Genomic DNA, 115186 nt, shown 5'->3' with positions numbered 1-115186 from the left:
ACAGGAAGGGGTGCTGCGTGTGTTATCACGCAGGGAACATGTAGATGTATTTTGATTGTGATACAGTCAAGACGACACGTAAATAGGCAGGACGAGAAGTAAGAATCCTTCACCCCCTTCTCCTTTGTCAGCCTCACTCCGGTTGGGGGTTAGTCTTTCCAGACCTTAAGAAAACCACACACGCACACATATATACACAATATATATGATTGTTTTAAAAATAGCTGTGGAATGGATCACCGGTGCGCATCACTTCTCGCCTTGCCTTTGCCGTTGACAACACGTCCCAGAGCTCTTCCCAGGCAGGTCACGGGACAGCCTTGCCTGTCACGTCGCTGCTGCGCAGGGCACAGTCGGGGCCCAAGGAAGGGAAGTGACACAGCACGTGACTGGTCCGGGGGGGACCTGGGGGAGGCGTGGCTGGGGGGGGTGGTCTGCAGCTGGCGCTTCAGCAGCAGCGCGATGGACCCCTCTGCCCTGCGATCCTTCAGCCCCGGGACCCCCGCTCTGCAGGTCTGCGGCGGGTTGGAAGCGCTGGCACCTGCCTTCCGGTCGTTTTGCTCCCGCACACCCTGCACCTGTCCGGGCCTCAGTCTCCCCGCCGTGCAGGGGGGAGGTTGGACGGAAACACCTCTGACCTTCACAGTCACGTCTCACGCGAAATTGGAGGGGGTCTGCTACGACATAGTCCCCTCCCCTTGGCTTCACTTGGGGAATCGAGCTCACGTCAGACTCAGCGAAGGCCCACGTAGCCTTTATCTGTGCCTGGTTAGCATTCCCTTATGTGATTATGACTGTTTTAAAGCAAATTTGATCGGGTACAGGCAGCTGGGCATGGAGTCAGGAACGCCGCCCCTGGCTCAACTCCCGCAGCTGCTCAGGAGGGGGCCTATCGTGCAGGCCGCAGAGCCTGATCTGTGAAGCGGGAGGGAAATGGTCTGGTGCGGGACAGAGCTGGGATTTATTAGGTGCTGCACTGAGGCATGACCAGAAATCTGGCACAGATGTTTTTTTCAGAGCCCTCCATGACATGTGGGCTGAGACAGATGAACACAGACACAGCCTGGGGCTGCCTGGCGGGGACTGCCGATCTGTGATGCCACACTGCCACCACGCGGGGAAGGAGGGCGGGCGCAGCCACGGGCGTGTGCAGGGTTGCAGAGCTGCAGGTGCTCACAGTTCTTTTGGATGGGTGTGTGTGCACGTGTTCACACGTGTGTGCATGCACATTCCTGCACATGTGTGTGCATGTGCGTGTGCATGTGCGTGTGTGTGCGTGCATGGGGGAGGGAGCAGTTAGAGACAGGCAGAGAGAACAAAGAGCGGGGCGGGGAGCCAGGCGTCTGGCCCCAGCTGGGGCAGGTGTCTGTCCTGCGGTGTCACACTCGTCAGAACACACCCAGCCTCTCTCCGTGTGATTTCTCACCCTCAAGTAGCAGACTCAAGACTAGTCAGAGAAGGAGCTGGTTGCTCTGACCGTTGGTGGCAAAGACAAGCTCCAGGTAGAGGAACGGTCCCGAGCACCTTGGCAGCACCGGCGAAAAGCTCCCCGTAGGCGGGGAGGCGGGCAGTGAATCGTGGGCGCCCCTTGACGCAGGCTGGCTTCCCGACAGCAGTCAGGCGGCTCCCCGAGTTCTGTCCAGGGCACCCACTCGTCCGGGGGTTCGACATGCCGATGCCCAGGCAGCTGCAGGTCAGGTGGCAGCTCAGGGTCACTGTTTGGACGGCGGCCCCGTGGCCTCCTGTGCACCCATGGGGCCGAGGCAGGTGAGGGCCGGGACAGTGGTGAAGGCCAGGCCAGGTCACGAGGCACGACCCAGCTCAATTCAGCAGATCTGAGCCAAGGGCAGGGGATGTTTCTTAGCTGTAAACAGGAAAATCCAGGTCTGGCTAATTTGGGCAGAAAGGGAGTGTGTCGAAAGCTTCCTGGGAGTTCACAGGAATCTGGGAGTCTGCAGGACCAGCTCAGGCTACGTGGAAGGGAACAAAGCCCATGAATCACGCTGCAGACAGGCCTGCGTGGGTCCCTCTGCTGCTGGCGGCTGCAGAGGCTGTTGCTAGGCTGCCGCCACCGTTGCCATGGAAGCAGCAGCGGCTGTGTCTGCATGTCACTAGCTTCTCGTTCAGAGCCTGGGGCGGGTCTGCTTGGGTATCTGGGGTTCAGGGCCATTTTGTGTGTTTGCACACGTTGTGCACTGCACAAATCCAGAGGTGCCACTCATAGAACTACAACCTGCACAACCATACATGGTAGCTTTGTATGCATCTGTGCTCTAGATACAAACAAGGCCAGGAAGCACGTATTTCCCAATTCCTATGGTAGAAGGAAAATGCTGCTTCCTAAGGATGGAAACATCCCAAGCACAGTGTATCAGTTAGCTTTTGCTGTGTCATAAACCACCCCAAAACTTAGTGATTTTAAACAATAACCATCTATTTAGCCATTAATCATACTTCTGTGGGTCAGCAGTCTGGACTGAGATAAGCAGGCTGGTTCTGGTCTCGCTGGGCTCACTGTCACGTCTCTGTCCACGCTGGGGTGGTTGGTCCTGGACGCCCCAGCTGGGAGGCTCATTCTGCAGCCTGTGCACATTCCCAGGGTGGCTGCAACATTCCGGAAAGTGAGAGTGGGCACACGGAAGCCTCCTGAAGCCTAAGCTCAGAGGAACATCGCTTTGTCATATTCTATGGCCAAAGCCAGTCAGGAGCTGAGCCCGGGTCCCAGGGGTCGGGAAGGGGACCCCACTGTGGCGGGAGAGCTGTGCAGGTCCCCGCACAGGGCTGTGGCGGCTGCGCCGTGTCTGCCATCTGCCTCGGGCGGGAAGCTCAGATGTAAAACACAGGGACGACGTCCACCACAGCAGGGTTTGGGAGGAGGGCGGGGCACTCCAGGCCGTCAGCGAGGGACGGGGCGTGTGACAACTGACGGGAGAGCAGCCTGCTCCCTGGGGGAACGCCAGGCCCTGGGAGCTGGGGCACGGGTGGCTGTCAAAGATGACGGTTTCTGGCAGTGCCGTGGGCTCGAGTGCAGCAAGGGTGCTCCGGGGCCCCTCTGTGCCAGGCCACGCCAGAGCTCTGCCCCTCCTCGGTGGCCTGGAGGTGTCCTCATTCCCCTCATCCCACTGGCCAGGCTGGTCCCCCGCAGGCCCGAGGCTCAGTGAGGGCCGAGCCTGTGTCAACGCGTCCCATTGTCCTCCCCTGTGGCTCCCTCTGGGTTGCAGCCTCGGGCTCAGTCTAAACCTTTCTCACCCCTCACTCCGCCAGGCGTTGGCTCAGGAATCTGGGAGCAGCCTGCGGGTGGTTCTGGCTCAGGGATGCTCACAGATGGCCTCAGGGTGACTGCCAGGCCACGGCCTCATCTGCAGGCAGGGCTGGGGCTGGGGGTCGGCTTCGCAGGTGGCGCGCTCACACGCGGCGAGGTAGCGCGGGCCGTGGGTGGGGGCCTCGGTTCCGGCCAGGTGATCTCTCTCTGAATGTCCCTGTGACGAGGCAGCTGCTTCCCTCCAAGAGATGGTCCAAGAGCACCTGACGGGAGAAGCCACAAAGTCGCAGGCAAAGAGGTGTGGGTGCAGGAGAGGCGGGGGCTGTGGCCATTGCTGCCGCTGCCACACACGGGCAGAAAGCGACCTCGCCCCTGAACCGCTCTGTCCTTCTGTTGGTCACGCTGGCCAGCCCACTCAGCAGAAGTGCTTCACTCACGGGTGTGAGTCCCTGCAGGCGAGGACTGTGCCACTCTGGAGGCTGGCCCAGGCCACCCACGCTTGTTCCCTCGGTGGTGCTTTTTGTAGGTGAAACCGTCCCTCCGACCCACGCACTCAGCAGCGTCTGATCGGGCCTGCAGGGCTCAGACGCGTTCCCTGAGCGCTGGCTGGGAGCCAGACACGGCTGGAAGCTCCGGGACTGCACGGTTGGGGTGGTGACTCTCAGTGAACCCTCAGGGGCACAGCAAAGGTGACCCTGTTTTCCGTGAGTTTCCATTCTGCCGAATGGGAAAAACTCACTCTCAGTCAGTTCTGGACTTCACGCCCCATTTCCCCGGGTTCGAGCCAGAGACGAGGCATCTAGAACACACCTGGATGGCGCAGAGGAAGGACTTCGTGATTGTTCTTTCAGGCAAATGTTGGCACAGATGAGAAGCACTTTGCATTGACTACCTATTGCTGCACAACATGTTACCACCGCGAGTTAGAGGCTTAAGCCAGAATTTATGACCCCCGGTGTCCACGGCTGGCACCCGGGCCTGGCTGCAGTGGCCCCTCTCACAGGCTGCCGTCAAGGTGCTGTGGCTGCTGTCGTCGCAAGCCTCTTCTCACCCACCCCTACGGGCACGGCAGGACCAGCTCCTCACTGGCTGCGGGCCTCTCCGTAGTGTGGCTCACAACACGGCAGCCAGCGCCGTCAGGGCCGTCAGAGGACAAAAGCCAGACACACAGACACACACACACACAGACACAGACACACACACACACAGACACGCACACACAGAAAGACAGAGAGAGACGGAGACAGAGAGAGAGACAGGGAGAGAGGGAACGCACTCCCAGGATGGGAGTCATAGACCTCTATCTATAGCCTCACCTGGGAAGTGACACCATCACCTTTGCCGTGTTCTGTTCCCTAGGAGTGAGCCGCTGGCCTCAGCCCACACACAAGGAGAAGGGATCGCACAAGGGCGTGAGTACAGGAGGGGGGGGCCCTGGGGCCCTCCTGGGGTCTGCCTGCCCCAGGCTTGGCACGCATGTCCAGCAGTGCTGTGTCAGGGTGGGTAATGTGTCAAATATGAACAGCTTATGAGACTGTTAAAGTAATGACAAGTTTTAAGCATTTGCCTAAAGGGACAAGATTCAGGAAACCACTAACCTGTCACAGCTGGAAACAGAAGGAAAGCCACGAATGTCCCCCTGAGCACCGAGCCTGTGCTTTTGTTGGACCACCACGGAGCCTGTAGCCCACTCCAGTGGGGCCTTGGCTGGTGGCCGCTGCCGGCACGGCTGCAAGCTTCCCGGAACAGGCCGAGGAGCAGACACTGCCCAGCGGCAGGCCCCTGCTGAGTGCGTGGATGACGCCCCCCAGCCAGGGTGGCCCCGCACCTGCCACGGGTGCAGGCTGGTCCCCTTGCCTCCTGGGACCCTGGGGAGGCTGCGGAGGGGGATGCTAAGCTTATTCTGTGGCTGCTCCAGCCCTTGTCACCACAAATCCTCACGTCTCGACAGGACGAAGGAGCAAGGAAGCCCCAGTGGGGCTCCAGGAAGGGCCTCCCTCCGGGCCCAGGCCACCGCTCCGGCCCCCCTGTGCCTGCTGTCACCTTCCCGCTCCCCCACAGGGCGGTCCTGCAGGACGGTCTGCCAGGCCCCGTGCGAGGGGGCGTTCTCTGTCTGTGTGGCCTGCACAGAGCCATCGGGCACCCGTGGCCACCGGGCACTGGACACTTAGCTGGCCAGTCAGAGGAACTAATGTTTTAATTCCATTTACTTTTAATTAAATTAATTTAAATTGTAGGTAACTATTTAATTTTAAATAGCTACTGGCTACCACGTTGGTGGCAGCTCATAGGACCCAGGTCCCGAGTGGCCCACGGGACGGCGGCACCGTGTTCCCACAGAACGTGTGGAAATCCCAACTCTCAGGCCCATCTCAGGTCCTCAGACTCGGATTCTGTGTTTCCAGCACGTCCTCAGCGATCCCAGGGCACGGTAGACTAGTCGCAGGAGCCGCTCTGGCCTCGGAGGGAGGGGCCAGCTGGCCTCTCTGGCCCCCGGGTGTTCTTCTGTGGCTTTAATCTGTGCCACGGCCTAGACTTAGTGAAACCAAAGAGACAAAAATGGGCCCTTCTGCTCTCTGCTCTTGTAGGGAGAGGTTGTGGGGTGACAAGAACTGCCAGGGATAAAACCTCATCCACTAATTTACTAAAACACACTCCGCTACAAACAGCAGCACAGGATGTGGTTTGTGTTCTTGAAGGATTTTATCTGGAAGGCTACGCAGATGTGTGAACACCACCCTGAAGGCTGGGGGGTGGGGGTTGGACGCATCTGCTCTGCACACACAGCGGGACGGAGAGCGGGGCAGGCTCCGGGGGGTGGGGGGGGCAGCACTGAGCCAGCCTTGCGGGTGGTTTGGCTTTCTGCAGGGAAAGAGGGGGTGCAGGAGGGGAGAAGGCTGGGCCAGGCCCTGGGGAAAGAAGCCCAGAAGCAAAAAAGGAGCTTGTAGGTGGCGGAATGTTCCTGGGACAGGTTGTCTTTCCGGAGTCCCAAAGAACGGCCGTCTGCGGTGCTGCTCTGCGTCCGGGCTCAGTCCAGCCACCCCTGCTCAGGCCACCCCGGATGACTGTCTCACCTGTCCAAGCCTGAGTGTCTTCATCCGTCGGGTGGGAGAACACCTGCTGTGCAGGGTGGTTGTGACGAAGCCATGTGGTCACCTCTGTCACCACGTCTCAAAGTAGGTGCTCAGTTGTTTCTTGATCCGTTGAAAATTCTTCTTCAGACAAAGAGACCTCTGAGTGCAGGGGTGCGTTTGTCTGCGTTGCAAACCCCAAGGCCTGGCATCCCCTTGGCAAGGTGTCTTTCCCAAGGGTCCATAGATGTCTTTAAATTACACGAAAGTTTTGTGTGCATGTGTGTCTTCTGGGGCTGAGGGTCCTTAACCTTTGTCAAGTTCGCCAAAGGCTCTGTCCTCTCTAGGTTAGGACCCATTGCTGGGTGTGCTCAGTGTTTCAGCCTAAATTAATAGGTGGCCTCTAGAGATAAAACTGTAACTCACGGTACTAGCCGGACCAGAAGGTGGGGGATTTCAGGCTCAGGCCAGCGGTGGGAGGTAGCTTTGTCGGAGATGGTGGGGCCCTGGGACCGGCAGGGTCAGCACTGGCGGGAGGAGGGGGTCTGGCTCGGGGCCTCGCGTGCAAGGGCCGTGCAGAGACTGCTTGGCTCCTCCAGGGAGGGGCTGCTCTGCCTCTGGGCTCCGTGTCCCCGCAGCCCTTGTGACATCACACAGGCATGGCCAATCTCTGCAAAGTTCTGCCTCTACCTCAGACCCCATGAATTCTCTCTGAGCTGGCACCCAAGCACCATGGGATCTTGGCTGGCTCGTGGGCAGCAAGAAATCCAATCCTAAATACTGGACTTCGGACCCCTAGGTGAGGTTGGAGTGTCGTTTATGAATACCTTGCTGTTTTTACAGTTGGCGTTGCCGAAAGAACAGGTGACAGCAGAGACGGGTTTCAATAGTGCGATGAGAGTTTGGCGCGCGTGGAGGGCGAGAGTGGGCAGACCGTGAAGATGCTGCTCTGTGCTGTTGACCTGGGCTGGTACCGGGCCGGGCCGAACACCAGAAGGGCCCCCGAGCAGGGTTCGACGTCTGGGCTCTGGTCTTGGCTCTGCTTGGTTGTAAGTCATGTGACTTTGGTCTTTTAAAAGAAAATCTAAATAACTAAGCCCATGGTGACGTAAACCCCATACTCAAAAGAAGAGTCACAAATTAGAACAAAGCTTAGGTATGAGCCAACGGTCACCTGTCACCAGGGACCTCAGGCGTTAACCTTGTGCTCCTTCAAATCCCTGCTGACACTCACTCTGGCTTCCTCTCAAACTTGAGCAAACTGCTTGTTTTATTTCACCACAGATCTCATACTTTTGGCCACAGGCATCTACAGGACTTACTGACAGTGATGACTGGAGTCCCTGGAGGCTTTCTTCTTTAACAGGACTGGTCCTCAGCCAGCGTGGCCTTCCCTGCTCTCTGGCTGCCACACCTCCTAGACTCGCCTGGCCACACCTTGTCTGTTTTGAGGCTAATCCCAAAGGATAAAGAACAGTGTGAACATGTTTGCATGAAATTTCACGGTTATATTTCTTCCATGAGAAGAGAGTGATGGCCCCATCTCATTGGAATAACCCATTATAACCGTCATTTCTGATGAGTACGGTAAAATTCACATAAAAAGCTTTAGCATATTTGTCAGACGTCAGAGGCTGCCGCCCCCCGCCCCATCTGGCCTCACCCACAGCACAGAGCAGATGTAAAGGGTCATTTGTAAGGACAGGTAGGAAGGGTTTTCAGCAATGGTTCAGGAAGGGCTGCCACAGGAGGTCTGAGCGTTCGGGCGGCTCTGGCAGCTGCGCTGGAGGCCTTGGCCCAGGTCCAGCTGGCTCCTTCCCTTTCTCTCCCGGACCTTGGCTATTTTGTCACTAGAAACACCAGGGGACAATGAGCAGAGAATTTGTTGAGCTCATATCATGAAAGGCTTGGAGCTGTGACCTCTACCCAGCAGGGCGGAGAACAGGCCTCCTCACACCTCCGCTCCTGTTGCCCTGGCATAGCAGCAGGGACCTCCACGGAGCCGGCACGGCCAGGGCGACCGTGGGTGCTTTGGGACTTGTGGCTAAGGAGAGACACTTAATGGAGACAAGCCACAGGCCCTTTCTGCAGCGGACGCTGGAAAGTGCCTGGAGACCCATGTGCAAGCTTCGTCCTTTTTCTTCCCGTGTTTTTGTCTTAGGGGCGGAGAGATTTTCACGTGCTAGCTCTTGAGACTGGTGGGTGCTGTAGTGTGGAGGTCGGGCCCCTCCAAACTTGTGCTGAAGCTCGATGCCCAGTGTTGGAGCTGGGCCTGGTGGGAGGAGTTCGGTCACGGGCGGATCCCTCAGGAGTGGCTCGGTGCTGTCCTTGTGGTGGCGAGTGGGTCCCTGCTCTATTAGTTCCCACGAGAGCTGGCTGTTAAAAGCGCCTGGCACCTCCCTCCACCTGCCTTCTCTCCTGCCGTGCGATCTCCGTGCGTCCCAGCCCATCTTCCCCTGCCGCCATGTGTGAGCCAGCCGGTGCTGACGCCAGGCCTCTCGGAGGGCCTGCAGAACCGTGAGCCGGGAACCTCTTTCCTTCGCCAATCGCCCGGCCTCAGGCACGCCTTTACAGTAACACAAGCGGACTGAGACACTGGGAGAGCACGGATAAGATGCCATCACTGCGTCCCCCATGGCAAAGTGGGGAGCCAGACTCGCCTGCACCCACAGCCTTCCCCTCCCTTCTCCTTGGCTGTGTGACCTTGGCTGTGAGCCTCCCTCTCTGGGCTTCTCAACACTGGCTGTCATCACATGTAACGCCCAGGCTTGGGGAGAGGAGGACATAAGCACAGATGCGGAAACACAGGGGTGGTTCGCAAAGACGTCAGTCCCCTTCCTTATGGTCCCGTCTCATACTGCCCGTATTTTATGAAAAACAGCAGGGATCCGAGCTGAACAAGACCCAAGCTTTCAGCTGAAGGGTCAGCTTGGCAGATGAGCCATGAGCTGGGGGTGGGGAGGCGTCGGTGAACTTGGCCAGGGGAGGCTGCTGTCTGGGTGGGACCAGCTGGAGACAAGAGGAGCCTGGTGTCTATAATCAACACCCAGGGTCACCTGCTGGCGGGGAAGGGACTGGCCATTCCCGAGAAACAGACCAGCGCTGTGGCTCTTCTCTGGAATTCACAGAGGCCCAGCACACTGGTTCCCATGCTGTGAAATGCACACAAAAGGCACCGCGGTCCTTGAACACAAGCAGCTGACGAGTGTGGCTGTTTCTCCGTCGATGCTCCTACTTTGGTCACGGAAACTCTTCCTGGTTTTGAGAAGTCTGAATGAAAGACTGTGGTGCGTGTTACTTTCCTGCTGTTGTTGTCACACGTCCTCAGTGTCCTAAACAACCAGGCTTGTGATCTCACCGTCTGCAGGTCAGAAGTCCATGTGGCTCAGCCGGCTCCTCCGCTCTGGGTTTCGGAGGCCAAAGCGTGGGCTGCCTGGGCTCCTCTCGGGGGCTCTGGGGAGCCCTGTGGTCCAGCTCACTGAGGCTGTCGGCAGATTCCGGCTCCTCGAGGTTAGGACCGGGGCTCCGTCTCCTTGCCGGGGTCGGCAGGGGCCTCAGCGCCAGCCACGGTCCGCAGGGTCTTTATTTCTTTTGAAGCCTGATTCACAGTTGCACTTTGATGTTTGCTGACTTCCCTTTCTGCTACTTAGTTCTGCTTCCAGCCAGAGAAATTCCGCGGCTTTTAAGGCGCCATGTGATTAGACTGGGCCCACCCAGGCAATCCAGAACTACCTCCGTGTCTTAGGGTCAGTGGCCTTAATTATGTCTGCATGTTGTCCTTTGCCATCTAAGGTAACAGGCACACAGGTCTCGGATGAGGGAGTGGACAGAGTTGGGGTGCATTCTTCCCCCCAGCAGGTGGGAGGGTTTACACCAAGGCCCCATGTGTGCACCGTGTGTTATTAGGATCATCAGTGTGAACTCTGCAAAGCTCAGAAGTGTGCGTTTATGGTCTGACCCAGTAAGGAGATGCGTACACAGGACACAGTCTGGACACAGAGGGGAGCAGGCACCTGTGTGTCCCCCGCCACCCCCAGCCCCGAGGTTTCTGCCTGCAGAGGTGCCGCGTTGCCTGTTTATGGCGAATCATTGCTGCTCCCTCTTCAACGCCCACGCAAGGGCCACTCGACACAGGAGGACCTCTCTGCTCCGCCCCAGTCCCAGTCCCAGTCTCACACTTCCCTCCACTCTGGCCCAGCACGTGTCCTCTGTGGGCAGGGTGGCTCGGTCCATTTTCTCATCCTCCTCGGTGCCCAGAAGGTGTCCCGTGCAGAGCTGGCCATCGGTAGGTGCTTTAGGAATTAATGACGGATGACAGGTGGAGACTAGTCCCAAGGCGCCGTCTGCAGCAGGACAGGAAGAACCACTGCGATCCCGGCAGAAGGAAATGCCGTCTGCAGGGGTGTCTAGAAGTGGGCTCCCAAGGAGGTCTCTAGTTTTGTGTGAATATGTTACTCTTAAACAGGAAAATAAATGCAAGGTTGAAAGGGCACATTATTCTTTAGAGTTAAGGGGGACATTCCTCAGCTCAGGTGCCTTTTGGGTGCCAGGAACGCTGTAGGGGTGGCACCCCTGGTGGGCCGGGAGGGCAGGACAGCTCCAGAGCCCTGGGGCAGCGTGGCCTGCCACCTGCCAGAAGGCCCAAGTCCCAGCTGTCCCCCTTACCCCCGGGGGGAGGTGGTGCAGGGAGAACCTACGCTTGGCTCTGCCACCTGGGAGAGTGTGCACCTGGGTGCCTTACATATTTGGGCCTCAGTTTTCTCATCTGTGAAATGACAGAGTTGGAGATTCTCAACCCTGTCTGTCCATCCGGGAACCCTGCCCCCCCCACCACCCCTCCCATAGATTCTATTCATTTGTCTGGGGTGGGGCCAGAGGAGATTTGGAGGAACGAGCCTGGGTGACACTGGAGTCCCCTCTGTCCTGATGGCCAGGGTGGGGCACCCTGTCCCCCAGGCCCCTGGGGGGCTGTGGACCAACCAAAGTGACAGCTAGCAGAACCCTGAGGCTCTACTGTCCTGGCCCCGGGATGGGCGGTCCCTGAAGTGGGGGTGCAAGGTCAGTGGAATGCGGCAAGAAAATAAGCCACGTGCTTTCTTTTTGTAATCAAGTAAATAAGAAGCGGATCACACATATAATTAGTAAGTAAACATTTGTGTATCGAAGTGCAGGCTGCTTTACCGATAGGGGCGCGCGGTGGCGGGACGGGGGCGGGGTCTGAGCAGGTCGTGGGTGGCGCCCTCTTCCTCCCACCTTCCCGTCCGTCCCCTTCCCCCACAGCCCCGCGGTCCTCGGCCTCCTGCACACACCGCGTTTCTCCAACCGCGTTTCCACGCCGGGTCCCACCCGGGGCCACCGCTGGGATCGTGGTCGGGACGTTGGCCCGCAACCGCGGCCTCCCAGCCGCCCGCCACCCGCGCCGGCGGGAAAGTGGGGCGGGGGATGCAGAGTCACTCCCTAGGGGACTTGGCAGGGACAGCTATGCCAGAGTGGGGCCCCTTCCCAGGCGCCACATGGGCCCCTCGTGCCCTCGCCAGTCCCTGCCAGGGCCGCCGCCCCTAGAGCCCTGGGCGGGACGGGACCGGCGCGGGTGGGGCTTGCCGGCGGGTGGGTCGCGGCGCAGGGTGGGGACGAGGTGGCTGCCGCGTGGTCGGGGCAGAGCCTGCTGGCCCGTGACAGGGGCGCCGGCTGCGTCCTGGGAGCTTGTACGGCAGCCTGTTCCCGGCCCAGACGCCCCTCACCCCGCAGGGAGGGTGTAATTTTCTCCAGACTTCTTCCATTAAATGCAAATCTTCCTCAGAGTCACTGCAAGAAACCTGTTTCATAACCAATGAAACCGGGCCTGGGAGGGAAGCCGGCCGCGCAGCTGCGGCAGGTGCAGCTGGATGGAGACTCCGCTCTGCTCGGCTTTCTGCAGAAACGGCTCCCACGCCCATCTGGACCCACCTGCGCAGCCCTGAGCCCGCCCACCCCAGACCCACCTGGGCAGCCTTGAGCCTGCCCACCCCAGGCCCATCCCAGACCCACCTGGGCAGCCTTGAGCCCGCCCACCCCAGACCCACCTAGGCAGCCTTGAGCCTGCCCATCCCAGACACACCCCAGACTCACCTGCACAGCCTTGAGCCCGCCCATCCCAGACCCACCTGGGCAGCCTTGAGTCCCCCCATCCCAGACCCACCCAGGCAGCCTTGAGCCCGCCCACCCCAGGCCCATCCCAGACCCACCTGCGTGGCCGTAAGCTGGCTTCCAGCAGAGTGTCCCTCGCTCTTAAGTGCGCGCACCTTCTCTCTGGACCACCTCACCCACCCCTTGGCTTTAGGTCCTCGCTCTACAATTTGTGACTCCCAACTGCCTTCCCCACAAACTCGCCTCCAGGGTCCACCTGCCTCCAGCACCTCATATTTGACATGTTCAACCTGTGTCTGCCCCCTTCCTCCCGTGTAATCCGTCCCACCCATGAGTCCCCACCAGCACTGCCTGGCTTCCCTTCCACTCCCTTCCTAAATATTTTGCATGCACCCCTCCTCTCCAGGCACTCAATATTTCTCACTTGGATTCCTACAGCCTCCTCCAAATGTTCTGCTACTAATTTTGTTTGTCTCTGTCGAATCTATGCTCTGATCTATGGCTCAATGAACTGTCTAAAAGTTAAATCTGATGTCTCCTCCCTGCCTAGGATGCATCCCATAAACAGAAGGCGCACAAGGCCTTCCTTCCCTGCTGCCTGCCTGCCTTCACCACCCTCTCCATCCCCTGCTTGGACACTGTTAACTCTGCCTGCACGTTCCTTCCCTGCTCAGGCCTGGCATGTCCCTCCCCGGTGGAGACTCTTCATCCTTCAAGGCTCTGTTCGCCTTCTCTGGGAATCTTCCGTGAGCCCTGGCTGGTCTCCTTGCCTCGGTCTCCTGCAGGTTTGTGCACCCTCGCCCCTTGGCCATGCTCCTTGCTCCCTCGCTGGTGCATGGAGGACACGGCCCGATAGTGCCTGCCTTTGGTCCTTGGTACCTGGCAGAGTTCTTGGTAAACAGCAGGCGGGCAATGAATAATATTGGAAGGTGGCGGGAGGCTGGCACGAACCGATGATGTTTAAAGTTCCGCACAGTGTAGGGTAGGGGTCGGCAAATTACTGTCTGCCAGGCGGTCCGCCGACAGTTTGTGAGCTAAGTGTGGTTTTTACACTTTTAAATGGTTGAAAAATATCAAAAGGAGAATATTTCACGACATAAAACTGATACGAAATCACATTTCAGTGTCTATAAATAAAGTTTCCCTGGAACCCAGCCACGCTGGTTCCCTTGCGAATCGTCTGCAGCTGCTTCTTGCTGCGGCTCCAGAGCTATGAGGTGTCCGCCACCCGCGCTCCGCAGGGCCAGTCTGTGACCCCCAGTGCGGTGGTGGCTCTAGCCCTGCAGCCAGCTGGAGGACGACTTGGATTCGCTCTCCATGGAATACGAGGACATCGATGCACACATTGTAGGTGGTTCTGGGAGCTGGGGGGCCCTGTCAGGAACTTCACACGTGCCTGGTGCACAGCAGATCTTCAGTGGAGGCAGCCAGGTAGGTGACTTTGTGGTTTCGTCGACGGTTTCTTACACTGCTGAGAGGTTATGAAAGACTTCTAAGACCATTACTGAAAACTGATGTTACTTCTAAGGTCCCTGATAAGGAGGGATATTAAAATAATGGATGCCCCCCTATAATTTGCATGAAAATGCTTTGAGGGCCACACAACTGTGCTGTCCAATAGAACTTTGTGATGATGGAAAATCTCTTCTGTGCTATTCAGGACGGTAGCTCTCAGCTACACATAGCTTCTGAGCAGGTAAACTGTGGCTAGCACAACTAAGGAACTGAAATTTAAATGTCATTGGATTTAAATTTAAATACCACATGTGGCAAGTGGCCCATCTCGGTGTGGCCCTGGAGCGCTGAGACCCCCACATGGTCTGTAATGTCCATGGGCAGCACCTGCAGTGAGTCTCTCTCTCACCTGAAGGTCTGCTTTCCTGGCCTAAGGACAAAGGGGTAGAAGAGGTGTGGGTGGCCGCAGAGAAAAGGGGGGCTGAGTCCTGCACGCCCTGCCCCTCGCCTCCCGACTTCAGCTTCTAGTAAATCACACTGGGAGCGGGATGCGTCTCGGACACTTGTCCCCTCGGGTGGCTCCTCTGTGGGACCTTACAAGGATTTGCTTGTTTTCCTTTTGTCTCAATGTAGCACATTTTAATCTCACTTGAGTAGCAGGGGCTCAGCTGCCAATGGGGGTGATAAGGGATGACTGACGGGATAAGGGATGATAAGGGGATGATAAGGAGTTGAAGGAAGTATTTCTTGCAAGTCACCAGAAAGGTCCCTTTATTTAATAACTCCTCATCTCTTGCGAAGCTCACAGGCGAGGGCTAAGCGAGCTGGCATTGACTGGTGGGAAGGCCAAGGAGAAAGCCCACGGAGAATTCCCCACCCCAAATTAAATTCATTTCTGCCAACTGAGACAGATGTTTCCAAGTGCCAGATTTCATTCAGAAAAACAAACGTTAGCCTCAAAATATCTGTATGGCTTTTGGGGTGTCATATATATGATCTATATGTCATATATAGATCATAATTAGCTCATATATATCCTACAGATGCTATATAGCATATGTCACATATGTAATATATATCATATATAGGTAATATATCATATAGACCATATATTATATGTAATATATAATATGTGTAATATATAGCCTATTCAGTGGTCCCCAATCTTTTTGGCATCAGGGACTGGTTTCATGGAAGACAATTTTCCACAGACCGTGGTGGGGAAGGTTTTGAGATGATTTAAGCACATTACATTTATTGTGCAGTCCAACGTCTCCACTAACGATGATCTGTATCTGCAGCCGCTCCCCAGCGCTAGCATCACCGCCTCAGCTCCAGCTCGGGTCATCAGGCATTAGATTCTCATAAGAAGCACCAACCTAGATCCCTCCATGTGCAGTTTACGGTAGGGTTCGTGCTCCTGTGAGAATCTAATGCCGCCCTGATCTGACGGGAGGCGGAGCTCAGGTGACGTGAGCCGTGGGGAGCAACTGTAGCTACAGACGAAGCTTCACTGGCTCACCCGCCGCTCACCTCCTGCTGTGTGGGTCGGTTCCTAACAGCCACAGACAGGCACTAGTCTGTGGCCCAGGGGCTGGGGACTGCAGCTATGTATCATATAGATCATATATATACACCCTATGTATATCATATGTACCTAAATGAGCTTGAGGAAAGTGTGCTTACCCAGTCTGGGTGACAGGCTACGTGGACCAACCTGTGTGCTGACCCTGCCTGTCACACTGAAATGGGCACTAGAAAGGGTCTGTCTGCTTCGTGGCACTGGCGTTAGAGGACTTCACTGCACCGACGTAACATTCTCTGAACAAGAGCCTTTCATTTACTTATTTTCCAAAGGGAGGGAGCGTTCCGTTGCTTTTTCTTTTCTTTATTTTTTGTGAAGTACTGAACTGAAGTGTTTTACTGTCTAAACCGAACGTGAGCTTTTCGGGGCTGGGCCGGGAAACGGAGCGTTGAGACGGGCGCCCTGAAACAAGGTGCGGGCGCCCTGAAACAAGGTGCGAGCGCCTTTCTCTGTCCGTCTCTCGCTGCTGACGCCGCAGCCCTGGCACACACGTGCAGTGCGGACCGCTCCGAGCGGGTTGTCTGGGGCGCGTCAAAGGAATGGAAAAGACGGCCAAATGAAAGGTCACTGGACACCTTCCCGTGCCCTCTGGCTCGTGGGGAAGCATGTGGTGTCATGCACGGTGTCACCACGACACCTGGCTCCTCCTGTCACACGGGGGCAGCTGAGAGAGGAGCGTTAGATGGTTGCTTGGCAACATGCCCGAGTGCTCCGCACGGGCGCACATAGAGCTTGCTGCAACTGACAGAGGAAAAGTTGAGCCATTTCCAAAGAACACTTGGGTAAATCAAGTGCTTGTAATCATTGAATCAAATTAAATGGCCAGCAAGCCTTTGTTGGGTGCCCACGAGGGCCTGGCACTGTGTGACTTTGGGGCACAGGACAATTATATCGGCTGGGCCCCTGCGGGACATGGCAAAATGGGGCACCGCATAGTTGCAAGCACCCAGCCTTGGCGAGCTGACCCGGAACATCGCGTGAGAGAGCTCTGCGGAGTGGCTTGCATTCCAGCCCGCCGGCAGGCTGTGTGTCTGTGCTGTGGTTTGGCGCTGTTTTAAGTGTGCAGTGTGCAGAGGTGGCGACCGTGGTGGTGGGCTCTGCACCGTAATCTTTTCAAAGCCTTCCTAGCTCGGTCCAATAAACTGTGGTGACAGACACGTCCCACATCAGTGCTGTCCAGTATGGGCCACATGTGGCGATTGAGGACTTGAAATGTGGCCAGTTAAGGAGGAAATGGGTTTTAAGTTTTATTTAACTTCAATGAATTTAAGTTTAAATCTGTCGAATACCCATGTGTGGCTAGTGGCTTCCAGACTGGACAATGTGGGGCCAGATGGAGGTGGTCATCGGCTCCTGTGTGTCCTTGAGCCCCCTGCCCACGTGCCTCTGCCCCTGCTGCTTCTCCTGTAACTCTCAGCTCGGGGGGGGGGGGCACCCCGAGGGAGATTTCTGAGCCCCTAAAGCTCACAAGTATGTGTCCTCAATGCCACTGTACCTCAAGGGTGTTGTTGCATTTCCCAGGACGGTCACCACCCCATTCTGTGTCTGTGACCTCCCCTGACCCTGTGAGCCCCTTCTAAGACCAAGTCATGACCACACATGGCACAGTGTCTGAACATCCCAGGAGCTCTGTACGGGTTGTTGAATGAACACGTAAGTAAATGAAGTTTGTTTAACAAACACCTAAGTAATGCTTACTACATGCCAATACTCTTCTAAGAGCTTTCAAATATCAGTTGCTTTGGACACGTGGGTTGGCAATATGGTTCATTTCGCAACTGTGGGTTTAGACGACTTACTTGACCCCTCAAAGATGCATTTTCTTCACTCGTAAGACGTGGATGATACCCAAATCGCAGGTGGTTCTGAGGATTAAAATGAGAAAAAAATCTATGAACAGCGTGCGACGTTACTGGGGGCTCACGCTCTGGGGAGACACCAGTGAGCAAAACAATTTACTGTCCTCAGGGAGACAATCTGATCACGAAAGACAGATTGACAAATATATAGACAAGCAAACTGCACTGTATGTTACATGCAGTGGGAACAAAGGGAGGTCCGGGTAAGGGGTGCTGGCGGGAGTGGGGGCCAACACTGTAAACAGGTGGTCAGGGTCGCTTCACTGGCAGGTGATTGTCAAGCAGGAGCTTGGAGGGAGGGGAGTGAGTGAACCATGCAGATACGCAGGGAACAGCATTCCCGGCAGAGGGAACAGCCATTGCACAGCTGCAGGGGCAGACACGCCTGCAATGTTTGAGGAGGAGCAGGGGAGCGTGTGGCTGGAGGGGCAGGAGTAGGAGAGGAGGGGCCGGAGGGGACCTGGCACAGGTGAGGGGGCTCGTGGCCAAGGTGAGGAGACCAGCCTTTATTCTGAGTGAAGGGGGAGCCATTGCAGGGCTTTTAACAATCTGACTTTTGCTTCTGAAAGATTCTGGCTGCTGTGCTGAGAGTAGATTGTAGACAGGAAAGACGCAGGGAGATGAGTGGGGACATTTAATATCCAGGAGGCTGAGGATGGTGGCGTCTTTCCTCTCCCCACCCCTCGACATGTGTGTGTACATGTGTGCGTGGGATGTGTATAACATGCATGGCTTTGGTTGTGAAAGATCTCAAACACATCCAAAATGGGTAGGAATACTACCGCTCTTTCACCCAGCCACAGCAGGTATCAGCTCATGGCCAATCTCGTTTCACCTTTGCCCTCACTCACTTTCCTTCCTCTCAGATAGTTTTGAAGACAATTCCAGACATTATATCATTTCCAGATTCTGGGTCCCCTTTGAAGGTAGACACGACTTTCCGACAGACGGAGTAAGGGAGGCAGGAGGCGGGATGCGGATGAAAGAGCCTCCGAGATTTTTGCGGGAGCACCAGGAGGACGGAGGTGCCACTCGCTGAGCTGGGGCTGGGGCAGCAGGTGTGGAGTGTGGGAACTGAGTCCTGGACTGTGGGCTCTGCGATGCCATCAGACCCCAGGGGAGACGCTGAGTTGCTGACATTCCGGCTGCAGCTCAGGAGACAGGTCCAGGAGGGCGAGGCACGTGGGGCCCCAGGATGCGGGTGGCCTGTGGGCTGCAGAGCCACGGGACTGGACGAGGTCACTATAGGAGGAACCAGGCAAGGAAGGTGGCAAGGAGCCGCCTCCCTGTCATAGGTGGCACCAAGTCACTCTCTGGAGACACTGTTCCAGTTCACATTCCTGACAGCAGGTGCAGATGACAAGAGTGCCTGCGCCTTAAAAAAACAGTGACCTTCTCATAGGCCAATGGCATTTTATAATCACTTGTGTTGCTGTCACTGCAAGGGCCAGTTGACTTCTTACCGCATTGACCGCCTGTATTTCTTCTTGTGAATTAGCGTAACTCCTAATGCTCGTCAGCCTTGCGGAGGTTTGGATTAGGGGCGGGGAGGTGCCAGCCGCACCCCCTACCGCCCTCCAGCCTCCCCGGCTCTCCAGGTCTCTGCTCTCTCGACTTCGCAGTGGGGTCCTGGGGCGGTGGGGAAGTGCCAGTCTGCTGGCGACAGGACCGCGCGGCCCTGCGTCCTCCTGGACAAGACTCCTCCGGCTCAGTCCCTGCTGTGGCGGCGTCTGTGGGCGCGTTTCCCGCGGGGGCTCCAGCGGGCACCCTAGCATCTCTGCCCCGCGCAGTCCTAGTCAGGGCCTGCCACCTGGGTGTTCAATAAGGGTGTTTTTTTTGTTTGTTTTTTTTTTGAGACAGAGTCTCGCTCTGTTGCCCAGGCTAGAGTGAGTGCCGTGGCGTTAGCCTAGCTCACAGCAACCTCAAACTCCTGGGCTTAAGCAATCCTACTACTGCCTCAGCCTCCCGAGTAGCTGGGACTACAGGCATGCGCCACCACACCCGGCTAATTTTTTCTATATATATTTTTAGTTGGCCAGATAATTTCTTTCTATTTTTAGTAGAGACGAGGTCTTGCTCTTGCTCAGGCTGGTCTCGAACTCCTGACCTCAAGCTATCCACCCGCCTCGGCCTCCCAGAGTGCTAGGATTACAGGCATGAGCCACCGCGCCCGGCCAATAAGGGTGTTTTTGAATGGATTCAAGGACTATTAAAAGCGAGTTATTCTTTTCTAAATTAAAATAATTTCCCCCTTTTAAATACTGAAACAAAACTCTGCATTTTGTGGTGGTCGGATTTGTATACTTTAGCAATATTCTATTCTTAAATTCTTCAGAAGGAAGCTTTGCTGCCCGCTCCCCGCTCCGCCGTTGCACAGTCGCCTTCCGAGTCAGCCGCACGGAGCGGACCGGTCGGCGGAACGTCAAGCTACATCCCCGCCTGACCTCGCACCCTCCGAACCGCGGCGTGGGCAGCCCCAGCGGGACCAGGCCACCCTCGGTCCCTGCCACCGGCCCGGCTGACCCAGCCGCCCTTCTCTCTCCTAGGAGGCATGGCTGAGGCTCCGAGGGAGGGAAAACTGACCCGGTTCCTGGACTTCACGCAGCTGATCGACCTGGCGTCCGAGTCCGTGGGAGGAAAGGTGAGCGGTCCCGGCGTGCAGAGCCCTGTGGGAGCGGCGGCGGCGGCGGGAGGGACGACCTGCCTGCAGAAGCCGTAGCAGAAAAGACTTCCCGATAATGCACCTTAAGTCCGTGAAGACTCCGAGCAAGGGCAGCGCTGCCTTAAGGGTTTTTTTTTTTTTTGAAGACATCGTGCATTTGTGAAAAGCATACCCCACCCCTCCGTGTTTCATCGCGGTGTAGATCAGGGGTCCTCCCGCTCTGGCTGGGAGAGACCACATGAAGAACCCGGTACACACGTGTGCCAAAGCCCCCAGGTGCGGGGCGCAGGGGACTCCATGCGGTAAAGGAAAGGCCGGTGCCCGCCCCAGGAAGCTCACTTCCATGGGGGAGACAGAGGTGAAGTCCCGGCCAGCACCGGGACCAAGGCCAGGCCAGGCGCTGGGGGAGCGGGCGGGGATGGGTCGAGTTCCAGCGGGTGAGGCAATGGCCTGGTGCAGCGACGTTTGCAGCACAGGGGGCCCCCACTCCAGCTGGGTCTGTGTCGGGATCACACCAGCTGTTTGTGGGGAGGGTCTGGAGAAGGCGGAGAGGCCCCGCGTGCCCTGGGGCTTCAGCTGAGGAGCCAGGGACGATCTGGTCACCCGGATGTGTCCGCTCACCTGCCCTTGGAAACCCGAGAGATTTCCAGGTGGCAGGTCAACCCCAACACAGCAGTGACGCCCCCACACTCTGCCACCAGCATAGCGGGCAGCTCCAGGACAGTTGGGTACTCTCCTGCCTTTTGGGCACCTGGGCTGGTGCCAGAGACCAGGGCAGTGTCCCCAGTGGTCACTGGGCTCCAGGTTAGGTCGGTGACCAACAGCCCGCTTTGCTCGGGGAAATCCAATTTACACCTGTTTTCTTTGGGAAGGCTCAGTAGCAGCCCACCTCACTCACGAAAACCTCCTGCCCTGGTCCCTGAATCACCAGACAGCTGACCTGCAGGGCAACCTTCGGGGAAGAGCCCTGAGCCCGTGGGACCCAGGTGGGACCCAGTGTAGGTTGTGTGTGTGTGTGTGTGTGTCCTTATTGTGTCTGTGAAAGTATCACAAAGGCTTTGGTTCTTGAAAAGAAGAAAGTTGGGTTTCTTTGCTTCCTAAGTGGAAGAAGTTAGTCCTTTCACATCCGAGTGGTGAGAGGGTTAAGAAAAAAGGGTGGGAAGAAAAGACTGGAGGACGCGGACAGTGAAATCTAAACACTTAAAAAGCATTGCGGCTTAATGGCAATTTCACGTTTCTTTTTACTGCATCTTGTAGTGTTTCACTGGGGAATGAAATAAAATGATTTTTAATTTATAGTTATTTTATCTTTACTTCTTTCTTTCTTTGTCTAGATTTTATTTGCAACAGATGACTTTTTTGCTCCTGCAGAAAACCTCATAAAGGTATTGTAAACTGGCGTTCTGCAGCGTCAAGTGTTGGCTGTAGGGTGGTCTATGACACCATGTTAATTAACATCTGCCAGTATATTTGGGGTGGGCATCATGCCATGTGTCCCAGCGAATTAGTGCGTGAGAACATTAGAAACACGTGCACCCCAGCATCAGCCCAGGCTGAAACAGAGAGAGACAAAGGAATTTGGGGCCATCTTGCTTTATGGGGGAACACTGAGGTGCCCAAATACTGCTCTTCTGACTCATGTGGGTTTCATAATCTGTGATGGGGGGAAAACTGGTCCATGTCTTGAAGTTTCTGGAAAGCGTTTTACCTGGTTAATTATAAAAGTGCAAAACATCGAACTTTGAAAATGGAGAGATTACTGACAAAAGGGAGGAAAAGGCAGCTCTGGTGGGGTCCTGGTCTCTCACCGTGCCCCGTGTGGGGTGAGGATTCTGCGAGGGAGACCAATGTGGACGCACATAGAGTGCGTGCCTGCGTGCAGCCGGCGTGGCTGCGGCCGAGGCCTCCCGGCCTCCTCTGTGGGCCGTGGCCCTCGGCCACACTAGTGAAGTGGCTGCTGTCCGTCTGAGCAGGACGTGACCAGGTCCTGAGCAAGCTTTGTAAAGGCACCTTACGCATATAACTTACTTATTCTTCAGGAGGGATGAAAATAAAAATGGGAACAGAAATGGTAATTAACTTGTTCCAGGTCACACAGCTAGCACACGCCAAAGCAGCTACTATTTTACCCTGTGTCTCATCCCTGGGAAAGTTCAGGGCACACACACCTTGACCCAGCTGTCCTGCAGATTTCCTTCATTTGCACGAATAGGCAAAGATATATAGAAAATATTGATTCTTATATTATTTGGAAGGGAGATAACCAACCTAAATGTCCATCGATAGGGAACGAGTTAAAGACGTTGTCTCTTCCATGTATGGACGTGATATGGCTACTAAAAAGAACCAGCCAGGGCTCCACACCCAGGCAGCAAAAGAGGCCCCTGCGTACGCAAGTGCGGACAGCAGGGTTTGAAGCGTGCCCCCCGCTGTGGGGTGCGGTTGCTGCGGAGGGGTTTGGGGTGGGATGGAGAGAGATTGGGACCCATTCCTTGTGTTTTACACTTGAGCATATATATGTACACATACATGAACACACACACACATATATATACACACATGTGTATATGCAGTCACACTTGAAAATCACGATATATATATATTTTTTTCTCCTTTTTGAAAAAAAATTACAGATAAAGCTAAAGCCCCTTTCGCCTCCAGCTTCAGTGCTGATTCACTCCTGCCCTCTAGAGATTTAGCGCCACTCTAAGCCCAGCGCATGCTCGGGTCCGCTGGGGCTGCTGTGACGACATGCCACGGACCGGGCGGCGTAAGCACAGACATTTGTTTCTCGCAGCTCTGCAGGCTGGAAGTGTGAGATCAGGGTGCCGGCCGGCCTGCTGTCTGGCGGGCCTCAGGCTGGCTTCTCCTTGTGTCCTCTGTGGCAGGGAGCAGGGAGGGAGGGAGCGAGCTCTCGCCGGTCTCCTCCTGTAAGGGCACCACCCGTCACGGGGGCTCCACCCTCATGGCCCCATCACCTCCCAAAGCTATCACCTGGGAGGTTGGGCTTCCACATACGACTTTTGGGGGGACACAAACATTCAGTCCATAACAGAGCATCCTTCTAATGTATTCTATACATTTAAATAAATATATACATATCCACAAATATATAATGGTATTATATTTTTAAATGTATATACATATTGTCATAAAGTACTCAGCACTGGCTTTTTTCACTATCTGTGAGCTCCATCCACGTAGATATGTACAGACCCAGCCATCCCGTAACTGCTGCGCCCACACCACCGTGGCTCATTTGGTGGGAGGAGGCTCAGTGCCGGCCTCACGGGACTAGAGCCCGCACGCTGCCTTGGGGGTGCAGGGAAGCCGGGCGTGGGGTTGGGGTGTTCAGCGGGACCCCAAGCACCCACTCACTCTTCATGTGACTTTGGCCGATTGCTTGTTAAACAGTCTCCCCTGGGCAGCTTGGGAGGGTAACCGGCCTCTCGTACTCGTTCAGTGCCCACGTCGGTTGCAGCTGCAACACTGTGGGCCCGTGGGGTTCCCTGGGGTGTGGTTCTCACCCCCTGCTCCCAGTGGTCCATGCTGGGTGTCGAGGCCCACAAAGCAGTACAATTTCTTACTCCAAAGGCAGTGCCAAATGGGGAGGCACCCTTTGACCTGGGGTGGGCCAGCTGTGCACGCGGTGGGGGGCAGAGACGTCCCTCGACCCCTGTGCATGGCTCCCCCGGCCCCGTGGGCAGAAGGTGGTGTGCGGGGAGCCCAGGCTGTCGCAAGGATGCTAACGATCCACTTATACATCTTTGCTCTAGAGCGACGGCCCAAGTTTTAAAGAACACGAATACACTGAGTTTGGGAAATGGATGGACGGATGGGAGACCAGGAGGAAAAGGACACCAGGTAATGAGAAGATTTGCTCGTCCGAGCGCATTCAACACTGCAGTTTAAGAACAGGGGCTGTTGGAAAGCTAGTGGCTGTTTTGGGTCAGTTTTAACATGGTGCCTTGGGATGCTCCGCGCTCTTGGGCCTCCCCCCTGAGCATCAGGGAAGTCAGGAAGGGGTCGCGTGAGCCTGGCTGCTGACGCACCACCAGGCACAGAGGAGGGAGGACACGCTTTGTTAGGGAACGAGAGCACTGGTGAGGGCCGTGCGTGGAAGGGAAGATCAGGGGCCCGTGGAGCAGCGTGGCAGACGGCATTTGGCAAGGGCATGTGCAGTGGGTCCTCACAGCAACCCTCTGCCCCAGGTGTTCCTCTCCCTGCTCAGTCGCCATGGAAACAGATGCATTGCCTCGGCCCAGCCAGCAAGATAAGCTGGAACTGAAGCAAGATCTGTCTCCAGTGCCTTTTATGTCACCTTAAGATGCTGTTTTTATTCATTGCTACTCATCAGTCTCAATCAAAACACTCCTTTTGGGGGTGATGAAATGCCTAAGAGTGAACTCATCCAGGCATTAGGCTGATAACTGGATTTTTAAAAGCTCCTGTCTCAAGTATTACAGAAATATTGGATATTTCTAATTTTCTGAATTTCTATAGTACTCGAGGCAGTAGATCTAATAAGTCTGGAGATTTTAGGGTGGGTCTATATCTGACAGCAAACAGCCAGGAACTACACGGTGGCACACTACTTACTCCGAGACGCTAAGGGCCCTGGCAGGGGCCAGGCGGGGCATCCTGGGTGGGTGCCGGGGAAACCCCTAAGGGGTTACCGCACCTGTGGCCAGGTCAGAGCGAGCTCAAGGCGCCTGCGCTGAGTGAACCTGCACACGTCTCTCCGTGCTGGGAGGAGGGCATTCCTGTTAGTGGCGATTGTCGTTTTAGTTCTGTCCAATCACACGCTTCCCCCTTTGCTGTCAATCTAACGGGGCCTCTCCTGTCCCCTGTGTTGCCCAGGTCACGACTGGTGCGTCATCAGTCTGGGGATACCAGGAATCGTCCGGGGCTTCGACGCGGACATTTCTTACTTCGAGGGAAGTTACCCTCCTCGAATGTCGATTCAAGCAGCGAACGTGGAAGAAGGTGCCTGAGGCAGCACTGTCCCCCGGGGGGGAATTGTGGGGACCCACGGCCCCCTCTCAGGAGGACCCGGACAGGTTCAGCAGCTTGCCTGTAGCCCCTTCACTGTGATGGAGCTCTAGGACTAGGACTCCTGGTAGAGTGCTCCGGGATTTTCAGTAGTTAGCTTAACAGTGTTTTTGGCCCAATATGGATTCCATCACTCCCACCCTCCTCAGGCCCCCACAGAGGCACACCTGTGTGTCACAGGCACGTTTGGTGAGCAGGTTTCTGGGGAGCGTGGGCTGAGCCTTGGGTGACCCCAGCATGCAGAGTCAGGTCTGGGACAGCCGTGGTTTCCGCTGTCCAAGTGCTCCTGGCGGTGCAGCTGCGTGGGCTTTACCGAAAGCGTTTCTTTCTGTATCTTGGAATGCTGGACCTCGTGAACTATGCAGGCTCTATTTTTATTCCTTTAATTAGCATCATCGGATGTTGGCCTTAGAATTAATTTTTTTTTTTGAAATGTACATGATTATGTGTGTGTATATGCACGTACTTGGGGCAGATAAATCCCGTCAGTCGGCAAATTTATACCGAAACTGCTACGTGCACAGCTGCGCGCGAGGCTCCCAAGGAGGGCTGGGTACCTGAACAGTACACGACGTTCACTTTGCAAGCAGGAGTGACTAAGGACAAATGGGTGACGAACCAGTAGGAGTATTTCAGCAAGCCCATCAGCCGTCTGCGAGTGCTTCTATTTGGGAATCGCCCCAATGTCATTGCTAAGGGTGCCAGTGGGGGAGGGGTGTTTCTGGGGTTGACCTCATCATAGTCCAACTTCACTGATCCAGTGTTTGAAAACTCCAGTGATGGGATAAATATGTTGAGGTTTGATCTAACTTGGAAGTCATATTTGCTACTTTGACAAGCAAATATAGTATCAAACATATTACACTTTTTGAAATCACTGTGTTAATATATTAAATATTGCGGAACCTCAACAAATGTGTCTACTGCTTTGAACATCTGATACTTTGACTTACGAAGTATCTTTTTTTTTTTTTTTTTTTTTGAGGCAGAGTCCCGCTCTGTCAGCCTGGCTAGAGTACCGTGGCGTCAGCCTAGCTCACAGCAACCTCAGACTCCCGGGCTCAAGCAATCCTCCTGCCTCAGCCTCCCAAGTAGCTGGGACTACAGGCATGCACCACCATGCCTGGCTAATTTTTTCTATATCTTTTTAGCTGTCCATATAATTTCTTTCTATTTTTAGTAGAGAGAGGGTCTTGCTCTTGCTCAGGCTGGTCTCGAACTCCTGAGCTCAAACAATCTGCCCGCCTCGGCCTCCCAGAGTGCTAGGATTACAGGCGTGAGCCACCGCGCCCGGCCAAGAAGTATCTTTAGTGCTATTTGGTAAAATGAAACTCACCACAGAACCCACTAAGAGAGTATATTCTCTCTGATACTGAACCCTCACCTGAATAATCTGGAATGGCCATTCTGATTTCAGACAAACTGCCGAAAATCCCAGAACGAGGAGTCAGGGCAGGAGCCGCGGCCACACCTGAGGAGCTCGCCGCGATTGCCGAGGTACACCTGGGGCTTGTCGCGGTTAGGGGGACGGCGAGGAAACTGCTCTGTGAGGCGGTTCTGTGGGACACTGAGCCTGGTGTCCCTCACCTCATTCCCGACCCGCTGTGACCTTACGAAGGTCTCATCAGTGGTTCGTTCCCCTCCGCGAGGGGGGCACCGTGGCCATGGGAGACCCCGTGTCGCTGGCCCCTGGCGAGGTACATCTGGAAATAGACAGTGAATGTTTAAATACTTTTTATAGCCATTGACAAAGTAACTTTTGTGTCTGATGAGTTTAATAAAATAAACAATTGGGGCTTGTATTTTGGTACCTAGTTGTTTTCTAAGTCTTAGTTGTCTAGCAGTTTGTATTGTGTTTTATAAAAGTGTTGCTCCGTAATAGAGAAGGACATAAATATTGTAACGGGCCCTTCAGGTGGGAAGCGGAAATCTAGGGAAAGCCCAGGTCTCCTGCCCGTGGGAACAGCCTCGGTGGTTACTTGAACGCTCACGTCACCACTCCGGCTCCTAGGACCCCCCCGAGGGAAGATGTGGAAGGATCTGAGGCCGTGTCCCTCACTCCCAAGCCCCCACCACCATCTCCCACTGGCTGTTCCCATCCGTGTGGAAAACCCCCCAGGCCTTTATTATTCAACCTAGGGCTAGATTGTCCCTATGTTTGTTAGAGTGTTCCGTTAGGCACCCAACATGCATTTTTATTCCAAAACATCTCCACCCCTTAAGCCCCACGGACGCACTAGGACGAGAGAATTTATTGTTCTCAAGAGCCACTGCTAACATCTTCATATCTGTCGATAGCTACAATCCGACAACTGGAGTTACTTGGTCCCCATGACAGAGCTTAAGCCAGGAAAACCTGCGGAGAGCCACAACTATTTTCTCGTCAATTCTCCACAGAGATGGACACACATCAGACTCAACATTTTCCCAGGTACACACGCGACACGGACCCATCTCCAGTTCTGCGGCTCCTTTACTTTATGTTGGCCTGTTTGTAAAATATAAAATGAATCGCCCCTTCCTTCTCGGTAACAGATCTCTCTCGCATTTTGGGATTGTAATTTGCCCTTTTGCACCCTAGGAATTCTTGTTTTAATCTGCCCAATAATAGGTGGCTATTGAACAATTATCAGATAGATCAGGATGTGGGGGAACTAGGCTGTATTAGGTTAGATGAGTCCCAACAATCTCTATTGCCCAGGTACGTTAGATAGCAGTGGAGGCAGTATGCACAAATGACTCTCGCTTCATTTAATTTTTTTTGTAGCAGCTCTGTTGTAATATAATTTACATAACATGAAAATCTCCCATTTGAAGTGTACAGTCAATGGTTTACAGAATATGCACAGACATGTGCAGCCAACACCACAATTTTAAAGCATTTTTATCACCTCACAAAGAAACGCCAGACCCTTTAGCTATATCACCCCACCTCTCCCCTAGTCCTAAGCAACCACTGATTTACTTTGACTTGATAGATTTGATTATTTGGACATTTCATATAAATGGAATCACATAATGTTGGTCTTTTGTGTCCGACGTCTGTCACTTAGTATCCATCTGTGTCATAGCCTGTATCAGTGCTTCATTCCTTTCCATGGCTGGATGATATTCCATTGTGTGCACATACATGTTGAGCATCCCAGATCTGAAAGTCCGAAATCCGAAATGCTCCCAGCTCTGAAACTTTTTCAGTGCCAACGTAACACTCAAAGGAAATGCTCATTGGAGCATTTTGGATTTGGGATTTTCTACTCGTAATGCAAATATTCCAAAATCTGAAAAACTCCAAAATCTGGAACACTTCAGGTCCCGAATATTTTGGACAAGGGATCTTTGAGCTGTTTCACATGTTGTTCACCCATCTATCAGCTGGTGGACATTTGTTTCTACCTGTTGGCTCTTACAAATAATGCTGCTGTGAGCCTTTGTGTACATATTTTTGTGCAGACATGTATTTTCATTTGTTTTGAGTTTATATCTAAGACTGAAATTGCTGGGTCATATGGTGACTCTATCTTTAACTGTTTGAGGAACTGCTAGACTTTTCCAAAATGGCTGCACCATTTTACATTCTCCCAGCCAGGTATGAGGGTTCTGATTTCTCCACATCCAGCACGTGCGGTCTGACTTTGTGTTTAGAGTCATCCTACTGGATGCAAAGTAGTTTCTCATCGTGGTTGGTTTTGATTTGCATTTTCCTGATGACTAATGATGAACATCTTTTAACGTGCTGACTGGCCATTTGTATAGAAAAGTTTGATAGTGGAAGCCCTGTTTTCTAGATTGGACCTACGGGTCCCTGAGCCCATAAAAGCGCTTTCTGAGTTGGCGGGCGCTGACTGCCAGGTGGTGAGCACCTTGGCTGCTCTCCGAGGTCCCGCTGGGGAGGAGAGGACCCAGGCTGTCGTAGCCGAACAGGGGGAGGGGGAGGGTTGGTTTAAAGGGGATATCCTCAGGGGACAGAGAGGCACTTTTGGGATTCCTTGATAGTTTTGATAAAAAGTGAGTCTAGATATTAACTCTGTAAAGAAGAATCTTATTTTTAAAAATGTAAAATCAGCTTTATATTCAACAGATTAATATCTTCTATGCTACTAGAGCGAATCATAACATTCAATGAGCCGGAACAGCCATGGTAATTACTCTCATCGTCTAGCTCCTGCTCAATTACTTCCTCCAGTTAATTTTCTAGGGTTTTATGCCAATGGAGTCTGGTTTTACTTGTTGTAAATAGCAAGACTTCCACTGTTCTACAAATATTTTTTCAGATAGCTCAGCTTCGTGACATTTTTCATGTAAAAACATATAGGGCTTAGTTTTAGTAGAATACTCTGATTAGATGATTTTGACCTTCTATATTAAAAAATGCTTGTCTCCGCCTTCTAGGAAGTAATATTCAAACAAATAAAGAATATTCAGTTTGTTAGAACTAGACACCGTGAGTTGCTCTTGGTAGCTCCTTGCCGCTCTGCAGACCTGACTTCAGGCTGCTGCGGTTCGCAGAAGCTATGTGATTTTGTGGGTGTCATCTCTGGTATTCTCAGCTGCGTCGCTAAGGAATGTGGTGGTGTAAAAATAAACACATAAGGCTCTGGTATGAGTCTGTGTGGGAGTTAACAATGCTCATTACTGGCACCAAACATATCTATGGTGAATTTCCCAAATGCTTTGAACTTCTTGGAGTTGTTCATTCAATACGGAAAACTTTGAGCATCTCCTGGGTGCCAGGACCTCTTCTAGGCAGGGAAGACACAGAAGTGAACAAGATGGGGAACTGTCGTAGCCTCCAAGGAGTTTATAGTCTCGGTTTGTGAGATTGATTTCAGCAAGGACTTAAACAATGGGGAAAAAATGGATAATTTCAGCCCGTGATTAGAGCTTTGGAGTAAATAAGCAAGGAGATATGATAAATGCTAACCTGGGGAGTCACGTATGGGCCAGGTGGAGGGGGGAGGAGGGTGAGAGAGAAGGCTTTTCTGAGGCTGTGACACTTAAATTGAGACTTAAGAATGACTAGTGGCCGGGTGCCGTGGCTCACGCCTGTAATCCTAGCACTCTGGGAGGCCGAGGTGGGCGGATCGTTTGAGCTCAGGAGTTCGAGACCAGCCTGAGCAAGAGCGAGACCCCATCTCTACTAAAAATAGAAAGAAATTATATAGACAGCTAAAAAAATATATATATAGAAAAAATTAGCCAGGCATGGTGGCGCATGCCTGTAGTCCCAGCTACTTGGGAGGCTGAGGCAGGAGGATCGCCTGAGCCCAGGAGTTTGAGGTTGCTGTGAGCTAGGCTGACGCCACGGCACTCACTCTAGCCTGGGCAACAGAGTGAGACTCTGTCTCAAAAAAAAAAAAAAGAAAAAAAAAAGAATGACTAGTAGTCTTTGGAGAGCTGGGACAGTTGTTCTGGTACAAGGTAACAACAAGTGCAAAGGCCCTGGGGCAGTGGGCTTGCTCTATTTGAGAAGCAGAAAGCAGGCAGGTGTGGCCAAAGCCTCCCACGAGACGAGATTGGAGAACACCAGAGGGCCCTGCAGTTTATGGTACACGAATAGGCACTTTTACAGATAATAACTAAGCCAACTTCCCCTTTCAGATGGTGGAATTGCACGACTTAGAGTGTACGGCACTGGACAAAGAGACTGGACTGCAACTGACCCCAAAGAACCGGAAGACCTAGTGGCCATTGCGTTTGGGGGTGTCTGTGTAGGATTTAGTAATGCACACTTTGGGCACCCAAACAATATGATAGGTAAGATGATGTTCTAGGAGCTGGTTATTTTGGAAGTCTGGATGCCAGCATTAAATACCCGAATGAGGTCAGAATGATTTAACAGGCAGGGGACATTACAGAGCATGGGGGCAGATGAGATTAATCTTCCATGTGTATGATCTAATGCCTTGCTGACATGAAATAAGTCAACATTAGCAATTTTTCTTCCTAGTTTTCTTCTACTTCTATAGCAGTATAGCAACTACTTCCTCCGTAGTTGCTATAAAAGGAAAAGGAAAATTTACTAACCCTATGGTTGTTTGTGAACTTACTGAAACATTAAGGAAAACAACGTAGGTAGCAATGCTTAGGTGCAGGGGATCTGCCATTTAATTACGCCAGTGAATTTATTCTCACATCTAAAACAAAATCATGGGTTTTACCGTTAATGTCATTTTCTGTAGGCGTCGGCGAGGCAAAGTCTATAGCAGACGGTTGGCAAACTGCAAGAAGGCTGGACAGGCCACCGGTATTAGAAGTAAGAAGTTAAAAATAACTATGGTTTCGAGTTTTTCTAAAACTTATTTTTTTTAAAGTTTGGTTTTGTTTCCTGTTTTACATCAAGGAAATTTTTGCTCATTTTAGAAACCTCCTAAGCATTGTTCTGCATGCTTATTACTGTTTTCCACATTTTCCAAATTTCCTACTGTTTTCATTATAAAATCAGGGCAAAGACCCACAGGGCCAGACGTGCTGGTCATTGCCAGCTACTCCATTACTCTGTTTCTCCAGTGAATAAAGAAAAGGATCTTCCACTTAATGATACAAAAGTTATGAATAAATTTGTTGGTAGATCTGGAGGAAAAAAACCACTAGTTTAATAATTTTTAATATCCGCATATCCCAGGATGAGGCCACTTGTGTGAACTGGTCACTGACAGGAGGCTTCAGAGTCTCCACAGCTGTTTGCTGTGGCCAGTAACTAATCTGCTATAAGGAAACCAAAAAGAAGCAGATCAAAACAAAACTCTTCATTTGCAAATCCCACAGAAAATGTGGTCAGAAATACCCTCTTCTCGCTTCTTGGGTTGTTGGATTTCATGTCATCCAATGCTTTTCAGATATAAATGAATAAACTCTCCTTTCTAGAAACTAAGGTTTGGAGGTGTATCGTGTATTAGAATAGGTTTGACCAAGAAAATATCTACTTTGAAGGGTCACGACAAACTGATTAGAGGACTACGGGCTGGATTAAAGATCCTTTTTGATTAGCATCTGCAGGGATCTGTAACTGACATAGGAAATCATATGACACCCAGTGACATTGGGAGTCGGAGGAGGCACATAAGGAGTGACAGCAAAGGGGGAGTTTACGTGCAAAGTAATCTACACGCCAGGCCACCGGAAACACTCTTCTATAGTAAGAGATAGAAGGAACAGGGTGATAAAGTGCAACATGTCAACCCTCTTCGCCTGTTGGTTTTCAGAATTGGTTTCCTGAATGAACCCAGGTTAGTTTACCTGTTTCTGAATTCCAGAGTGATGACACTGGCACGCTCCTGGTTCCGGGCTGTGAGTGGGCGGTTTTCCGACTGGCACACCCTGGAGTGATAACTCAAATTGAAATCGATACCCGCTGTTTTAAAGGTAAATGCAAAGCCGTAACAAGGGCCTTATGACTGGAGCGCTCATTCTAAAGATGGTGTGGTCCTCTGGGGGTGGGACCCAGGACAGCTGGGCCATGGGCATGGCTTTCCCACTCAAACTGCCTAACTTTGAGCAAATTACCTGAACTCTTTGAACTCCAATACTTCGTTTATAAAATTCAGAGTTGGACTGGATGACCTCAAAAAACATACTAGATTCCATTATTCAATAAGGCTTTTTATTGTAGAGGCTCTGAATTCAATTTGGAAGAGCCTATGAGAAAAACAGGGATGGGAGGCATCTTTTCACAGAGAAGGGAGTGACCATTTCTTCTCCAGGCTTGACTTTTAAGGCAGTGATCTACGTATTTTCAAAATTGTGCACTTCTATTAAATATTAGTAAAAAAATTTGGACAAGCAACCCTGATATTCTATATTTACTTTCTTATGAAATACATACATGTACCATATTAAGAAAGTTCAAAAGAGTTTACTGACCTTTTAATTGTTAAGTGACCTTTGAAAAGTTTGGATTGGGTATCTCATGACTGTTTAGTTGTCTCTGAATAAGTGGTGACAGTTTATATTCATATTTTGGATGAGTGATTTTTAAATGTCTTGCAAATTATTATGACTTTACTCCATTATTAACTATTTTATCAAGACACAGTATAAGTTTAAGGCCAGGTTCATCATCAATAGTAGTGGGTGGAAATTAATTATTTCAACAAGCCTTGGTAATTTTATTTTTGGAAGCCTGCATTTTAGATCTGGTGTGCCTTTTACTTTTCAGCGTGGCTGACAGAGCCTATCATAGGGGTCAGGTGAAGTAGCAGCTCTGAGCTTTTCCTGTTGTTCATGCCTGCTTACGGTCTTACTAGACTTTTAAATCCACAGTTCTCTGTGTGAATGGTTTAAATCACATGTTTATTTTTATGAGGGACAATTTAGATAAACCCAGGTACCAACCAGTATACCCACTTAACCAGGCAACCCCAACTGCACTAGGTCACGAATATATGGCTGCCCAGAACACCATGATGACACTTATGGCAGCCAGGGAGCGTGCAGTGCCCACTTGTATTATGTCAATACAAATACATTGTATCAAATATGCAATGCTTGATACACACACACATATATATCAGAGAACTAGAAACAGCGGCAGTGATGTTCTCTTCCTGTGTGCTTTGTGTTTTCAGGGCATGCTTACCTACCTTGGAGACCACTATTTTAAGAGAAGAGCCACAAAGGGGGCATGTGAGCACTGAGCATCCTCTTTTGCCAGGGTTCTTGGTTAGCAGCCCCTCCTCTGTCGATCTTAGAGTCTTGCAGAACTCTCGTAGATACTTCCCACACAAACAGTGTGGGACCTTTCCCCTAAGGTCCTCTAACCCTGCTGGGCACATGATTCCTGTGAAATTCCGAAGAGAGAAGAGAAACAGGACCGTTCGCTCTCCCATGGAGACCACTCAGAAATCCTGAGTACAGCGTGTTTGACTGGTGCTCAGAAGTAGCTAACTCAGCTCAGTATTTCTTCTTTTTTATTGTCACATTACAAAATATGATGCCATAAGGAAAATATTTTCCAGCTTCACAATAATTTCAGATGAGCCACATAGCAGTATGCAAGTAATTAAATCTGCAATTTAGGAAGCTTATCAAATACATTCAACTTTCAAAGTGAGAATGCTGTACATGCAAACCCAAGCGTGCCAGCCCATCAACATACGGCAGGCAGTCTCTGACTCCTCCGAGAAACAAACCCTCATCTATTTCGTGAGCAATCCAGCCATCACACACCGGTTGCTCCTTCTCTCACATGCTTCATACCTTTGCTTTTGCTTAGAAAGAGCAATGACTTGTTCTTTGCTGGGTTTTTGGTCCTATTTAAAAAGCCTGACATCCTATACGCTGAACTGTGCCATGTAAATGCAGTGTAGAAAGTCACTCTTTGCTTTGTTCCGATAGGCAATTCTCCCGACAGCTGTAAAGTGGACGGGTGTATCCTGACAACTCAGGAAGAAGAAGATACGATCAAGCACAAGTGGATTCTTCCAGACCACAAGTGGAAAGCCCTGCTTCCGGTCACCAAGGTTCGTGTGCAATGGTGCTAGCAGCGGCACTCGGTCTGGGCTGTTTCACGCAGATCCGCTTCGGAAGGACTGAGATACAATGCCAAGCATGCTGCTCAGTTTAACAGTAAAATGAACAAGCTTTAAAAAATCTTATCTGTGCACTTAAATAAGAAGATGACAGGCTTTATTTCCCCCAACTTCTGCATTTCCAATCAAATTCTGTTAAAATGAAAAATTGTCATGTGCTAAGCATACATAAATGGAAAAATGTTTCCACTTTATATTTTACTTTTTTTAGAAAGAGTGACTAGCATATTTAAGGCTATAATGGTGTGTCCACCTGTGGGATGGAATATTCTACAAGTATCTTTGATTAAGGAGGAGGGAAGTGGTCACTGTGGGTGAGGGTGGAGGTGAAGGCTGGACTGCAGGTGAGGGTGGAGGTGAGGGTGGAGGTGAGGGCTGGATTGCAGGTGAGGGTGGAGGTGAGGGTAGAGGTGAGGGCTGGATTGCAGGTGAGGGTGGAGGTGAGGGTAGAGGTGAGGGCTGGGTTGCAGGTGAGGGTGGAGGTGAGGGTAGAGGTGAGGGCTGGATTGCAGGTGAGGGTGGAGGTGAGGGTAGAGGTGAGGGCTGGATTGCAGGTGAGGGTGGAGGTGAGGGTAGAGGTGAGGGCTGGATTGCAGGTGAGGGTGGAGGTGAGGGTAGAGGTGAGGGCTGGATTGCAGGTGAGGGTGGAGGTGAGGGTAGAGGTGAGGGCTGGATTGCAGGTGAGGGTGGAGGTGAGGGTAGAGGTGAGGGCTGGATTGCAGGTGAGGGTGGAGGTGAGGGTAGAGGTGAGGGCTGGATTGCAGGTGAGGGTGGAGGTGAGGGTAGAGGTGAGGGCTGGATTGCAGGTGAGGGTGCAGGTGAGGGTGGAGGTGAGGGTGCAGGTGAGGGTGCAGGTGAGGGTGGAGGTGAGGGTGGAGGTGAGGGTGCAGGTGAGGGTGGAGGTGAGGGTGGAGGTGAGGGTGCAGGTGAGGGTGGAGGTGAGGGTGGAGGTGAAGGCTGCACTACAGGTGAGGGTGCAGGTGAGGGTGGAGGTGAGGGCTGGACTGCAGGTGAGGGTGCAGGTGAGGGTGGAGGTGAGGGCTGGACTGCAGGTAAGGGTGGAGGTGAGGGTGCAGCCAAATTATCGTCATTGAATAACTTCTTCACTTAAGTGCAAGCTGTGGTCTGTGTGGGCATTTGGCCATGCATACTCTGTTGTGACAAGGACCTCTGTCTCTGCCTCTTTTCAGCTATCCCCCGACCAAAGTCACTCATTCGACAGCCTGACCGTCGAGCTCCAAGACGTCATCACTCACGCGAGGCTCACCATCATCCCGGACGGGGGAGTGAGCCGCCTTCGGCTCAGGGGCTTCCCCAGCTCCATCTGCCTCCTGCGGCACCGGGAGAAGCCCCCGATGAGGTTCTCGGTTAAAGCCGGCTTCAGACCGAGCCTCTGACCACACCAGAACCCCATGTTGGCTACACACCGGAAACTACCCTGTCACGGTCGTCAAGTGTTCGAACACCTGTGCCTCCTGGTGATTTAATAAAGTGGTCTTCTCACAAATTGATTTAATGTTGCCATGAAGCATTTGGTCGTTTAAAAATTAGCTGTGAATCGTAGATGGTCTCTAAGGAATTACTTTTTATTTTTATTTTTTTTACAAGATATTGATATTTGCAATATCAATATCCTGTACCTTCTGTGTGTAGATACAGCAGGTAATATGTAGCTTATTGTCTTTGGAAGTTTGTTTAAGTCCATCAACACCATCGGGAAAATGTATTTCTAGACTCATCCATTGTCCCAGGTCAAGAGGACTGGCTCACTTTACCCAGAATAGGGATAAATGAGGCTCATCCTGGACGTCACACTCCCGAGACACCCTGCGCTGGCCGCTGCAGCAGCTCAGGTTCTCACCGGCCCCGAATCCTCCTCCTGTGGGGAAGATGCAGAACTACCCACCCTGAGCCAGGGGTCCTAGAAGATATTTGGGCTTGACTGAAATGAAGGCTGTTGAGGCAGAAATAATTTGTTAAAGGTTTACTGGAAGCCCAATTTGAGGACCGACCCAGGAAGACTCACCAACAAAGTTGGGCTCGTTCCAGAGTCTGCTACCTGTGGGAATGCATGCGAAAGTTTAGGGGAAGGGAGGGGACAATACAGAGGTCACAGTCATTGCCCACAGATGACAACATGCTGGCTAGCATGTTTTATTTGCAAGACAATCAGTAAAACTTCATGATTTAGAAACAAATCAGTGTCCTTTTCTAGGTTAGTAGGTTACTAAGTAAGTGGACAATTTGAGGAACTCGGTAAGATTCTTCACTCAGGGACAGGCGGTGAGGGGTGAATCCTAAGTCCTTCCCTAGGCAGGTAATCTGGAAGCCTGGCACGTGCGACCTGTGGGTTGTCAGCCTGAGGTGGGCAAACGCTCCCTACTGCTCAGATAAAAGAAGCCGAGGCTCAAAAAGGTGAAAAAATGTTTGTATCCCCATAATATCTTGAAATAAATAAATAAATAAAAAGTGAAGCAGCGTCCACCCCGACCCAGCTGGATCGTCCAGTGGTCCTGAAGCCCCCAAGGCCCCTCCACCTCCTCCGAAGGGGCAGGCAGCCGGCCGCGGGGCCTGTCAGGGGGAAGGGGTGCCCCCAGCTCAGCGCCCCCATTCCTGCCACTGCTGCGGGGGCGGCCCCTCCTCTCTGGCCTCGAGCCACCCGCTAACTTTGCGGGTTCCCCGCCACTCCCTCCTGGGCGCAGCGGTCACAATCGCTGGTGGCGTCAACACTCGCCACCCCGCCCGGCCCCGCCTGAGCCCGCAGCCGGCAGCAGGGCGCGTGGCGCGGCCCTGCCTGGGTGGGGAGCCTCGGTGCGCTGCGCCCGCGTCGCTCCCGCGGTCCGAGCGCCGAGCCATGGGCACCCGCGGGCCCTACGCGCTGGTGGACACCACGCCCGCCAAGACCATCCTGGTGTACCGCAACGGCGACCAGTTCTTCGTGGGCAAGAAGTTCGTGCTGTCGCGGCGCCGCGTGGCCACCTTCGAGGGGCTGCTGGAGCAGCTGTCGGAGCAGGTGGAGGCGCCGTTCGGGGTGCGGCGGCTCTACACGCCCACGCGCGGCCGCCAGGTGCTGCAGCTGGACGCGCTGCAGGCGGGCGGCAAGTACGTGGCCGCGGGCCGCGAGCGCTTCAAGCAGCTCGAGTGAGTGCGGCCGGGCGGGGAGGGCGCCGTGTGTCCCGCCGTGTGTCCCACCGTGTGTCCCGCCCGTGTGTCCCACCGTGTGTCCCGCCGTGTGTCCTGCCCTCCGCCCAGCGGCCCAGGCGTGGCCCGAGGGCCCCTGCGCGAGCCCCGCCTGTGCTTCTGCGCAGGGTACGCGCACGTGTCGACCAGGCCGGACACCTTCTGCGATCCACAAGCCACGGCAATCTTAGACACCGTTAGAAAGGGGATGCGGACAGGGGTGGAGAAAGAGGTGGGCGCGCAGTTGCCATTTAAATCGGGTGTGCGGGCAGGTAGGGCCTCCCCAGACTGTGTGTTTACAGTTCCCTGGTCCAGCTTGCCTTTCATGGAAATATTGTCCCTCCGTGGTTTGCATCTGTCACCCCGGCATTGACACCTGCACCTACTTCCTGTTATTTCAGCTGATTTTCCCTCATGGTCCTTTATTTCCTTGTGAGTTCACTTAGTTTTTAACTGTGAACTATTCCTTTCTACAGTTTTATGTGGGGAAATTCTTCAAGCGCTGAGATAAAAGTGAGATTCTCCAGAATGGATTTTTTTTTTCCTCTACCAAACACCAGCTCCCAATCCAAGGATACTGTGAATTAAATGAGCAGTTTGAGTTTTTAATTTTTCTTTTTGGAATTGGTGTGAGGGCTGGTTTGTGGTTTCAGATTCTTAATGGCATTTGCAACTTTAGCATGCTATTGTTTTTGAAGAAAAATTGTTAAGTCACAGGCATCACAGTTGCAAAGAGGTAGAGTCTGGATTGATGTCATGACATTTTAGAGTGGAATTTATTACTATGATAATCCTGTTATGTCTGAGAAATCACAGACAACAATGTATCCCTTTCTAGAGATGTGATTTTGTGATTATATTTTCAGGGTTAGTCAGGGTGTATGAATATCTAGAACTTCTAATTTCCTACCAGAATCCAGGATTCAGTGTTGTTTTACAACAACAAAAAGAGTATGTTTCTGCAAAAATTGACTTTAAAGTCCTTTTCAATACATACATGATGAAAAATATTTAATTTTTACCCCAAAACATTTCTTGTAAAATTGGCCTGTGTTTCTATGTTGGCAGACGAGGAAGGACACTGGTTAAGCACCTGCCCTCTGCCTGTGCCTGCCCGGGCCCTCCGTCTGCCAACTCCCGGTCAATCCTTCTTTGAGTATTGCTAAAACCACCAAAAATGACAACAATCTCAAATGTATCATTTTTTTAAATCAGGAAGAAACCTTAGTGTATCAGATATAAATCTTAAGGTGTTATGTATTGTCCTTTAAAACATTTTATTTTATTTTTGAGGAATATAGAAGTCCCTCTGAAAGTCCCCAACAGTCAAAAACTGTTAGTGGGATGTACACAGATTTCATTCTGGTGACTCCTTTCCGGTTGTGGTTTTGGCAGAACGGCAGCGGTGAGAATGCGTTGAGACAGGAGGGAGGGCTGGCCCAGGGTAGCTGGATGAGGGGTCCGGGTTCTGCTCCGACGTGGGCCTGTCCTGGGAACATCCATGGGCTTGTCATTCTGGGCTTCCAGCGACCTGGTTAAAAAGGCTGTTGAACTAGATGATTCTGGGGTTTCTCTTTAGTAAAATTATATGGGGGAAAGCAATGTTATCTAAGAGTCAGCTTGTACTGGGCAGTGCGGGCGATACCCAGTATGAAAACGCTCCTACTGTAGCTTTGTTTGCTATTGTAGACTGGCTTTGATTCTAGTTCCAAATTGCTGTGAGGTTGTATATTTTAATGTTGAAAAAGAATCATCTCTAAAGAGGCTCAAACTATCTAAATATTTACCTTCTAATTATGTTTTTGTCTTTCTTCTTTTGCAGTTATATTCATATAGTTCCCAGGAAACCTGCAAAGATGAGAAAGTTGAAAGAAGTAAGTGTTTGCTTCTAACTACTAAGGGTGGGATAAATTGGATGATTTGGTAAACATGTAAATGTCAGTATTGAATAACTGAAGTTTTACAAAACAATGTTTAGTAGGGAATGCCTATAAAGGCATGTTGCTCTTGAAGTCAGAATCCACTGTGAGAGCTTGTCATACTTGTCAACGCACAGAGGTAACCAAGTGATGGCAGTTAGTGAAAATGTTCTAGGGCCATGCATGGGGAGACAGTCATCTTTGAGGCACACCATGCCATTGTTTATTAAAACTTTTCACTTTCCTTTAGTTTTGGGAGATTTGGAAAAGCTATTTAAAGTTATGCAGTGTTATGCTAATTATAATGCTAAATTTAAACATTTGCCCCAAGTTCTCAACATTTTCGTACCTGATAAATATTTACAAGGTCTACAGGATAGAACATTCTCTCATTCCATTCACACCACTTGAGTCTTAGTAAGAATAATAATTTATTTTGTTAAAAGAGATGTACCTTTTTTTGCAAGCAAAAAAAAAAAAACAAAAAACAAAAAAAAGCACAAGGTTTTAAGCAAGATAGCCTGTTGATATTTAGAATTTAACACGATTTTTACTTTTTTTTAAAAAAGGGACTTATTTTGGGGAGTGTGACACAGGTGAGCTGTTTAGCGGGGACCTACTTCTCTATGTTGTAATCCTGCCATTCTTAAATTTCCTCCTCTATAGGATGGAGATGATAATTGTTACCTTAGGGGATTGTTATAAGGATTAAATGATAAAATAGAGGTTAAGTACCAGCACTAGGCAAATGTTGTTTCTCTTCCTCCACTGTCCTAAGGAGGCTGGGCTGCCCTGCGTCCGTGGGTCACCATCTGGTGTTCCGGTGAAGGACGTTCTAGCAGCTCTAGCATTATTCACAAGCACCTGCCTGCACAAGAGTTTAGCTGCTTCCTTAAGAGTCTGCACTTTCAGGGCAGTGAAATGAAGTCAAGTTTATTATTTTACCCAGTTTAAATTGTAACGTTCCAAGGGCAGGAGGGTAAGTTTCCAACTAGAAAGCAGTTCTGGCAGTCCTTGACTTTCAGGGCTACCTTAATGAAGAGAGTGGAAATGGCACACGATTATTCTCGACACCTGGGTACCTGTTTACCCCTCTCCACGTGGGGCTGGGAGTGGGACTAAGCCACCGTTCTGCAAATGACCCTCGAGAGCATCTGTTGGAGTTTGACTCTATGTTCATCCTTTGAACATTTCGGTGATTTAAATAAAATATGATTAAAAGGTAATGTTTTAGGATGGGGAGGAAACCTTCAGATTATCTTGCCAAAACTTGCTTTCTAGTTGAGGACATCTTGGTCCAGGGAGATTAGGTGACACGCCCGGTGCTGAGTGAGCACTTACACCCCCACGTGGCCCCGTTTGTGCTCATTAGGGGTGCAGCAGGTTGCGGGGTGCTCACACTGTGAGGCTAAAGTTGCCCCCAATTTTCCTTTTGGAATTTCCACTTTGTTCGTTTCAAAAACCTGATTATAACAGTAGTTCTCATTGACAAAGATGTCAAAAGTACTGTGCAGAAAAGCTCAGTGAAGAGAATGAAAGTAATTCCCAGCCATACCTCCCGAAGATTCCCACCCTGGGTCTCATCATGTCCATTTCAGGCTGTTTCCATGCACAGGCAGCAAACGTATACACACAAACACACACTATGCGCATACATAAATACATACGTCCAGAAATAGAATCTATCAATACATACTATTCTTTCTTTCTTTCCTTCTGAAAGTTAAGAATAAGCATGTTTTGTGTGGTTGGAACAATACTGGAAATTGGCATTATGGATCATCATGTCAGACGGCAGGAACCCCACTCATCCACACAGACACACGGACACACACACACAGACACACACACACATTGACATAGACTATTGGACCTTTCGCATTGGGGTGGCTTAATGCTTTATCTCCTACAAAAATTACCATCTGAAAGTTAACAATATATTACATGTTCAGTCTTATTTTGCCTGTGTGAGGCAAAGGTCCAAGTGGACCCCACACCTTGTGATATGAGCTCTTTTCACATCTACTTTTCATTTCTTATGTGCCAGGATCATTTTCTCACGTAGTAAAGGGTCTCCTGCAACATGACTTTCAATGCCTGAACGATGTTCTGTCATGTGAATTTCCCGTAATTATTTAACCTGTCTGCTCTCAGCAGACCTTCAATTTGTTCTGCCTTTTCACTGGTTTACACAGTGATGCGTGCGGTGGACCCTCACGGAGAAGGTTTGCCTCATTAGTGAGTGTTTATAGAGAAGCAGAATTAACATGGATAATTTTAATCTCTGTAATATTTACTTCTGGATTGGGTCCCAAAATGTTTCTAAAAACTTCCATCGCTTTCAGCAGTAATATGTGTGGCCCAACAGTGCCCGGTGGCGACGGATGTCGGAGCGCATTGCCACAACTGCAGTGGCCTCTCTCTCTTTTCCTGGAGTCCTTTCCAGGGTATCGGCGCTGTTTTTCACTTGCCGTGGCGGCATTCATCCCCCTGTTGTTCATCTGTCTCCATGAAATGGTTGTTGAACTCCTAGGAGGGGCCACGTGGCTTCAGGCCCCGGGGGTACTTTGCTGAAGGTGACAGCCGGGGTCCCTGCCCTGGGGAGGCTCACGTTCTACCAGGAGACTGTGAGAAAATGAAAAGCAAGGACATATTAGGCAGTAAGTGCTGTAATGAAAGTTAATCGAGCTGTGTGACTGTGGGGAAGGCCTCCCTGAGGAGCTGACGTCAAGTGACTTCCCGATGCAGGAGGGAGAGAACCAGGCAGGGATCCGGGAGGACACTCCAGGCGCAGGTCCCGGGCGGGGACAGCCTGGTGTTTGGGGAACTGCAGGAGGAACACAAGGCCGGTGCGGGGAGGCCGGGAGGGGCGCAGGGAGAGGGGCAGAGAGGCAGCCAGGGCTCGGGCCGGGGGTCCGCGTGAGGGTGCGGACGTTAGGGCGAGCGCTGATTTATGTTGACAAAGGCCCCTCTGCCGGCCGTGAGGACAGGATTGTCACAGGCAGGGAGGAGTGGCAGGAGGTGGGCGGGGAGAGATGGCGGAGGCTTGGCTGGCGCGAGCATCGAGCGTCCGCTGTGTGGCCTTGAGGTAGACCTGGCAGGTGCGCCGATGGCCGAGCTGTGGGGCACGCGGGTGGGAAGACGCCAGAGCGCCTCCCAGATTTCGTAGTTGAACAAATGGGTCTCGGGTGTCGCCGTTTCTTGAGATGGGGCAGGTGGGCCCCTCAGTTGACTGTGGGTGACACGAGCAATTCCACTTGGTGCCGTGATTGGACCGAGATGCCGAAACGGCCCCTCTGCCTCCCCTGTGTGTGTGTGTGTGTGTGTGTGTTTGGGACTCTCATATTTGTGGGACTGAACACATATTATTGTGTGATAGGTACGACATTGTGCCCTTTATAAGATGTTTTCTCACTTAATTCTCATAGCAGTTCTGCAAGGTGCTCTCGCCCCCATTCTCCACGTTAACACTTGCTGCTCAGAGAGGTGCAGTGGCTTCCCCTAAGGCACACAGGAGTAAGAGGGAGAGCGGGAATTTAGACTCGGGCTTGTCCAACTCCGAAGACTGTGGCTTTCCCGCCTCCTAGGCAGCCCCTGAGACTCACTGCTTTCTCCAGGCCTCTGGGCCAGTTCTCCCCTGGGATGAAAAGCTTTGCAAGGTTCAGGGCGATGCTGAGTGGTCTTGGTAGCTGCATCTGGGCTCTTCCCACCCTCCTCCAAGACCCCTGAGACACGCTCTCCTTCAGAAGACCCAGACAACACCTTTCTCCTCTCCTGTGTACAGCACAGCTCTCAGGAGAGCGTGCGGAGCGGGTGCTTTCCTACCTGTTATCCCACCTGCCTGTGAGCTGCAGTACTCGGGTTGCTGTGCGCTTGGCAAGGCGCTGCTCTAGGTGACTCTGCTCAACTCAGGGGAATTCAGTCAAGCTCCTGCGGCATGGGTGGGCTGAGTGGCCGTCCTGTGGCCTTGTGCATGAGCTGGGAAGCCAGGCGGGGCCTGGGAGTGGAAGGGACGGAGGAGCAGGGACGGAGGACCCTCATGTGGGGCTGACTTGGGACCGGGGCTGTGCTGGAGCCTGGCACCCAGTAGCCGGGTGGGCAGAGGCAGGTGCAGGAGGGGCCTCTGGGCACCACAGGTGCTGGACACCAGCCACTGGTGCTATTCTGGGGCTGGGCTGGGAGGGGAGTGGGCACGAGGAGCCCCTGCCGGGCTCTCCTCTGTGCCGGTGTGGGGTGCACCGGAGGGGTGGTCAGTGCTGGTGTGGCCTGGACTGGGCCCCCCATTGCCCTTGGAACATGGGCAGGGTGAAGAGCTGGACAGAGGCGGCCAGGCTAAATGGGTGCATGGGGTGTGTGGGGTGCTTGGGGTGTGGGGGTGTGGGGGGGCGTGGAGACAGTGAGTGGGAGCTGCAGAGGCGGGGAAGGCTCAGTCACTGCCGAGAAGACAGCAGCATCAGGAGGTGACGGAGGAGTGGGACCCTGGTGGGGAGCCCTTGGGAGAACGTGGCGCCGTCCAGGTGAGCGGCTGGGAGGGGAGGCCGAGGGGCGGACTGCAGCGGAGGCTGAGCCTGGGCGCATGGTCCGCATCAGCTGGATGCAGGGGACAGCCTGGTGGGCCAGGGACATAGGGACTGAACAGGGACAGGGGAGCAGCTTTTCAGGGCCAGGTCGGGACTGAAGTGCTGGGGTGGGGGCCCCCTCAGTGAGCCCGGCACAGCGTGTGGGGCCAGGACCAAGCGCTCAGCACAGGGGCCGTTGACATCAGCTCCCGATAAAAATCCCTGTGTTTGCTTTTCTGCTCACCCTTAAACCGTAGGGCTGTGAGGATGAAGCACTTCACTCACCTGGGGCAGGTCTCAGAAATTCTTCTCCTACTTCATGTCTTGTCCCCAGGGGGCTTGGGGTGGCAGTTGTAACAAGGCCAGGCAGTGGGCTCAGCCTCTCACATCACATTCACAGCAAAGGGTCAGAAAACAGGGTGGAGGGGCTCCCACCTGCCGGCCAGGACATCCTGGCTCGAATCCCGTGGTCTGAAATCAGAAGCTGCTTGTCCATTCTTGGGGCCCCGTGTTTGGCCAGCAAACACCCGGGGACGAGCCCCTGGGTGCAGCCCTGGCATGACGCACAGCCTTTCATGGTACCTTACCTGTCCTCCCGGCTCCCAGCATGCTGCAGAGTCCTGTACCACGGTTCGTGTTGCCTTGCACTTACTGGAATCTTCTCTGCTCCAGCACACAATCCGCCTTTCTCTGTGTCCTCTGGAGATGCTCTGTTACCTCCTGGGTGATCCATTAGTGAAGGGACACTCCCTTTACTTACGCTTTGGGGCTGGTGCTGTGCATGCGATTGGTATTTAATGAGTGTTTGCTAATTTGAACTAAATTCTGAGGCTTATTTTTTCTCCTTTCAGATCAAACCGGTGGTACATTGTGATATAAATGTGCCTTCCAGGTGGCAAACATACAATCGTATATCCCGACATATAAAGTGAGTACAGTGTTATGGGTGAAAATAGCTCCTTAAAAACAATCCTTTCTATCCTGACGGACTCTCCTGAACCTCTTTTTTGCTCCTTCTTCACCCCACTGCCACCCTGGCTATTTCTTCTTCCTCGGTCTACCTGCTCTGTGGTTCAGCCTTTCCAAAGCTATACATGCTTTCTTCTCTTCAGCCTTGATTTTGGAAGAGCAATCCAATTACCATGCCGTTGTTTACAGAACAGTTTGCCTGGGGACGGAAACGCAAGAGCATCACACACACAATTTAGGTTTAGGCTTTTAAGTTTTTTTCTTTAATCCAGCAGTTGCAGGTGTTGCATATTGAAAGGAAATTCAAAAGTTGTTTTTTCCACCCTGAGCTCTGCCTACCAAAAGGCCCTCGGGGTTACGGCACGTCCTAGTCGAGTGTTGCCTTGGGAACGGAAGAGTCGGAGCCGCCAATGCCCTGGCGGCCGCTGGCCGTGCTGGCACACAGTGCTCAGCGGACTGTGTTCGGGTGAATTGAGCCCCCTGCGTGGGTCACCGTGCGCTGTGTGTCTGGGGCTGTAGGCAGAGCAGGCCTGACTCAGAGCACTGGTTCACATCCGCTGTTCACCTTGTCAGCTGTGACCTTCACGTGCGACGTCACGTGTTCCTGGTTTGTAAGACAGGACTGGGAGTTCCCACCTCGCGAGCAGCGGTGAGGATGACCTTGGTCATGTTCCCACACTGCCCCCACCCGCTTGTCCCGGAGCAGCAAGTCTCTAAACCGCAGTTCTTCCCCCAAATCCTTCTTTTATTGTGACGTTTTAATATTTTAGGGATTAAAATCCCTGATGCGGAGCTCAAGATAGCATCCTTCCTTTTACCATGTTCTGGTCCAAATGGAAAGAATTTTGGTGAGTTTCCACGGAAACTTGTGAACTCTTAGTTTCGAGGGACACCAGCACCGGTGTCTTGTCCCAGCCTTGGCTGGCAGGAGTCACATCTGCCCCACCCCTCAGCCCTAGTAGCGGGGGCTTGCAGCGAAGGCTCCCAGGTTGGAAAATCGCCGACAGACTCAACAGATCCCGACCGGGACGCAGAGAGGAACGGAACCGTCACTGTTGGTGAGCCAAACCCAGCTCCTTGCACTTTTCCTTAAACCTCGACCACCGTTTCTTTAAAATGCCGTAAGCTTCTGCAAGGCGCCACTTAAGTACACAAGGGCTTTCCCCAAGTATGAGAGCTGTTTTGAAATAACCAAAGAGACAGAGTTTCTAAGCTTTGTTGGCTGGGCGAGATGGCTCACACCTGTAATCGTAACACTGTGGGAGGCCGAGGTGGGAAGATCACTTGAGTTATGGAGTTCGAGACCAGCCTGGGCAACAGCGAGACCTCATCTCTACTAAAAATATAAAAATTAGCCAGGCATGGTGGTGCATGCCTGTAGTCCCAGCTACTCGGGAGGCTGAGGCAGGAGGATCACTTGAGCCCAGGAGTTTGAGGTTGCTGTGAGCTAGGCTGACGCCACGGCACTCTACTCAGGGCGACAGAGTGAGACTCTCAAAAACAAACAAACAATAAAACCACTTAAATTTTGTTAATGATATCTTTTTCTGCAGAATGTATAGCAATCCCAGGGAACATTATTGGTTCGTGGGCTCTTCCTGACTGACATAGACACCTGTTCCGAAAGCCACATTTCATGGGCCTGACCCAAGTCATCAATGGTCCTCACTTGACATTTTTTCCCAGTTATAACCCACTTACTCTCGCAGCAGATGCACATCCTTGGTACTGGTGTGTTGGAAGTTCCACTAGATGGACCCAAATATCCATCTAAACGCAGGGCATTTCCTCCCAAGAAAAACACCTGATGGTGTGTCCGTGTGTCCTTGTAACTGTAAAAACAAATGATAGTTCTGGTGGCTTTCGGGGGCTGAGACGTTCAACAGAGAAGGGGGTTTGGACGCTTCCTCATGGAGGGAGGATTCAGCCGAGGGAGCGAGTGGCGTGTCCAGCTCGTGTCCCGCAGCAGCCGACGTCGAGAGAGACTGGCGCTACCCTGACGGCCGTGACGGTGTGGGTCTGCGGTCACCAGTTTGGAGGCGGAGGGTCAGATTGGGGTCCTGGTTCTGGCGGTCACTAAGCTCCGTGACCCGGGGTCGCTTGCCCTACCCGGCGTTCTCCCTGACGTCTGGGACTGCGACGAGGGCTCGCACCCGCATCCCGCCTAGACGGGAGTGGAAAGTGAACCGATTACGGGAACGGGCCTTGGGGGAGAAGGCGTTTAAAGGGTCTTTCTTTTGTTGTTTATTTAGAAGTGAGCTGGCGGAAGTTGTCTGAGCCCTAGAAGTGGTTTTAGGTGGGGACTCTGCCCCCCTCGGGGAGCCCGAGACCAGTGGGTGGGGGGAGAAGACCTCCCCCCAGGTCTGTTACATGGGCCTGTCCTGACTGACAGTGGGTGGCACCGTGGTCTCCGGGACCTGGAGGAGGGGCCCGAGGGACATCGGGTCTGGCCCTCGTTGTGAAGATGATGTCAAAGATGAACACAGCCGGACGGTAGAGACAGAGATGAAAACAGGTTTTACTAGTAACTACTCAGTAGGGAGAGAGCTGAGCCCCACTCTGATTTGTGCAGGAGGGATCTGGGCGTTTTCGAGGGAGAGGGAGAGGGGACCCAGGCGTGCAGTGGAATGGGGGGGGGCGGGAAAGGACAGAGGTGGTCAGTTAATGTGATCAGGCCGGCCGTGCCTGTGAGCGGCAGTGGTGGAAGTCAGGGTTCTGTCCCCCACACAGACCAGGAGACGGAGGCCCTGTCCTTCCCGATGTCCAGTTCAGGGGGAGGGTCTTAGGTGCTTGAGTGACGCGTCTGAGTCTGCAGAGACACACGTCTGTAAGTGCTCTAAGGAGGCGGTCAGGCCTGCCGTCAGGCGTTGGCTGAACCAACGGTAAGTTTTCCTGCAGAGTTGAGCGGCTCAGGCAGGCATTTGGTGAGGGCTGGGTGAGGGGTGCGGAGGAACTCGGGAGGAGACCCCCCGGCACGAGGGATTTTAATGCCCCAGTTCAGGGGAAGATCCCTTCCAGCAGGTTTATGGGGTGTCGGGACTGAGAAGGAAGTTGAGGGGCTTGAAGGGCCCCCTGGAAATGCTAATAGGCTGAGAAGGAGGCAAGTCACGGGGCAGATGATCGAAACCCACCCCCGGTGAAGTCTGGTGCTGGCAGGAAGGGCAGGAAGCGGGGTCGAGGGTCGCGATGCTGGAACGTGTTGCCCCGGCACCCGTGAGCCACGTGGCGGCGTGGCCTTCTGTTCGTGGGGTGATTTCCCGCTCGAGGTTAGGGGCAGTTGAGGGTGTCGGACGTTCACCTCCTCGGGGTGCAGTCGGTGACTTTCTGATGAGCAGGAGGCTCGCTCTTCCCTCCTTTGCGGACGGACGGTGACGGGCCCGTGTCCTTTCTCCTTGCGGCACCTGACTGGAGTCCACGATCGCAGAGCTTGCTGTGGGGTAAATTTTTCAGGTTTCTGTGGTTATCTTAATTGCAGTACCACAAACCTGCACTGTTATTTCCAAATGGACGGAGTTGCCGTGTGCCTACGGTTCTCCAGTTCCCTGTGAACAAGTCTGGGTTGGAGTGCACTGCTATTAAATCACTCCAGTTCTCTCCCATGCTGTCTCAAAATCTTAGTTCAGAAAAACACAATAATAACAGTTCTGATGCCTTAGTTTTAAAAAATAATGCCTCTTTTTTTTTTTACGGTTTTCAAATCAAAACACCCACACGACCTCATTTTGCCTTCACTGTAACCCTGTGAAGCAGTAAGATGGGGCTTTGCATCCTGGTTTTGGAGATGGGGGAACTGAGAGGAGGCTGCCGTCTGCCCACTGCCCACTGTGGCTCCATCTACCCTCCCACCCCGTCCAGAATGTGCTGGACGCGTCCAGGGGCCAGAGACGGCCACGAGATTCGGCTCTGGGCTTGTCCTCCAGAGCTCAGAGTTCACTGAGGGAACGAGTTGTCCAGACACCGACCATTTAATTCTAGAATCAGCTCTAGGGACCGCGGCTTCCGGCTTCCAGGGTGGAGAGCTTTGCAGTTCAGCTCACCTGGATGTGGACTCATTCTTGGGAGGGAGCATGAGGGGTGCAGGCAGCCAGCTGAAAGTGTCACGATGTGCTTGGGGCTCATTTGTGACCTGGTGCAGCGGATCACACCTGTCTGAGGGTAGTGCTGGCAACGGAGGTAAAGATGACCCTGGCGGCTCCCACCTGCTGTCACCAGCATCTTTCTGAGAGAGAAACAGCGCATTTCCACACTTTATACCTGGTTTTTCAACAGAGAAGAGAAACAGTGGGAGGGAGGGTGACACCAGGGAAAGAGCACAGACAGGCTTTGGAGCCAGGTGACGTGGGCTGCATGGCCGGCCCTCTGCTCGGCCCCCGAGTGACTTGGAGAGGCCACTTGCCCTCTCTGGGCCTAGGTTTCTTCATCTGTGTCACAGGGTAGCGGCACCTGCCTTACTGGTTTCTTGAGAAGGTTAGAGGTGATTACATGCATGTGCGTGGCCAGTGCTGGGTAAACGGCCGCTGGCGCCATCAGCTACCTGGTTAAAATCCACTCCCAGACCCATATGCTAGTTCCCATGTAAAAAAATTTAACACATTTCCTATTTAAAATAATGTGACCTTTTCCCCATTTCCTATTACAAATTAATTAGCAGCATGCTAGGAGGTGCACTGACAAAATAGTTCTATGCCTTTAACTTCTCTTACTGCAGAGTTTTTATTTAAATTAATTGTTTTTTAAAAAGCCAGAGTAACTGGTGCCTGCGGTAAACATGTAGTTTAAAAGGCATAAATTAAAAGTGACTCTTCCACCTTGTATCCCCCTGCCCTCCAGCGACTGCCCAGGGGCCCCATGTCACAGTTTCTGGAGTCTTTCTCGGCTGGCCACGTGTGCTCGGGCACCCACAGGTCTACACGTGTGTGCCGCGTGCACTGTCGTGTACACTCATTTTTTATTTCCCCGCACAGTTTATCTGGGATGTGGTTTCTTGTCAGCATGTATAGATACAGCGTACTTTGAAAAATGGCTACATGGTATCCCAAAATTCACACATACTGGTATTTATTTAACAGCGATGGGATTGGATGTGTGCCCATCCACCTCCTCTCTGTCCCCGACTTCCAGGGAAACTGTCCGTGGGTGTTCTAGGTGGGTTGTTCATCCAGCTACCTGCCGGCTGGACCGTCTGACCCCTGAGCACCACGGACCCCAAACCTGGCACAGCAAGAGAGGCCCAGGCTCATCTGCAGCTCAGCCAGCGAACTTCTGGGGATGTGTGAAGCCCACTTCGCCCTCCGAACTTGCAAATTCCTAATTTATCAATTGGAGATTGTTTGTTTTTTCTCTTTTTCTTAAAAAATTTTGAATTTGCACAGATAGTAGTTTTCTTCTCTGTTTACATTCTTATAAAATGTGGAAATCTAGAAAATCAAAAAGAATAAAATACAAATTACCAGTTATCCCATCCCTTACAGACAATCACTATTAACTTTGAGGCACATTTGCTTTTAGTGCTTTCTCTGTAGTGCGCTGTTGTGTTTTTGTTTAGAGCATTAATTATATTTGACCATTTTCCCCATATATACAAATTCTGCATAAATAATTTTTAATGGCTGCATGATTTATTATCTGGCTATGCCATAATTTATTGGACCATTCATCCGTACTTAGACATTTTATATACTTGGGTTTATGGATAAATCTATGAGGATTGTCTTTTCCTACGTTTGTGCGGGATGGATTTCATGGAGTGGAATGACTGGGCCAGTGGTTATTGATCCCTATTTCTCATTGATCTGTATTGCCAGAGCCCTTCAGGAAGACTGTGCTAATTTTTAAGTACATCAACAGTATGTCAATGTGCTTATTTATCAACATTTACTATAAATTGTATCTTAAAATTTTAGACAAAGCTGTAACATGACCTTATTTAAACATTATTTCTTTTATTACTATTAGTAATCTGTATTTAGAAAGACTTTTGGCATAAACCAATTGGGAAAACCAATAACTGAAAACACTGTAGCAAATTTTATTGTAGTTGTAATAGCACCTTGATGGACTGTGATACAACTTACACAGAACATTCCTTTGACGGTTAATTTGGGTGGCGTCTTAAATACGATAGGAGGTGGACTCTGGGGTTGATTGGAAGCCTCTTTTGCTGCACAACCTTAGCATAAAATCCGGAATTTTCTTTATTGTGACAAATATATTAAATTAAAATTTATATTACTCTGAAAAAAAGATGTATTTTTCAAATTCTAAGTTATTTGCATTTAAGGAAAAAGACAAAACTGCAGTAACAGTAGATGATAATGTAAAAAAATTAAGCAGAATTGTGAGATTGAGCTTGTGTGCTGTTAAAGGATATCAGTGACATCATTCGTTATTTTTAGACTTAGAAAATAAGCCCGTATTTCCCCTAATTTTAGTATGAGTTACAAGGGTTTGCAGCTATGCCCAGGTGCCTTTGACTGTGGCCTAGTCTCATTAACAGCAGAGAACTAATGACTTTGCTCTGGGTTTTGAAAATCTACTAAGTATTCCCTTCCCCCCAACACAGACAAATAATACAATAAACCCCTTGGGGTCACACGGAAGCTGCCTTAAAACTGCAGGAATGAAATAAATTGTTTCTATTACCTCTCAAAGGATTGCACGTTATTTTCCTCAGGAGCTAAGAGACCGTCTTGGCTCCGCGGGAAGGGAAATAGCTGCACTCTTTAAGGCAAAATCCCCCCTTGTTTTCCAAATGGACACAATTTTCTTCCATTTTACCCATCATAGTAGTTGGAGGCACATTTTTTAAAAAGTGGAGTTCTGTCCTATTCATCCGGGCATTTTGGATTATATAAAAAGATATATTCTTATATTATGATGTCAGCAGGTGCTCAGATGTTCTGTGCAGCGTGGGGACAGTCCCCTGTGGGGCCTGGTGTGTGTCATTAGGGCTGCTGAGAGCATTGCGTAGTTTTCACAGTGCTACGAGTGTATGTATTTTTTCTTTGAATTTTCAATGTTTTGCCCTCAAATTCAAGGTATTAATGAATGCTTTTCTTTTTATTCTTACAGTGTTTTCACAAATGGAAGGTTATTTATTCCACCTGTAAAAATCATTATACCCAAATTCAGTCTGTCCGACTGGAATGTCGTGCTGGCCGTGGTTGGAGAGAAAGTCTTCCCCCTGGGCGGCGTGCGGAAGTAAGGAGACTCCCGCCCCAGGGAATGGGGCGAGGGCAATGACAGCGGCTTGTTTCTGTGCTTTCCTATGAGAATTTTCTGCCAGGACCAGCAAGGTCTAAAATGACTCATCCTAAACTCTAATTTTAGTTTTTCAAAGCAGACCATATTTTCTCCGTCTTGGTACCATACTTTTCACCAGTCTCATTCGCTTGTTCATTCAACAAACTGCTGGGCGTGCACCATATGCTACGTGCTGCGAACACAATACAGCATGAGGAGCAAGAGCCCTGCTCCCTGCCGTCCCCGCGGGGGCGGGAAGCACAGTGTGGTGAGAAGCCGCAGCTGGTCTGCCGCAGGCGCTCAGCCGGGCTGGGGCAGCCAGGCCCGGAGCCGGTGTCCGAGCTGAGACCTGGCAGACGTGGGGAAATGCATTCCGAGGGGCCACAGGGCGTGTGTGAAGGGGACCGCAGGGTTGTGGCTGCGAGCCTGGGCGTGGGGGCCAGACTCGAAGCCACGTCTCCTCTCTGCCACCTGTATCTTTGCTGCCTCAGGTACATTCTCACCTTCCTGATGCATGTTCCCTCATCTGGAAAGTCGGAAATAATAATAGTTCTACTTCCAAGAGTCATGATACGTGTCAGGTGCTTAAGACAGTACTTGGTGCATAGCAGGCATTAAACGGCGGTTGTGAACACGACCATGACAGCTGGTGAGGGCTGAGCAGGCGTGGCGGACAGGGAAACGCTTGCCCGCGCGTCATATGAAACGCAGCGTGATCGTGCGGGACGCGGCGGGACCTGGGCTGAACCTCGGGCCCGTGAAGGCCTCACAGCCCAGGCAGGGGCTTGCTGTCTTGCAGCCGAGACGCGTGCAGTCCCGTTTGTGGGGTGAGAGCTCACGGTGGCAGTGGTGACGACGGGTGGGGTGGGAGGTGAGAGGTGGGAGCTGCACCGGGCGGCTGTGACACAGTCTGGGTGGGCCTTTAGCTTTGAGGACACACATAGGCCGGAAATGAAGAAATGGACAAAAACATTCCTTGCAAATGGAAACCAAAGGAGAGCAGGGGTAGCTGTACTTAGATCAGACAAAGTAGACTTTAAGTAAAAAAGTGTAACAAGAGATAAAGTCATTGCACGATGATCAAAGTGTCAGTCTGTCGAGAAGATGCAACAGTTACAGACACACGTGGGACCAACATCTGAGCAGGTGAATACATAGTGTGCAGGCAATGCCAGAACTGGAGGTAGCAATAGACAGCGATACACTAATCGCAGGGACGTCCATCCCCCACTTTTGACAACGAACAGATCGTCCAGACAGAAGATCAGAGAGGAAACAGCAGGGGCCAGCACCGGTGCAAACCAAGGGGACCCGACCGGAAGCCACGGAACATTCCCTCCCGGAGCAGCACGTTCTTCTCCAGTGCACACAGCACCCTCTCCAGGGGGAGGCGTGTGTCCCACAAAACCAGTCTTAGCAAATTTAAGCAGATTGAAATCGTATCAAGTATCTTTTCTGATCACAATGATATGAAACTACGAGTCAATAACAGGAGAGAAATTGGAAAATTCACAAGTATGTGGAAATTAAGTGCCACACTCCTGAACAACCAGTGGGTCAAGGAGGAAATCAAAAGGGAAATAAAGAAAGATCTTGAGACAAATGAAAATGGAAATACATACCAGAAATGATGGGATGCAGCAAAAGCAGCTCTGAGAGTAAAGTTCACAGTGAAAACCGACTACGTTAAGGAGAGAGAGAGATCTCAAATAAAACAGTCCAACTTTACACCTCACTTTCATGAACAGAACGAAGAATAAAATCCACATGATCCTCTCAATAGATGCAGAAAAAGCATTTGACAAAACTCAACAGCTTTTCATGGTAAAAGTTCTCAACAAATTAGGTACACAAGGAACGTACTCAACATATCAGAAGCCAAGTGTGACCAGCCCACAGCTCACATCACACTCAGCGGTTGGAAGCTGAAAGCTTTTCTGCTAAGATTAAGAAGAGGTAAGGGTGCCTTTTGTCAGCACTTACATTCAATGTAGTGCTGCAAGTCCTAGCCAGAGTAATCGGACAAGAAAAAGAAATAAAAGGCATGCAAATTGTAAAGGAAAAAGTAAAATTGTCTCTGTTTATAGGTGTTATGATTTTATATATAGAAAACCCTGGACTCCACCAAAAAGCTCTTAAAACTAATAAATGAATTCAGTAAAGTTGCAGGATATAAAATCAACATACAAAAAATAAGTTGTGTTTCTGCACAATAACAATAAACCATCTGAAAAAGAAATTAAAGAATCAATTATTCTCTTTGATAATGGCATCAAAGAGAATAAAATTCTTAGGAATAAATGTAACTAAGGAAGTGAAAGATCTCTACACTGAAAACTATAAAACTGATGAAAGAAATTGAAAAAGACACAAATGAATGGAAGGAAATCCTGTGTTCACGGCTCAGAAGACCCCGGAGCAACTGAACTGACGGGGGCTCCTTTCCAAGGTGGGGACGCCACAGACCAGCCGGTGTGGGTGCTGGGGACTCTGGCATGTCTGGGGACCCCGGTCTGGGCTGCAGAGAGGGCTGAAGCCAGAGCTTAGACTGGGGATTCGTCAACTTGTGTCCAGCGAGGCTGTGCTTGGGACGAGGCCCTCCGGAGCTGGCCTAGAGCAGGTGCACAACTCAGGTGCCTGCAGGGTCTTTCCTCGGCCACCCGTCACCTTGTGGCAATGGGAGGCCAGCGTGGCCGGACCGTACTTTTCACAGGAAGGCAGAAACATCAAATCATTTAAAACAGAGACAGTAATCATCCCCTGGTCAGTTCTTTTTGTGTCCCTGGTCTGCCCACAGGTGAGGTTTCAGGTGTTTGATAGGAAGAACCCTGTTCCCCGTATGGTTGCCCTGATGCCTGGGCCTGGTTTTTGTCTCTCCGTGGGGCCTCCCTAAGCTGGTGCCTCATTAGGACCCTTTGCCCCAGCTGCTGCTTGTTGGAATTCTCTTTGGCCCCGTGCTCTGTGGCTGTGGAGTACCTGGGCCTGCGCCTGTCCCCAGTCCTGCATCCCGGGCCAGCTTGGGGGAGTTCTCGGCAGGAGGTAGAGTTTGGAGCAGGAGACCAGGGAAGCCTCCGGGGAGAGTGCAGATGAGGTGCAGACTCCAGAGCAGAGGCTGGTGGCCAGGGCTGCCTGGGCTCCCAGGGAAGGACGCCAGCAAATGCCACCGCCGAGGCAAGTGAGATGAGACCCAGAATGTTCTCTCCAGCCCGCCCTGAGCACTGTGAGGCGGGGCCGGTGCGGGTGGGCTTGCGTGAGGGGGAGAGGCGGAGACGGGAGTGTGGGTGCCTGCGGCCGTAAAGGGGGGGGGAGGTGCTGCAGGTGGAGGACTGTGGCTTGAGGGACTCAGGGCAAATATGTGTCGTCATCAAACATGAGGGACACCTGCGCACCTTCTCTCCTTGAGGGGAAAGTCCTGAGGAGGGGAGAGCAGACCCTGCTGGTGGGAGAGGGCTGGCCTTGGAGGATGGGGGGACAGAGGCTGGGGACCCCCTCCCTGTGAGGTGGCGGAGGGAGGAGAGGATGGTGCAGGTGTGGAAAGGTTTTAAGGAGAAAAGGAAGGTGAGTGAATTAATGCCTGGTAATGTCTGTCAAGTAGGAAGGAAGGTTGTCTCTTGAGAATGGCGGGAAGGAGAATGGGGGGTGGCGGGGCTCGGCACGGCAGGACTGCTGGCAGGGCTGTGGGCCACCGGACTGGGTGCCGTGTGGCTCTCGGCACTCGGTGGCCCGGGTGAGAGAGGGGAAGGCAGATGGACTGTGAGTCCGTGGGTTGAGAGGGGGTCGAGGTGGAGTGTGAGCCGGTGTGGTCCTGGACCCAGGGTCTGGCTGCTGCAGCGGTGCAGGGGGCAGTGACGTGGGGCAGGAACGTGGGGAAGGGACCAGGGAAGGGGAACGGGCGAGAGACTGTAGGCTGAGGGGACAAGACATGACCCTGGGAACGCTTCCGGGGGACAGTAAGGTCCAGAGCATCCCGTGGGAGTGAGCCGAGGGAACGCAGGGAAGACCAAGGTCTTTTAAGCTGAAATGTGAGGTGCTGTGAGGTGATGCTGAGCGCCAGAGACACCTCTGTGGACAGCGATGGTCCCTGCTGGGGACACTGGGGCGGAGGAGCAGGAACCTGCGGTCCCGTCCGTCCATGACGAGCAGTTGTGATGCCAGCAGTGAAAACTGTAGGTATCACATTTGCAAGTAGGACATGAACTACTGGACGTTCCGAGCGACGGAACCGTGACTGACCTTGTAGGAGTGGCGCAGGGCCAGGCAGACCTCAGTGTCCCGGAGGGGTTAGACGCTTGTGTATGAAGTGACGCTGTAAATGCCCAGGTGGGTCCAGGATGCAGCGGTAAATATTAACTCATTATTCTCAAAGAAATAGACTTGTGGGCAGTAGATAGATTTGGGTGTATTTCTAGAGGAAGCAGGAAATAGTAGTGGGATTAACCTTAAGCATTACATATAGAATAGTGGAAGAGCAAGAGAGAAAATCCTCACGTGGCAGAAGTGAGCAAGGGAATAGGACATTTAAAGGGGAAACAGGACATTAGATTAATAAGCTTATTTCCCCCTTGGACTTAAATTAGTTCTTTACGGTTGGGATTAGAAAAAGTGCAGAGCTTGGAAATAAACTAAATGCTTAGAAAGAACAAATACTAAGCGTGAAGAGTGATGTCTACGCATGCAACAGAATTTTTAAAAGTCAACGCACATGTTGCTGTTGAAGCAAACTGCAGCTGGTGCTCCGCACACGTCTGAGAAATCGTTCGTAGTTATCTGTTTATCAGCCCTCGGATAATGTCAATGTGGCTCAGCTGAGGTTTGCATGATGCCTTTCCTCTGTGCGCGTTAGAAACCCGGCTAATTGTTCTCTGTGGTAATAAAATCAGCTGATTTATTGGCTAGTTTTCAGCTTTCGGTACAATGTATCAGTGTGGCCGGGAGATATCCTTGGGTGAAATCGCTTTCGGGGAGATGGTGCTTGTCACAGACGTTGGTTGGCGCTGGTGACGCTGTCCCGGGCCAGTGCTCGGGTGGGAGCCGCGGCCGGGGCAGACAGGCACGGCCCTCACCTCTCCGGGCTCGGGGCGGCGGAGCAGGCGGACGTCAGGGGGGAGTTACGGGGGCTCGTGCTCTGAGAGGGAGCACACCTGGGGGGGGCCAGCCCGAGACGTTTGCGGGGAGCAGGGTTGGCGCACGCACTTCCCCATGCATGTGCCCTGCGGCCTCCCTTGCTCTCCCCGGTCCGGGAAGATGGGCGTTGTCGGAACTGCCTGGGTGCGAGCCAGCAAGACGCGCTGCAGGAAAGGAAAGACGCTTAGCGGGGCTGCAGGAAATCAGGATGAAAGAGGGTAACCGGCCTGAGGCTCCACAACCCCGAATTCTTTCCCGGTTACCTGCCGGAGGACAGGTGATGAGCTCACCTGGAGGATTTCTTTGCGACCCCGAAGTGCGATGATTTCCACTGTCCACTGTCAACCCAGTCGGCATTTGTCGAGCATGTTCCACGTACCTGACGCTATTCCAGGGGCCGTGGAGTGGTGAAAACAGCCAATCAAGCAAAACACCGGAACGCTCTGCAGGACACTTGGGGTCTTGCCGTCTTGCCGGGAGACGGGTCCCCCGCGTGACACAGTTAAATTGCAAGAGGAGGCTGTGCCCAGAGCCGGGCCGGTGGGAAAGGGGGGGCCTTAGCTCTGTGGGAGCTCCAGGGCAGGGTGGTCAGGGCCAGGCGTGCAGGAGGCTCGTGGGGTGGGATCTGCGCTGGTTCCGTAGCTCCGGGCGGTGGAGAGTGAGGGAGGCCGTGCAGGGCCGTGGCCTGGCAGTGGGAGGAGGATGGTGTGAGAGGGTCCCCTGGGAAGCAGGGCCTGGACGCAGTAAAACTTGGGCTTTGGGAAATACCAGCGGTGGGGGGTAGGCTTGGGTAGAGAGGGTTGGAGCAGACTGTGGGTGGCCCTGTGTGGCTAGCGCAGAGGTTTGTGATGTTTTATGAGCTCGTTCTGAGTGCCGGGGTAGAGTATCATGTGCACGCACACACACACGTGTGCATGCGTGTGCCCTTCCGCCCACACGCTCGGAGCTGGCCCCTGGGCCCCTCTGCCCTCGGCTCCCTGCACGGGGCTGGGCACCAGCGGTGCTGCTCCGGGGTGAGCACACAGCTCTTCCGTGCAGACCAGCGTGGGTGATGGGAACGTCGGCATCCGTGATTTGGGTGGCTGTCACTCAGGAGAGACTGTGGAGAAACGTGGACTTGATTTTGCTGCCCTCGACTAACTGATGGTGAAGGGGAAGACTCCCACCCCAAAGGCAGCAAAAGGTCAGAGAGGCGAAGTGGGCTGTTGCCATGGCAGCAGCCTCTCTGCCGCAGTTGGTGGCATCTGCTTGCCTGAATCGCTGTCACTTGTGGCTCAGCACAAGCTCATCCTGCTCATCTTGCCTGACTCCGTGCGTGGCCCGGTGTCGGCGGCGTGGGAGACACAGACACACGCTGCCGTGCCGGGGCCATGCACCTCGCCCGCCCCCCCACACAGGTGCTGTCTGAAGCTCCCTGGCGTGGTGAACCTGCCTTTCTTCACTCATCCGTTGATTGACACGTCCTTACTGAGAGCCTGGTGGGCTCCCGTCCAAACACAGCAGCGTGGTGGCGAGCGTGGACCTCGAGGGGTGCGCGTCATCTAGTGAGGGGACAGGCAGACGCTGAGGGGCGGGTCCCTGATAGATCCCGGGTGGGGAGGGCGCAGAGTAGAGCAGGGCTGGCTGGGGCTTCCCTGGGGAGGTGACGTTTAGGAACAAGCTGAATGGCAGGAAGGAGGACGGCACACCGTGATCCGTGTGACGACCATCCCAGGCAGAGGGGACAGGGGTCCAAAGGCTTGGGGACTGAAAGTGGTGGGGCCGCTCGGGGACTGCAGCGTCACAGCAGGGAACTTGTCAGAGATGAAGAGCTCAGGGCCCGGCCGTGGTGCCAGCTGCGATGCAGCCCCAGGGGCGGGATACGCTGGGTGGGTCCCGCCTTTTCCAGGTGCCCCAAATTCCTTCTCTTCCTCCAGGCCTGAGCCTGCTGCCCCAAGTTGTGACTTCCTCACACACCTGCGGTAGCGCTGTGTCTCCCCTCGCAGGGAGTTCACTCACCTGTCCTGTCCCTGCCACCGCGGTTGGCTTGCTAGAGCTAAAACAGCTCTCGTCTCCTCCTCGGTGGAAATCGTCACTCACTCTGACTGCATCCATGACAAGTGCCTCCCCTTGGACTTCAAGGCACTTTATAAACTGCCCTGCCCCGCAGGTCCACGCGTTCTGTCTGCGTGTCACCCTCAGTGGTGGCCTGTCCCCATGCCCTGATGGCTTCCTCCCCTCTTCCTGCGGTGAGATCCCACCTCCCCCTCCAAGTGCATTGTGTGTTCTTCCCCTGCGTGAGCCTGCGCTTGGATTTAACCCCTCACCTCTGGGGACTCCAGCACTTTGTCCTTCTCTTGTCATATTTGTCTCTGTAGGTTGCTGTACACTTCTGGACTTTGGGGAAGCAGAGATTGCCTTACTCACATTTTTATCCAACACGATGCCTACCTCACTGTCTTATGTGTGTAGATGCTCAGCACTGAACTGATTGCATCATTTCTTAAATAAATAAACTACTGAAGGAGTACTTGCCAAAAAAGAGGACTGAATAAAAACTAGACTAATATTAGTCTTTTGTTGCTTATAAAAATGCATATTATTTGCTAATAAATGCTGGTTTGTTCTCCAAGTATTGTTATAACAATATAAGCCAATTTGTTTTAATTTAAGCTATTATTAGTTAAAATTAATTGAACACCAACCAAGAGCTTAACATGTTCTCAAGAGCCTCTGAGCACTTGTACATAATTAAAAATACACTTTAATTAAAAAATCTAAAAATGGAAAGCCAGTCTGATCCTGGAGGAGCAGCTCCCGTGGGGTTCAGCCGGCCCGTTTGGGTCACGCTGGCTGCGCGTGTGCTGTTTCTCCCGTGGTCCACGTGCTGGTCGTGTTGTCAGAAACGCCCTCACCCTCTGGCTGGCCTTGAAACCTCTGCCCCGTTCCCTCTTTCTTTGCAGATTGTTTACGATGAACGGGCATCTTTTGGACAACTCGAAGGACTTGCAAGACAATCATTTCTATGTCGCTGCGGGACTGGAGACCTTCAAACACTTCCCTTACTGGAATTCTCCACGGGTTCCCAGCGAGGTCCAACAGTGAGCACGTCCCATCCCCGTCCTCTCTGAGTTTTGGGAATACTTGCGTTTCCCCTGGCACCTCTCCCAAATATGTCCAGTTCAGCCATTGGTTATTTTTCTGGAGTGAGACTTGATATTCTTATTTTATGTATGATTCAATTTTAGATTTTTAAAATTAGGCTTGGAGGAACGACTCTCCTTTGCTATGTTGACAAGGACAGTGAGACCCCATGTTGAGTCTGCTGTCTTCTCTCTAGGATGGCAGGAGCTGGGGGGATCCGGAGTCAGGACGTGCCAAGCGTTCAGAGCTGGTTTCAGGATGCGGTTTGCCGGTCCACGGCGCGTCCAGCGCAGGGCCCTGCTTTCTGAAGTTGACTTGCTTCTCTTTGTCTTAAATACAGAGTCTGTGCCGGATATCAGTCTCTCCTGGTGGAAAAAGCTGTGATTTTCAGAGTAGCCCCTGGGCCTGGCTGGGAGGGCACAGCCAGGGTGTGTTTGTGGACACAGGAAGATGCAGACATGGGGCACGGGGTGTGCGGCTCTCAAGCCAGCCTGTGGGTGGTTCTTCCTCGATGGCTCAGCCCTGACAGGTGTGGTCGAAATACATTTCGTGTAGGACACAGTTTGAGGGCTTATGAGGAACCTTCCCCATAGCTATTTCTTTGTTAAGTCTTTTAATGGTCTTTACCTTGAGCAAAGAAAAAGATGTGTCATTTTTCATCTCTCTGTGCAAAAGGGGCAGAGAGTTTTCAGTGTGCAGCTTATTTTCAGAGACTACCGTGTAGGTGGCCGGGCTTTGCTCCCTCCCCCTACGTTTTGTCGCGTGAACCCCTCGTGCATTTAGAGAGGGTGAACCACCCCAGCGGGTGCAGCGTCTGAGGCTGCCTCCTCCCTGTTCTGGCTCCCGCACTGTTAGGGTTTGCACTTTAAGGGAGAGAAAGGACTGAGGACGGCCCCGCAGCAGTTTGGTGTCCGGGCTGACGGTCAGGTCAGAGTGCTGCCTGAAAGCCTGGCTATTCCCTGCTTGTGTTGACTTGACCATTGGCCACAGCCCCAGTAACACAGCAGGTGGAAATATCGCAGGGGCCAGTCGAGGTGAATCACTCTACCTGCTTCCCCCGTGTGTTCCGTGCCTTCCCATGTGTTTTGCTGTTGAGCCCTGAACTGAACCTGTCAGCTGCTTATACCTTTCTCCCTCCCAGAGGTTGAGGCTTAGGGTCAGCAGGAAGCTGCACACAGTCACAGGGAGGCTGCAGTGCATTTGGCAGCGCAGAGTGGACCCAAAAGGGGCTCTTTTGCAGAGAATCTTCTGGTGGAGGCATTTGCAAATTTGTGCAGCAACTGTTGGAGTGAGCTGCAAGGAAGGAATTAGAACCGGGCTGCGCGTGTTTGCAACGGTGGCAGTCAGGCAGGAGCTCTGGGGCGTGGCAGGAAGAGTTGCATTTTGGATTCTGGATTGAATTGAAATCTCAGTTCTGCCCCTGATCAGCTGCAGGACATCGGGTGAAACCCCCATCTCTCTGGGCCTCGGTTTCCTTGCTGGTGTGATGAGAATGGTCATTCTTGCTTTGCTCAGTTACTGTGAGAGCCGCAGGAGGAAACGGTGTCTGTGTTCATGTTAGGGTCCCCCCACTCCGGCATGAACAGCGCAGGGCACGCTGCACCCTGGTGCTCGAGAACCCACCCAACTGTCACAGATCTCGGGGAAGGAAACGGGCAGGTGCCCGGGGGCCCGTTCTGCTCCAGAGGCTGGGAAACCCGTGCTGGCGGCCGTGCCCGGCGTGGACGGCAGGCGATTCTCCTCTGAAAACCAAGGCTGCAGCTGACATTTTATAAAGACGTGTCAGGGCTGAGCTTTAAACATCTCAAGATGACTGTCTTTTGTCTTTCAGAAGGTACGCGGATACCGACAAATACCCACCAAGAAAGAAAACGGTAAGTAAATTTTTGAAAGGAGAGGGTCGTAGCTGTCCTGACTGTGGTGTCTCCTGGCATTAACGAGGGCACAGCACACGTGAGGCCCTGAGTTGTGACACAGCCCCCTGGGCACAGACCTAGTGCCAGGCTTGTTAGGAAAACTCGGACGCGCTGGCTCCTGTGCACGAGTGGGCAGAAGAGTGGTTTGTGCAGGGAGTGCAGGTGTCGGACTGGGAGGCTCAGGGCGGTATTTGCAACAACACAGCAGGTGTGAAGACAGAAGCACACCAGGCCTCAGGGACAGGTGGAGGGAAACTGAGCCAAGCCGGGCGGGGCTGGAGGGGGACATTCCGGGCAGGTGTGACAGCTGGAGTCAGGCAGTGAGGTGAGAAGCAGCTCGGTGCTCGTGTGCGGGTATGTGCGTGTGTGCATGTGTGTGTGTGTACATGTGTGTTGATCTACACACAGTTTGATGTCGCAGCACAAAGCACGAGGAAGGGTGATGACAAGGAGGTGGCAGGACGCAGGGCGGGCAAGGCAGGCAGGAGCCACGTCCCACGGGGCTTCCCAGTCCTTATGATGGGTTTATGTGAGCATTATATGCCCCCGACCACCTTATAAAGAACGCATTTTAGTGATTCTCCGGGCGCTGAGATTTGTTCCGCACAGCTGTCGAATGCTGGCTCCTGCCAGTTCCTGTCCGCCCGGCTCCCTGGCTTGAGTGCCCTCCCCTGCCGTGCCGTGGCCCTGAGCGCCCCTGCTGTGCCGGGTGGTTTGTTCCCAGTGTCAGGCACCGAGCCCGTGGCTGGCGCTCCTGTTGCAGCTCATGTTTCGTAATTGCCATTTTAATCCCTCTCGCGCTTGGCTTTGGCTTCCTCACCCCTCCGAGCCACCACTGCACCCCCCGGCCAGCGCCCACCTCTCGAGCCCGGCCCTTCCTCCCCTGTCTTGCGCCAGAGCAGCCCGGCCTCGCTGGAGATGACGGCACGGCTGGCCCAGCTCTTCACGCTGAGTCCCACGTCCTTACCCCACCCTCCTTGGCCGAATGAGCCCCACTTCTAAAACAATGCTGTTTTCTAAACACGTTTTCCTAAATGTTATTAGGGAATTTTGCATGTCTGTTCGTAAGTGGGATTAGCCTACAATATTTCCTTTGCATGTTGGCCTCATCTAGCTTTCGGTGTCAAGGTTTTTTTTTTTTTTTTTTTTTTCGGAATTGACTCTTGTTATTTTTTGTAGCTTCTTGAGTTGAATGATCAGCTTATTTATTTTGAATTTTTTTTCCTCTAAGGAGTGGTTTTCAATATTAAGTGTTTGTTGAATGAATAAGTGACGATCATTAAGCATACAAAAGCGATAGGCGTGATTCTGCCCTAAGACGCACTGTATTGAGCTGGAATGGACAGACATGTGAACTCATTTCATGATAACAAGTCTGTAGGAAGGAATCACGCATGTAGGAGGATGCGTGGAGGAGAGGGGGTGGTGGACGTGTGTGCAGATCACAAGGTGCGACTCAGAGAAGGCCCAGGTATTCCAGGTGGAGGCGCAGCCTGTGTGAGCACACGTGTGTGAGGAGGTTTTCATTCCGTGATCCTAGTTTCACAGTGTCTCTCTCCCTCCCCACACCAGCGTTTTCACTCACGGTGTGGGCAGCATCGGGCGGGCGGGGATTGGGAATGAGGCCTGTGCTTAGCGTGAACGGCTCGACCTGGAAACTCCGCCTCTGAGAGGCGATGGAAGCTTCTGGTGTTGTCCTACTGTCCTTCGTTATGTCTTCATTTCATTATGTGGTCGTTTGACTTTGGGTCCTTACAGGTAGGGTTATAATTTTCTTTTCCTTTTGTTAAATGTTTATTCTATTTGTTCTAAAATTTGGGGCATGTTTGTCCTAATGTCGTCTGCGTCCCTTTTTCTTTTTTCTTCTGAAATCCAGCACTGGAAAGTTAATGGTTTTGATAATGATATTGAACATTTAGGAATCTTCAAGCATAATGATCATAAAATATGTCACAAACTGCAGTGCAAACAATGTGTGACTTTAGAAAAATTAAATCTATCATGAAAAATTCTCATAATGTAAATGTAAAAAAAAATATAGCAGTATGGCAACCGTATTTTACTCTAGAAAATGAAAAGATTTTGAAGAAAATAAAAGGCGTTGGGCCAGACACAGTGGCTCTCACCTGTGATGTCAGTGCTCTGGGAGGCTGAGGTAGGAGGACCCGTGAGCCCAGGAGTTTGCGGTTGCAGTGAGCTACGGTCACACTTTGCTCTCCAGCCTGGGGGACAGAGCAAGACCCTGTCCCTAAGGAATAAAAAGATGTTAACAAAGATTGCTGTAAAATCTCTGCATTTACTGTAAAAATGCTTGTCAAGGTGCTTTACCTGTTTGTTGTCTCTTGCTGGAGCTCCACATCTGTGAAGATGTGCTGGTCTTAAAACTTGTGTACATTTTTTTTCTGCCTCGTGTGAGGAGTGGATGTGTCTGAGAATGGAAACAGTTCCACACATGGGACGTCCTTGAGGCTGGACTCATGATGAGTCGGTGACTCAGCAATTTATTATGATAAAATATTTGTTTTTTCTTGCTTTTTCCAGAGTTCCAATTCTTAATTCTTAAACTTTAAAAAGAAATCTATTTTCCCTGTGAATTGCTGCAACATCTCTTTGGAAAAGGGGGTGGAATATTAAAAAACAAATGCTGGAGAATCAGGGACGCCCTTGATGGGGATGCCGCCCTGTGAGACGTGAGGCTGTTGGACCCTGGGGGCCCGTGCGCTCTAATGGGGTACAGGATCAAAGCAGCAGTTCTCTCTAAGGTCGGGTGCTGGAGCTTCTTTTACATTTGCAAGTTAAAAGAATGTACCTAGAGTACGAAGCAGAGAATCTTTCTTGACTCTCCTGTGAACATGTCACGAACACAACTTAGAGCTTGTGACCTGTAGTGCGTTGGACCTGGAGCGTTTGTGGCCTCATCGCGTGGCCTGCAGAATGTTTACGGGATATCTCCCGGGCGCTAAGCTCTCTGCTAGTGCCGGGGACACAGAGATGAGGCTCGTGTAAGGCAGAGACATCCTGGCCCCTGCACAGTGAACTGAACCCCACTCACCGTTGGAGCCCAAGCCTAGACGTCACCCCTGCTGCCACCTGCCCCGACCCCTCCCTGCCTCCACGACCCCAACAGATCGTCAGTCCCTCTTCTGTTGACCCGTTTGGCTTCCAGACCACCATCAGCCACACCCGTCGACACTGTGCAGCAGAGTCAGGAAGAAACACCCAGTAGCTGTGGAGGGGAGGGCGGGGGCTGGGCACGCAGGGGGAAGGTGTTCGTATTTGTAGGGGTCCGAATTTAAGCGAGGGAGTCGAGAGGGCCACGTCCACTTGACAGTCACCACTGCCGATGGAATAAAATGTGTGGACTGAGGACGGAGCCACATAGACAGGGAGGGGCCGGCCCCGAGCAGCTGCGATGTCCCCTGCGAGGTGACGGGTGCCAGCAGTGGCGTTTGAGGACACTTGTAGCATTGATTCCACCATGAGCATTTGCCTGCATGCTGACACGTCCCCGGCAGGGTGCGTCCTCCGTGGACAGCGTCTCAGGGCTCGCAGGGCTGCGGCCGTGGGGCGGCTGTCAGGTGGTGAACCCGGCTGTGGTGGCCCATTTGCCGTCTCTCCACCGAGCTGCGTGCAGGGCTGGTTCTGTGCACGTTGAGTTTAACAGCTGTGGAAAATGTCCTCAGAATGATTTTGCTGTGATTCGAAATTGAAACAAAAAGTTATGTATGCAGAAAGGCATAAAAGTAGAACATTAGGACGTGACTTTGATACGGATGTGGTATGTTCTGACTTCAGTTCCCATGTTCTGGCAGAGCGGCAACAAATTCTGTTGTTGGAAGAACGGCAGGTAGGCACACTCAGCTGAGGCTGTCAGTGCTGGTGGTCTACACAGTGTGACATGCCGTCCCCAAGCACAGGGGCTTCAAACAACAGGGCTCTTGGCAGTGGTGTTGGCTGTTGGGCACTTCGACTCTCTTCCTTGTTGTCTCTTGCCTTCCTGGAGGACGTCCCAGAACCAGCCCAGGTTCCAGGAGGTGGAGAGACAGCCTCTCCCTCAGTGGAGAAGCACGGCAAAGCTGTGTTCACTTTGCAAACCTGTGTGCAGCCTGAGGGGCGGGTTTGGTGGCCAGCAAGTGACCCACCACACTCCTGTGAGTGTTGTTCTGAGAATGGTGTGGAGGGATTGCCTCTCCCGCCCTGGGCTGGGGAGCACCAGCCCCCAACGTGCGGACGGGACTCAGCAGCGTGGAGGGCAGTTCGGAGATAACGGCAGAGCAGCCGCCCCGCCCCGCACGGGAAGCACAGACCTGTCGACTCCGAGTCAGAAACTGGGTGTAAGATCTTGGGAGGACACAGCAGTCTATTTCCAGTGTAGGCTCCTTTTCCTTTCCGTGCAAGTGTGATAAGTGGTAGAAATGTGTGTCTAAATGGGTCTAGAAGGGCTTTTCCAGCCAGCAGAAAATAGAACTTGTAGGTGACGAGAAAGCACAGTGACAGCTTGAAATAGCAGCTTCCTCTCTCCGTGGAGCATGAAGTGGCTGCGTGTTGCAGGATTCGTGGTGTCTCTCCTCAACGGAAGGAGGAGAACAAGAACGGGGAGTAACTGGTCCGTCTAGGTGCCTGTGGAGTGCGAGGAGGGGAGGAGTCGGGTGACCCAGGATTCTGGGGGACACAGGTGGACGGGGGAGCCAGGCCGGGGCTGCAGAGGGAGCAGGCGGGGGTCGGGCTGTGCGTGTGTGAGCAGCTGCTCCGATCAGCACGGTCATCGGTGAGAGTGGAGGGTGGCGTGGGAGGATGTTCACGTGTTCAAGTATTTGATGTCAAACAGGATTCCCCGTCACCTACAGCAGAGGGCAAATATGCGTCTGCATTTGTCTGGGGTTATTACTGTGGAGTCCTTAATGCGTAAAAGGATGAGCCTCCTCTGATCTAACTGACGTCTGTGAAGTGGGCACAGCTCGCCTACGTGCGATGACATTGCTTTCCCTGGAGACTGACTGCTGCTCTCAAGCACTTTAGGAGCAGGAGCCCGTACTCGGCATCCTGGCCTCGCCCAGCAGCCGGGTGGCTGGAGTGGGACTCACTGGCCCCGTCAGTAAAAGCCAATTCGCTCTCTTACCTCCTACTTTCCTTTTCCCGGGTCTCGTCACCAGACTGACTTCCAAGGGTACCAAGCTCCAATTTAAGCTGTAAGTTCCCTGTCCAGAGTGTTTAAGAAATGGGAGAGCAGGCCGTTTGCTTCTTGCTTCTAGATTTCCATTTTGAGTAGAATGAAACATTTTATCTTAATTTAGCAGAAGAACTTTAAATTGTACTGTTAAAAATACGCATTTCCCAAGAAAGTGGCAAAAATTCATGCGAGTGCAGTTTTACTCACTAGCTACGTCTGAATGTACTTTGGAAACAGCCTGTACCCTTGTGCTGCCTTAGTTTGCTTGCCACTCGATTCAGATATTTGAGCATTGGAAAATCCGTCGTTATGAGTCTGCCAGTGTCTGATACGGCACAACTGAGCTTTTTAGTCCAACAAACATAATTGAATGAAGCTACTCTTATTTAGTTACATAAAATTCAGTTTTACAGCAACCGTGTTTACTACTGTCTTAATATCTATTACCTTCCAAAGAAGTAAGGGTAATTTAATAAACGTTTAAAATTGCATTCGTATATTAAAATAAATATTTTATGGTGCAAGCTGCTATAAAAATCAGTAAATAGTTAATAAGCATTGTATTTATATCACATCCGCAATCAGACCATTAATATTATTATAAACGCTCCTCTCTGGGCATGGAGCACAAATGTTGGTGGGGAACAATCATGAAAAGGAGAGAAAGCACATAAATTAAAGGGTGTGTGAGGAAACAGTTGTAGAGACATGCACATTTGAGACCGAGACACACTTTAATAACCTGGACTAAACTGTAAAGCTGGGTGTGAAATTAGAGCTTTGGAATTGACGTTTGCTGGCTGACAATGTCAAGGTCACAGCGATATTTCACAACAATCAAGGCAGCATTCGTTGTCCTGTTTTAGCAGCCTAAGGATGCAACCGCCAGGTCCAATGTTAGCAAATCTTCCACTTTAATCAGTGGCCGAAGCAAGGCTGGCTCGTGGGTGGGGGACCGGGACCTCCTCAGGATGGGACCAGGACATTCGCCGGGGAACCTCCTGGCCCCGAGATAGGTTGTTGCGGTTCTTCCGTCAGACAAACTGTCGAATTCATCCCCGGTTACCCCGGGAGGCTGCCTGCTGTGTGCCTGAGCAAGATGATCTGTTACAACAGCATTAAAATATAGCCAGACTGATTGAAACGGGCTCTGGAGAAAAATAATAGTCTTTAAAGCATAACAGAGGAATAAACCGAACATGCCTCGGGTTTATTTTCTGAAAATGTCTTTAGTAGGGAGAAAGATGAATGAAATTGAGAAGTACCCGTCGCCTCTCTAAACAGAGCTCAGACTGAAGTCAGAGGGGCTTGAGAGTCGGGACAGAGAGAAACACGGGGCGCAGGCGCGAGGCTCACGGATGTTCCCTTGTGAAAGGCACGAATTCTCCGTTTTCTTGCGTAATCCGTTGCTTACTGAGAGCTGCTGTGGATGCATTTTGCTGACAAAGGACAGCCAGGGTTCCCACCCACTGTGTCCCCGGCACTGGGCATGTGAGGACACAGGTGGCCCTGCCTGGCGCTGGGGAGCTTGAGGGCTGAAGGAGGAGACGCAGGTGTGCGGAAGTGGAGCTCTTCATAAGGTGGGATTCCTGCCTGTCGGGGAGGAAAGGTGCGGGAAGACGACAACTTTGAGTTGGGTCTCGAAGGACATACGGGATAGTGTGCCAGGTGGAAGAGCGCAGGTGGCTGTTCTGGAGAAGGTCGGACTGGGAGGCGCCGACCTTCCCTGCAAATCAGGGAACGGGGCAGGGCATGGGGTGAGGGGCGGGAGTCAGGCTGGGCCGAATGCCTGGTTGTGACGGGAGGAGTTGGGGCTTTATCCTGCAGGGAGGGGACCTTGGCCTCTGCAGGCAGACGTGGCCTCTGCCTCGTGTGTACACTGCCTGCTGGTTCCCTGAGAGAGCCTCTCAACCCTGCTTTCCTGGTCCCCTGCCACCCCGCCTGCTCTCAGGGTGGCTGGAGTCCAGTCCGAGCCACTCCTTCCACTCGTAGGTGCGTGTTCTCATGTTTCGTTTATTGCTGGCTGACGTGGGCCTAAGACCTGTCTCCCTGTCCTCATGCGGCTTCTAATGTTCTGGTGGCGAAAGACGACGGACGTCATCGATGATGTGTCTGTGGACTGTGTGAACCGCCGTGGGTGAAGTGTGGAGAGGGCGAGGGAACTGGGGGTGACTGGTTGGCTCTCGAGGAGAGGCCACACCGGTGCTGCTCCGGCTTGGAGGAAACAAGGTGTCTGTAACAACTCGCTCGCACACTTCACCTGCTTGGGTGAGGCAGTAGGGGAGAAGTGACTTGGGTTAGCGGCACGATGTGCACTCTTCGTCCCGCTGCCCTGCTGCGTCCAGGGCTCTTTCATTCAGGTGACTTTCCAGGTCAGGGAAGGGCAGCCTTGTTCGTGCCCGTTGCCTCGCCCCAGGTGATGGGGAGCTGGCAGGTAAGCCATGGGGTCTCCTGCCCTGTGCTCTTTGCTTCATGTCACAGCTGTTCTTGTGCCCTTGTAACGAGGGTGGGTCACTGTCATTTGTCCTGTCTGTTGAGTATTACTTCAGATGTAATAAGAGATATGTACATGTGTGTGTCTTTATCTTAGAGGCTAAAGGTGCGGAAAATGTATTCTAACAACTAGAGTTGAGTGATGCTAAAGAGAGTCAACTAGACTTCCAGAATCCCACCCCCCAGCTGCCTCTAAAATAGAAGCACGACACACTGTTTTCTGTCTCAGCAGCAGCTCTGCTGAGGTCCTGTTTCCTATACTCAGCGACACGGTTTCAACTTGCAGGAAAACTCCTTAAAATAGGTAGAAACATTTTGTGTGGGCCCTTGTACAGGGCTGGAGAACTATTTTCATACTTTAATTCCCACGAGGAGTAAAATAACCTGGTAGTTTGCATCACATACGATATTTTAACGGTAGGTGCTTTTAGTTTGACATTTCTTAAGTGACATAGAGAACTCAGGAGAAATATCTATTTATCTACTTTAGCCTGGATTTACTTCCAAATACTTGAGAAAGGATCAAAAAAAGAAAACCTAAAAAAGTTAATTTAGTTTCTGGGCTACAACTGGGATGGTGCTGAGCATCACAGACAGTCCCCGACTTACCAAGTTCTGACTTCATGATGGTGTGACAGTGACACATCCCGTAGGAAGCTGTGTGGTGCTCTCGTGAGCCGCGGCACCCAGGCAGCCGGGCCTCAGGAGCGGGGAAGACCACTGGCGCTACGGTGGGCCCTGTGACCCAATGAAGGTGCCCAGCTGTAGGCTACCGTGTTCTGAGCACGTTTAGAGTAGGCTGGGTTAAGCCACGACGTTCGGTAGGTTGGGTGTATTAAGTCTGTTTTCCACTTAAGATGTTGTCAATTTACGATGGGCTTCTTGGGACTTGGCCACGCCGTGAATCAAGCAGCATCCATCGGTTTCCCACCTCTATTTTGTGTTCCTGTTGTGCTTCGTTGTTATTGACTACAGATTTTTTAAAAATCCGAATTTCCCTTTATTGTAGCCCAAAAGGAAACTGCTGCGTGGCTAGTTTTCATCAGAGAGAGTCTTGGCTCACTGAGGAGTTCCAGCGGGAGTCGTCTGTGGTGGTTGTTAGCAGCGGATTTTACTGGGCTGAGCAGTGTGTCCCTGCAGGACCTGGGGAGCCTCCTCGGACCTGCTTTCTCCTCTGGTGCAGCCCTTGCTTCGCCGGGTGTTAGGGAGGCACCTACAGTTGGGAGGGGACGGCCCTCTCCCCGGAGGCGCTGGCAGAGAGGGACAGAGGGATTTGTGCCACTGTACAGAAGGGATTGCGAAGGCCCGAGTAGCAGAGATTGTGCTGAAGTCGGGCTTTGAGGAGGCGCCCGGACGTCCCCCTGCTGTGTCCTAGGGGCTGTGCCTCCCCTGCCCACACCCGGAGACACGGATGCCACGCCCTGTGCCACTGCCCCTCACATACTTTCTGTTCTTGTTTCGTGCCTCAGGTGGATGCCAAAGGAAAAGAACCTCGTAAATACCACCACGTGCCACCTGAAGCACACGATTCTGTTTATTACGCCAAAGAAGAAAAGAAAACGTTGGTAGAACCTTTAATCCAACGTGGCGCAGGTGACGTGAGCTTTCATTCTGCTGTAGGCGACACAAAATGCTCCCGGGCTAAAATGTGGGTTTTTTTTTCCTGACAAATTTTATACTGCAATAATATTTCTTGATTTGTAACTATATGATTGGGCAGTGTTAGGCAGAGCAGGCAAACAAGACTCTGGAACTCTGGCTGGGTGTGGTGCTCACGCTTGCAATATCAGCATTTTGGGAGGCTGAGTTGTGAGGATCGTTTGAGGCCAGGAGTTCAAGACCAGCCTGGGCAACACAGTGAAACCCCGTCTCTACAAAAAAATAAAGAAATTAGCCAAGTGTGGTGGTGCACAGCTATAGTCCCAGCTACTCTGGAGGCTGAGGCAGGAGGATCGTTCGAGCCCAGGAGTTCAAGGCTGCAGTGAGCTACGATTGTGCCACTGCACTCCAGCCTGGGGGATGGAGTGAGACCCTGTCTTTAGAAATAAAAACACAGAGGATGTGAAAGAAAATTGAGTCACCGTAGGTTAAATCTCCTCCTTGGCAACACACACCCCACACAAGTAGCTGGGGCTGCCCAGCACCGAGGGCCCTCACTAAGGGAGGCAGATGTGCTCGGATGTGGGCTTTGGGTTCGAATCCTGGCTGTGGCCCCACTGAGCCTGTGTGGAGGGCAAATTCCTCAGCCACCAGTGGGCATACAAGTTTGAGGGTTGCTGCGGGCGTCGAGTAGCAGATGTGTGGAGGAGTGCCTGGAACACCTCGGCTTCCTGATGAGGGTCACTCCCCTGCCCTTTCTCTCACCTGCCAACCTGCCACCCCCGAGAGCAGGGACCCCTCCAGCCCAGCGCTGGGGATGGTTCTGTGGGGCTGAGGGCCGAGAAGGGAGGAGAAGGATGAGAATGGCCCAGGGGAGGGGAGGGAGCCCCAGGGCTCTTGCCTGGGAAACGGAGCTGGTCTGTGGGTGGAGTTTCCCACTTTGGACGACTGCGCCGGCCAAGGGCCACATGCGTGTCCTCGTGGACGTTGAAGGACCTGGCTGGCGCCTTCTTTTTCTTCTGCTGTCACCTATTGCTTCTGATCAGGGTGAAGGGCGACTTCTCAGGAGTGTTGGAACTTTGCGAGTGTTTAATAACACCCAGCTGTAATGCTGGTTAAAATGATTTTGAGCTGTGGATAATTCGAGTACCTATAAGTGCACAGCTCCAGCGCCTAGTTGTTGTTATATACATTTTGAGGCAATGAAACCAAACTTCCTTAAATACGCTCTGTGATTTTACTGTCTGGTGGGGTTGCCTGGTATTTATTCATTTCTCACTGAACTAACCGGACACGAGCTTGTCGGCCTTCACTGTGTTGTCCCTGGACTGACTGCGGTGGGGGGTGGGGGGTGGGCACAGCCATTCCTGGCCGTCCGTGGAGGCAGAGACGTCCATAGATGATGCCAGAATCAAGGCCACCAGGCTGGGCGCCTCGACAGAACTGAACGCAGAGGGCGCGAGGGAAGCGAGGCGAGACAGGGGGGGTCTGGGATCCTGGGCCAGGTGGCTGCCGATGGCTCAGGAAGCTCAGGGATGCTGAGCTGGGTGACTTGGTTTGGGTTGGAAAATGTAGAAGGGCCTCAGTTTCCCCACTGGTCTGAACAGTCTGTCCATGTTGTCTTCCCTCAGAAGGTGACGTGTTTAAAGCACAGACGCCCAGCAAGGAAACGCAAGGGGCTCTGGACGTCAATGAGGACCAGGAGGTGCAGGTGGAGGTGCCCGTGGACCAGGTGGGTATCGGGGACCTCAGCCGCCCACCTGCCTTCAGTTCCGCTCCGTCAGCCCCTCCTGCCTCGGCCTCATCCTCTGCCCCGACCCTGAGTTCTCTCTGGCTTCTAGAATGTTGCACCAAATTTGGTAACCAATGAGCTTTTCTACTCTTTGTTCAGTAACGGATCACTCTTAACTTCTTCACTTGATGTTTAACTTCTATTTTTCTATTCTGTGATATATTTTTAAAATGTTATAGACTGTGTCTTAATATTCTAGCTTTCCGCTTCCTTTTTGCCATTTTGAGTACTTTTCCCACTTGCTGTGTTACATTTTCTTAATTAATAGTCATATTATCTACTCTTTTCCTCAACATGATAAAAATGACCAAAAAGTTTGGTTTTCTCTTAAAACTCAAATTAACAGTTTAAATTTTTTTTTTACACAGTGAGGAATTTTATAGTAATACGGAAATTAGGACATTTAGGCAGTTACTTTTATGCCAAATTTATCCTTGTAATTGGTGTATTATTTTGTGTTTTCTGGGTCATAGACGTGAGAGTGTCTGCAAGTTTTAAATGCAGGCAAAATCCTGGTATGATGACGTTTGTGCACAATAAACATCTCTATAATTCAGTGGCTGGTGTATCTGGTTTCCATTGCACTGAGGTTGCGGGGTGAATGCGATTACCCCAGAGGAGTGTGAAGGAGAGGAAGGAAGGGAGTCGCACCCCCGGGTGCCCTGTAGGAGGCTGAGGGAGGGTGAGGATGGGGCCGGGCTGACGCTCCACCAGCCAGCGGAGGAGGAGAAAGGCTTTTGTCTGAGATTCTTCTCGGTGAATGGAGATGGTGTGGTTGTCAAGAGATAATATCAACACGAGTTCTGTGGTTTTGAGGGACGTGGAAACGGACGCCCAGCTGTGGCTGTGCCTGTGCCTGGGGTATGAAGACTGAGGCTGGGTCAGCATCCTCCCTCCTGCGGCTGGAGGGAGCCCGGTGTTGGGGGAACCTCCCTGCATAGCACCCACCTCCCACCTGCTGTGTCCCCACACCCCGCAGGGCGTCCACAAATGTTTGTGAAACACAACTGAAGCGGATTTGAGAAGGTCCCACGTAGCTGGATCGATAGACGCGAGGCGCAGTCCTGTTAAGCGACGCGTGGGCCATCTGGACAGCCCAGAGTCCCTGTGCTCAGCCACGTGTGGAAATGCTCCTTTTCTGTCGCTCCTGTGAAGGACGCACAGTTAGTGTGTTAAATGTTTCAGAGAAGTCCTAGAGTTCAGCTTTTGGTTAACCCTAATTATTTACCCACAAGCCCCTTTCCTCGTGAGGGTCCCCGTGAAACAGTGTGGGCCCTGCTGGTGTGTGGCTGTCCCAGGGCAGGGATAGAGGCTGTGGTCACAGAGACCCGGGCAGCGTCCCTACATGCGGGAGGTGGACCCTGCACTCCCGGGGCAGCTGTGGCCTGGGGGGTGGCTGCATCCAGGTGGCCCCTCGCCTGAAGAACTGCGTGGGAAGGGTGGCGGTGCACGGCCACCTCTGGCCTTGTGCTCACGTGCGGGGCCCCCTTGGTGCTGGGTCGGTGTGGCTGCTTTCCCCGCGGAAAGAGGGAAGGTTCACGTATCTGAGCCCTTGGGACTTTCCAGTTGTTTGACCCTAAGGTCACACTATTTGATTGCAGTGCTGACGTCTGTGTGACGTGGAACGCTTTTCCCCCGTGTCTGAGTAATTGGTTTTAGCTTTGTGGGTTGGCCTGAACATCTCAACTTGTTGTTCTCACCACGCCTGCGGTGTGATGCTCTCGCCAGGTTAGCAGTGCTGTAAAGAAAATGTTACAGGATACAACATCCCAGCTAACACCTGTATGAATTTGGAGTCAAACCTAGATTGAGGAAGAGAAATTCAAGCATGAGGAATTCTCCAAACCCAGGTTGTAGCTTTGTGGTTGATGATAGTTATCAACAACAGAGCATCAGTAAAGAGTATGTTTACACCGGGACACACTCACATGTTCCCATGGCAACATCAGTATACATCACTAAGCTCCACTGTTCAGGTTCGGATGAACAAAGGCTGTGGCCTGTCCTTTGCCTCTGCTAAGGGGCAGCATATTTTCCTGGGTTCTCTGTGGTAATGAGCAAGACTTTGATGGCGTTGCCCTCTGACCTGTGCCTGTGCTTTATTCTAGCGTTAGGAGCTTCCCCTGGTACCTTCCAGCCAGGTCAGGGACGTCTGGTGCTGTGCCGAGGAGGACAGCAGGCGGGACGGCTGCACCCACTTTGGGGAGGGAGGGTCAGAGGCTCAGCTCCAAGGCGAGGTCATCGGTCACGTTGGGTGTCGCCTTCCAGACAGTGCAGGTTCATTGTGCGTCTCGACCTGGGCTTCTGGGATGTTCCCATTCTTCTTGTTCCGCCTTCCGATTGTTTTCTTTTTAACTTACAGAGCAACACGCACTTTTCATCATACAAGTCACCTTTCTGTCCTCTGGCTTCTGTCACTTGGGTTTCCACCATCAGACACATTGATCTCTGCAGAGCCCTTATTTCTGCCTGCATGTGCTAGAAGGTTCCTCCTCACATCCCAGGGTTCCTGGTCATTTAAAAGCTCGTTCTTGTAGCACAGACTTGACCCACGAGAAAATCAAGATCGAGGCACCACGGGAGAGAAGCTGCGCCTGGGGTCAGTCGTGTGATGTGGCCTGTACCATGAGTGGTGAAGCTGCAGTTGCCGAAGCCTGTGTGTCCTGAACTGAGCGGTTGGTGGCCAGGACGGAGGGCCTGGTGTGGCAGTGCGTGGCAGTGACAGGGAGAGGGTGGCAGGTGCAGGGTCTGGGCGAGACGCCCCGAGAGGGAAGGTGTCGCACGGGTCGTCTGTCGTGGCGTGGGGCATCGTCCGTCTTTAATGTTACCTCTTTATTCCCTCCTAGGCTGCAGTGTCTCCTTTTGAGTTTTTATTTTTGAGGAATTATAATTTATTTTCAAATGTTTGTTTCTCTTGGGTTTTAGTAGCTGGTGATGCGTTCCCTGGGCACGTGGCCCCCAACACTCCGTCAGCAGAGCTCGCTGGGAGATTAAAGGAGGCGCGTTAACGGTCCACTGTGTAAGCTTGCATTCTCCGAGTGGGGAATTTTCACACCAGCTTTCGTTTCTGAGTCCGGAGTCATCATACCTAAGCATGAGGAGAACAATTTTTTGCACTTACAGTCCCTGCAAATAATGGCACCCAGGTGTTAAAATACTGATGTCCAAATTCTACCTGACTTAAGAACTATATTTTCCACAACAGCATTGGATTCTGCCAGAGACAGGATTATATTTATTTTTGTCAATACTTTGGAAAGGTAGACAAATTCCTCCACTTGCAGGCCCTGTTTGGCCGGGGACTCTCACCTTGGATTCTTTTCTGGGCAAACGGCCTAGCATTTGCTCCGCATGAGGCCGGCTCTGCGTCAGTGGCGTGGGGCTGCTGTGTCCGTGCCCAGGCGACCGGCGGGCTGGGTACGGCCAGGTCTGCAGGTGACACCTGAGAACCGTGGACTGGCTGAAATCACAAAAGACTGGGCCCACTTCTGACTCTACTGGAATTCATTTGTTTTTGGAGTCCCCAGGAGTCAGTGCAGAAGGAGAGTATCTTCACTTAGATTCTCAAGCTACAACTCAGCTGCACCCCGAACTGTACCCCCAGGTTCTGAGTGCCTCTCACTCCAGAGTAAGCGCTAAGGACAAGGCACTAGCTAAAGTGGAACCAAAATAGCTTGGGCTAGATAGGAGAAGGGTCAGTGTGAATTTGTGTAATCCGTGACTTGTTTAATCAGAAAAAAACATAATGAAGCTTTAACGCTTTGGTATTTAGGTGTGTAGAGTAATGCAGGCTGGGCTAACACAGGGCCTTGGGGTATTTGCTTTAATGAGTGAATTAAAAGTATAATTTGCTACTATATCTGTAAGGATGTTTTAGCTATAAAGAGCAGAAAACTTGGAAAAAGTGGCTTGAAGGAGCATTTATCATGTCACATAGCAGAAGGTCCAGATCCCTTCCGCGTGAGGGCCAGAGGTGGCCGGCTCAGAGGCTGGGGAGCGGCTGGACATCCGGGTTCTTCCCACCGCCTCACCTGCCCTCCCCGGCACCTTGGCCTTTGGCCTCGGGCTTGGTGGTCTCCTCAGTTGTGGGTGCACACGGAAGCCCACGAATGTTGACAAAAGCAGAGAGACCATTTCCTAACCTGGGCCTTATTTAAATAGTGAGGAAAGTCTTTCCAAGGACGTTCCAGAAATCTACCGAGCATCTCTGCCTCATGCTTATCCTGAGCTGGGGAGAGGTGGTTGAGAGCAGTCCATGTTCATTCAGGTGTCTGGAAAGGGGTCCAGGCTCCCCCAAATTGTATGACTAGTGCTTGAAAAAAACTGGGATTTTGGTTTTTAGTGAGGAAAGGTAAGGAATGGCTAGGAGGTGGGTTGCTCCCAGCGTCTATGCATGAATATTCCGTCTACACCCAAGTTCTCCTTCCTAGTGATAGAAGGTGTCCCCCGTCTCCTGGATCCTGCGCTCACGGAGCTCTCGGGAGCCCGTGTCATTGATTATCTAATCTCTCTCTCTCTCTCTCTCTCTCTTTCTGGTGTGTTCCGCTCCGCCCACACTGCATCTTCCCGGCTGGTTTTGCATGTGCTCAAACACTCGTGTCATCAACAAAAGCGACCCTGTCCTGCCCTCACATGGAGGGCCAGCCTGCGGGGCGTGGTCTCTGCTCACTTTCTCCGTCTTCGCCCCTCCTGTTCATCTCCCCTGGCCTCTGCCCACAACGGCACGAAGCAGCTCTTACACTCCGTGCCACCAGGCCGGGCACGTAGTTCTCGTCATGCCTGACCGTCCCCACCCGCCGGCACTTTCTGCCATCCTCTTCCTGGAAATGCTCTCTCCCTCCGGCAAGATTTTCCTTCCATCCCTCTGGCCTCTCTTCAGGTTTCTCATCCCCCGGCCACTAAGCAGTGGGAGTTCATCCAGGATCAGGGCTGATGCGTCTTGTCTTCTCGCCCTAGACTTTCTCCTGACATGACATAGAAGTCTGTGACACTGTGGCTTCCGTGCCTGCAGATCTCTGCCTGAGCTCCAGGCACATATGTGCGTCTGTGGAGTTCGCAGCTCCTGTGAGATGCTCTAAGACACCGATGTGCAGCAGAGTGAGAACGTAGCGTGTGGGCGCCTTGCCTGCGTGTTCTCCTGTCCCAGTGAGTGACGGACACCCTCATCATCCAGTATGACAAAGAAGAAACTTGAGGCATTCCCGGGGCTGACCTTTTTCAGCTCTTCACATCCAGATCATCTCACGCTCCCTCAGTCTCACCTCCTACCTGTGCCTGGTCGCTCCACCCCTCTCGGTCTGTGTTGCCGTCACCTGGTCCCACCTGGCCTCGCCTCTCGGTCAGCTTCCTGCTGTTTCTCTTGCCGTCCGGACACTGACCGTGCCCGGCAAGGTGACAGCTCAGCGCCGCCTCCTGCAACAGGGCTGTGCACTTTCTGCTCCGTGAGTCTGGCATGTTCTCTTTTTCCCTTTTTATATAGTAACGTCCTTTCATCCTTTGATTTTAAATTAATGGTTACTAGAGGAGGGCTTTGCTGGTCTCCCACGAATATTAAATACTATTACATTTTCTGTTTCTGTCCGTCTCCCCATAGCACCTGTCAGAGTTGTGGCTTTGTGTTTAATCGTGTGACTGTTTAATTAATATTTGCGTTCTCTGTGGGACTCAGAACTTCTCGAGGGCCATGTCTGTCTGTACCCACAGTCACCTGCGCTGCGGTATTCAGTGTGGCAGGCGCTCTCTGTGTTTGCTCAGTAGGTGGACGCATTGATGATCCGCATCATATCAGTTATTCTTTGAAACATCAATCATATGTTGTTTTGGGGAAGCTCATTTTTATGTGGTTTGACCTCCCCTGTAGAGATTTATTCATTGTAATTCCTTTTCTGTGTAAACGACAGGAAGATATTACTCATACAGCCTTGGTCTGAATTTTCAAAGGGTTTGAGTAACTGAGGTCTGGGCTCATGGGATTGGCTGTAGTGAACACATCATCTCCCTGGCCACAGAACTCTGTTCCGGCACATTCCAGCTCAGCTGGCAGGAGCTATGGGGTCTTCCGGGCTCTGTATTAAAGGTGGTTCTTTCCCTCTGGCTGCGTGGTAAGGGCGGACTTCTCCCCGTCCGCACTCAAGATGTGGCTGTGTGACCTGCCTCCCCTGGCCACAGGTGTGCGGGTCCAGGCAGGCGCCTGAGGAGCCAGCGCGGGGTTTGCCGCCCTGCAGAGTCGGAGCCCCCTGGGTGGGGTCCTGAGTGACCTGTGGGCGTACAGCACACGCGGTTTGCCGGCCGCGCAGCACACGGGGTTTGCCGGCCGCGCAGCACACGGGGTTTGCCGGCCACGCAGCACACGCGGTTTGCCGGCCGTGCAGCACACGTGGTTTGCTGGCTGTGGCTGCTCGTCTGCCCGTCCTGACCGGCACAGGGACGAACTGGAAGTGGCCTCCGGGCGAGACTCTGCTTTGGCCACAGAACCCCGTGACTCTCCCCGAGAGGGCAGAGAGGCTCCAGGCACTTTGGGACAGTGCATTGTCTCCTGCAGCCCACGAGGACCAGGAGATGCTAACCGAGAGAGCGAGGGTCTCCAGGCCGTGGGGGGGGGGTCTCCCGAGCAGGGAACGAGGGCCTTAGGTGGGGTCCCCGCAGGTGCAGCAGGAATCACAGAGGCGCCTGACACCTGCTGACCAGAGGCATCTGGGGTGACCACACCATTCCTTTGGATAAGGCAGAGATGTATGGGGTCTGACGTTTCTCCAGCAGTTTCGTTAAGCAGGTTGGCGTTTCTGTGGTGGGGTCAAAGGTAACGATACGGAGCAGATGGGTCCTGAATTTGGAAAGACTGCAGTGCCTTTGCAGCTCCCTGCAGAAGTGGTCCAGAAGGTCGCACCTTTCACCTGCTCCCTGGTTTTTTAAAGCAGTTTGACGTAGGTTGACTGTGGCTAAATTTAACACACGCTGTGTTTTCTCCCTAGGCACCAGCCGAGGTAGTGAAAGAAGATGAAGAAACATATGACGGCTCTCCTGGTCTGGAAGGCAGCAAGGTGAGTCAGTTTCCTTCTGTGCTTAACGGCTCGGGTCTGAGACTCCTGGCACGTCGGAGGGGGCTCGAGGTCGGTGGGGAAGGCTCCGGCGTCACGTGGGGTCCGGAGCTCACACCAGCAAAGCCCAGTGCGCGTCTCCCTGGCAGGCCGTGGCTTGGAATGGGTTTCTTGGGTGCCAGAAAACCACACAGTAACAGTAGAGGCTTCTGTACTTGCCCCGATCACCTTACGCTGTGCTTCCCGTCACAAGCTTGAACACTCTTTCGCCAGCAAGTTTCAGGATGTATGTTTAGCGGAGGTCGGGGGAGGTGGGCGGAGGTGGCGGATGAGCAGGTGGCTGCGTCTGTGGCTCGTCCGTGTCTCGTCTGCCGGTGGCAGCACGAGCCAGGACACTCGCGTGCGGCTTGCTGCCCTCCTGCCCACGCGGGCGCCTTGGACGCCCCATCCTCGCCGGGAGGGCGTGCCTGCGGCGCTCTGTGAGACGACGTGACTGATCTGCATAAACGTGTGCTCTGGGAAAACAAAATTTACTTTGCATGCACCCTTCTTGTGGCTAAGAAGTAGACAGACTTGTGGGAGTTTGTGTCAAGTTTCTGTCTCTAGATTTTTATTTTGATTTTCAAGGTAGTTTCTTGTTTTTAAAGGTTTGGCCTCAGGCCGGAGGTTGTGTGATAAATCTGCCAGGTCCAGTCTGAGCCTGTTCTGATGCCGAGTCCTCCAGCTGCAGACACACTCGGGCGCCCGCAGCCTGGCGAGGAATCATCTTCGACTCACGCTTGCCCAGGGGCATCGTGGCTTCCTCATCCAGAGCTGAGGGGAGGGCAGAGGGCTGGGAGGGGGCGGCTGTGGACGGGATTTGGTCCGCAGGGAGTTTGTTCGGGTTTCTAAAAAGCACCAAAGGAGCTTATGATCTAAAACATATAGAAAGCGCCTTTAGAACAGTTCATTCATCCTTTCCCGTGTTCTTAAGTAGCTTTCCCGTGCAGGCAGCTTTGTGAAGGTGCACCGTCCGTGTCTAGATGAGCGGGAGAGCCTTTCAGATGAAGCACAGAGATGGTGTTTAACTTCCTTGGTGGCAAAGAGCAAGCCTGTGCTCGAAGAGTAGGAACAGTGAAGATTTCAGTCCCGGACGTTAGGCAAGGAGGGGCAGAGGGACCCCCTGCCTGTGCTGAGAGGAGGAGGGAAGGAGCCCCGTGTTCCGTTTAGAGCGTGAACGGCACATTTGGGTGGAAATGGAGCCAGGCGTCTGACCACGGCGAGTTTACACTGTCACCTGCACACCTCGTGCAGACTGGCCAGTGACCGTGTCAGCTGTGCACGTGGTTGTGGAGGTCCACGCGGGCCTCCGGGAGCATTCCTGCGTGTTAGTGACCTGGCGTCCGCCAGTAGCAGATGGAATTTCTCAGCGTGACTCAACACGTCTTTCCTAATGCGAGCGGTGTCACTGGCGCAGCAGCAAACCCCAGCAGCTCGTCCTCGGAGTCTAGGCTAAGAAGCTAAGCCGTTGGGACGAGAGGGGAAGGGACACTGCTGGCCTGGGTCTCTTGCCCAAGCGTTGGTGACATGAGACAGATGGGGAAGGGCTGGAGGGAGCAGACGGATGTCACCGGGCATTGCCACGTGCCAGGCACGGAGCAGCCACCCCCACGTGTGCTGTCCTGGCCCAGCCTCACATTCCCTGTTTATGGGAGATCTCAATAAACCCGATAAAAAACGAGACGGAGGGCTCAGCGTGTGACCTGTTGGTGTCACACAGGTGGGAAGTGACGCGAGCCCAGTTCTGAATGATTTGAAGGCTGTTTTCTTCTCCCCAGTGAACCGGGCCGGTCCCGTGTAATTTCCCAGAAGAGAGATTTCCTATTTCAGGGTCCACAGCCTGTTCCTCGTGGACACTGCTGGTCGCTGGTGTCACACGCTGTCTTGGTGCTCTGCACGGTGTCTGTAAGTTGGGTCCGCATACCCCGTCGGTGCTTCTCGCGTGGCCGGAAATATCCTTGTTGGAGTTGAAGGCAATTGGCCCTAACATCTAGCCCATGTTTTTTAGGGCTCAGAAAGAGCAAGCGTGCTGTATGCATTGTAACAGTTAGAATAATAATTAAAACGAATTAATACTGGATTTCAGCCCTTCCTGGCCAACAGGTCACAGTGATGCCTACTCAGTGAACTGTGGTTTCACTTCCTGTCCATGTACATTCATTTGACAGATTAATCCCAGGACATTTATTGGATATTGACTATGTTAAGAGTTTTAGGCATGTTGTTGCTGGCTCAGCCTCCCCTAGGACAGACTGTGACACGCTAAGGGGCTGGGACGGCGCCTTGTCACCCTACGTGGCATTCGCGGGTGCTGCTCGGGGTAGGCGTTGAGTAAATCTCGTGTTACCTGTGATTAAGTTGCTTAAACCTAAATATGTAATCCTGGATTAAAATGCTAACTACCTTGCAAGGTTGCAAGAGAACATACTAGAAACATTACTTTAGAAATATGCATTGTATTTCTGATGTTTGCTCGCAAGGATTTCTGTTGTTGTCTTTTGAAATTTTTTGTGGTAAGATATATATAAACAAAACTTGCCATTTTGACTATTTTCAACGTACAATTCCGTGGCTTTAGTGACGCTCGCCCTGTGTGCAGACCGTCAGCGCCGTCTGTTTCCAGTAGGGTCTGTCCCGCCAAGCGGAAGCTGCCGGCTCGGCACTGACTCCCTCCCTGGCTCGGTCCGTCCCGACTCTGCCGTCAGTGGAAGCACTTAGGGCAGTCCCGGCCGCCGGGGCCGAGTGGATGCAGGTGTTCGTGATTAGACCCCGCCCACGCCCCGGCCAGGGAGCTGTGGACAAGTGTGTTTATTTTGTCCTTATGTATGTCAGTGACACACAAGTGGGAGAAACAAAAAGCAAAAGCAAGAATAGAGCTCTGCATTCCTAGGTCACGTCTTCATCCTCAGAATACTTTAAATATGTTAATTTTACAGTCATGACAACTGACACTATTCGGCACTTTAATAACATTTTACATCTTTGAAAATGGAATGTTATCAACATTAATTAACTCATTTGAAAAGCTTGTCTGTGAGACAATAAAGACGAAACGTATCCTTTTTACTTTTACTATTTCCAATTGTGTCCACCGCATCCAATTTTCATTACTTTGGGTGCTTGAGGACCATCTCAATCAGGCATATGCTGGAATTTCCTCCAGTTCCTAGTGCTTGATTTGTCTGGACCCACTGATTGTAAAATGTTATGTGTAAACAGCTGTTTTTTATTTGTGCTACCTGCTAAGTTTTTAAAGCAATGTGTAAAGGTTTTGCAAAGATTCAATCCCTTCCAAAGCAATGTGGAGGGTGTGAATGGCGGTGCTGAACAATGTGCCCACAGACCATGGATCTATCGAGGGCTGTCCAAGACGGCATGAATTTCCTACTCCTGGGAATAATGATTTCGGCGCGGTCTGGGGCCAGCCCTGCGGGGAGGTTTGAGAGAAGACCTCTGCCCAGGAATGGGCGCTGCTGTGTGACTCCGAGGCTTTTTCTGACTCTGAGGCGTCAATCTTTTACCAGTTTTTCCTGCCTCTGAAAAGGCTTATGTAAAATTTCACGGGTAATTTTGTGTATTCAATGAGAGAGTGAGGAAGAGGGAGAGGGAAGCTGACTTTAATTCTGGGGTGATAATTTTTTCTTCTTTCAAGAGCGTGCGCTGCACTTCACTGCCTCTCTGTGCTGTGGGCGCTGCCGGCGCCCTCACCACTTCCACCCGCCTGCAGGGCTCCCTGCAAACGCCGACGCCCTCCCTAAGGCGCTCTGGATCCTTCTCCAGGAGGGACTGTCTCTTCCTCCGCTGATCTCCAACTGTATTTTGTTCATGCTTCCTACTCCCTCCAAATCACATGTTAGCTTTCCTTAGAGCTGTTGTGTACTTCACTATCTCTTCTGATAAATTTTTGAAGAACACATCTGGGCTTAATTCATTTAGAGTCATCTTTAGCACATCACCAGTCACACAGGAGTGACTGATCTTGAATTTGATCGAGAACCTTGGAGATATTAGGTAACTGTTGTCTGACTGTGGAGGCAGCGTGGAGCCATTTGGAGACCTCTGGCCCAGAAGGTGGGGGTGTGGGAAAGCCAGGCTGAGAGCGACCCCCCAAAACAGGACTGAAAGTGAAGGGGATATTCAGTGAGCCTCAAAAGGCTGCCTTGGAAGAAGTGATCAACCCCAAAGCCATAATAGTTCTCTACATAAAAATTAAACTCTTAGCAAGAGTTTAATTTTTATGTAGAGAAACATTCATCGGGTGTTGGGCAGGTGGGGGAGGGGGCATGGGTATATACACACCTAATGGGTGCGGTGCGCACCGTCTGGGGAATGGATACGCTTGAAGCTCTGACTTGGGTCGGGCAAAGATAATGTATGTAACCTAAACATTTGTACCCCCGTAATATGCTGAAATAAAAAAAATAAGCATAAGCTTGAGTAATAGGGAAAAAAAATTTAAACTCTTCTCTTTGGAAAATACTATAAAGTTGAAAGTTAACCAAAATAAGGAAGAAAATATTGGCAACACAGATCAAATTTTCTTAGTTTAGAAAGATCTCATACATCAGTAATACAAGGATAGCCCAATAAAAAGAAGGACAAATGAAACACGGAGTTCACAGAGAAGAATTCAAATCTCCAAAAGACATAAGGGTATGTCCATATCATCTCAAATTAAAGAAATGCCAATAATAAACAAGGAGTTATCATTTAAATTACATCGAAATTGTCCTCCAGTGCTCAATAAATCCAGATTAAGGATTTATTTTACAATATCCTTCTTACAGATAGTTGATTACTATATTTTCGTGTAAATATAGATGCAGAAAAGCAATAGTGCTTCTTAACAGGGCTGATGCCCAAGCTGGTGCAGCTTTTTGGAGAAGGGTTTTTGCTCTTTCTCCCATCCAAGTACTAACCAGGCCCGACCCTGCTTAGCTTCCAAGATCAGACGAGATCGGGCACGTTCAGGGTGGTATGACTATAGACACACTTCCTACTAAAATTAAATGTGCATACTTTTTTTTTTTTTTTTTTTGAGACAGAGTCTCGCTGTGTTCCCTGGGCTAGAGTGCCGTGGCATCAGCCTAACTCACAGCAACCTCAAACTCCCGGGCTCAAGCAATCCTTCTGCCTCAGCCTCCCGAGTAGCTGGGACTACAGGCATGCGCCACCATGCCCGGCTAATTTTTTTCTATATATATAATTTTAGCTGTCCAGATCATTTCTTTCTATTTTTTGTAGAGATGGGGTCTCGCTCTTGCTCAGGCTGGTCTCGAACTCCTGAGCTCAAACGATCCGCCCACCTCGGCCTCCCAGAGTGCTAGGATTACAGGCGTGAGCCACCACGCCCGGCCCATACTTTTTTCTTAACCATCATTTTGATAGCTAGGACTATCTGGCAACTATATTCACTAATAACAAATGATAGAAACAAATGCAATATCCACCCATGGGGGTTGGTTGGTTACTTTATGTTTCACCCATAGAATGGAAAGCAATACAGTTGGGAGACAGGGGCGGGAGCTCCAGGGCGTATACCAAGCAAGAAAGTCAAGGTGCAATGGAGAAAACAGGGACAACATGCTGTCTTCTATATAAAAATAATTATTAATACCAAGATGTGCATAAAAACAGAATTTAGGATGGGAAACGACATGGAAGGGAAGTGGGAGGAGCAGGGCAGTGGGGTGGGGCAGGGACGAGGCGCAGGGCTCCCGAGTGACCTGTGACAGGGAGGAACTTGTCCTCACTGAGGTGAGCAGAGACAGGGGAGAGACAGATTTATTTTACAATATCCTTCTTGCAGATAGTTGATTACTATATTTATTCTTTTAATAACAGGAAAAAGAAGATGAAAGGCTTTATGAAGATAATGAGAGAAAGGTTTGTATGAACAGACTCTGTAGTCTGTGTTTTCTGTTCGGAAGATGGATCCGATGGGACAACCCACGGATCCCAAAACCTTGTCAGGTGCTTGCGGGACGTAACTTCTACGCCTCTGCCGCACACCGTGGCTCTGTTCCCCAGGGCTGGGACAGAAACATCACTGAGGCATTTCACGGAGGTGGATGGGTCCACTGTAAAGGCAAATAAAAGCTGGGAGGGTGAGAACTGCCCTGGGGCAGTGCAGTAGGGGCCCCTCTGTAAATTATCTGCCCGCCAGCACCTGGAGTCACTCACTCAGGTTTTCCAGGCGGTCGTCCCTTCAGATTCCAGCCATTGATCTAAGGACGAATGTGCCGGCATGGGAGGGCGCAGGGTAGTTGGACCCCCCCGGGGCCCAGAGGCTCTAGCTGGCCCCACCTGGCCCCATCTGGCCCCACCTGGCCCCACCTGGCCCCACCTGGCCCCACCTGGCAGCGGAAGGTGCTTCCGTCTCACCCTGCTGGGCTCCTGCCACTCGGCAACAGCTCTGTCCTCAGCAGGATCAAATGCTCACCCTTATTTGTTAAATGACTAAGTGATGGTAATTGGGGAAGGGAAACCTCAGCAGAACCAGCACGTGGAGCCACTGGGGATTTGACGTCAGCTCGACCTAGAGCCCAGCACTGGGTCCCTGACCCTGTGTGGAACAAGCCCTGAAGTCCCAGAGCCCCCATTTCCTCCTCTGTTTGGAGTTAGTTTGTTTGTTGATTGCTTATTGATAACAAAATCAGCCTCCAGGGTTAGAGAGAATACAGTGTGCTCAGTGTTACTGCCTTTATCATGTTTTTATTATTAGGAATAACTGAGTTGTGAAAGAATCTCTCCGTGCCGTGGAGGGGCACACGGGCGCTGTCCTGTTTGTAGACTCAAGGGGCACCCCCGTGGGAGAGCCCCAATCCCATTTTTATCTCCTCCGTTAACTCGATAGGTGTCCTTTGTTAAGTAATGTAACCTTTTCTCACTTGATTGTTTCAATCAACAGTTTTTTCACATTTATAGATTTACCACCTCTCAAGAGTCAGTGAGAGGATGGATTTGAAAGCTCCTGAAAAGTTTAACGTATCTACGTTTAAAATGCTGTTTGTATTATGTGCACTTAAGCTAGATAATGAAAGTTCCTGTCCCTCAGCTTGAAATTAGGCACTTGGTTGTTCCCACTCTGAACTCCCTGGTTAACATCAGCGTAATCAGTTTGTTACGTGGCGTTCCACCCTCCGGAGCGCTGGGCACCCAACCCAACGCAGTTGGCTGGAAAAACAATAATCCGTGTCCACAGGGATGTCCCTGTAAGCATAAGTGGTGTCTGGTTTTAGTGTCAAATGATTCTCTGGAAATTTATCACGTGTTTGGCATATGTGTTACCTGTTCTTTTAATCAGAGTATTTTACCAAACACGGTGGAATAAAAGGAGTGTGCATGTCCCTTAGCAGAAAGATTAGAAATATTGATAAAGTGCCTTGCTCAGTGCGCTGGGAGTAAACTGTGTCCGCTGTTGTCATCGATACTCTCCAGTCTGATCATGATTCCACACAAGTTTAAAGTCCGCGAAAGCAGGAATTGGATTTTACCTACATTCGTGTGTTTCTCAGCATGAGGCACACAGGGTGCCTTAGCCACAGTTGGCATTGATTGTATTTTTAAGCTGAATTTTCTCTATGATGTCTCACATTAGTTTTAAAATTAAGAAGACTTTGTCAAATTGTAAACAATTTATGTTTATTGCAGACTTATTAGAAAATACAGATGAGAAAAAAAGTAAAAACACTACATTTCTCTGCTAGGAATCTGTTTCGACTTTTGTGTGTGTTCTTCAAGGCTGTTTCCCATTTTTCACTTTTTTTTATGTATTAATAGCATATTAAAAGGCTGAGGACTTGGCAGATAATAGGATAATCTGTTTTACGAAATTATTATGAATTGATATTAAGGATTTTTTAAAGCTTTAAATGTTTTCTCAATATGCTTCAGAATGTTGGTTTTATTTATTAGAAATAGACTTAAATGGTTTGGAGCAGAGCTAGCATCCATGTTACCAACGGCAACAACAGAGCAGCACGTGGGCCCCGTGCGGACGTGGAAGTCACTCAGAGCCATGTCACAGGTGTGGCTGCCCCAGTGTCATCTGTCCTCACTGGTCTCAAACCACAATTGGAAAAGGAAATTTTATTTATTTTTTTTACAGGATCAAATACTCACTTTGCTTTCTCATTGGGTATATTTTTGTGATTATAGTGAAAAATTAAGAGAGACTGAAGAAGAAGTAAACAGATGGAATAATTTACCCAGTGATAGATTTAATAATATAAACTATAATTTTAACTCATGCATCTAGATGTTAAAATATTCTACTTTCATCCTGTGTTAGGCTGAAGGTAACTGTCTGGAACATAACACTGACAGAGAACATCAGAATACACAGGGTGTGAAGTTTGTTTTTTGTTTTTTTATTTTTGCATTGTAGAATATAATGTGAACACATCGATCTTCTGATGTACAAGCATCAAGACAGGTTGCCATAGTGACAAGTTCCAGGGGCAAAGTATATAAGAAGATGAAAAGATAATGGTGAAAATTTTTTCAAAGGCTTCAAAAATCAAGTATAATTTTGATGAATAATCAGTGTGCTATCAGTAAAAAATAAAGTACCCAACATAAGCTTTTTAATATTTATATTCATCAATTTGTGAAATGGCCTATTATCTTTTAAAAGATGCATTTTATGTTTTATGACAATGATAGGTATGATTATATCAAGGCAAAGTTTCTTCAAATGACATCATTCAAAATGTGTTGAGCATGACGTGTTAAATGTTTTCAATGTCATAAAAATAGAAGGTTTTCTCTGCCTTTGAATCACTTATATTTTAGTTCAGTGGAGCAACAAGAGTGAAAAATCACTGAACAACACACAAAACTCCACGTGGAAGGCAGAAGGTCCTTTTCCTGCCCTCATTCCCAGACCCCCTTTGAGCTGGGGGCCAGCGCCATGCCCCTCTTGACGAAGTGCCTTACACGGTAGCTCCAATTCTCATATTTACTCCACTTATAATATTGTATTTATTTATATTTCTGTCTTGATCTTTCATTCTTTTTCCAATGCCTTATCTCTAACTGTTTTGTGAGTTGCCTCTCCCAAGAAACAATAATTTCCCATTCTGCTTCTGGTCATTTTTCCTTCCTTCCTTCCTTTCTTTCTTTCTTTCTTTTTTTTTAGAGACAGGGTCTTGCTCTGTTGCCCAGGCTGGAGGGCAGTGGCAGGATCACAGCTCACTGCAACCTTGAACTCCTGAGCTCAAACATTCTCCCACCTTAGCCTTCTGAGTAGCTGGGACTACAGCTGTGCACCAGTGTGCCCTGATATATTTATATTTTTCATTTTTATTTTCTGGAAATGCTATGTTGCCCAGGCTTCTCTTAAATACCTTGGCCTCCCAAAGTGCTGGAATTACAGGAGTGAGCCACTGTGCCTGGCCTGGTCCTTTCTTAACACTCTGTTCTTTCAGCCGTTATACATGCTATTTTAATCATGTCATTTTCAAATACTCTGCTTTTCCCCAATTATCCCCAAGTTATTTTATGTGTGCATTCAAGTTTTCAACAACTCTGAACTGAAGGGTTTATTTTTTCCTGCTAAGTGATCAATTCTTTACGTCTGGGGCGTATCTTTTGCTTGTATGTTTCCTCCTTTCTTGCGAGAAGCACTACTTGCTAGGAATATTCTTAACTCACTAAGCCTGGGCATTCTATGATAGGGTTAGGATTTGGCATAAGAGAGAGAGATTCGGTCCTCTCCTAGTTTTCAGTCTTTAATGTTTCATGTTGTTGAAAACCAGAAAATTGCAAAACACAGTTTGACTATGGGTAGTCATCATGGCAAGAGAATGAAAAAGAAACTCAAATCCCGTGGGTCATTTTAGTCCAGTAATTACAAAACAGGAGTTATCTACCGTTGATCAATGCTATGTGCTGTTATGTGCTTAAGTTCTTAAAATCAAAGAGAATCATGTTCTATTTTGCTTTTTGATTTTCTCATCTTTGTGACTCCACCTAAAATCATAGTGTGGTTGGGAGTTCACTGGCCAGACTGACGCAGGGTCTCGAGCGAGGTGGGTGCTTCCCGCTGGCGCGGCCCGTGCTCAGGGGGCTCTGCCCGGGCCGGGAAGCCGGAGCCTCCTGCCACCGTCTGCCCAGAAAGCCCGAGCCAAGAGCGCGTAAGGAAGCGAGGAGCTGATCTTCCCCTGGCTGTCAGACAAGCGCTAACTGCACCCTTTGTAAATGCTCAAAGTAGTGGTTTATGTCAATTAACATAAACAATATTAACATGCTTGATAAATGCTAAGCGCAGAACATGAGCCGTTTTCGTTGCCCACAGCTGCTGATGGAAGCTCCGTTCCTGCAGCCGCTCCTGCAGGAAGCTGCTCCTGCAGCTCGAGTGCGAATCCACCGCTGCCGTCCGCTGCGCGCTCGTAGATCAATCGGGAGAGGGTTTTCATTTAATTAACATTGCCAGAAATGCCGATGAAACCAGGCTTTTTTTGATCTAGCATTGTCTCTGACTCAGGATTTTTGTGACAAAATGAAAACGGCATTGATTCTTTAATTGATTTTAAAATTCATTGCCTGCCCGGTATCCTTACGATTTTTTCTCTTTATTGTCTTGACGCCGCTCTGTCCCCCGTGTAAGTATGTCTCTGCCTCCCGAAGAGACAGGGTCGATGCTGATCGACACTGAGCCTCAAAAGCTCCTTGTGAGGCTGTCAGTCATGCTAAGTGGGGTCGTGGCGAATTAAACATTCAGCAATGAAACTTTTAGGGAATTACATGGTTCTAGAAATAGAAAGCTTGGATTATTCCTCTGTACGCAGGAGAGTCGTAGGGATTCAGGTAAAAGGAGAAAGATTTTCCCTGCAAGGCGGAAGATGCTTCCTGTCCAGCACTGCTGCGGCTGTCCCTGGGCAGGGCTCTCCGTCGGTGAAACACGAGGTGTGAATGGATGTTTCGTAGTAGAGCAGACACGGATGAACCGATCAATCTCTTCGTGTGGGTGCTCCATGGGCACGGTTTGGTCGCGTTCACGGCAGTTTTAGACGCCGTGGTTAGGGCCGGGGAGGAGATGAACGGCTGCGGTCTGGCCTGGAGAGCTGCCGTCCGCAGCGTTCTCCACCTGCCCTTCCGTCCCGCAAGTGCCGCACTTTGCTCCCAGTTTCCAGGCCGAGGACTCACATCTCATCCTCCTTCCGGTTCCCCAGCGGACCTGGATTCCCTTCCGAGCACCCGCAGGGCCTGAGGGTCTTCACACGGCCCCGGCCTGAGCGTGTCCATTCCACGGCCCGGCCGGGCTCCTCCTCCTTCCCTTCCAGCAGGACGTCTTCCTGCCTGGAGCGGGGAGTCACCGGCCTGGGCTTGCTCTGTCTCTCCGGTATGTTCTGGCTTATTTGCTGACCTTGACAGCGAACAGGAAGGGAGGTAGGATAAGCCAGAGGCTCAAGTAGGCGCCCTCCTCCTCTATAGCCATTAGTGGGCCGTTGATTCATTGGTTCATTTCTGTTTTCACCAGTCATCCACAATATTATCTGTTACAGAAAGTTGATTATAAGCAGATGAACAAAATTCTTCCTTCGGGCCACCTGCTAAGACGTAGGCAAAGAACAACTCTGGGATTCGCTGTGAGCAAACTCTTAATTAAAAGTGTCAGCACAGGAACCTCGCATGGGGTGAGAGTAAAGTATTTTACTGAACTTGATGCTCAAATCGTGATACCTAAGCAGCAGGAATAGTCCCAGAGAAAAAAGAAATGATCCTCAGTTCAGTGTGACGGTCGTCCCCAAGCCGTGAGTCTGGTCCTTGGCATATGGGGTTTCATGATCCACTTCCGTTCTCGACGAGCGGTCATCTGATCACACCTCTGTTGGCCTCGGGTTGACAGGCTTTTGTTAAAATAGGACCACATAACTGTAGTCACAAAAGGAAAGCCTTTTATTTGTATTTACTTGTTTTTCCACATGAGTTATAGAGATGTTTTCTGTAACTTTTGAAACACAGGAAAGTTTAGTGTTTCTGCCAGGCACCAAACCACCTGGAGCTTAGGTTTGTGTTCCACTGACGTGGCCATAAATATAATTTTTGGACACGGAAAGTAACATTTCAAATTTTCATTTCTGGGAAGGCTTAATGAGAAACCTTTATTGGCTGCCTACATCACACTCGGGGAAGGGACTTTAAGGTGAATTTATTACTGAGTTACCCTAAAATGACAGCCATATTTTGGAGAAAAACATATCTTCTCCCGTGAGTAGCTTAGAGGAAAGAAAATAAGAAACAGGACGAGAAGAGGGGCCTGAAAGTCCACAGGCACGTTGAATTGATAAATGAGACTGTTCAGGGCCTTTTTCCCTTCATTTCACGCATCCTCTGTGAACTTGCCTGCTTCTCCCCGAGAGAAGGCCGAGGTGGGAATCGTGGGGGGCTGCCCTGTGCAGTGCGTGGAGCCCTCCCGAGGCCGCCGCCCCTCCAAGGCAGACCTTCGTCTCCTGTTTGTTCATCTTTGGGTTTGTCTGTGTTGATATTGGAAGGAGAGGGATCCATGGCAGTGCAGAAAAAAGCGCTATAAGCAAAATCCACATTTTCTGCTTGTAAATAGAACGAGTAGAAAAAGACGGGCTTTTAAAAAGTTGTAAAATATCAAAAAGCAAATTTGCACCTTGATTTACTCTCAAGAATACATTTCGCAGATCAGTCAATACCGCAGGTGGAGAGCACGTATGCCCTTAACAAGCCGCGTGGAAACTCAGGGCTGGGGAGCCTGCTTCTAAACGTCCCTGGGTTCCGTCTGTGCATCTGCAGCCCTGCAGCTTTCTGTGGACATGCCTTTGTCACCGCTGTCCAAACCTGTGTCACATACTCTGTGTTCCTGCGGCTGACTAAGGGGCCAGTGCTGGACAGGTGGCTCCTGTGCCTCGGCCACTAGCAGCTACACTGGGTCTGGGGTCTGGACACTGCGCCAGAAGCACCCTTGGAGAGGGTTCTTCTCCAGCCCTTCCACGTGCCTGGGAGGGAATGGGACATCTCCTCGCTAACGTGCGCGTGGGGGAGGGGAGGCCAGGGCACAGCAAAGGGCATTTAGAGCATATTTTTAATGCAGTGCTTCTGTGTCTGTCTTATGGCGTATTAAAATATGCAATTAAACCAATCAAATATTAGACTTAAAAAATGAAAACAATGAAATGCTACCTAAATAGGTAAAGCCAGTTATTTCTTTTTCTTTTTTTTTCAACAAAATACTTCTTTTTTCTGATGAAGAAAATAAAGTCCAATTTCAGAAATTCTCCCTGCAAATGGTGAACTTGGAAGTTGTGGCTACATTTATTTTAGGCCTTGGAAGTTTGACATATAAAGAGAAATAACAGGCTCATGATATAGTCATTAAAACCAATGCACAAGCATCATCTATCTTTTTGGAATGTACTAGATGAATTCAATGGTATACTATTAATTTTGATAAACGATTAGAGCAGTTGTTCTCAGAAATTATTCTCAGGACCTTTTAAACTTTGCATATTATCGGGGACCCCAAAGAGCTTTTGTTTATGTGGGTTATATCCATTAATAATTACTACATTAGGAATTAAAACCAAGAAATTTAAAAACACTTATTGATTCACTTAAAATTAAGTATAAGTTAATTATACGTTACTATAAATAGCATAGTTTTTATGAAAATAATTCTGTTTCCCACAATAAAAAAATCAATGAGTAGAGAAGCATTGTTTTACGTTTTGGCAAATCTCTTTGTTGGTTTAATAGCAGACAGCTAGATTCTCATGTCTGCTTGGCATCAGTCTGTTGCTCTGTGCTAGTTTGGTTGAAGTAGGTGAAGAAAATCCAGCTTCACATGGATATGAATTTGAAAGAGAGAAGAATGTTTTAGTAGTCTTTTCTGGTAATTTTGGATATTCTTTGGTACTACACCAACACTTGACAAGTGAGTTTCTTGAAGGTTAGTTGCAATGTGGAGTCAGAAACCGTATCAGGGAAATTCTTATTCTCTGTTACATTAAAATTCATTGTTATATTTTGTACTTTGAATGCATTTTTTACCCATGCATGATTTTGCAACACGATGCACTGGTCATTTGGAAAATATTGGTTCAACGAGTTATGCAAACATTGATGCATTTAATTATACAATATTTGAAAAGACCACATGCATTGTTATTTCCATCAATATCTTAAGAAAAGGCTTCTAGTATTGGGAAGCTGTCAAACACGTGCATGTTTTGCAAATTCTAATTTTTTTGAATATTCAAATTTTATTATTGTACCCAAATAGTCAGTTGTTTTCAATGACGTTACAGCTTCATTTTGTTCAGGAAAATATCTGCCCGCTCCTCGGTGATGGATGACCGCAGTGTGTCTGCTGGACAAGCGGCGGGAGCAGTTGCAGCTTGCACAGCACGGGTGTGTTTCCTTGAGACCGTCACGCCCTTCCGCGTGCAGCAGAGGGGACCTCCCATTTCCGTGCACAGGCTCTTCAGGGGATGTGCCCTCAGGCCATATTTAATGACAGTAATTTTCATTCCTTCATCAAGGACATTTTAAATGACGCTGACATCTCTTTAACGCTCGCGTGTGTGTGGTAGTGAGGAAGCCAGTGGTGACCAGCGCAGGTTGGAGCCGCGGATTCGTTTTGTCCTCAGGCAGCGGTGGCTTTACCCGCCAGTGTTTTTTGTGCCATCAGTGCAGACGCCACGCGGGGAGAGAGGCAAGTGGGTCTTGGCACTGGCATGAATGTAGCTTTGACTCCACTGACCCCCTGGAAGGTTCTGTGGACGCCCAGAGGCCCACAGAGCACCCTGTGGGAAGCGATGCGTTAGGCTAGCATGGCGGTGGCTGGCGGTGGCTGATGGTGGCGATGTGAGTCTTTCCTTTTCAGTGAGAGTCTCCTGTGGTGCCTGCACTCGTTTAAGTGGGAGTTCCTCACGCTCCCGGTGACCTGCTGGAGCACTGGCTTGCGGATGCAGGTCTTGGGGGACAGAGGGGGGAGCAGGTCTGCGCTGCTGTCTGGCTGTGTGACCCAACTGAGCGCAGAGCCTGTCCCGGGCTTTGGCGTCCTCATTTCCACTGCGGACGGCAGCAGCCTGCAGGGGCACCAAGACAATTCACGGAGAGTGCTGGACAGGTGGGGAGAATCGTCATTGGCTGTTGTTATTTGGCAGAGAAATTATTGGAAGTTAGAACACATTTCTTAATATTTATGACTCAGAAACTAAGAGGAAAAACGTCTCTAAAATTGTAGCACATTAATAAACAAAGGACAGTTGTATTTATATCCTTAGGACAAAAACGGATCAAGTCCGCTGTGGAAAGCGTCCTCCACTTAGAATCAGAGTCTTGGCCCGGGTGGCTCATGGCCCGGAGCCCCAGCCCCGAGTCGGGCTTGCAGGCTCCCTGGTCACTTGTCACTTGGCTCCTGCACTGGGAACACACAGACCCCTCCCCGTGCCGAGCTGCACCCCTTGCCCTGACGCAGCTCTGCACGGCGCACCTCCCTTCCTGACAACCCCTTTCCAGGTGCCATCTGTCCCCTTCAGGACTCCCCAGTCCCCAGCGCCCTGGGCTGACAGGACACTGGGCGTCACCCCCTTTGAGGGTCCACTGTCCTTGTCGACCCTCCCTGGAAGGGGCGGCATGACTGCTGGACTGGAGCAGAGCTTTTCCCACCTCCGCACCCCCAGTGCAGTATTTCTCGGTTCTAGATGGAGGCACTGAGACCCACCTCCAGGAATTCCTGTGGGAAAGATGTTATTTATTTCCCCTTCACCCGCCGGAGTTGTGGAGACGCAGTGCGTGTGGTCTGCGCTTCAGAGAGTCGCGCTCAGTGGTCCCCAAGCCCTGGACGCTGCTCGGGGCGCTTCAGCGTCGACCTTCGGGTGCTGCCGCCACCCCGGACCTTAATCTGTCCGTTCTAGGACCGACGTCTCCCACCCCGTTCCAAACAGACTGCCCTCGTGCCGGCCCTTTCGTCTGCTGCCAGACAACCTAGGTTTCTCTAGCAGCAGGCGAAGGTTGGCCTTCGGTGGCTTCTGGTGCTTTCTTTGAACTCTAGGCGGAAATCGGACACTGCACCTTTCAGGGTAAACAGTGGGGCTGTGACCGCGTCAGCCGGGAAGGATGCCTGGGGTAAGTGGTGGCTCAGCGTTCCGAGTGTCCGTCTTTCAGCCAGACAGCTGCTGGCACCCCAGAGGGAAAGAATTTCCCCTTACTCTGCGTCTGTCCAGGCCGCTGCAAACACCGTGGACCGGGTGGTCCACACACCACAGAGACGCACTCCCCACAGCTCTGAGACTGAAACCTGAGGTCAGGGTGCAGGCGGGCTTGGTGTCTGGTGAGGACCCGCTTCCTGCGTCATAGATGGCGCCTCCTTGCTGCGTCCTCATGTGGTTGAAGCTCTCGGGGTCCCTTTTATGAGGGCTCTGGTCCCATGTGTGAGGGCTGCACCCTCATGACCCGGTCACCTCCCGAAGGCTCCACCTCCTAACACCATCACTTTGCTTAGGATTTCAACACCTGAGTTTGGGGGAACACGTTTAGACCATGGTGGCCTTTCCCAAATGACGCCTCCTCTGTCCTCTGAAATTTCTCCACTTCTCAACCTTTGGGTCTGGGTGCGTCTGTGTCCCCTCTGCCCTGCTGGTGTCCTGACTCTTTCCCTCTGTCCTGGAGCTTTCCCTCTGGTCTCCAGCGAGCAGAGGTGTCATCCACGTTGAAACTGTGCCTGGTCCTTCCAGCCCGTGTGTCTACCCGTCCCCCTCGGATCAGCTGGGACGGGCAGACGGCCCATGGGGGAAGGATCAGAGCGTGTTTATCACGGGTAGGAAGAGACATCCAGGAGTTCTGTTGTGTCATTGTCACACTTAGTTATGTGGCTGCGGTGGCTGTTTGTGGAGAACCTCTTTCTTCAGCGGTGAATGGAGCAAAGTCGAAGCAGGTGATTTATTAGTGTCCCCCGTGTCAGCTGCCAGTGACCCTGAGCAAAGGTGCCGTCTGTGCCTGTGTTTCCAGTCCAGGGCTTCCGTGACATGTTCCAGGAGCTATTTTACCACATTTTAAAAGACGTTGTTAGGTTTTTGCAAGTACGTTTTTAGCATTTAATTTTGGAGGTGGCGATGAGGACTCACAAACTGTTCCCCACTCTTCCGCGACGCTGCGTGCGGGTTGAATGGTTTCAGTGAGGAAGGTTCCATAAAACGCAAACACAGCAATGTCCCACTTCTCTCTGTTTCCCAAAAGTGAATTTTCCGTCTATCTCGATGCCCCTGTGGTTAAGCCGCAGTGACTTCATTTTTAAGAACCTGCTTCCTGATGCGGGGCCGTCCTGTTGCCCCAGCAGGTCTCTTTGCTGTGTTGTGGGGTGTCTGCAAAGACACCGAGGGCCGGGTCTAGGCCCGTGTCCCGCTGCGGCGTGTCTCAGCCTGTGGGGCTGTCTGTGTTCTCTTTACCTTTCACAGTTTTCCGATCTCTTCTCTCGCTGTGGTGCTGGGGAGTCCCCACTGTTGCTGTGCTTCTAGCAGCTTCCCTGTCGCCTTTCAGACACGCGGCTTCTGCTGTGCAGCGGGAGGGAGGCAGCCGGGCTGGCTGGAGCCTCGAGAGGGGCCCAAGGCTTTCCTGTCGACAGTGCGTGGACGTCAACACGGGGCTTCTGGCGGATCTTTTAGTTTCTTCCTCGCATTTATCTGTCTTCTGGGCAAGTGATGTTTCCAGGCATTGTGGCTTTCAGTGGGCGAGGCGTTGCCCTCGGCCCCTGGTGAATTCCGGGCTGCGTTCTGAGCTGACCGCTGTCGGTCACCTCGTGCAGACTCAGCCGCGGCCACAGCCGCCAGGCAGTCGGCTCCGGAGTGTGTTATCTGGGGATTTTTTTTTTTTTTCCTTCAGGAAGCTAATTGGTTTTTTAACAGCATGGGGGTATAACGTGCATACACTGGAATTTGAGGAGTTTTGGCAAACGTATGCAATTGCATAATTAGTGGTTGTGGGGAGCCGGCCAGGCTGTGCAATCAGAGTTTGGATCTCAGCCCTTCTGCGGCTTTCTGCTCCCTCCCAGGATCCCCTGCGTGTTTCCAGGTGCTCAGCTGCTCTCCACAGTCCTAAGGCTGAGAGTGTTGGCAGCAGGGCAGGGTGGGTGCCCAGCACCCCCAGGCAGAGTGTGGGGGTGCGTGGCCGTTGCCGGCTGTAAACAGTCACCTCCTTTCACCAATGCCAAGCTTTCTTGATTACTGTAGTTTTGAAATCAGATAACGTGAGACCTCCAATTTTATTCTTCCTCTTCAACATTGTTTTGGACTATTCTAGAGCTTTTGCCTCTCCAAATAAATATTAGACCGACTTGTCAATTTCTGTGGCAATCCTGCTGAGATTCATTAGGATTGCATTGATCCGTGGGTCCGTTCGGAGAGAATCTGTATGTTAAGGACACTGGATATGATAGACCGTGAGGATGGTCTCTCTCCGTTTATTTGGGATTATGATTGTTTGGGTCAATGTTTTGTGGCAGTCAGCATACTGATCTTTCACACATGTTCACCAGATTTATGCATAAGTATTTTGGTGTTGGAACTATTCTATATGAAAGTTAAAATGCCAATCTCCAATTGTTTCTTGCTAATATGTAGAAAAACAATTGATTTTTGTATATTGACATGAATCCTGAAACCCTGATGAGATAAACTCATTTGTTAGTTCTGGCTGCTTTTTGTAGATTCTTTGGGATTTTCTACTTAGGCAATCATGTTGTCTGTGAATCAAGACTTTGGCGTTTCTTCTTTTCCTCTGTGGACGCCTCATTGCCCTGGCGCGGGCTCCTGCGTGGCGTAGGAGGGGGTGATGCGGTCGGATGTGCTCGTCCGCCTCCTCCGGATCCGCAGGGGAAAACACTCAGACTTTATACACATATGCAAATGTATTTCTCTGGAGATGCCATTTATGAGATTGAGAAAGTTATTTTATATTGTTAATTTGCTGAGAGGTGTTTTGTGTTTCTTTTTTTTTTTTTTTTTTTTTTACCATGAATGGATGTTGAATTTTGTAAAATAGTTCTTTTTGCATCTGTTGAGATACCAAACTGAACTGATTGACTTTCAATGTTGAGCCAGATTTGCGTTCCTGGGATAGACCCCGCTTGTTTCTGATATATTATCTTCTTTATATATAGCTGGGATTTCTCAGCGGTCCTGCCTCTCCCTGGCAGCAGGGGCCCCCTGGTCTGGACCCAGAACTGTTTCTGGCCCTCCCCAGAGGTGCAGCGTTTTGTTCTGTTTCCTTCTCCACCCACGGTGGTCTTCACCAGTGCCCTGGAGGGACAGGCTTTGCCGTCCTCACAGCTTTGCCCCCGGGTGGGAGCGCCTGGGCGGGGTTCTGAGGTTTCCTGTGGCAGCGGCTGCTCCCCCAGGGCTGGCATCATGAGGACAGTTTCCCTGACCCACCCTGGCCCCCGTCTCTCTTGTGAGCACCAGCGAGGTTTTAGCAAAGCCCCTGGGAGTGGTGCCAGCTTCCCGTGTCTGCGGCACCCAGGGTCACCTCACTCATGGAACTCTCAGCCCTACTCTTCCTCCCCCTTCACTGGCAGTCTCCTCTTCCTCCCCGGCCCTGCCCAGGGAAGCCAGGCTCAGGTCCTGCGTCCCCTCAGAGGGGGGTCTTATCTTCGATTTCAGGCTAGTTGGTTGCTCTGTGACCTCAACTCTGATGGATTCAAGAAGTTTACAATTTTGTAGACTATCTGGCTTTTTTCTTGTTAGAGTAGGCTTGATTCTCTCCCAGTTTTTTACCTTCCAAGCTGAAGCTGGGTCATTTTTGGTACGGAAAATGTTTGGGAGGACAATATTAGTGGTGGAAAACTTGTGTGATCCGTGGGGATCGGTATGAACTTGGTCCTCCGGTCCCGGGCTCCAGCGTGGTGGCTGAACTATTAATACCTGGATTTTGGGGGCCACACACTGGGGCTGGACCTGAGGGCAGACCCGTGGTGATCCCGTGGGCTTCATCTGTCTTGGTCTGGACTCCCAGGCCGGGCTGGAATCAGGCGGACCCCGGCTGCAGCCAGGGGCGGTGGTGGCTGCCCAGCACTGGCCGCCATGTTTCCGCAAATCATCTCTGAGTGCGCTAATCCCGTCAGTGGACTGACCTTTCCTGCGAATCCCGGGCCCAGGAGCCTGCTGGGGCTGACCACCCCGTCCTGAGGACGTTAGTTGATGGGGCCAGAAAAAGTATCCGCTGCTAACACTGATGGTTTCTGTTTCAGGAAGACAATTCCCGAGTGTCTTTTAAGAAAAAGTTTCCCTTAAGACACAACACAAAGAAAAAAGGTATGTCATGTATCTGTTGAAGAAATAGAAATGTGCATATTCTATAATAATTCAGCCATGGATGACAATACATGAAAGATCCCATTACAAACGGCTGGTGTTAAGGTTAAACCTGCTTCTTGCCTGCAGTTAATACGCAGACAACACTTGTTGGAGAAGAGGTCTTGCTTCCTGCCCCCATCTCCTCCCTGCTGCCCATAAAACCTGTGATAATATCACCAAATTACAGTTCCTTTTCTAAACTTTTTCATAATTGTTTACTTACAATTATTTGCATTCGTGGTTTTAAAAGTGATTGTTACAGAGTTTTCATGTGTATGATTTTGTGGCATAATAGCTGTGAAGAGAAGAAAAATGATATATTACAGTATTAATTGACACCATGCTTGGGAAAGTGATTTGCAAACTGTGCAAATCCTTTGGCGGTGTTAACATTTGTCTTTTTATTAGTCAGATAATTTACAGATGAGGAAACTGAGGCATAGATGGGGGTTGAATTTGAAATGTTGTAGCTAAAGCTCACTCACAGCTGTCTGTTCTGAGGTTTGCAAGTCCCACGTCCTTGGCTAGAAATGGGGAATCCAGCAGCTCGTTCCATAGGTCTGCTTTGTGGCTGAGGTCATTATCAATAACTTTTGTGCCCTTTGGATGCAATTTAGTCCCCCAAGTAAAGCACTTGCGGCCCCCTTTTTAAGAAAATGTGGTGATTAAGATCCTGTGACATAGTAGTATCCTATGAGATCACATGGTAGTGAGGATCCCCTAACACAATTTGTGTTGCGTCTCTATGGCTGGACTTCCCTTCCTCTTTCCTATCTTCCCTTCTTCCCTCCCTTCTTCCCTCCTTCCCTCCCTCCCTTCTTCCCTCCCTTCTTCCCTCCCTCCTTTTGTTTATTAGGTAGACACTCTGAGTGAGGACCTGAATATTGTTCCCCTTGAAGAACGATATAGGGAGGAGTCTTTGCCAAAGGAGAGGTTGAGGGGAGCCCTGCCAGTGCATGGGGAGGGGGAGAGCCTCACTTCCCAGGGCTGTGGGCAGCCCGTCACCCTTCACCCATCACCCTTCACCCATCACCCATCACCCTTCACCCATCACCCATCACCCATCACCCTTCACCCATCACCCATCACCCTTCACCCATCACCCATCACCCATCACCCATCACCCTTCACCCATCACCCATCACCCTTCACCCATTTCCCATCACCCTTCACCCATCACCCATCACCCTTCACCCTTCACCCATCACCCTTCACCCTTCACCCATCACCCTTCACCCATCACCCATCACCCTTCACCCATTTCCCATCACCCTTCACCCATCACCCATCACCCTTCACCCATCACCCATCACCCTTCACCCATTTCCCATCACCCTTCACCCTTCACCCATCACCCTTCAGTTGCAGTAGCCGACTGCTCTGAGAATCTGTGCATGGTCAACGTTAGCTTAAATTAACCCTGAGGGGAGTCTTGAGGGACAGGAGGTCACAGAGCAGCGTGAAGGTTGTGTGTGGACATGGGGTGCGTCTGGGTCTCACTGGGCACAAGTGGAAAAGCCCCTGAGGTGGGAAGTCGGGGCTGGGGCAGGGTCTGCCTCGTGTGTGGGAAACAGTGGCCGGACCACGGAGGCCATGTGGCTTGGGTCCCAGGACGGCGGTGAGGGTTCTCTGAGGGGTCTTTCCTGCTGTTTCTCCTCTGTGGACCAGGAAGAGACAGGTTAAGGATCAGAGGCTTACTTGGGACCTCTCATACCTTAGGCTATTTTGGGTTTCAGTTTCAAAAGTTCACTATAATTGTTGATATTCCCTGAATCAAAATCTTTCAAGAACAATTTCCACTGAATGTTGGGAAAAGTTTGCCTTTGATTTTCTACTCTTCCTGGTACCTTAAGAGAAAAGTCATCATTCAGTGTGATAAATGCCAACAAGATTATCAGAGAAGCTTTTTTTGTTTTCAAGAAAAGAGGTTTGTAAAGAGGATCCCCCAGATAATAAGATGCGAAGGTGGCTCCTGCGCCAGCCTGGAGAGGAAGTGCCTGTGGGCCCCAGATCGCTGCCTCCTGACCAGAAAGGAGCCCGCGGGCCGCCACAAGTAAGTCTCAGCCGCCAGTGCCGCTGCGATCCAGAACGCGGGTCTAGGCGGCTGCTCCTTTGTTCCTCACTTGATTTCTGATTGGAGGATGCTCTTCAGGTGACAGTCTGCCCCAGAGAAAGATGCCAGTGGGCAAAAATCCAACCTGTCTTCACCTTCCAGCCTTTCCTCTGCCCTTTCGAGTCAAGGTCCTGAGCGCTTTTTAAAATCCCACGCGGTTCTACAAACTCTCATTGAGCCTCAAGTTTATAAAACATCTGCTGCACTGATAGTTTAAAATGTGTATGGATTATAAACGCCTTTGTAGACATTTCCTTTTGAGTTTTATTTTCGCGGTAACAACGCTGCCATATGGCTACTCTCATCTGACAGGGGAGAAAATAGAGTGATTACCTGACTTGTCCTTGGTGACAAAGGTGACAAAAGAAACAGCAGAAAATTCAAGCAAATCTCCTTCTCTTCCCACCTGTATCCACTGCTGTGAAAGCAGGTTCTGGGTACTGGACGCTGGGTGCTGGGCGCTGGGTGCTGGGTGCTGGTGGGTTCAGCTTACCGTGGGCTGCCACTCGCGGTGGGCTTGTCACGCCGTGGGTTCTCCGCAGGGTCAGCTCTGAGCAGCCCGAGGAGGTGGCCGTGAGTTACTTCATGCACTCACTCTCGAGTTTGTTTCCAAGTGCCCACTGGCCCTTTGGGGTCTGCCCAGTGGCTCTGTAGTTCAATCACAGCCTTCAAGGCCTCCGAGCAGTTTTTCACTAACGTACATCACACCAGGCAGTTGAAGTTAATCAGCCAAGCTGAGGCCACCAGACACTGTGGCCCAGCACGAAGATTTATTTGGGAGGCGGGAATGAGTCCATTTCACACCTCACTTAAAAAATGTTGCCTTTCCTACTGAACACTTATGGCTGTCTGTGGCCATCAATCCGACCAAATTCTATGGAATCAGGTGCTGCAGAATCTTGGAGATCGTTACCATGTGCGGCACTTGTTCCCAAACCTTGCACGGCCTTCTTAGATTTTGTGAGAGTTTACAAGTTTCATTTTTCTGGGAGAATGAGGCAATTTCAAGTCCCTGAAGTTTAATTCAAGGCAGTAATGTTTTCGTTAGCTCACTGGGAATAATTTTTTGGCTGTGTTTTACTGCAGTTATTTTTATTTGTTTTTGAGAATTAGGAAGCACAGGGGTATTTAAAGAGAAAGAATAGAAGAAACCGAAAAAAAAAATGAACTATTTTTTTTCCATTGTGATTTTCAATCTGCTTTACTTTGCTTGGAAGTGCGCATGGTCCTGGGGCAAAGTCTCAGGAGCAGAGCCTCCCGCTGCCCGCGTGCCGTGCCGGCTCTTACAAAGCCTCTCCTTTGCCCAGCGTAGGTGCAAATGCATCTTCTTCTCACCTCTGGGTTTCCGGGTGCCGTAAGCATGAGGAGCAGGAGGCGTAGCATATTCGGCCAGTTTCTCACTCTGTGAGCCTTCATTAGATGTCTTTTTTTTTTTTTTTTTAACCAATCTGGCAATGAAGGAATTGTTAAAAAATGAATTTCTAACATTTTTTACGATCATAAATTAGCTTGGCTCTGTGATGACCTGTTATTATTGTCATTAAGAAGGCCGCGAGCCGCTGGAGAGCGCAGGGCTCTTGCGGAGGGTGGAGACACCCGCACCGGCTCGGCCTCTCTGATCAGCATGTTCCAGTTCAAAAGCACATCGTGGCCTGCTGTGCTTTTCCCACGCGCTGTCTGTTTTGACAGCCTCTTTTGGTGGGTGATGACAGCCTGCTCCAAGCAAAATTAATCATAACGGTTTATCTTTTAATTCTCTTTTTGTGTCTTTGGTTGGGTAAAGCTACGGAGATTTACTCCCCGGACCGGGCTCTGCTTGTTTTCCCCGCTACTGTCCCCTGAGCAGGGTGGCGGATCCCGATCTCGGGCCTTCAGCCTTCATGGTACCTTCTTCCCTCCCGCACCCCTGGGAGATGCTTCTACGTCCCTTTCCTCTTCCTGCCAGCCGGGCAGTGGGGAAACCTCTGATCCGGGGAGCCGTTGTCAGTTATTTACAGCAGAGCCTGACCTTACGTGTTGCGATATCTGAGGCTCTGCCACGCACACCTTAGCTGTGGCTGTAGGGTGGAAGCCATTAGGGCACTTGGGGGTTGGTGCCATGTGGGCTTGCAGGGGCCGCCTGCTCTGTGGGTAAGGCTGCCAGCCGTGCAGAAGATTATTTCACTGAACACGCATCTCATGTGACCAAGGACAGGGAGAGCTGGAAGAAAACCGAGTGGGTCCTGTTTGCGTGGGGGTTCAGGCGCCGGTGTTTGTGCTGAGAGATTCTGGGCAGTTTCACAGATACTTGCTAGGAGTTAACCTTAGCCAGTGGGATTTCTTTTGATTTTACAAATTATGAGTGTTTTTATTTGCGGGGTTTATTGTTTTGTTTCTTTCTTTCTTTTTTTGTTTTATTTTCGGCAAATCTGTTTAGTGATGTTCTGTGGTCTCTTGCTTAGGTGTAAGACGATGCTTAGGACTGCGGTGTGGTGCAGAGGAGAGCGCGCGCCCGGCCTGCGTCCCAAAGACCTGGCCGCCCTGGACCTGCTGTCTCGGGGCTGTGTCGACTGCGGCCAGCCGCAGGGCCCTCCCGTCCTCACTGGTAAGATGAGGCCGAGGAATCAGACGCTCCCCTGTGGGTCCAACTCTTGCAGGGTCTGCGCGCCCCACATGCGACCCGGCTCCCGGGTCTTCTCTAGGCCGACAGGGGTGAGCAGAGAGCTGCGCCCCCCACCCTGGGCTGCATGGAGGGAGCCCTGCGGGGCCCAGGGGCTCAGGGTCCCTTTGCACTGCGTGGCGGGATTGACTTTGACTCACAGGGGTGGCTGTTTGAGTTTTGAATCCAGAGTCTTTGCCTTTAGGCAGAACAAGATCCAAACAATTCTAGAGAAACATTCACTACACTTTTTTCCCTTTAGATTCTTTCCTTACTACTAAATATCAATCTTTTCTGAGAATCGGAAATTTCTATTTCTTTCTTTGGTAGCAGACCTAACTCATTTCCTGTATGGCATTTGATATATGTGAAGCCTCTCTTTAATCTCCTAAATAATCTTAGCCTGATTAAATGACCTTTGGAGTTTTGTAAAAGTTGTTTCTGAGCAATTGTAACACAAGCTGGGTTTATATGGCCACTATCCTCACGGGTGATCAAAGACTGTTCGGCTTTATACATACAGGTGCACGAAGGAGGGCGTTTCCTTTGCCTTCTGGTCGTCATAGAAACCGGGTGCAGGCTTCCTGCTGTTTGTGGACAGCCCTCCTCCAAATGGTCCTGGAGGAGCTGTCATTGGATAAATTGAAGTTGCTGGGGAGATATTAGCATGAGATTACAGTAACGCATCGCTTAATGGCAGGGACACGTTCTGAGAAGTGCATCGTGAGGCGACTGCGTCTGTGTGTGAACATCATGGACGGCACTTGCACACCTAGCTCGTGCAGCCTCCGGCACACCCAGGCGTGTGGTGCAGCCTTTTGCTCCGAGGCTGCAGACGTGCAGGGCAGGTTGCTGCGCCGAGTACTGCAGGCCATTGCAACACAATAGTATTTGTGTGTCTAAATGTAGAAAAGGTACAGTGAAAATACAGTCTTATGATCTTACGGGGCCACCATCATATACGCGGTCTGCTGTTGATGGAAACGTGCTTACTCAGCACATGACTGTGTTTAAAGTGAACCTTCCTAGTTTAATCAGCTGCGTTTGGTGGGGAGTGGGGTAGGCAGAGTCCTGGGGTCGGGTGCCGGCGTCAGGCGGGCCACCCGCCTCTCTGAGTGCTGATTCCCTCATCTGCAAAAGCAGCTGCAACTTCTCAGGGCACTGTCGTGGCGTCAAATGAGCAAAGCAATCTGAAGATGTGTTGGAAAGGAAAGCCACGTACAATATGGTGATTCTGTCTTCATGTCCTTCTGTTGGGACGTCCCCGACTTCCCCGTGTCCATGTAATGTGCTGCGTGTGTAGCCTGTGTCTGTGGCGTGATGGCCCCTTGCTACCCGTGCTACATCCCCGTCTGCCCTGATTTGACTTCCAGTCCTCTCTGCACCCCCGAGTTTGACTGGCCCCCTGGTTGACACTGGCGGTTACCATGCGCTAAACACGTATCAGCGTGGAAGCATCTGCTCACATCGAATGGAGCAAGAGCGCGTTCTTACCGCTTTCTCCATGTATTTTTGTTTCATTTCCCAGCAAATTTCTCAGGAATAATACCTGTGGCTTTGGAAGTTTTCATTCCTTTCAAACGCAGACTCCAGTAGGTTCTTATCAGTATGAATAAACGAAGAATAAATAGCTTATAACACGATCAAAATCTAGACTAGGAAAAACCCTAATAGGTCACACGGCCCGTCTCCTGATGGGCGGGCCGGTGGCTGGTCAAGCCCTCCCCGGGGCGGCTGTTCTGCCTTTAGAGAGCTTTGCACACTCCAGGATTCTCCGCAACGTGTGCTGAGCCCTTGAGGCCACATGCAGTGAGGCTGATCCCTCTGCCACATGTTTCATTTCAAACTCTTCTTTCCATTCAGAGCACATTTATCTTGCATTTAAAGAAAGTTTTTTTGTTCCACCTGATTTTTTCTTCTCTAAACCAAACCAAACACTCAGTCCTTCCAATATTGGGCACATGTCCTGACCTGTAGTCTCTTTCGTCACGTTTATCAGAATTCCTCCGGAGGGGTGGCCCCGGCACTGACTGCGGGGCCCGGGCAGGGCGAGCAGGGCGGGTGCCTCTCCTGCGGGTCTGGTGTAGACGCAACACGCCGCACTTCTCCAGGGGCAGTGAAGACAGCAGTGGTGTTTGTTAGTTTCCTATGGCTGCCGTAGCAAATGACCATGAACTTAGTGGCTTAACACAACACCAGTTTATGATTTGCAGTTCTGTAGGTCGGAAGCTGGGCACGGGTCTCGCTGGGCTGCGGGCGAGTTGTGGGTGGGGCTGAGTCCTTTCTGGAGGCTCCAGGGAGACTGTGTGTCCTTTCCTGCACCCCCAGGCTTGTGGCTTCGTCCCCCATCTCCGAAGGCAGCCACGCTGCATCTCTGTGACTGTTCTGTGGCCACGTCGCCCTCTGACTCGCCTCCCTGTCTCCCTCTGCCACGTCTGAGGGTCCCTGTGAGTACGTCGGGCCCACCTGGGGGACCCAGGCTACTTCGTCCATTTCCTGGAAACCCCAATTTCATCTGCAGTCGAGTCCCCATGGCCATGTGGCCTGATGTGTTCACACGTCCTGGGGATTGGGACAAGGACATCTTCAGGGGCTCTGTTATTCTGCCCCCAAGGCCTTCTCTGTCCTTTTGAGGCTTATCCCTCTATGACAGCGCTGATGTTGAGCAGAGAGTGGTTTGAAAGAACCTGATCTCTCTACTTTTTATTTTTTAAACATAGACTCTATTATTTAGAGCAGTTGTAGGTTTACAGCAAAATTACACAGAAAGTATGGAGATTGCCCACGCACGCCCCACCCCCACCCTCCACAGCCTCCCCGCTGTCGACCTGTCCCACCAGGGCCGTGCACGGGTGACAGCGGGTGGACCCACTGACACGTCAGCAGCCAGGTCCACCCTCTGCGTCAGGGGCCCTTTTGCCGCTGTGCACACTGTGGGTGTGGACACAGGTATGAGGACACGTATCCACCGCTGTGGTGTCACCCGGACGGACGGGTCTCATTGCCCTGAGCATCTCCTGTGGGACCCCCGTGCATGCCTTTCTCCCCCCCAAGCCCCTGGGGGTCACTGATCTTTTTACTGTCTCCTTGTTTTGCCTTTTCCAGAATGTCACATAGGTGGAATAATAGAGTATGTAGCTTCCTTTGCTCAGTCATTGGCCTCTCTTTGTAAGGGCTTTTTTTTGGTAAATGCTTATGGGGGACTCATTCCTGACGTCTTTCTGCTACACCCAACTGTGGTGTCTTTGCCTGCTCAGGGGCTGTGGGAAGAAATGCAGGGGTCACCTGGGAGGTCGCTGTGCGCAGCCACTTGCACACGAGGGGACCGAGGACAGCGCGATTGTGAGCTGGCTGGGCTTTGCGTGAGGATCTAGCCGCACCCAGCATTTGCCATTCCCGCCCAGCGTCTGCCTCCATGTCCAAGGCTATTAAACGAGAGACTAGTGGGCAGAGGAGGCGGGTGGGGTCTACAGATTGGTAAGCGGCTTGGGCACAATGAAGAGAGCCCGGCCCCTGGGTTGTAAGAAACACTCCAACAGGGGCTTGCGTGGGGACAGTACAGGAGAGGGAACTAACGGTGATTGAGCGCGTAGTACGTGGCTGGCACGTGTGAGGTATTTGTTTATGTTCTTTCTTTTCATCCTTGTGTGAGGATCACGGCTGCGGCGGCGGGTATCAGTTTTCTAAGCGTGAGTGAAGTGAGGCTCAGGCGTGTGGCTTTCCCGTGGGCACGTTAAGACAGCGGGTTTTAAATCCAGGTCTGTCTCACTCCCAGAGCTTCTGTCCTTCCCCGAGGGTGTGAATTCGCCTTCCCGGAGGCAGTGGAAGTGCTTCTCCACGCATCGTGCAATAGATCTTGTGGCCGGTCACCCTAAGACAGCGGACAGGCATTATTTGGGCGAATTTATAAAACCTTCCTGGGAAACACTGAGCTTTCCTTTACTTTTAAGGACGTGCGAACAGGACAACCGGACAACTCATGCGGTGTTCTTGGGTCTCTTTCTTTTTTTTTTTTTTTTTATTAATTATTAAAAGTACTTTTATCTTACTTATTGCTAAAAGGGTATGAGGTGGTTTACAATAAAAACAGATGTAAAAGAAAATTGAAAACCTTCAGAAGAAGAATAAAAACATGAACACCAAGCTCTAAATTGGAAAGTCAGAGAGAGGGGAAATCAGGGCATCTGTGTCTGCGAAGCATTCACAGGATGGTCGTCCTCTCCTTCTGTGGAAATCTCCGATTTCCTGCTTTATCTCTATTTTTTATTTGTCTTAGGTTTAATAATTTCTGAATACTTGAGTTTCTAGCCGGTGGAAAGGAGTAACGGTGAGCTAGATGTTTGGAGACAGGAGCAGCTCTGGACCCACTAAAATTGGTCACAGTGGACCCCAGAGTCACCGACGTGAGGCCTTATCTGAGTCTTATTTTTTTCATGTTAAAATAAAAGGTAAGGACACGATCACTGATTTTCAGTCTTTGGAGGAAAACATCAGAAAGCTTCACAGGGGAGAAATCTGACCAGCACCCCAGACCCGAGTTACTGCGGGCTAACGCCACACGTTGTAAATTAGCGTGGATGTAAGTCCTTCCTGGCGTGAGGCGGCAGGACGGCCACCTCGTCTCCGTGGCGTTGTCCCCAGTGGCCATAGTCCAGTCTGTCTACGAGGAGACATTAGCTACGCCCAGACTGAGGGGCATTCTATGAACTACTCGGCCAGTACTCGCAAAGCATCAAAGTCATGAAGAATAAGAGACTAAGAAATCGTCACAGTTTGGGGGTGACCGGGAGGTGTGACAACTGAATACAAGGTGCTGTCCCGCATGGGACCCTGTAATGGCAAACGGACATAGGTGAAAAAAACTGGCAAAATCTAAGTGAAGTCTGTGGTTAAACAGCATTTTACCAATGTAATAATTCCAGTTTGGCGTACCATGATCTGTGGGACGTGGGCATCGGGGGATGCTGGGGACAGAGGACACTGGAAGTCGCAACTGTCCTATACTTCTAAAATTGTTTCAAAATAAAAAGTTAAAAGAAGCACCAGAACCTCTTTTTCCCCAAGTGGAATATTCTGAGAAACCTACAGAGTGGAGAGAAGAGTGAATTGTTTGGTTTAAGAAGACGTGGCGGGCTGGAACCCACAAGTTTCGCTCCTTCGCGCTCTCTGGTGGCCTGTGTGTGTCCCAAGACACCCCCAAGGCACCGGGGCTCCATGGGACACAGTGCAGGTGGATCAGCCGATCTTTTAAGGGCCTTTTCAGCGGAAAAAAATATTCTAAGTGTCACCGAATCTGCCAAGGAGCGACATGAGAGCAATAACAGAGCTCACAGTTGAGCTGCATTTTGCTGACAGGCAAAGTGAGCGGGAGAACTGACCACAGGATGCAAGGGCGTGGGAGTCGTTCTCAGCCACGCGGTAGATTCTCCCTCTAGAAGGATGAGCGCGGAGCCTGGGGGTCGTAGGTCCACAGAGTGGAAGCAGTGGGGACGGGGACGTCCGGCGCGGCCAGCCCTCGGCGGGAGTGTGACCGCAAAGGCAGCACAAATCGGCGCAGTAGCTCCAGGTGGATACGTGGTCCAGGTGGGGTTCTTTTCTTAAAGGTGGAGGATATTACACAGTTTGCTCTTACCTGAGGGGAGCAAACTGATGGTGCAGCGGTGAGGGAGGTGAGGCTTCCCAGGTGGCTGTGCTGGGTAGGCCAGAGACGTGGCGTCGTGCACGGCGGAGGGTTGGTCCTGCTTAGGAACAGGACAGCTCACCTGGAGGGGTCCCGAGACGGCAGAGCTGTGCACGCAGGCCTGGCAGGTGAGGAGGGGCAGGTGGGAGCCTGTGGCAGTGTTTGCTGATTGCTCTTATTTTCACACAGAGCCAGGGTCCTCGGCAGTGCGTTTGGAGGGGCAGGTGGGGTTTTGAGGAGAAAGAAGGCGCGAAGCAGCTGCTTGGAGAGTAGCTACCAAAGAGCATGGGCTGTGTCGTGGCACTAAGGGAGCCCTGGAGGTCAGGGGTCATGAGTAAAAGGAGTGAGTCAGGAGGTGGCATCCTGCAGGGGACAAGGAGGACTTGCATGCATTGTGGGGGGGATGGGGCAGGACAGGAGAGCGGGAGGCCCGGAGGGCGGCGAGGAGACGGGCTGGAACCTGCAGGACTCACAGAGTCCGGGGTGTGGTTGTGCAAGTGGGAGAGACGGGACCTCGGGACTTGGGGCCTCCCGACTCAAGGAGCTGAGAAGCCATGACTGGAAGGTTTGTCTCCAGCAGTTGCTGTGATTCCCCAGGGATTGTGATGGGGGAGAGGGAGAGAGAGACGGTGGGAGACGAGGGAGGAGGAGGGAGGGGGAGGAAGGGGGAGGGAGGGAGGGGGGCCAAGGGCTAATAGGGTCAAGGAGTGCGGGGTGGGCTGAGGCCTGCGGTCACTGCCAGGAGAGGGGAGGCATGACAGTCTGAGGACAGGAACCTCAAAGAGGCCGATGGGTTTTGGGGGAAGAGGAGGGTCCGGACACAGTGATGGGAGCCAGGAGACCCCACCCACACCCACACCCAGCGGTCCCAGCACATGGTGGGGGGGAGTAGCCGGCATCCGGGAGGGTTATGGGGTGGGGATGGGGCTGTGTCCCCAGGAGGGTACGACTTGGCAAATCTTTTCCATGGGGCACTTTGAAGTGCGTCTTAAAAGTCCAGAAAAGATATTTGCCTTCTGAGCCCTCCACCTACGTGTAGGAGATTGTCCCAAGGCTATAGAATCGGAGAGAAGTTCTCATTCCCTGCTGCTAGACTTAATTTAGGTTGTAGCTGGTTACAGCAAGGGGTGGGCTTACGATTTCTATTTATTTCCATTTCTTCAGCTTTGCTCTGTTTTCCAGATTTTCTGTGATGAGCTTGTCTGAATACAGAACGTAAAACATATTTTAAGAATAAAAAAATCTATGTGGTTGCGGAGGAGCTCCTTAGGTCAACGTGTTGCTCTTGGGCTGCAGCTGGGCAGGAGTCCTCAAGCTAATCCTCGGGGTTCTGTGAACTCAAACTGCTTTCAGAGTTAGCTCTCGGTCCCCTGCAAGGACTCGGTAACTGCCTTTGCTGATTTATTTAAACGCCTTCCAGCCCACAGAATGATCAGTTGCCTAGGTAATAGTTACCAAATGCAAAACTTAAATGCTGTCTAACTTTGGATTTCTAACTTTTCACAAACCAATTATACCTTGAACCAAAACACTGGATTTATGTTCACAAATTTGAGCCTGACATCTTAATTCATAACTGGCAGCTGCTGGGTGTTCTGGCAGCCACGGAAGTAAGTGAAAATAAAAACTAGGTTTTAAGACAAGTGTTGAACATGGGACTCACACGATACTCCACAGTGTACCAGGACGGAATCTTTGTGGACAGAGGCCGTGGTTCTCCCGACCTCATCCAGCTGTTGTGGCAAGTCTGGTTCCTGGTGGCTCTGCCGTTCCCTGCGTGGGATCAAAACCAGCATCTCTGGAAAGTCTCGCTCTTGCTCCTTTCCCCTCTGCTCCAGTGTTCAGACCCCCAGCTGCTGCTGTTGGCAGCGCAGTCTCTCCAATCAGCTCTTCCGGCGGCTTCTGGGGTTCCCTCCCTCTGTGGCTGTCAGCGTCCCGCCTGCCCTCACCCTTCTCATCCTGCTCCCCAGAACGTTGGGGCTTCGGAACAGCGTCGCTCTGGTGGTTTGGCTCCTGAGTGCAATTTCACTGAAGGGCTTATTAGCAAAAACATTTCTGTGTGGTTGCACCAGTGGAGACTCCGAGACCCAGACCCACTTAGGTGCATGGATCTAGCATTGCACAAGCGTCTTCCTGCGAGGTGGCTGAGTTGGGGGAGAATCCCACAAACCCTTCGCAATGCTCTGATAGCAGAAGTGTCGGATAAGATGTTGGATGGGCAGATCTGCAGACAAGTTATTGCATTTATTTACACTATGCTTGTGGGCAGTAGTGTGTTCTATCTCGCAAGTGTGGACATCAGTTATACATTTCTAGCTTTGGTATTTTTCATTTTGGCGTGAATGTCCTGCTTGCATTGCCATTTGCTATTGAGATTTTAAAAAACAGCCGCTGTGTAAGCCGAGCTGGTTCACGTTTCCTGGTTATTGGTAAAGGGCTCCCGACACCTGCATTTCACAGCGTGCGGGCCGACGGAGTGACGGGAACGCCACTGTCACCTGCTAAACCTGGTGCAGAGCAAAGGAAATGCCGCCACATGCCCTTGACTTCCTGCTGTGAAACTGTATGAGGAAGGTGCTAAAAAAAATTAAAAAAAAAAAAAACCTAACTCGAGTAAAATATGCTTTCTTCTTTGAGGAAGAAAAATAAGATGATCCAAATTCTGCCAGTGCCCTGGCAGAAAGCGCATTTGCATAGCGTTGGCCTGGCTCTCTGCATAATCAAAGCATGGTTTTATTGTTACTGAAATCGGCCCTAACGTCTCTCCAGTCAGCATGGTATTTTAGCCGTAGACCCTACACGAAAATATCATGGGATGTAAACCCTTTGGTCAGCTTATTAATGTCTGGATTTCTGTTTGTTTGTTTTTTAGCATCGCTCAAGAACCTCGGCAAGAATAAAAAAGTGGTTTCGTTTCCTGGTAAGAGAACGTATTGTTAATGCTCATTGTACGGGCGCAGGGCAGGAGCTGTCCCGAGTCACCGTGACAGTGTCGGCAGTGAGGCCACCGTGTTCCCTGCCCCACACGGGCGTCCACCACACTGGCCGTGGACAGGCAGCTTTCACACGTCCTGTTTAGCTTGTGAAAACCTCACGTGTATAACTGTGCGTGGCGCCCTCTGCAGGCTAAACCGTCTCTTGTGTGGCAATTTTCAGGTCAGCTGACAAATGGAGGTTTTGACTTACCATGCGGTGGCGATGTCGGTCAGCAGCGCAGTTTAGGCAGACTGTCCCTTGTTCAATTATGCAATTATTTTACTATTTCCCTACATTTACCCTTCTAATATTTTGTAAAAAAGGAGCAGAGAACAGAAAAATAAAGCTGCTAAAGCTTGTGATAAGAAGTACGGGTTTCAGACCGGAGATTTCAGACAGATACAGGTTCCCTCACGTGCACTGCAAGTGACCACATTTCAGTCACATTTAGACGTCTGTTGGATTGTAGGCTGAGATCTGAAAGAAAACAATACAGAACACACATGCAAGGCCAGAAATAGCACACTGACGATTGCATTTAAAAGGCCAGGTGAACTCGGGAGTTTTTGAAAATGCATTTTAATATATATTAATACCGCACAAACATTACTTTATATTAATATTTCATATAATTTATATTACATATTGTAGTAATATATTATTCATATACATTTTAATATCTTAAATGTGT

At 51.3% G+C, this 115186-nt stretch overlaps 2 protein-coding genes across 2 annotated transcripts; both read left to right on the top strand.

Annotated features, from left to right (window-relative positions):
- The first annotated feature begins 19909 nt into the window (after positions 1–19909).
- On the top strand, positions 19910–35996 carry ALLC (allantoicase). Its single transcript, XM_069494840.1, has 11 exons — positions 19910–19999; positions 21355–21405; positions 23797–23884; positions 24881–25006; positions 26490–26569; positions 27371–27503; positions 30671–30826; positions 31252–31325; positions 32326–32434; positions 34406–34530; positions 35790–35996. Exons 1-11 carry the CDS (start codon positions 19910–19912, stop codon positions 35994–35996), a joined length of 1239 nt encoding a protein of 412 aa, XP_069350941.1.
- A 1457-nt stretch (positions 35997–37453) lies between these two features.
- Positions 37454–81420, top strand: DCDC2C (doublecortin domain containing 2C). Its single transcript, XM_069493890.1, has 10 exons — positions 37454–37740; positions 39602–39653; positions 45109–45185; positions 52298–52426; positions 60535–60672; positions 62547–62589; positions 71764–71887; positions 73525–73625; positions 80657–80725; positions 81370–81420. Exons 1-10 carry the CDS (start codon positions 37454–37456, stop codon positions 81418–81420), a joined length of 1071 nt encoding a protein of 356 aa, XP_069349991.1.
- The last annotated feature ends 33766 nt before the right edge of the window (positions 81421–115186 follow it).

This window comes from Eulemur rufifrons, chromosome 19, assembly GCF_041146395.1.
Source record: "Eulemur rufifrons isolate Redbay chromosome 19, OSU_ERuf_1, whole genome shotgun sequence".
NCBI lineage: Eukaryota > Metazoa > Chordata > Mammalia > Primates > Lemuridae > Eulemur > Eulemur rufifrons.
This window is presented reverse-complemented; position numbering and strand designations above follow the sequence as displayed.

Bases quoted from the DNA above. Each gene is read 5' to 3' on its own strand.
- ALLC (XM_069494840.1), top strand. From the start codon at position 19,910: ATGGCTGAGGCTCCGAGGGAGGGAAAACTGACCCGGTTCCTGGACTTC. The intron at 20,000-21,354 runs GTGAGCGGTCCC...TTCTTTGTCTAG, and splicing joins CCGAGTCCGTGGGAGGAAAG to ATTTTATTTGCAACAGATGA. The intron at 25,007-26,489 runs GTGCCTGAGGCA...TTCTGATTTCAG, and splicing joins AGCAGCGAACGTGGAAGAAG to ACAAACTGCCGAAAATCCCA.
- DCDC2C (XM_069493890.1), top strand. From the start codon at position 37,454: ATGGGCACCCGCGGGCCCTACGCGCTGGTGGACACCACGCCCGCCAAG. The intron at 62,590-71,763 runs GTAAGTAAATTT...TTCGTGCCTCAG, and splicing joins ACCCACCAAGAAAGAAAACG to GTGGATGCCAAAGGAAAAGA. The intron at 71,888-73,524 runs GTGACGTGAGCT...GTCTTCCCTCAG, and splicing joins TTTAATCCAACGTGGCGCAG to AAGGTGACGTGTTTAAAGCA.